This window comes from Lucilia cuprina, chromosome 3, assembly GCF_022045245.1.
Source record: "Lucilia cuprina isolate Lc7/37 chromosome 3, ASM2204524v1, whole genome shotgun sequence".
Taxonomy (NCBI): Eukaryota; Metazoa; Arthropoda; class Insecta; order Diptera; family Calliphoridae; genus Lucilia; species Lucilia cuprina.
This window is the reverse complement of record NC_060951.1, coordinates 63,229,391-63,373,569: the sequence shown is the minus strand read 5'-3', so window position 1 is coordinate 63,373,569 and position 144,179 is coordinate 63,229,391. Positions and strand designations below refer to the sequence as shown.

Sequence of the window (144,179 nt, the reverse complement as noted above, 5' to 3'; positions counted from 1 at the left end):
AATAGAATACTTGCAAGTACAAATGTTTTGATATCCAAACTTCACAGTATTGAAGACAGAGATGGCCAATAGTATTCAATGCTTCTAAAGGACTTGTTTTTAGTAAATCTGTTATACCAATGCATGCTGATTTCTGAACCTTTTATTCTTGGTCTACAAAATATAGTCCATATATAAGATTAGAAGGTATTATTAAAAGGTTAATAATTAATAATAATTATTATTTTATAACAAAAATATCCAGTAACAAATGGAAATGCAACTGATGTAGCAGACTAGATGCATAATCAACTCATTAGAGTCCATAAGTCCAATTGATTTACTTGAACACCTGACATGCTGGCACTTTTACAATCACAGGGTGAGCATATAAGACGATTCACCACCGCCGCTTTGCGCCTCTTACAAATATGGATCTGCCGGTCCATATACAAGCACTTAGCTCAAGTAATCGAGCTTCCAAATCTCAGACCATTGCTGGCCCGTTGCTTAGCTTCCGAGATGCAAAAACATCACTTACGTTTGCAACCACTTGGTCATCAGTGTTGTGTTGGCAACAAACACGAATCCATCAAATAAGCCAAAGCCTTGTTCTTACTCAGTGGTAAATGAACATATTAAATCCTAAAGGAAAATTCAATTGTATCACATGTATAAGATACCTTAAATTCTTCACCATTCAAACCAGAAGACTTCTCATTCATCCCAAGTACTCACTGAGAAAAATATCCGCCACACTCACTCTAGGTAAAGTCCGCGCTCACCTACATTCATACCGTATCATATACATGTGAGCTAGCGGTTCCCGTGGTACCAAATCATATACATCTCTGGTTTGATCAAGGAAAGGCGACCATATTTTCCCCGAAGTGCAATTACACCAAAATTGAAAGATCATTAACGTTACATGCGCCCGGAGGATCATTAGAGTCATTTGGTATTGTCTCTCTCAATTTGACAAGAAACGACTTAAAAACAATGAGCGTAAGTTTTGAGGGTGTTCCCCCTTCCACTTGTTTGGACTTAATGCTGTTACCAAGATTTGCAGTAATTATTCTTGAGTATAGAGAGTATGTATTAACATTTAGTACTCCTGATAAAAAATATTCGATATTCAGGTTTTAAAAATTGATTGAATAGCAGAAATAGTTGCGTTGACCTTTTTATGCAATCTTCCAAAAGAAATTCGCCTAATCTGGTAACACTACTCACTAAATCACTTGTTGAAACGAGTTGTTGTTTTTGTTATTGCTGCTGTTCACTAGTATTTATAATAATCGTATGTGTTATTTTTTATTATTGTCTTCACTCGCTCTTCTTGCGTTTATTTTTTTCTTCTTGTATTTTTTATTATTATTTATATTTTTCGCCAATTTTTATGTTTTTTTCATATTAGACAAGTATTTTTTAAATATCTATCTTTTGTGTTTTTTTTACTGTTTTTCTTATTTTTTATGTTCATTCTTCTTCATGTTTAGAGTTTAAACTTTAAAGGTGTGTTTGTGTGTGTTTATATGTAATTTTTTTTAATGTTTAAATGAGAATGAGATGATTACGATGATAATAATAATAATGATGATGATGGCATGTGCTCTAATGTTGGCTTTAAAGAACTAGAAACAAAATTATCGAACAAGTGGTGCAAAGAGGGTGAGTTTTTTTTTAAATGTTTTATTAGATCAGATGGGCCAAAGAGTGAACACTTGAGGGAAATAATGAAGTTTAACAATTTTATTTTTTATGTTTTCGTACTTTTATTGAACAAAAAGCATGTGTTTAATAAATAAACAATGAAATACAAAAACAATAAAATGGCTACAAGTCCGCAGCCGCATCCGATTAAATTTACATTTTCTCTTGGAACTAGAAAATGAATCCGCATCCACAGGCTTGTATTTCTACCCCCAACCATTATATTTTTTGGGGGAAAACTACGGGGATGGTATTTTGGGATTTCCATCCTCAGATTGTTAATATAAGTCAAAATGTTTCTGGCAACACTGATTACAGTAGCTGTTCTACTCTCTATAATTCTTAAGACCAACATAGGCTAGACAATCACCTTTAACAGTTCTTACAACCTCATGATAAAAAATTTATAACAATTATAAAAGTGTTACACCCGGCGAATTCAAGTTTGCTTTAAAATCGAGTAAAGACACCAACCCACTTAAAATCAATTGTTATACAGTTACTAAAAACCAACTAATTTGTTATTTGACACCTAGGTGGCGCCTTTTCTTATTTATATTAGGGGATTCATGATCAGTGTTGCCAGAAAATTTTTGACTTATGTCCTTAATTTTAAGCTGGAAGTCCCCCAAAACCCTAATTATTATATTGAAATTCCTATAGTGTAAAATTAAACTAATAAAAAGAGTCTTTAATAAGTGTACCAATGGTGTGGGACTGAATTTTTCGAAATCAGATTCGAATTTTCTTTGTTATACAAAATTTTCCTTCTAGAGAAAATTTTCGATGAAATTTCTTCACAATTTTCGAAGAAATTTTCGTTTTTTTTTTCTTTACAAATTTTCGTAAAATTTTACTTTTTATAGAAAACTTTCAATGAAATTTACTTTTTATAAAATAAAACCTTCGATCATCTTTTTTACTGTCGAAGAAAACAAGGTGTGTCAAAAATATCAGACAATATATAATAAACAAGATAAAAGCGTAAAAACAACAAATCATTCTGGTCATCAGAAACACAATATACACCAAGGAATAACATACAGGTGAATTCCCACAACATATGAGCAGCAATTTTTTTTCCTACCAAAGTACTGGTAAGGTCAACTTTAAGTTGTGTTAAAGAAATAGCTTAGTTTAAAAACCCAAAATAAGTTTACAAAATAAAAAAATATTGAGAGATGAAAATGATAATTATGATTCCCAAGCGTCAACAACGTTCTAAGGCTGGGTTGCAGAAGTCAAGTGGGTGGTTACCACCAAGCACACCCACATACAAGAAATTTACACAAATCTGTGTAAACTTTTTTTTAAGATTTTTTTGTTTCCTTTTGTTTTTTTTTTTTGGTTTTAAAGGTAAACTCCTTTTCTACAATGTTGGAGGAATAAAAAAATTGCAAGCAAGAAAGCAAAAGTTTTTTTTTGAAAAAATATATTGTGTGAGATGAAACAAATGTTTCACACAGTGTGTTTTGAGCACTATGGGATGAGAGCGGGTAATTTCTTCTTATAATATAATTGTCCAATTTATAGATTTTTTGATATTTTTTTTTTTAATTTTAATAAAATTGCTCATTTAATATACACAAAAGTTCATTTAATATATATTTTTGATACATTTCTAGTTCAGTTTTAGTTCAGTTCTAGTTTAGTTCAAGTTCAGTTCTAGTTCAGTTCTACTTTAGTTCTAGTTCAGTTCTGGTTCAGTTCTAGTTCAGTTCTAGTTCAGTTCTAGTTTAGTTCAAGTTCAGTTCTAGTTCAGTTCTACTTTAGTTCTAGTTCAGTTCTGGTTCAGTTCTAGTTCAGTTCTAGTTCAGTTCTAGTTCAGTTCTGGTTCAGTTCTAGTTCAGTTCTAGTTCAGTTCTAGTTCAGTTCTAGTTCAGTTCTAGTTCAGTTCTAGTTCAGTTCTAGTTCAGTTCTAGTTCAGTTCTAGTTCAGTTCTAGTTCAGTTCTAGTTCAGTTCTGTATTTAAGTTCAGTGTTATTTTTTCGAAAATTTCGTTTAAAACATCAAATTTCTTTTATTACAATGAATTTGCAGAAACAAAATAAACCATAATATAAAATTACAAATTAAAAAAAAAATCCCAAAAATAAAGAAATTATCTAGAGTATTGTTTTCATTTGTTATTATTTTATTCAACTGCAAAATTTATACGCATGATTTTTGGATTCCCGCCATTCTTTTTATTTTTTGTATAACTCGTGTTCAAATACTTTGTAATCATACCAGCGAATACAAATAATATTATGACAGACGATTTTTCAATTTTTTTTGTACGCATACAGATCATATTATTCTTATAGCTATTTTACCTTTAGCAACATTTTACTTGTTCTTAGACAATTTTCATATGAAATTGGTAGAGGAAGATGAAGTTTGTTCAAAAATATATTAAGAAAAAAAAAATATTTGTTTGAAAAATAAGTTTCAAATGATAAAGTAACAAAAAAGAAAAGAAAACTTAAATAACGCCGGAAGTCTTTTAATAATACAACATATGACTTATTAAAAAAATGCTAAAAGAAGAGAAAAAACACTAACTCGAGTACAATTCAAATATAAAACACAGCAGGGAATACCAACAAACTAAATCAAACAGGCAAAGCGGCGAAATAAACCGAAAAAATCGACCAACAAACAGCCAACCAAAGAACTATCGATGAACACAATTCCAGCAACAAAAACCACTAAAAACAATCGTACAAAAAGTACCATTCAAGAACAACAATAAATAGCAAAAAAGACAAAGTTTTTATTTTATTCTCTTTTAACGTCGTTTATTTATATTGGCTTTTTGTCCCATGTCTGTCCGAATTTATATTTATCTGTTTGTCTGTCCCAAAGTTTACGTTGCGTTTTACCTGTGTGTTTGCTGTTGTATGAATGAATAAAATGTTGTGTTTGTTGTTTTTCTTTTTTTTGCTGTTTTGTTGTATGAGCGCCAAACGAACTTTTGACAGGTTGGCGAATAAATCTTGAAATGTTTTAATTTGTTCAGGAATCGATTTGCAACAGTCTTGTAGAAAGAAGTTCATAATGTTGTTGGATTCCCATTCTCATTTCGTAGCTGTGTAGAATTGTTGTACTGTGAGTTGTAAGAAATAGAAGTTTGGTCCAGGGTTGAAATATGTATAACCAAGTCAAGTTTGTATTTTTACTTATTTTTTTCTTGTTCAGTTTTTTTTAGCTTATAATATAAAACTTTTTTGGTTATAATGTTAAGGGTTTCTGTGAATGGATGAGTATGAGAGATTAAATATAACTTTCCTACCAAAAACTGAAAATTTTGGAATTGTGTGACTATATACTGGCAATACACTATACTACAGACTGCATATTATTCTCTAGCTTAGACTCTGGACTATAGACTATAGTATATATTAGACTGTAGGCTTGACTACAGACTAGAATTAGTTTTCAGAATAGCTTATAGACTATACTATGGGCTAGCTTGAAGGCTTGACTATAGACTAGACTATAGACCAGCCTACAGACTAGACCATAGACTAGGCTATAGACCAGAGTTAAGACTAGAGTTAAGACTAGACTATAGACTAGACTATAGACTAGACTATAGACTAGACTATAGACTAGACTATAGACTAGACTATAGACTAGACTATAGACTAGACTATTGACTAGACTATAGACTAGACTATAGACTAGACTATAGACTAGACTATAGACTAGACTATAGACTAGACTATAGACTAGACTATAGACTAGACTATAGACTAGACTATAGACTAGACTATAGACTAGACTATAGACTAGACTATAGACTAGACTTTCTACTCTCTCAAGAAAATCCTTTTATTTCATAATTAAATCAGAACCCCTATTTCAAACTGCTAAACGGGAAATGTACACACAACTCACATAAATATTCTAACTCGATTTTATTTTCATTTTTTTATATTTTGCATCAAGAACGTCTCTTGGCCAGTTAAAAAATATGATGATGATGCTTATGTGAAAAAAACTTCATGCTCCATACTCTCCTTAACAGTTTTGCATACAATTTTTAAATTTTTTTTCTGATATATTTTAGCAAAAGGTAAATACTTGTTTATACATTTAACATTTCTGCATGTGTTGTTGTTAGTTGATGATTCGCATTATCTTTTACTGTTTAAGATTGAATATGTTGTACGTTTGTCTACAAAAATTGTATTTGTAGTTATTTTTTTTTTTATAACATATTGCTCTTTTTTATATTTATTTTTATTTCTGTTGCATTTATTCGACATTTTGTAAATGTTCACATACATAATACATACGTAATTTGAAAATGGCAATATTTAGATTAAAAAGTTTCAAAACGAAATTAGGTAAACCGGAAATTATACATAAAGTTAGACAGACAAGTTAAGTCAAGGAAGGATGGTCACAGGACGGAGATACATATTCAAAATAATTTGAATTTATTTTCATATTATACATTATACACGTGCTTTCTTATTCTTAAATGGCTTTTTTAGATTTGTTAAAAAAAAACGTTTAACATAAGACTTGATGATCTTTAACGTTTGATGTATTAGGCCACAAATTGTTTTATGCAAATTTAGTTTTAAGATTAATAGCGAAGACAGAAGACTCATGTTAAATAATATTAATTAAAAAAATTAAGTAAAAATTAAAAGTACGACGTATATAAATTTTATCGCTCATGTAACAGATTTATAAGTGTCTCAATAAAATCATTAACACTAATAACACAAAAACCTCCCACAAATACTGATCTAATTAAATAATGAATAGATTTTCAACACCTACTAAGCAAGCTCCTTAGAAAATCACACAAACCACAAAACTACCTGAGACACACTTCAGGATTTCCTGACCACGCGCTTAAAACAAACGCAGGAAAGGCCCTAAAATGGATTTTTAAAAATATCAAACCTTTTTTTTTAAATTCAAAATAAATCTTAGGATTGTGGCCTTAATCTCTTAATACCCCTTAAATTCCATTAAGAATTCATATATTTCTACAGCAGAAAAGATCTTAAGAGAAGTGACAAATAAACCTCTTTTTTATGACTGTGGCTTAAAGTAAGAAGAGCAAGCACAAGTATGATATCTAAGAAATGTATGCAGTTTTCAGCTGTTTGGTTTTTTTCATGTTGCACAAACAAACAACAGAAAAAAAGGATTTAATAGAGCATTTAACTGTAACACCGCAACGGGACTGTTAAAGTAGTAGAAGAAGGAGAGGAGGTGTGTCCGGTGATTTATACAGCGTAACCGCACATGCGGTTTTTATTGTTTCCCACCAGCTCATGTTTGACTGACATCGGCTTATTTCCACTATCGGACTGAGTGAGCGATTGTAAGTGAAATGTGTTTTATTTTGCAGGTAGTTGCAGTTGTTGAAATAGTTATTTTTGTTTTCATTGAATTGTTGTGCCTTTAATGTATGTAATTGAAAGTAAAAACAGATACAGATTTCTAAGACGACTGATTAATTTGTGATCTAAGTAAAATTTGAGTAAATTCATTCTTTATATAAACGCATTAAATTAAGAATATAATGATATCGATAATTAAGTAGTATATTCACTAGTCTATTGCCTGAGCTATGGACTAGTCTTTTTTTAGACAATGCACTAGTCTTTGGACTGGTCTATTGACTAGTGAATGATTTAGCCTATTTACAAGTTTATGGACTAATATATGAATTAGTCTATTAACTAGTCTATTAAATATTCTTTAGATTAGTCTACTGACCATTCTATGGACTAGTCTATGGGAGAGTCTATTGACAGGTTTGTGAACTATTTCATAGTCAATGGACTAGTCTACTGACTAGTTTATGTAATAATATATTAATTAGTCTACTTACTTGTCTATAGACCAGTTTATGGGCTAGATTTTAGACTCGTTTGTGGACTAGTCTTTACACTATTGACTAGTTTATGGACTATTCTATTAATTAATCTATTAACTAATCTACTACTATTACTCCATGGGTTAGATTATAGACTGTTTTGTAAATTAGTCTATCAGCTAGTATATAGACTTGTTTGTAGAATATTCTGTTAACTATTTTATGGACAAGCATATGGACTGGTCTATTGACTAGTCTATGGACTGGCCTAATATAGGGATTAGTCTATTTACTAGTCCATGTCTTAGTATTTTAAATATTCTTTGGATTAGTCTATTGGAGAGTCTACAGACTGGTTTCTGAACTAGTCTATGGACCAGTTTATTTGCTAGATTTAAGACTATTTTGTGGGCTAGTCTTTAGACTGGTTTGTGGAGTAGTCTATTGACCATTTTATGAACAAGTCCATGGACTGGCCTATTGACTGGTTCATGAACTAATCTATTTATTGGTCTATTAAGTAGTCTTAGGATTAGTTTACTAATTAATCTATGGGCTAGTCTATAGACTGGAAGTATTCTATGGCTTATTGTATGGACTAGTTAATGGATTGATATATGGACAACCTAATAAACTAGTCTACAGACTACTCTTTTGAGTTGTCAATGAGTTATTATATTAACTAGTCTATGAATTAGTCTATTGACTATTCTATCTATTAATTTATTGATTAGTCCATGGGCTAGTATATTAACGAGTTTATGGACTGGTCTATAGACTACTATATATACTAGTCTATTAACTAATCTATGAACTTGTCTATTAACTGATCTATATTCTATTTATATTATTTACTAGTTCATGAACTAATCAATAGTTTAGTCTGTTAACTAGTCTATGAACTAACTCTAATTGCTAAAATTTCCGTTTCTAAGGTAAAACTACCTTGTTTTTTACTTTTTCAAAAGTTTTCATTATGAAAAAGGATTCTTACTTGTAATGCTAAAAAGCTTTTAGACATTACTTATGAAAGCTTTTGCTCATTACTCTATAAAACTTTTGTCCTTTATATGTTTACTTAAACCTGGTTAACACTAGGAAACTTTTGATTTTTGTGTGTGAGAGAAAGAGAAACAAATATCGACCATCTCTTTTTCTCACACAGAAAATCAAAAGTTTCTCAACAAAAGTTTCCCAGTGTGAACCAGGTCTTAATGAAAAAAAAAACATTTCAGTTTTCTTCTAGAAAAGATTTTTTCCCACGAAATATTTTATGCTTCTAATACAACAAATATTTCTTTATGTGTAATTATCTATATTTCTTTTAAGAAAATCTGTTTTAATTTTTTTTCTTTTTTGTATATAAAATAAAAAAAATTTCTTAAAAATTTAAATATTCTTAATGCTCTTACAAAAAATATGGTTTGAATGCAACATTCAACGATTTCGTTTTTTTTTTAATTTTAGTTAAGCTGTGGTTTATTTAAGTAAATGAAAAGCTGTTTTTTTTCCTTAAATCTTAAACGCTGTAATAACTTACTTGGGTGTGGTGGGTGACAAACTGACTGACGTTTTGTATTTAATAATGCAAATATTAAAAGTTTTTATTTAAGAAAAAAATATGTTTTCTCAAAAAAGTCCATAAATCATTGAGAACTAAATACATATTTCTATTGGATTTTTTGCCAGCGTTTAGTTAAAATTGAAAATATTTTTGTTTTAATGAAAATGTGCTTTTTAAAACACAATTTAAATGAGGTGGTTTTTCTGTTGCTATAAATGTCATTTTTAAATTATGGCAGCAATGTTTTAAGCGCCTTAAGTTCAGAGTAATTTAAATGAAATAATTTTTATATTTTGAGTTTTGTGATTTTCCAGTTTATGATTATTTTTAGATAAACAATTGTTATTTGAAAGTCTTTAAAGAAACACTTGCTATAAATTTAGAATTTTGTTGCCTATAAAGTTTGGAAATTTTATTCAAACATTTATTAAAAATAGATTTAAAAATATGAAAGTTTTAAACATTTTAACTTATAGTTTGTGTAAATCAGAAAAAATGAATTTGTTCATGTAGATTTGTTCTTTGCCAAACTCAAAAAAGCTGTAGAAATTTTAAATAAAAGCTTTTTTTGTTTCAAAATTAAAACTTAAAAAGAAAACAAGAGCTTTTTGAAATTTTTAGTAACAGATTTATAAAAGTTTTGAAAAGAATTTTTTCGTCATGAAGAAAAAATCCTTTTCTCATAAAAAGGTTTAAAAAAATACTTTTTTACACTAATAATTTAAAAATAAAGCTTTTTTAAAAGCAATAGAAGTTTTTTTTTCACAGCAAATAGTTTGTCACTATAAAAACTTTTTTTAGAGATTTTAAAAAGTTTTCTTTCACTATAAAATCTTTAAGAACAGTTTTTTTCGCAATGAAAGCTTAAAAATGGTGTTACATTAATTGTTTTTAAGTTCTTGCAATAACAAATTTACAATAAAAGCTTTTTATTATGATATCTTTAAAAAACCCTTGACACAATAACAGTTAAATTTTTTTATATTAAATTATTTATTTTAAAATTTTCACATTAAACGCTTAACGAAGTTTTAGAAATATAAGCTTAAAAATATGTTTTAAACAACTTATTTAAATACAAAGCTTCTGAAAAAGCTATTTAACAGTTAAAGTTTTTTAAAGTAAAACTTTTATTACAATAAAAGCGTTTTTGAAGCTTAAATAAAGTTATCTTTAAAAAGCGTTTGCCACAATAAAAGCTTAAAAATAGTTTTGTATTAATTTCTTTAAGTTCGCGTTTATTGCACACTTAAAGCATTCTTTTAAAAAAGCTTTTAACACAATAAAAGCTTAACAATCTCTTTACATTAATTGCTTTTAAAAAGTGTACATTGAAAGCTTAATAAAGCTTTTTTGTAAAGTTTTCTTTCATTATGCAAGTTTTAAAAGCTTCTAACATAATTAAAGCTTAAATATGTTTATGCTACTAATAATTTGTAAAAGTTGCAGAATAAAAGCTTTAAAAAGATTTTACAATAGAAATATGCCAAAAAAAGGTTTATGCAATGAAAAAAGACTTCAAAAAGTTTTTGCATTAAAATTTTTAAAACGCCTCACTTGCATTTTTACATAAATTTTATAAGAAAATTAAATTTTTATTAAAAAATCGATCTTTTACGACCGATTCAAAGAGTATTCTTTACATTGAACTTTTAAAAAATGTGTCTGTAATAAATTTTTAAATTCTTTGGCTCTTTAACACATTGGCACAAGGTTTGCTCTTGCAACATGTTGTTAGAAAAAAATGGTTGAATGCGCTTATCTTTAAACAATTTGACAAACAAGTATCTGATGGATAAGCCCGCCTTTAAAGATTCATATTACAAAAACACACCTACTGAAATACTATGGGTTCTTTTTTTTATTAATTTTTCAATAATTATTTTATTTTTTTTCATTCGATGTATTCGTGTCATTGTGTTAACATTTTTACAAGTAATTTTTTTTATTTATACAAATTTATTTTTGTTTATATTTATTTTGTGATCTTTTTTTAAACGAAAGAATTTAAATTAAAGTGTCAATTTTTTACCGGAATTAGTTGTCATTTAACACAAAAAAAAAAGAAGATTTAAATTTAAAAGTAAAAATCGAAAAAATTCTTCATGACATTGACAGCCGAAAATTCGGTTGCAATTTTGATGGATGTCATTTCAAATTGTGTTCATTTCATTTCTAATTATTATAGATTTAATTAGTTTTTTTCTCCAATAGTGTTTTAAATTGACACAAACATACATACATGCATTGGAATGTACTGCATATGTACATGTGTATATAAATATATTTCGAAATATTTTGTTAATTTATAAATATATTTAAAAAAAAAATTTTGTTTTAGAAATAAAAGGTGTGGGAGCAAAATTTTAAAAATTCTTAAAATCAAAACATAGAAAAATATTAAAATATTTACGTCATTTTGAAAATAGCTAGTTACATAACATCACACTATGTTAATTTATAGAAACAACAAGAAATTGTTTTTAAAAATATTATAAAACAATTACTTGTTGAGAAATAAAACAAAAACGGAATTTCCGCATTTTCAATAAAAATAACCAATTTAAATCCCAGTATTTATTTATACATTTTATTGGCGGCGACCTGTTGTTGTTGTTGTTGTTGAATATTACAACTATTAATGTTTTTGTTATACTTAGTATTGTTGCTTCTGCTGCTGTATATCCTGTCGATTTTTAGTTGACGGCTTGTTGGCAACATTTTGTAGTCAATTATTTTCTATTTTAATTTAAATATTTTACAAATATATATATTTTTTTATTAAATTGACGTCTGCGGTGAAAATTATTTTAATTTTCAATAAAAATGCAAATATTTCATATTCACTTTTTGTTGTTTGTTATTTTTTTATTGTATTATTTATCTCTGTTGTTGTTATTATTGTTATATAAATAGGACATTTCTATATGGTGTCATGTGTGTAAGAGGTGAAGGTAGAAATAGATAGAGTGAGATAGATTGTAAAATGTGGGTGCGAATTTTAGTGCTAGTGTGTAAATGACTTCAATTTTGCGTAAGTTAACCCTGCAGTTTAAAAGTGTTTGATTTAAACTAGTTATTGAATACCACAGTATTTTAGTTACAGACTACAATGAGGTATTTACATACATATAAACATATATCAAAATATTAAATACAATGTACATGTATATGTATGTAACTTTCAGCTATATGTATGTGCATAGTTAAACCTTTTTCAAATGCATTGTTTTGAAGGATACATCAACCTCTAGCAAAACTGCTGGCTATTTTTGAAGCATTTGTGTGTGTTATTAACGTAACAAACACATCCGATGTCAATGTCAGTTTGACAGGTACGGTTAAAAGCAAACTGGCACTCCAATTTTTTTCTATGTTCATTTTTTTTCCAATGCCACCAAGTGGTTGTTATCTTTTTAGCATGAAGTATTTAAGCTAAAGCTGTTGAATAACCGAGTACAACAATTCCTAATAATCTAAAAATTTATGTTATAAAAAAGATCCCAGCATCCAAATGTAACCGTAAATCTCCGTAAAAGGAAGGTTACTGGATATATACTGAAGTATAAACTAAAGCCTTTTATAACTAAAGTCTAGTTTGTAGTCTTGTCTATGTCTAGTCTATAGTCTAGTCTATAGTCTAGTCTATAGTCTAGTCTATAGTCTAGTCTATAGTCTAGTCTATAGTCTAGTCTATAGTCTAGTCTATAGTCTAGTCTATAGTCTAGTCTATAGTCTAGTCTATAGTCTAGTCTATAGTCTAGTCTATAGTCTAGTCAATAGTTTAGTCTATAATCTAGTCAATAGTCTAGTCTATAATCTAGTCTATAGTCTAGTCAATAGTTTAGTCTATGACCTAGTCAATAGTCTAGTCTATAATCTAGTCTATAGTCTAGTTTAAAGTCTAGTCTATAGGCTAGTCTATAGTCTAGTCTATTGGCTAGTCTATAGTCTAATCTATAGTCTAGTCTATAGTCTAATCCATAGTCTAGTCTATAGTATAGTCAATAGTCTAGTCTATAGTCTAGTCTATAGCCTAGTATATAGTCTAGTCTATAGTCCAGTCTATAGTCTAGTCTATAGTCTAGTCTATAGTCCAGTCTATAGTCTAGTATTTAGTCTATTCTATAGTCTATAGTCTAAACTTTAATCTAGTCAATAGTTTTGTATATGATCTAATTAAAGCTACACTCTAGGCTAAAGTCTTAATTGTAGTAATTCTGAATTATAGTGTGTATTAAAATTATGTCTATATAATTTTTAGAATATAATTTTTAGTCAAAAAAAATATAACTATTAAATTGTGCATCAAACAATCAAACTGCAACTACTACCTAACGAATTCAGTTGACAAAATCAAATTCTATTTATTTTAGAATTTTATTTCGTATTTAACATAAAAACAAATTTTATAGTAACCTACAACAGCAAATACTTTAATGGCCAGAAGTGAGTTTAAAACGCTAAAATAAAATTTAATGAGAACATTTTTTAAAAGCTACAAATAAAAGTGAGTTGATAGGTAGATTATTTGAACCCAGCAAAACTAGAAATACAAAACTATGAATCCATGTATTTTCTAAGGACTTAGCTGTTTAATGCTACTTATTAAACGCAGATAAGACGTGCAGGATTTTATTAAAATGCTAAATTTGCTGGGTTTTATGCGACCCACTACTAACAACTATAACCAAGAGAGTTTCACGATTTTTTCCTCCTGTATTTGTTTCGGGTTAATGTTGCAACAATGACACGAAACTTACAAAAACACACACCACATGGCAAGTGAGTCTGTCTATCACAAAATACAAAAGCTCGGTAACGGTGGATGCGATGACTAAAAATAAAATATAACAACTATAACAAATGATGATGAGGACGTTAAAATAAAAGGGTTTCAAAAACAAAATTTGTAAATAATTTTTTCAATAAAAAGAGTCTATAGTATAGACTACAGTCTAGTCTATAGTATACTCTACAGCCTAGTCTAAAGTCTTGCCTATAATCTAGTCTATAGTCCAGTCTAATTTATAGTCTAGTTTATAGTCAAGTATATAGTATAGTATGTAGTCTACTCTATAGTATTGTCCATTGTTTATTCTATAGTCTAGTCAATAAACTAGTCTAAAGTGTAGTCAATAATATCAAGTTTATAGTCTAGTCTATAGTCAAATTTATAGTCTAGTCAATATTCAAGTCCATAGTCTAGTCCATAGTTAAATCCATAGTTTACTCTATAGTATATTCTAAAGTCTAGTCTATAGTCTAGTCCTTAATCTTTTTTACTGTTTAGTCTATAGTCCTATTCTATAGTCTAGTCTGTAGTCTAGTCTTTTTTCAAGTCTTTTGTCTAGTCTAAAGTCCAGTCTGTAGTCTACTCTATAGTCGAGTCTACAGTCTAGTCTGTAGTATAGTTTATAGTCTAGTCTATAGTCAAGTTTATAGTTTAGTCTTTAGTCTAGTCCATAGTCTAGTCTATAGTCTAGTCTATAGTGTTGTCCATTGTTTGTTCTATTGTCTAGTCCATAAACTGGTCTAAAGTCTAGTCAATAGTATAGTCTCTAGCATAGTCCTTTTTATAAAATAACTGAGTCTACATTCTATTGTCTAGTTTATAGTCTATAGTCTAGTCCAATATATAGCCTAGTGTATTGTGAACCCCATACTCTAGTCTATAGTCTAGTCTACAGTCTAGTCTATAGTCTAGTCTATAGTCTAGTCTATAGTCTAGTCTATAGTCTAGTCTATAGTCTAGTCTATAGTTTAGTCTATAGTTTAGTCTATAGTCTAGTCTATAGTCTAGTCTATAGTCTAGTCTATAGTTTAGTCTATAGTCTAGTCTATAGTCTAGACTATAGTCTAGACTATAGTCTAGTCTATAGTCTAGTCTATAGTCTAGTCTATAGTCTAGTCTATAGTCTAGTCTATAGTCTAGTCTATAGTCTAGTCTATAGTCTAGTCTATAGTCTAGTCTATAGTCTAGTCTATAGTCTAGTCTATAGTCTAGTCCGTAGTTGAGTCTATAGCCTAGTCTTTTATATAATATAGTACAGTCTACAGTCTATTTTATTGTCTACTCCATCAAGCCGGATCCGCGGCTAATATAGTCTATAATTGTATGGTCTTTTCTTGTTTATAATCTGGTCCGTTGTGTAGTCTTGTATATAGTTCTAGTCAATAGTTGAGAATTATCCAAAGTTTCCCCTTTTTTGAAACGCTATCTCTAGTTAGAATTAAGTACATAACTATGTTTGAATATTTATAAAAGTATCTGACTATTTGTTGGCTGAATATTTGTTTGTTTGCATATAAAATAGCGAAAATACAACTTTTAATGGTCGTTTGGTTTTTGTTGTTTCTGTGTGAGATCATTGCCGATGACGATGATAATGGTGATGGCGTTGATGATGATGATGCTGCATTCTGGAAATTATTGTGTAAATATTTGAATTTTTATTGCAAAAACAACAGCAACAACAATAATGACAAACAATCCAATATTTGCCAACAACGAATTCGATATATTTTTTCTTGTTTTTGGATAATATTGTTGCTGTTGTTGTTCTTGGTTGTTGTTGTTTATTATTATAAATATTTGTGCGTGTTTGTCTGTGTGTAGGTAGAGTTAATGTCAAAATATTTAAAAATGAATGTAAACATATTTTATAATTAATATTTTTCGATACATGTAATAAACATTTATTTTATTAATTAATTCGTTTATTTATTTTATCAGGTCCGTGTGTTTGTGTGTGTTTTTCGACTTTTTTATTAACTGTTTATAAAATTATTAATAAATTTATTAAATTTTTAGTTAAATAATCGAAAATTACAAAAATATATATAATTATATCTAAAATATATTTAAAATTGCCTTAATATTTTATTCTTAATGTTTTTGTTTAATTATTGTGAAATTAAACAGAATCTTAACGTGTTTTAACAAACAATTATTTTAATTTTAAAATAATTGTGATAAAGAAGATCGTTTAATAAACATTTGCAATTATTATCTTAAATTGGAAAATCTGCAAATAATACATCGTAACATCATAAAATGATTTTTATCAACTAACTACTGGATGACACACTGAAGCAATGCAACACGATTATCAGCAAACTTTTATAATAGAAAATGCTAAATGCAGTTTATCTTAAGAAAAATATCTACAAATGTCTAAAAAGATAATAAATCATCGACATTAAATCGAACAATGCACGGACATAAATACTTCAACAGCTTTTTGTTTTTAAGGTTCTGACTTTTTCTTACATTTATTCCTTTTTTTGGGATCTTTATGTTTTAGTTTCTCAACTAAAAAGTGAGGATGTAAATAATGTGTAAGGATGGATGGATGAATGGTTGCATGACTAAGTAAACGATGATTGCTGCCGACCAACCAACAATACTAGCAGTCATTCATACATACATACGGTCAGTCAGTCATACCTTCAACCAACCAAAAATCTTTAAATGATGGACAATATGAACAGAAGGTAGAACAAAGAAAAACGTTAAAGATGAATGATGATGAATTCTACACTCTACAACAACAACAACAAAAAATAAAGTACCAAATGTGTTGCATACGCAATTTGTGTACAGGAGTTTGTAGTAAACAACACGTACAAACTGAACGTTTGTCCGTCTGTCTGTCTTTCTAGTCCGTTTAGAACCAGTAAAAAGGAAAAATGAATCTGGATTTTTAAAGCATGAGATTGCATCTAACCAAAAACATGAAACCGAACAGCAGCAACAATATCAGCCACATTATTTGGGGAGGTAGAAAAAATAATAAAAATCATTGCAACCACTACTGGATGAAATCAACTTGATGATGTTTCTTAAAGATTGCTTTCTTACAACTTGCTGTTGCCGTTTTATATCGTCTTCTTTTTTACAATTAGAAAAAAGTAGGCTGGCAGGAAGTTTGAGCAAAAAATTAAAACAAAAATCGAAAAAAAGAATGAATTGGCACAACAAAAAATGTAAAACGTTTATTTTTTATTTTAAGAATAATTTATCACAATGAAAGTGTATCCTTAACTATAGCTAGTATTTAAACAGTAGGAGCAGTGTTTTATTGGTTTGTTTTCTTTTTGTGCTTCCTTTTTGAAAAAGCTTTTTTTTAAACTTTTTTAGGTGTACTTTTAATATTAATACGTTTGAAGTTTAATGCTGTTTAATCTTATTTTTGCCTTTGATTTAAAAAAAGCTTAATATTTTTCAATAAAATATTAAAAAAAATCTTTCAATAAAAATAGTTAAAAAAGCTTTCAAATAACGAAAAAATAAAAAATTAATTTTTAATAAAAAATGGATTCTTTAACGCACAATTTTTAGTTAAAAATTAAAAAGTTTTTTTAAATTAAAAAAATAAAACTTGAATTGAAAAAAAATAGTAATAAAAAATATAAAACAATTAATAGTTATTTAAAGCTTTTTAATAAAAATAAAAAAACAAATTCCATTAAAAAATTAAAAAAAATGTTTTTAAAAAAGCTTTTTCAATAATATATTGCTTATTTCAAAAAGTTAAGTGTTTAAACAATTTTAAAAGCGTTTTATTTTATAAAAATTTAAGAAAAAAATTATGAAATAAATATAAATCTTCTTAACAAAAAGTAAAAAAGCTTTTTCTATAAAAAAAGGTTTTCCAACAATAATAATTTGAAAAAGTCTTTTTCAATAAAAACACTTTTTTAATAAGAGTAAAATAAGTGTTTTTTAATTTATAAAAAAGCTTTTTCAATAATAATTTGAAAAAGTTTTATCGATAAAAACAAATTCTTTAAATAAAAGTTAAAAAGTTAAAAGTGAAAAACATTTGGTTTTTTAGAAAATTTTTAGTTTAAAAACATTTTCTAAAAAAAAGCTTTTTAATTATTATATTAACTATTAAGCTTTTTTAATGAAAATTTTAAAGAAAACAATTTCCATAAAAAAATTTAAAAAAATCAAAGAAGCTTTTTTCAATAATATGTTACTAAAGCTTTTTCAAAAAATATTTAAAAAAAAAGCTTTTACTAATGACAAAATTTAATGATTTTTGCTTATTTCAAAAAGTTAAATGTTTAAACAATTTAAAATTTATTTTATAAACATTTTAACGAATGTTGATGAAATAAAAATAAATCTTCTTTATAAAAAGTAAAAAAGCTCTTTTGCTTTTTGCCCAATATGTCAACTTCTACTTAAACAATGTTTGTATGTGTATATCCACGCATTAGTTAAATTATAGTAATTAAAGCCTTCTTCCTGTAATTAAGTAGTTACAAAATTTAACTACAAATCACTACTAAAGTTACAGTTAAGCATCACAACTCCCACACAAAGTAAAACAATAACTATTAACTCATATTCTACCTCCTTGTACATACATATGTATAAACACATATGAATGTATGTAGGTAAGTACCTTTTATTTTATCTTATAATGTTAAAAATTAACAAATTACACCAATAACTTAAGATTACCACTAATCAGATGACAAATCTAATTGTAGAAAAAAAAAACAAAAATACCAAGTGTAATGATCAATTTCAACATTTTAAATAAACGAAAGAACTAAAAATGGAAAAAATAACAGAAAGTTAAGCTTATCATCCCTAGAGACCAGATGGAATTGGTTTCATAAACAACAACAACAATAATAGCAATACATAGATATACATACGTACTAGAAGCAGCCAAAAAAAGATAAAGATACATACAAAAATATTGTAAACCTCACACGTTGCATCATGATCCATAAACGAATATTACCTTGCATAATCCAGAAACAAAAACTACAAGAAGAAAAGTGTACATTTTACAAAATGTTTTTGACACACCTTTCAAAGAAGTGAACAAAAAAACAAAAACGGAATCAGAAAAAATTGTAACAAGACAAAAGACACATTTTCAACCAACGTTTATTTCCCAATTCACTATCAAAACATTAGAATAAATACTCATCCGTTGTACGTGAATGTAATACACCATTTGTAAATGTTTATTAGAAAATTTTAGTTTTCATAATTTTATGTTTCAAATTCTCCAACAACATTTTTAACTTTATTTTTTAATGTTCTTTTGAATTCTGAAATTTTTCAAAATTTATTTGTAAACTTTTAAATTGCTATGGAAATGGTGTGATTATATGGTGCTCTGCTCTTTGTTACATGTATTCGGTTATTTTTTTATATATTATACTCTGCTGACTCTGAAGCCAATTCGTAACGTGAAAATATATTGAGATGTATGTCGTGGGAGTCGTTCCTTATAAATTGACATTGTTGTCAGTCAGTTGATACAAACGGATGGCAGACGAAGAATACTCCTTATGCATACTCATCAGCGCTCGGTTGGTTTTAAAATGTAATAACTTAATATTTAATTTTTTTATTAAGAAAAACATAAATTAAAAATATGTCCACACCTAAATCTGTTTAAAGTTTTAATCGGTTTTGATAATATATTCCAGTGTATAGATTATATGTTATGGTTCAGACTATAGACTAATATGGTCTAAGATATAGACTATACAATAGTCTAGGGTCTAGACTATACTATTGTCCAGAATATAGACAATTCAATAGTCCAGATTATAGACTATACTAAAGTTCGGACTATAAAATGTGCTATATTGACTATGCTATAGTCCTGACTAATGAATTTACTTCAGCCCAGACTTTTGACAATACTATATTCCCGGCTTTTGCATATACTATAGTCCAGATTATAGACTATATTTTTGTCCACACTATAAATATTACAGAATATAGCCTATACAATAGTCTAGACTATAGATTATACTGTTGTTCAGAATTTAGACTATAATACAGTCCAGACATTAGACTATATTATAGCGCAGACTACTGGATCTATTATAGTCCAAAATTTGGACTATACTTCACTCCAAACAATCGATTATACAATAGTCCAGACCTATGGATTATAGTCCAGACTATATACAATACTATTCTGACAATACTATAGTGCAGATTATACTATCTGCACTATACTACACTTACTGACTATACTACACCCCTTAGACTATACTATAGTCCCGATAAGAGACTACGCTATAGTACCGATTATACTATATACTAATCCAGATATTGAACTTGTATAGTCCATATTATGGACTATAATATATACTATAATATAGACAATACAATAGTCTACAGACTAAACGAAAGTACACTCAATAATCCAGTCTATAGACTAGACTATAACCTCAATTATAGACCCGACTTCAGTTCAGATTACTGACTAAAACATATTGTAGACTTTAAATTAAACTAGATCTATAGACTACACTGGAGTCCAAACTAGACTATAGTCTAGGTAATATTTCAAACTAATGACTTGATTACAGTCCAAAGTTTATATAAACTAGACTGTAATCTAGACCACAGTATATAGTCTAGTCTGTATGGGTTTTGAAGTATTTCTACCAAAAATCATTTAATCTCGTAGAAAAATAGTTTTTTTTTTTGCAATAAACATTATCTTGAATAAAAAGTTTTTGATTTTGAGATGTGACATTGTTTGTTAGAGAAACGTTAATATATGTACGTACATATGTATGTGTGTTTGAATTTAACATAGTTGTAAACAAGTGTAATATTGTAGATGTATATTTCGGTTTTTATGTATGGAAATATTGTCGTAACCTCAATAACAATAACAATTGTGTGAAAATTACCCAAATAACAAATTAAGATGTTTTCAAGGAAGTGCTCGTAGTATAGTCAATACCAGCTAGTTCTGAGATAATTGTTGGAAAGATTGATTTCATTTTTAAAATATCAAAAAGATAATGATTTTCATTAAAATTTAGAATAGTTCCACAGCTAAAAATAATCTTTCTACAAAAGGTTTTAAATTATACAAGTTTAGCTTTAAAAGAAACTAAAAAGTTAAGCCACATTAACGCCTTGGTAAATTGGGTTAAAGAGATGGAATCTACTTGACTACAATACAAACATGTTCAACATATACAATCTTCTTTTATAGTAAATATACAACCATATAAGGATCTTCCCATACATACAAGGCAATATACAATTGTATATTGGTACACAGAAAGAATATCCTCCATACTAAATAAACTTTAGTTCAAAAGAAACAGTTTTATTACTTAATGTTCTGAAATCAAGTACGAATTGTACTCAAATTTAACAATTTCGTAACAATTAAAAACTAAAACAATCATATCCTTTATCTCAAGTGTGCATTGAAGCTTAGATCAAACCCGAAATTCGCCCATTGGGTACACTGTAAGATCAAGTTGACCCAAAAACAGTAACAGAACCGTACCTCTAAAACCGCTTCGGATTTAATTGAGTGAGGACTACTTAATTTTTGGTTTAAGTGTAGTAAATATGTATGTTTGTGTGTGTAAATTGTGTTTGTATGTAAGTAAAAGAAAAAAGTACGTATCGTCGCGTAAATCAGTAAATGCTTTTCATATGGTGTTTGTGGTTTATGTTCTGTTTTATATTTTTTCTCCACCATTTTATATATTTTTTCCATTTTTTCCTTTTTAGTTAGTGCCACACTCTTGGGTCCAGCAACAGTGAAAGAGGGACGTCGACGTTTCAAGAATATCAAATACAATTCAAGTAAGATTTTGGTGTTCAGCATGTACAACGAGGACTCATTCATGCCAGTATGTGTACGTGTGTATTTATTTCCATATACATATTTATATGTATATGTGTGTTTGTGTTTGTAAGCTATCATTGATTGCATCATGTTTATGAAATGGTTGAATCTTCTTGTTGTACGTGCCATGCCACTTCGTGCCACTTGATACCAGCAGCAAACATAACAGTCGAACAAACATTAGCAACCAAATAGAAACACATACTCACACACAACAATAACCACAAAATAATACTACTTCAACTGACACTAACAACCAAACAAACGACTGACACAACGAACGACAGACCATGCAACCCTACAAATCTTCTAAAGACTTAACAGGGAACGAGCGAAAGGTGGAAGCATTCTAGAAGGTTGTGTGTAGGTGGACACAATTGACACATTGTATGTTTGGGGTCTGGTTGCAGCATAGTTGCTGTTCTCAGTGTGTAGTGGCATGTGGAAATGTAGGAGTGTAATAATGTAGAAACTATTGTTTTTTCACCTGATGGTTTCAAACACAGATTATTGCACGTAGATAGTCATAGTCAAAACGAGATACGCTTGTCTTATTGGATGTTTACGTTTCGTTTTATTTTCCAAACCTTTTACTTCTATTTTTGTTTTTGTTTAGATGTGCCATCAGTTTAAAATGATTTTTTTTTCTCTTGCAGCACAACGAGGAATATCACTTTTGCTGATGACTCTTAAATATAAAGAAAGAATGAAAAAAAATAATCGTAAAATGAAATGGAAAAAACATTTTCCACAATCTTTATTATTTATATAAGAACATTTCTTATTTTCACAAATCTTTTCGAAAATAAAATAAATATTATGAAAGATTTTTCTTTTTTCAAAAAAGCTTTTTCTTAAGTACTTATTTTTTTTTAAACATTTTTTCTATAATTTAACTAAAACCTATATTTTTTTAAATAAATGAATACAAATGTTTTTAATAAAAGAAATTTAACAGACGCTAATGTCAAACGAATGGCCTTGTAAGGTCAGTTTGTATTTGTCAGGGCGGTGGTGCTGTTCATTATTTAAATATAATGAATGGGGGAGTTGTTGTGTGCATAAACTTATGGAAAGTGATTTGTGGTTTTGTTAGTGTTTAAATATATCATTAGAAGCAGATCCAAATTAAAAAAGTTTTGATAAGTTATATATAAGTAAATACATCAATGATTTTATGACTTAAAAATTTTACTGCAACTTTTTACAAGGACATGTCTTTAAAGAAAAAGAGAGAGGTAATCTGAAAAGCAATCCTGAGGAAAACGTGAAATCTTGTTATTCTGTTATAGAACCTATTCTGGATCATTCGTATATTTGCCAGTCTGAATTTGTTTTTGTTTAGTATAGAAGATGGACCGTATCGATCGACCCGGAATGCTTCACGTTAGCGTTAGCCTTGATAACTGAAGCCGATCCATGTTCAGCCGATTCTTATTTAAATTCTGGCCTGTGTATTATCGTTGTGGAATGTTCGACAATTTTTAAATACTTAAAAGCCTTCCTTGACAACAGATTCAACAACACAGCTGATATGGCTTTTGTAGTTTCGGCAAAAGCACCTGAATACGTTTTTTTAAGATCTCCATCAATTATCTAAAACATCGTATCTGAAACGCAATTGAATAGGATACATCAGTCACCATTTAAAACCCATTCTTTAGCACCACAGTCAAGCCTTTCAGGTATTCTGTTATCTCTGCAACTGCACCGAAACTTTTCTGAAATACAATTTTCAACTTTTTGCAATTCTAAAGCGTTAGCGTTTAACCACTGCACCACCTCTAGGGTAACCAATAACCTACATAGATCAAAGCTCCAGAGAGGGTAGATTGTCTGGCCAGACCGCAAGTTTCTGCCGGCTGACTAGAAATTTTAGTACCACAACAAAATAAGATCGACAACATTGGCACACCCGAAGTACAGCTAAAACTGTTCTGAACTTGTTTTTTAAGTTGCGATACAATATATAAGCAATCACAAATTGTGATATAAAGTGAGGATTTTGATCTTGAAAACCCCGTACATGATTCTAAATCTGAAGTGAATTTCAGAGAAATTTACATAGATATTATAGAAGAATATCATATTTATGGAGTATTAAACTTCCATTTAGAAGTCATTTACGATCGCGAATGGCCAATAATGTCAACTTTTATTTTGCTTTTGAATGACACCGACTATAAAACTAGTTTTGAACCCGTGGTTTAAAATTAATGTGATCTAGTTCTTTTCGGATTTATCAAGAATTGTGATAGATATATATATATAGCTCTAGAGATATTTTTATACCCTACACCACTTTAGTGGGTTAGGTATATTGGGTTTGTGCTGATGCTTGTAACACACAATAATATTTGTCTTATACCCATCTTAAAATATACCAATCGGCATAGAATTATTTTCTAAGCCGATTAGTAGTTTGACCTTGTAATCAAACTACAGGTCGCAATTTTGAAAATAATTCTATGAAATTTGGTACATGATCTTCTATTGTCCCAAAGCATACTGAAAATGGTTAATATCGGTCCATTATTTCACCTAGCCCCCTTACAACTGAACCCGCCGAATAGGGCTTGTAAAACTTCAATCAAAATACAGGTCGCAATATGGCATATGATCTTCTATGGTACTGGATACGAAGCGTATTGTAAAAGTAATAAATTAATTCATAATTAAATGTTTACAATTCTATTCAGCAATAAATGGCTTAAGTATATCTGAGGCAAGGTACAATTGAAAACTAAATAAAATTTTATTTTTGTAACAAGTGAGTGTTATATGGTCGGCCTTGCCCGACTATAATTTCTTTCTTGTTTCATTTATACTTGAAGTCACTATGTTTCTATGTCAACTATGTTTCTGATCGATCTCCTTCTACCGATTTCGGTTCTTGTATTGAATAATAGTAAAACGCAGAAAACGCTGTGAACTTTATCATCTTTCAGAATTATTACGAATAAAGAGGGAGAGAGATAAAGAGAACTCATAAAATTTTTATTTAAACATGTTGGTGCCGGTCTACATTTGGAAACTTTGATTTTGCGTGAGTGAGAAAGAAATATCTTTCTCGGAAATATCTCCCTCGCCGTACTCAGTTTTTCGTGCTCGGAAATTTGCTTTGTTTTATTATTCTTCTCATTCGTACAACAACAAATCAATGCAATTAAGACCTGGTTCACACTGGGAAACTTATGTTAACAAACTTTTGATTTTGTGTGTGAGAGAAAGGGTTGGTTGATATTTCTTTCTCTTTCTCAGTGTGAATTAACACTAAATTTGTGAATCAAAAGTTTCCTTGTGTAGACATTAAGAAAACTTCAAACAAAAATTAAGAAAAAGTTTCTCCCCAAACAAATCCTCGTGTGGACCAGGTCTTGTCGTCAAAGAAATCTGTCGTAGGTTTTCATTCTTTCTTTTTTGCTTAGGAAAGTTGTCACACATAAAAAAGGAAGACATTTAGTATTTCCACTTTTATGGAGCGAAGACATATGGAAACCCTATATTTATATTACGGATCGATCTTGAAAATACATTTCTGATCGAGTTAAAGCCGATGTTGTGAACCTTTATGTTGTTACATTAAATTACAGAATATTTACTAACGAAAAAAATTAATTTAGTTTATGGAATAAACTTTCAGATGACTTATAACATTTTATAAATAAAGCAGTATTGGTGCTAATATAACATCTCAAAAAGGACCAAAAAAATTTCTTTAAAACGATCATTATATATTGACACAACTACTCTAATATCTCTTGTTGTTAAAGAAATTTTCCAAAAACTTTTAATGAATTCATGTTAAATGACTTCATGATAAACGTATCATCAGTGAATTTAAGATTTTTTTGTGTTTAGCTTGAAAAAATAAATTTGTACTTGCAAATAAGTAGTATTTGTATTTCGTTTCTTTTTTTTTGCTCCTCTTAAAAAACTCAATAATTTGAAATATGAATTTCATGCTTTTCTTCTTAGTTATTTCCAATTCAAATTGTATTTTTTGTTTTCAGCAGCAACATCAAAGGACTTCCAGCTCATCTATTTGTAAGTTATTTTTTTTTAATTTTTTTAACTCAAATACCTTTTTATATGTTCTTGTTAATATTTTTCTACATATTTCTTTATTTTATTTTTTTTTTCTTAACTTATTTTTTAAGCTAAATTCGAATAATATTCTTTCGTACTTTATAAAAAAATAGAACTGAAAAAATACCGGAAAATACAGAAAATTGTAAAAAAAAACTTTTTTTGTCGTCCTTTCTTTTTGTTTTTATTGTAAATTTCAAGTAAATTCTTAGTAAAAATATAACAAACGGAAGTTCTTCAGTTGTGTTTTCTTTCCTCTTATTGGAGTGTGTGAGTGATGATAATGTGTGTGTTTTCCTCTTGTGTTTAAAAAAATGTTCGTTTATTATTTTTTTTTTGTGTTTCTTCCTTCTTTTACTTCTTATCCAGTGCTTAAATAAACTTCCTCACACACATACATACGTACTTATTCATTCACATTTCTACACCTTTAAAGTACACTGAACCAAAAATTTATTAAAGCAACAATTTTTTTTCGCTTATATTAAGTAGTATTTTTGTTGTAGTTGTTATTAGTTGTAGAGTAAGAACAACTATTAATAGAAGTAGTAGTTGTTGGAAAAAAAAAACATTTCGTTGTTGAAAGAATATCATAGAGATTATAATAAAAAAAACCGTTATACTTTTATACACACACATACAAACACATACCACGTACAAACAAACTGTCATATATTTATATTTGTCGAGCTTTTCGTAAGAGTTGCCAGAAGGATATGGAGTAAAAAAATTCATTTATCAAAAGAAATTTATGAATATTTCCTTTAAAGTGTGAAATTATTTATTAAAAATTTCCCTTAGAAGGAAATTTATTAATAATATTTTTAATGTTACTTTAAATTTATTTAATGTTACTTTAAAATAAGAAATTTGTTTAAAATTTCCTAAAAAAAGATTAATAAAAACAATTTTCTTTAAAAAAAATATTCATTAAAATTAAAAAAAAATCCTTAAAAATTTAAGTTTTCTGGAAATTCCTTTCAAAAAAGGAAAAGGGAAATTTACTTTAAAAATAATCAAAAAAATTTCCCGTAAAAATTATTAATTTATCGTTTTAAGAGGAATTTATAGAAAAATTTCTATAAAAAGGAAAATTTATTGAATATTGAATTTAAAAGGGAAATTTTTTGAAAATTTCCTATAAAAAGGAAAAATTTTGAAATATTTCCTTTAATAGGGAAATTTATTGAAAATTTCTTTTAAAATGGAAATATATTAAAAAAGACAAATTTACTGCAAAAAATTACTAAAAATTTCCTTTATAAAGGAATTTTATTAAAAATATTCCTTTATTAAGGAAATTTATTTAAAAATTTCTTTTAAAATGGAAATTGATTGAATCATTTATTTAAAATTTTAGAAATCTTCAAAAATATATTTATTTTTAAATTTTCTATAAAAGAAAAATATGTTTTAAAAATAACACTTAAAAGGTAAATTTATTGAAATGAAAAAAATTAAAGGTAAGTTATTGAAAGTTTCCACTAAAAAGCTAATTTACTTAAAATTTTCTTTAAAAATGCAAATAATTTTCTTAAAAAGGGAATATTAATCAAAATGTCTGTAACAAATAGAATTTAATAAAAAATTATATTTTAAATAAAAATTATTGAAAATTTCCATCTAAAAGGATACTACTGTTAATCCCATTTAGGAATAGTGTTCAATTATTTCAATCTGGTAATTACTCTTGTTTAAGTACATACATATGTACATACATACATACGTACATATGTATGTATGTATGTATGTATGTATGTATGTATGTATGTATGTACATAAGTAAATAATAGTCTGTATGGGTATAGTATGTCAACGAGAGCAAATAAAGCTCAAACACACAAACCTGTAACAAAAAATGTACCAGCAATAAGAACAATAACAACAACAACGAAAATATTGAACAAAAAAGTTGAAAAAAACACTTCACAGCTTAACACCCTGATGTGCAATATTTTCTATGTCAAAAATGTACAGGGAATGAGAATCATTGTAAGAAAAAATTCAAAAACAAAACACACAAACCAAAAATAACACAGACAAGAGACAAATACTAACGAAACTGACAAAACTGAAGGAGACCGACCAACAAGTCCACAAGAAACATACACACACCCACTCTAATGCCAAAAAAAAAAAACACAAGAAAAAAATTGACACCGACGTTAGAACAGCTGGCGAAAAGAAGAATTGAAGCAACACACGGTCATACACAGGAAACACTAGAGAATCCAACAAGAAAACACGACTAGAGCAACCATTTTTTTATGTAGAAAAAGGCAATGTTTAATGTTTTTTTTTCAAACTTTTTTCTTAACAAAAAGCATACACCCAGCTAGTTACCAACAGCCCCCTATAAGGACTTCATGGGCCCAAGGAATAATGTACATATAGAAAAAAAATAAACTTCAAGTCATTCATTTCTATGGAAGAGCAATTGATATGAAAGTTTATTTTTTTGTTGTCTTCTTAGTAAAAAAAATAAAACACTCATATTTACAAAAATCCTACATACACACATACTTACACTCAAACAAACAAGTGTAAAAAGTATTTTCTTTTTTGTTTTTATTGTCCATATTTAAGGCTTGATCTTTGGCTTATTACCGTGTCATGTAGAGCACGAACTATGGAAACTGCCAAAAACACCCACCCACTCACCTCACCATTGTATTACTGTGTGTTATTATTGTTGTTGCAAGAAAAATAAAACACAACCTGAATCATATATTTTTTCTTCAATTCTTTGTTTTTGTTATAAAAAGACTTCGCGTAAAATGCCGAAGGGGCGGATTTTTTTTTCCTTCGTTACAAGTAGGTGTGCGTGTTGTATGTTTCGTATGACTTTGCTGGTTTTGAGAAAGAGACAAGAAGAGCAAAAGAAGATGTTTACAAAATAGGAGATGCCCTCAATATGAAATTCTACATTCAGAGAAATTGTAGTCAAAAAGAAGGGAATTTTCTAATAGGAAATTGGGAGTTGTTTAAATGAAAAAATATTGAAAATTTTCCTAATTAAGGAAAATCATTAAAAATTTTCCTTTAGAAAAGTAAATTAATTGATAAATTCCATTAAAAAAAGAAAATTATTTAAAATTTTCAACAAAAAAGAAATTTTTTCCTATAAAATTTTTTCTAAAAGGAAAATTTATTGAAAATTTACTAGCAAAAGAAAATTGAAAATATTTTTCTAGAAAAAGAACCTTAATTAAAAATATCTTTAAAAAGGGAAATTTATGATAAATTTTGTTTAAGAAAACAATTTATTTAAAAATCATTAAAAAGTAAATTAGTAGAAAAATTTCCTTTTAAAAGAATATTATTAAAAATTATCTTTGAAAAGTAAATTTATTGAAATTTTGACTTAAAAGGAAACTTACAAAAATGTTGTTATAAAAATAAAATTTCTTAAATATTAAATTTATTTAAAATATCCTTTGAAAGTGAAATTTATTAAAAATTTCATTTTAAAAGGAAATTTATTGAAAATTTACTTTTAAAGAGAACTTTACAGAAAATTTACTTTAAAAAGTAGAATTATTAAACATGGAACTTATTCGAAATTTCCTTTGAAAGGGAAATTTATTGAAAATATCTTTTAGAAATGAAAATTATTTGAAATTTTCTTTAAAAAGGAAATTTATTGAAAACTTGCCTTAAAAGGTAAATTTACTAAAATATATAAATGTTAAAATAAAATGTATTGAAAATCTTCTTTATAAAAAGAATTTTATTCGAAATTTTCTTAAAAACAAACTTTTCTTTGAAATTTCCTTAAAAAGAAAATTTATTAAATAATTTCTTTAAAAGGGAAATTTATGAGAAACCTCTTTTATAGAGGAACCTTATTCGTATTTTGTTTTAAAAAGAAATTTATTTGAAATTTCCTTAAAAATAAAATTTGCTAAAAATTCAATTTAAAAGGGAAATTTATTGAAAATTTCTGTAATATTAGAATTAATAAGAAAATTTTTTACTTATTTCGAAATTTTATCTAAAAGGGAAATTTACAAAAAAATCCTTGAAAAGAGACATTTATTGAAATTTTAATTTATAAAGAAACTTATTTAAACTTATGATTTATTGAAAATTTTCTTTAAAATGGAAATTTATTTAAAATTTCCTTTATAATGTGAATTTAGTGACATTTTCCTTTTAAAAGGAAGCTTCTTCTTTCAAAGGGAAATAGGTATGTTGATAATTTCCTTTAAAGAAATATGTAAAAATCCTAAAAAAGGGAAATTTGTAAAAAATTGTTATATAGCCCTAATTATATTGTCTTTAAAAGAATCGTTAAAAATTTCCTTAAAAACGAAATTTTTTAAAAATTATCTTTAGAAATGATAGCTATTTGTAGAATATTTTCTTTAAAAAGGAAATTTATTGAAAAATTCCTATAAGAAAAATAATTACTATTTTTCTTAAATTTTTTTATAAAATTAAAAAAAAAATAACAATTGTTTAACCAAAGATTTTTTAAATGCAGGGAACTACAATTTATATGTCCCTTTTCAATGTCCTTCTTCTCTTGTAAAAAAAAAACGATTTAATATTCCCTAAAATGGGCTATCCTATTTTCTGTGATGGCTGGCAATATAGTGACTGTGACTATAAACAGCCGTAACAAAAAAAGAAACTAACAATACAAAATGTGAAAATACACAACAACAAAAAGAAGAAAAAACCAAACAAGAACCCATCAACACTTAAAGTTAAAGCCAAAGCAAAACTTCATGTTTTGCACTTGAACCAACACAAATGACAGACAACAGAAAGTATTTGACATTTTACCTTGGAATACAAACATACACACAAATCTACACTCAGTTAAACAGCAGCAACAGCAACACCAACTACAACAAAAACAAAGAGAAAAGCAAAACCATATAGCAAACAAATAAACAAACAACAATAAACTCGATTCATGATAAAAATACAACAAGAATTGTATATACAGGGCTCTATACTCTATTCTGTATGTTAACTTATCTGTTGGTTTCTAGGTTTAAATTTTGCATAAAACACACTTACAAACACTAATATTAACTCCATACTTTAGCCAAACGACAGCAACGACGAGCAAAATGTCACTTTTTGAAATGCCATTGGTTCCTAGCAGAGAAAAAAATATATAACAAAACATACACACTCTTGCATACATACATCCAACCATATGTATATAACAACAAAAACAGAAAAGAAAAAATGAAACACACTGAGAGAAAAAAAAACAAACAACACAGTTGTTTACAAACCCTCCAACCAACTTTTAAACACTAACAACAACTAAACACAACAAGATATACTTTTTAAATTTTTGTGTGGTAAAAGAGAGGAGAGAGAATTTAATAAATAGAGCAAACTTGTGAAGGAAAAAAATAACACACAGCAAAGAGCAATGTGCATTAAAAGCAACGTGTAAAAAGTTCTATGCAAAAACAATTTGAAAAAAAAAACTTAAAAATACAAAAACAACTACAACAAAAACTTTTAACACAGTTGCTTAGCAACGCCCTCTAACCACAAAAATGATGTCTCCGTCTTAAGCAGATGTAGCAACAAAACGGAACATATGAGACAAGTCAGCCTTTTGAATTGAAAATGTCATCAACAGACTCCATTGCTAGAGAAAAATCAAAAACAACAATTCCCTTTGGAGAGAGAAAGAAATGTTTTAGTTTTTATTAAAACATATATTTGTCTCTGTTTTTAAAGCAAAAACTTAAAGAACATTTTTATTTTAATTGAAGAGTTTTGGGAGAGTTGAGAGAGTTTGAAAATTAAGGGGAAATATTTGTTGTCTCTGTTGCTGACATTATGTTTAAGTAGAAAATAGAAAGAGATAAATAGTTTTTGCTTTAACAATGAGAGGCTGTAACTTTAGTTGTTGTTGTTTTTTTGGTTATTTGTATGATAAACCGGTTCTGTTTATACCTGCTGCTGCTAGTATGTTGTTGTTATTGTTGTTTGCGAGTGTGTGTGTTGTTTTTTTTTTAAATATTGTATCTGTGAGATTTAGTTTTTAGTAAGTTGTTGCTTGAGGCATCCATCCCATTAACCGTACACATACAATAACGTCGCGTATTTTAGTTTTCGTTTGACATTCGCTGCGAGGGTACGGTTTATACGTAGCGGATAAATACTCAGCTAAAGAATTACAGTTTTAGAAAACGTATTTTCTGTAGAAATACAAAAATTACTAAATGAAACGTAAATGTATGAAAGAAAAAATACACGTTATATTTTAATAAAATTTAAAGCAAGAATCTAAAACGTGAAAATTTGTCAATGACTAAAAGCTCTTGTTAGTAACACCTATTTGTGGATTAATTTAACGGTTAAACAAAAAAAGAGCAAAAAGTCATTTTTAATTTAAAAAAAAAGATTAAAAAAATAAAGAAAATATAAAACCTAGAAAAAGAGTGAAAAGTGTTAAACTGCCTAATGGTTTTAACTTAAATTGGAGCATACTTTCAACACGCCGCCGTAGCTGTATTAAAGTGCAAAATCTGGTGATTTAAAATACGCTGCTTAAAATTAAGTAATTAAGCCTTAACTTAACCGACAGCATAGGTCATTTTCTCAACAACCACTTGTATTATAAAACTCTTTTTTAAAACTCCCTCTAAATAACACCAAACAAACGCCAACAACATCATTATTATTAAAACTTAATATCAGCATTAGCAGCAAAACCTTAAAAAAAACTCATCATTATCATCATACTCTAAAATAATTTCAATTACTCTCAAATATTAAATACGCATACCCACAAAACACAACCTATTTGCCTGGCAGCCTGTCTAACACCCTACCAAACCCACATTCTTACCGACTTTACCCCCTCATAACAGGAATTTATAGAAAAAAATCCTTTAACTACAAACATTAAATAAAATTGTAGATTTTTTTGCGCGCGCTAATTAACGTCAACAAAAATATAAAAACAACAACAACAAAAAGTTTAAAAACAACCTACTCGTGTTTAAAATAAACGCCGCCGTCTAACTTGTTCCTTTTACTTCATAAAAAATAAGAAAAAAAAGTGTAATAAAAATATCTAACAAAAAAAACCTGTTGGCAATTTAAAAGAAAATTCAAATTCACAATAAAAAAATATTTAAAACCAAAGTTTGTGCAAAATATTCTAAATAAAATAATTAAAACCAAAATTTTTTGTTAATTAAAAAATTTAAAAAATTTGTTTTTAAACAAAATATTATTCAAAAAAAATTTGCCCTAAAAACCCCTCCAAAAAAGTGCAAAAAAAAATACAAAAATAAATTCTCTTATAAACCTGCTATAATTTGTTTAACAAAATTCTTACCGAAGTAACTAAAGCGCCCCTTAGGGCTGTCGCGTTGGCGTCATTTTTGGGCGACGGTTTCGCCGCCCTCGGCTCAAGAGCACCGCCGGTTAAGGATCTAATGGCGTTTGGTTCGGTTTTACACAACAATCAACACAATATAGGTGAGTGTGTGTTTATTATTTACATACATATATAGGTATTTGTTTAATTGTATATATGTGTGTCGGTGTGTGCAGTTAAAACAAGAAACCAACAAACTGTCAAAACTTTTTTGTTGCCTTTTTCCGCAAGAAAAAAAAAACTTTTTAATTACGAGAAAAAAACGGCAAAACTTTTTGAACTTGATTTTGGCTTAAACTGTTATGAAACCATAGATTCTGGGGTCAATATTTGTTTTATTGCTCAACAGATTTATAAGAACAAGTTTGTAATTGTTTAAATTTTGTTTAAACAAAAATTGCCGAATTTTGTATAATTTTTAAACTTTTCGTATAAAAAAGAAATTCAAATCTTTTAAAACGTTTTTTTAATAAAATACAAAATATACAAATTTTTGCATAAGATTTCAAACATTTTTTCTGAAACTTAAATTTTTGAAAAAAAAATTGCATTTGAATGTTCAAGAATTTGCGACACTAGACCGACGCAAATCTTGTTTGCGGATTAAATACAATAATGTTATAGGTATATGTTCGAAATTATGAACTTCAGAACTTGTTTTTTGGATGCTTCAGTTTAAATTTGTCAATCTCAGAATTCATTAAAACATTAGATCTAGTTTATATTTTAAGCGATTTTGGTTCTAAATTGTTCAGATTTGGAGTAATTTTAAAGAAATCTATTATGATTTTAATTTTAAGCAAATTTTCTTAACTGGTTCATAAAGTTTATAGTATACGAATGTATTACTACTTACAAAACCAGTACCAAGGTTGCTAGTCAAGTATCCAAAAAAGAAAATTTTTCGTTTTCCGTCGGATAAGTTTCTAGCGAAAGTTGTTTTCTGGATGTATATTTTAGTTTCCAAATTAAAAAAAAAAAACAACACAAAATCTTCAAGCTTAAAAATTGGGCTAATTCAACAGCATGTGTCTATAAATCCATTGGACAAAGAGAAATACGGTTGGCTAAGCGGTTGAATATGTGGTGAGAATCCTAGGGACTTCAACCACATGCTAAACATTCATTGGGGACGGCACGATCTATGCGTAATTGGCATTAAACCTGTTGCTCCATTCCGATAGTAGTGAGGTCACAACTATACACTCGCGGGGTCTTTGACCACATGCTGGACATTCATTAGAGACTGTACGATTGTGACTATTTGGTATTAAGCATGTTGCTCCATTCTAATATTAGATGTGCCAGAACTACTCCTGTTTACAGCGGCATGTTGTCATCTGTGTCTACTATTAGTGGTGGGCGACCACCAAGTACGACATTTAAGTGGTATCCTTCGACGGCGGAATTGATGACGTCCACATGCGAGGATTGATCTTTTGGGTCATGCACTTAACTGTGTATGTTCTACTGGTACGTTGTTTACAAGAGTTGAGTGAATGTTCGTTGAATGAGGATATCGGTGATTTGGAGGGTCTTGATGTAACAAAGTCTGATGTAGATTTTGGCATTAGTATTGTTTAGTCGGTAGTGAGGTAGTATTGCATTGCAAAGAAGATCTTCAATAGAAGGCGAAATAGGGAATAGTTAGGCAACGTGAGTTCGTGTGGGAAGAATGGACGTTGACGGACGAAGTGTATGTATGTTGTTGTGTAAATGTGTTGTATGGGATTACCAGTCGTTACCGGGTCATCGAAGGTCCTTCCTAACATGCATCGTTGTGTGAATGTGTTGTATAGGATTACCAGTCGTTGCCGGGTCATCGAAGGTCCTTCATGGCATGCTTCGTTGTAATATCTAACTGTGTGATATTGTTGGGATGACATCGGAGAAGAATCCATTTAGTCAACATTGTATTCCTTGATTAGGAGAACTTAGTTTCGAGGTGATTTGTAAGCAGCTCGTTACAGTTAGCTCATTTTTGAGGAAAATAAACAAAGTATAAAACTGGCAAATTTTATAACTGAATTATAAAAGACATTTTTAAATGATTTACTTATAATAACATAAGTAAGTAACTGATTATGTGAAAATTGTAAAAGTAATGTATACGGTAAATAGTTATCATTAAAAAGTAAGCCATTGAAACTTATGTTCTATTATCGCATAGCTTTTACAACTGAGTTTTTCTTAACTTTTTTAAATATTTCAAGTTATAATCCTGTAATTGAACTAATGTGTGATAATATCGTCAAAAGGACCCTTATCTTTTAGATGGCTTTAAAAGAAAAGTATTGAATAGAAATGCAAGAATAAAAAGTATAAAATGTGAAGTGCTTGCTTTTGATCCTTAAGGATATTTTTAAAAACATACAGTTTGATTGTAATATTCCTTCGGAAAGTACTTTTTATGATTTCCATTTCATTCCATTTTAAATATTTTACGTTTTTTGTAAAACCCCGAAAGTTTTAGCAGCCAAATAGTTTATCATATTTAAGAAATTTAAAGCCAAAATTTAAATCCACAGGCTAATAATTTAAATCTTATAAATCTCTAGCAAATAAATTACAATTCAAGCGGTTTCACAAATATACAAAAACATTACTTTAAACTCATATGAAAACAGCAAATTGAACAAAACCTCTCTAACACAGATTTATATCAGAACAATGATCAGTTTTCTATTGCTGTTTCTAGTTTTACATAAAATGTATAGAAATCATCAACATCATCTAACAGCCACAAAAGATGAATAAACTAGACAAGAAGGCAGGCAGGCAGCAAGGCTCACAGTTAGATAGACAAGCCAGTGAATGTACATAAATGCTGCTAGTAGCAGCAGTAAACAGCAGGCCTCTTTAACTTTAACTTACAGCAGCAGTAGTGTAGTAAATAAAATACTTTTCTTTGAAAGAAAATCCTATTTATTTATGTTTTTTTTTTGCCAACAACTAACAAAAGAAATAAAATTTCTTTACAAAAACTAAACAAAAGTGTAAAAGAAAACAACAAAAAGCTTAGCTTAAGGCTGCCTTCAGAGTTACATGTTTAAGACTTAAAATACACGCGCGGACATTTATTAATAAATCCTTGGATTTTTTAACCAAGAGGGAAAAGAAAAAAAATAAATGGCTGTTAACACATTTTAAGCCATATATTAGTTTAAACTGTTTTTTACAGAAAGAGTTTAAATCGATCATGTGTTTAGGATTTTAAAAACCCTTTTTTTTTGTAAAGTTTTTATGACTTTTCAGTAACACACTTTATTGGCTAAAATAAAAAAAATTGGCTGTAAAATTTATGTTATTTTTATGTAAAGCTCCTTTTTATAGTTTTATTTCTACTCTTTTTTTTTTTTTGTTTTGCTAAAATTTTACTACTTTCAACATTACAACGCCTTCTGTTTGTCTTGTTAAAGTCATAAATATAGTTGATGGTGGGGAAATATTTAAATATTAAAGACCAAACATTAAGCCATTCATTTATCCTTTTTTGCAGAATAATAAAATAAAAATTATAGATTTTTTTCGGTTTAACAAAAAATGAACATCCTTAAAGATCAATAAAATTTTGTTGTAAAGAATTTCTTAGTTTAAAAAAAATTAACGTATAGGGTCTTATTCATAAACTTTTTTAAATCAAATTTTCATCCTAAATCTATAGTCCCCTTAACCATTTAAAAAATGTTTCTCAATAAGGGGCGGTTAAGGTATAAAAAGAGTTATAAACAAGAAATATTTCCCTCAAATGAACTAAAGAAACACGCGGGCAAAAACATGTTTGTGGTAACAATGTTCTAATAGCAACATGTTATGATTAATATTATGATTGTTGTCTAAACATATTATGGTTCTTGTAAGAATTCTTTTATATCATATTATGACTATGAACACGGTTGAAATATTTTATCATAATATTGTTATACGTGATTATATTATGATCCAATGCAATTATACAAAACACGCACACAGAAACGAAAAAAATAATGTATATGGAAAGTTTGTGTCAAAAGTTTTTTCGTTGTTTAAATGGTTGTAAATAACATAATATGTTTTCATTGTAATCATTATTTAGTTCTTGTAAAAATAATTATGTTTCAGTGAATCATATTTTTAATTTATAATTGCCATAAACATGAACATTTTTACAGTAACTGAAATGTTGTTGAAATCTAATTAAAAAACCAATTATATATTTTTAAAATACATAATTGTTATATTGTTACAGTAAACCTATTATAGTTGTAGTAACCATATCGAAGCAGGTTTTTTTCTCTGTGTAAAAGTATCAAAATTTATTAAGGATATTTTATATGTCTGTAGAAGTAGGTAAAATTTAAAACTAGTTCAAAAATACTTTTGTACTAAAAAAGTACTAAATACTAATAACAATTAATTTGAAAAGAGTAAAATTTTCTATAAAAATTATTAAAATTTTAAATTGATTTTTTTTTTAAATCAAATAATCATCACTTTTTTTCTATTCTATTCCACCATAACAGCAGGTTATTTCTTTTTTTAACTTGAAACATGTGATTTTCAAAAAAATTCCTAATAAAATCTTCTACTTGATGAACTGTTTACACATGTCAAGAAAATTATAAACGTATCTAGAAAAGAAAAGAATACATTCTTAACAACACTCTTCAACTCTAGTATAGAATACTTCAACAAGAATAATAAACATACTTAGAAGATTCATGGACAGACAGTTCGTCTGTCGTTTATATTCTGCTCACATTTTCACTATATATATAAAAAAAAACCGAAAGAAATAAAGAAGAAGGAAAAAACACACACACACACCAAACACAACCCAGATGACCGCAACTAAATGCAATTCGTTACGTATCGCTCGACAATGAACAAATGAAATATTCATCATCAATAAGAAATTTCATACATACAAGTTCTCTGGAGGATGAGTGAAGGTGATGTTGAGGTTGAGACTGAAATGCTGTTTCAACGTTAACAAAAAAAAAAACATTCACAATTATAAATCGCGTCAAGACACAGCAGTAGTTCTCGCGTTAAATTCCTAAAATATAAAAAACTTAAACTGAGGAAAAAAATCAGCTTGAAAAAGAAGAAATTATAGAGGTTGTTTAAAAACAATTCACACTAAGTCTGTCTGTCTATCTTTTTTTTTTTGTTTAAAAGAGAGAATGAGTTTTTACAAATATATATAAATTTTAAAAAGATTTTGTTTGTAAACTCAGCACAGAATTAGATATTTAAGGATTAATGCTAAAATTATGTAATTGATTCTTTATGTAAAAAGTAACAGGTCTTTTCTCTATTGATGGTTGGAGATTTTAATTAGAACCATAAGCCAATTAAAACCTGATTTTTATTTTTAGTTGCAGTAAAATATTTTAAAAACACATTTTTGCAGCAAAAAAGTACTACTTTTTCTAATCTTCACAATTAAAAAGAAGGTACACAAAGGGAAATAGAAATATACACGACTGGTAACAAATTGTCACCAAAGTGTGTATAATTTTTCAATAACATCCATTGTCAAAGTATATTCATACATACGACAATACTATGAAAACGTAACGTTGTCAATATAGCAACAATTCGTTGATGCATTTTAAATTTTATTCACATCCGGGCGTGTGTATTCTATAATAAATTTTCCGACCCTGTCCTTTCAAATGGCGGAGTCGATTAACTTATGTCCGTCTATCTATTTGTCACTGCCTATGTTGAAATCAGTTTTCAGAAGACCTCAGATATCTTCGAGATATGCAATTAAAATGTTTGTTATATTGACGAAAAAGTTTGTTAAAACAATTAACTGTATGAATTTTAATGTTAAACCATTAGCATTGTACTTTAGTTACGATTTGAAAACTGTATTTTTTAACTTTAATGTACAATTTAAATTATACATTTGAAAATAATTATGCAAAAAAAGTTCTAAACAAACTACTTATTGCTACCGACTTTATTGTAAACTTAAACAAACAGCCGCTTAAAATGTTATGTAAAAAAAACTATTTTTTTCACAAGTGGCACGCAATTAATGGCAAATCATAAAATGACTTAATTGATATTTTTACAACTTGTTGAATACCGCTCAAATAAACAAAAAAACAACTCACAAACTCAGCATGGACATCGGAAAATAAACGACCAACAACTTTTCAAATATTTTACACAAACACACACACACACACATTAACTAACAACAAAAAAGCACCTACATTTAAATGTTTTTGTCAACGTTTAAATAAAATTTAAAACAAGCCGCCAGATTTTATTATTTAAAGCAAAAATTATTAATAACAAATTTTGTTTTCTTACAACTAAACAAAAAAAAAAGATCAAACAGAAAAATTCTATTAAAAATGTGAGACGCCACAGCAACAGAACTCCACCAAAAGCACAGATGTTAATGACACACGATGACAATTTACTAAAACAAACCTTCACATACACACACACGCAAGCACGCAACACTCAGACTCAATGAAAAAAATGAAAGGATTAAAAACTTTTAAACTTTAAAAGAAAGGAAATACCTTTTAAAAAGTGACAATTCTACAAGATACTCACTCCTAAACACCAGCAACACAGAATTAATAAAATATTAAAAATGGGTTTTCAATAAAAACCCATAATAAATGACCATGTTAAGCACTTGAAAAAAAATCTTATAGTTTTGATAGTTAGAGCGCCGCCGCAAACGGGTTGTTAACTAAAGGGAGAGACAAAAAAGTGTGGAAATAAAGCGCCTCACAGATTTAAAGAAAAAAAAACATGATGTTTAACAAAAGCGACACACACACCGGCGGTTCTTTTTACAAAACAAAAAAATATGTATATATATTCACCTTTTCTTGACTTCATACAACCAACACATTACACGCATCATTATTATTTGACAATCAGTAAGAGGAAAAAAAACTGAGGGACCCAACAGAAAATATAAAAAAAATTAACAACGCCATAGTGTTCCTCTTTAACAAGAAAAAAAAAGCGCATCGTATTGCTTTTCCATATATAAGCGTGTATTATTGATGATTATGATGATGAGCAGCGTTTTGCTTAACAATAATTAATGATCATTATTATGTAAGTTAGCCGATCATCGACAACAACATCAGCCACATTTATTATTATTGATCATTTTCCGATAATGATGTTCCATAACATTTTTAACGACAAATTATATGAGTAGTTTTTGTTGTTGTTATTATTAATTTTTCTTTGTTACGTTTGGTCCATCTAAAGAAGCTTGTTGGGAGGGTTTTTAATAGAAGTTTTTTGGGAAAAACAAGTACTACACATGAATTAGGTTTTGTATTAGGAGTGGAAAATTCATGATTTAGTCAATAGTTTATAAGCTAGTCAATAGTTTAGTTCAGAGACTAGTCCATTGAATACTATATTGACTAGTATATGTACAGAGGAAACAAGAATTATATACATCTGGTATCAAATTGACACCAAAGTGTTATAATTTTTCAACTACATTCGTTGTCTAAGAATGTACATACGTATGAAAACAGTCTAACGCGACGTTGTCAACACTGCAACAATTCGTTGTCGAAATCTAAATTTTATTCACATCCATTGTCTAAATATAAGTATTGATAACGGATTGTTGTCAATAGTGAGGTTATTGCTGCGTTTTTTAACAACATAGTTATGTCGTACGTATGTATATACTTTGACAACGGATGTTATTGAAAAATGATGAACACTTTGGTGTTAATTTGGTACCAGGTGTGTATATTTCTTTTTTCATTTGAGTAGACTAGTTAAAAGACATATCAATAGAATAGTTAATAGGATAGTCCAAAGACAAGTCAATAGAATAGTCCGTAGACTCATCCATAGACTAGTCCAAAGAATAGTCAATACATTATTTCATAATCTAGTCAATGAACTAGTTAATAGAATACTTTGTAGATCAATGGACTAATCCATAGACTCGTCTATATACTAGTCCGTAAATCATTCAATAGACTAGTCTATGTACTAGTCTGGTCGTCTGGGACTATCTGGTCCCATTTCTGAACCACTGGATTCGGAATCTTGCATACGTTCAATAGCGGCCGATGTGAAAGGCAACTGTTTGCGTCTGCGCAATCTTTTGATTTCCTCGCGTATGTTTCGTGACATCTTGTCCGGCGACATTTTCGTTAGAATATTGGCCTCAGCAAACGGACTGGGTTGAGGTTCGCGAGCGAAACGTGTTGAGGGTGATTGAGGATTCGATAAACCAGGTAAAACGCCATCATGACCAGCTGAACTTGACTAGTCTATGCTTATTAAAAAGTCCATACTCTGGTCAATATTCTAGTCCGTAGATAATTCAATAGATTAGTATGTGTGCTAGTAAATAGGATGACAGGAGACTAGTCAATAGACTAAACAATAAACAAAAGTATATATTAGTCGAAAGACAAGTTCACTAGATCAGCCAATATACTAGTCTTTGTACATTCCATAGACTCCATAGTGTAGTCAATGAACTAGTCGACTAGAAAATAGACAAGTTCACAGACTAATTAAAAGTCTATCGACGTTTCTAACAAGAGTCCAATCTATGAACTAGTATGTACAATGTCCTAGAACCTGCAAATGAGCTAGTGCATAATATAGTCCAGTATATAAATAAAAGGACTCCATTGGTGTGTCATCATGTATGTTTCTTTACGTCGACGTTGTAGAAATTTATGCAACAAAAAGTAACAAAATATGAAAAAAGTCTTGTAATACTTAAAAAAAATGTTGTAATTTGAATCAAAAACTAAATGACGAAATGAACTGATTTTTTTACAGTTTTATCAAAAAGATACAAGAGAGTCATAAAAATCTTTACTTTTTTATAAGCAATTCTGTGGTTACAAAGAATTGTAAATAACACCCAAAAACCATTTCATTTCCTTAGTTTTTTTTAGAAATTCCCCAATAAAAAACCAAAAAATATTTCAAACAAAAAAATCAAGCAAACATTTATAAAAAAGTATTTGATTTCATATTTTTTGGGTAAAAATTTATCGCAACATAAAACCGGAAGGTTAGAGAATTCCTAAGTCCACCTTACATTTATCTTCAACAATGAATTTAATGTCAACATTGTTTTGCCAGCCAAACGCCAGCGAAAAAAACCAACACACAGACGCACACAAAAACGTTTGAACCCAAAAGATAAAAATACAAACGCGTAACACCAGCAGCCACAAAATTAAAGCCGATTCTGACTAAAAAACAGCACCGAGAGGAGTGTGTGAATGACTGTTTAAATGGTATTACAATTTTTGAGATTTTTTCATGAGAGTGAGGTTTTTTTGTTGTTGTATAGCCGCTTTGAACTGGTGTTGGATTACAACAGCAAAAAAAAAAAAAAAAAGAAAATAAAGAAACGACATTGTCAGTGTGGCAGCATCAGGCGGCGGCAACAGCAACATTAGCAGCACTAGTTAAAACCGATTTAATGTCACAGATAAGAAAGTTGACTTTTGCACACAACTGCAACATTTTCAAATTCTGGTCGCTATTTTTCCCACTTTTTTTTGTTTGTTTGTTATAGGGAGGGGGTTTTTTGTATTCACAAAAAGATCCCATTAGTTTTGCTTAAATCCACCAAAAGTAACCGCTTCATTCTATATATGAGTTTGTGTTTTTAAAAGGGTGTTTTTTCCTTCTTTTAGTTCTATAGCTGGTGTATATTTCACTTTGAATGGATATTCAAACGATTTTACGATTTTAGTTTATTTTGTGTACAAAAATGTGTGTGTGTGTGTATGTGTGCCTACGAATGTGTTTGCAATGTCTGAGATAATATTTTTTCACTGACACTAACATTACAAAGGACAAACTAAGTAGCAAGGAATACAAGTGAACAAAAACACACACAAACAAGAGCTACAAAAACGAGGCCATTAGAACAGAGATTTACGCGCTTTATGCAACATCTGATAATGCGGCTTAAAAAAATAAAAACTTAAGCAAAAAAAAAAAAAAAACCTACACAATTTTTTTATGTACAGAATTCAATGGGAAATTCTTAAAATCTTGTAGTAATACCATTTTTATGAGCCTCTAAGGTATGGGAAAATATTCTCCTTTTTTTTTTTTGGTCGATCTTCTTCCGTTTATACATTTATTTGATTTCCCATTAGATAAACTTTAACATTATGATGGACACAAAATGTTTGTCTTTAAAAGAAAAACATTTTATTTAATATTTTGTAGTTTTTATATTTGATTTTTTTCTTAAATAATAAAAAAAAGCTTAAAAGGGCAGCCATTTTGTCTATAATCAAGTTAGACAAAAAAAATATCAGTTTTTTTGATGAAATGACTTAAGTTGAGATAAGTATACAAAACATTTTTATAGAAGTATTTATATTTAAAAAGTTCTTTGTGTTTTCGAACATTTTCTTAAAACACTAGTCACTTGACTACTCATAAGGGGACAAGTGAGTAAGCAATTGTTTTAATAGTTGGCTATGCAATAAGTAAACAGTAAAATTTTGATAAACATTTATTAAAGGTTTATAGAACACATTTTGTATGAAAATTTCATTACAGACCGGAAATGTGGAAACCTTTCTAAACTCATATTAGCTCCATCTCATCTGAAATTTAGATATCCTGTAATTTAAGAAAACGCTGGTCCTTTTGACAACTTTATTTGTAAAATGTTGTCTGCCATCTATAAATCCATTTATTAACTTTAAAATTAAAATAATATCTGAAATAACTTCCTCCTTTCTTCTGAGATATTTTTAACTAAATCTTGAAAACTCTTGGTTTATGATATATTCATAACCTATATTACTCTAGCGCGGAGGATATAATGCTGTGTAAATATTGTTTATAATAAACAAAAATATAGCATCCACACCTATCTGACGATGTTCAAATCTACTTAAAATCACTTAGTCTTAGCGATGTCTGTCCATCCGTCAATTTCAACGCATGATAACTCAGCAACTACAAAAGATTTTAAAACAATTCAAAAGGAATTTTCATTGTCGGTGTGGTAGCAACATCGGCAGCACTATTTAAATCCGATTTAATATCACATTTAAGAAAGTTGTAAGTCTTTGTAAATTAAAAGAGAAATGTATAAAAAAAATCAGTTTTTGTTATATCAAGCGTTAGGTAGGAAGATATCGCGAAAAGAAAGATACACAGAGGGAAAAGACCTGTAGAAAGTTACCATAATTGTGAGCTTACCACGTTCGTTATCATTTAGACAACGGATTTTTATAAATTTTAGATTTCGACAACAAGTTCTTGCAATTTTAACAACGTTACGTTGTCTAACAACATAGAGCTGTCGTACGTAGGTATAAACTTTTTGGGTGTCGATTTGGTAGCAGGCGTGAACAATTGAAAAACGACTTTTTTCCCTCTGAGTAGGTATTTTTTTCTAATAAAACATTTGTTACGGTGTTTTAACTATTTGCTAGAAATTTCTTAGTAATCCATTCAAAAATATTTCAAATTTTGAGAGAAAATTTAAAAAATTTCCATTAACGATCTTATGTATTACCATTTACCAACAAAATCCCTAATTCTCAAACTTATAAAAGTAAAAAAGTGGACTGTGTCTGTGTCAATCAACAAATCAGCTGTCAACTGTTCATCTGTCAAATTGTTAGGCATTCAACAAAGTGTAAAACTTTAAAATTTTGCTTATCGAAATTGCAAATTTATTTAAATTTATATACATAGATATATTTTTTAAATATTTTCCAACATATTCATTGCTTTTGTGCTCTCAAGACCAACATTGAGTGCCAGTCTTTACAAAAAAAAAACTACTACTACGAATATATATTTACAATCTTTAAAACTGTTGAAATATTTAAAAAAATTTTACACGCTGTAACGAGTATTAAAAGCAGCATTATAATACGATTATAACATTAAAGCACACATGCATATGATTTAACAGTGAAAGGAAAACGAAATAAGAACATTACAAACGAAACTAATGCAAGAGAATTTAAATATAAATAAATTGAAAGAACTAGTAGGACAAAACTTTCTTTTTATACAAAAAAGTTTTTAAACAAAAAAAAAATTGAAATTTAGTTCTTAGTTTAAATGTTAAACTTCTCTATACCCATACAGGATCATAAGTTATCTGAGAATTAATTACACCATTTAGGAGATTTTCTTAATCTATACACATGTCTGCTAATCTATACTATGTCTGCTATTAACTGATGTCAAAGTGTTATAATTTCAGTAACATATGTTGTCAAATTACATTCATACGTACAACAATTAATGTAATGTTAAGAATGCAACGTTGTTAACATTGCAACAATTCGTTGTCGAAATCTTAATTTTATACACATCCGTTGTCTAAATGTTAACTAAAGTGTAAAGATGTTATTAAAAAATTAAAAACACTTTGGTGTCAATTTAGTACCAGGCGTGTATATTTATTTTTTCCTTCTGTGTACTTATTTATTGAATACTAACTGTCAATGTCTGGTGATTTTAATAATTTCAACTATTTTTTGAAAATGTATAAACAAAATATGCCAACAAATAATGTATAAAAAAAGTATATAAATGTGTGTGTGTATATTTAAAATCAGACAAAAAACATGTTTGCATATATATACATATAAAATGCATATATATATTGCATATAGATAGATACAATAAAGGCATATTTAAAATATGCACAAACAATAACAATAATAATAACAACAAAACCGAACGACCGACCAACCAAATAACAACAAACAAACAAATAATAATAACAACAACATCACTACATATATATAACCAAAATAATTTTTGCACACAAATAAAATTTTATATGAAATTTAAACAAAAATTATTAAGAAAATTTACATAAATTTTATTAGAGACTTATTTCTCTCTCTCTCTTTCTCTCTCGTAAATGTATTAAAATCATAAAAACATATTTATTGTTAAAAACGTCGTCAAAATATATAAATATTATTATTAGTATTTGTTATTGTGAAAATAATTTGCTTTTAATAATAATGATTATTAAGAAATTTATATGTTTTAAAATTTTTTTATTTTATTTAAAGTTTTTTTTGTTCAAAAAGTCTTAACTGTTGACTGTGTTGATAATTATGATGATATTGATGATTATTTATGCAAGCAAATGTGTCAAAATATTATTTAAATTCTTATTTATTAGAGTTTTTTTTGTAAGTGTAAGAATTATATTAAAAATATGTTTTTGTAAATATTTTAAATATTTTATTTGTAAATATTTTGTTAACATTGTGGTTTATTATATGAAAAAGTATCACTTTGATTTTTAAGTGCTTTTTTTATAGCTGTTTTGTAAGAAATTTTGTTGTTCACCTTCGTGAGTCATTTGTGATTTTATTTGTAATATTATGTTCATATACCTAGATATAACCGAGAGGTTTAAGCAGTGTTCGTCCGTCTGTGTTTCTGCTGAAATCAGACTGATATCTAAATATTCTCAGAATCAAAATATTCTTATTTAAAATCTACAAAATCCGCCTATAAATAACCGAGATATAAGCAATATTCCTAGACAATCTTTAAAAATTAAAATTTCGTAAGCAACATACAATTTAAAGCCGTGATACATGGTTGTCAGATCTTTCAGCGTTGTCAGTGAAATGTTCAGAAAATGTCTAATAATCGTCTGAACTTGTAATTTTTCTTTTGCAACGTTATCAGAAAAAGCATTACCGAAAACATTGCAAGACAAAATTTGTAAGTTGACAGTGTTATTAAACATTTTCTGCATATTTTACTGCCAATGCTGTAAGATCTAACAGCCGTGTATACATAGCATTACTTATACTTATTTAAAAGCCGTACGTGTGGATGTATGTGTGTGTTATTGCTTTGCGTATACCAGTCAATGCATCCGAAAAATCCACAAACTTCTAACCACCTTGTTTGCTCTAATTTATATTTCGTCGCCGATGAACTCTTTTTAACGTGGATGAAGATGAATCGTCACTTTATTGTCACCTTTGTAAGCGAGAGAGTTGACACTTGTAAAATATTAAGATTTTTGTTGTCTCTTCGTAATCTATGAGGTGACGATTGACTTGCTCTTAGGACAAGCTCATGTAGAAATAGCTAGTTATCTTGGTAGCCGGTGTAAGTTGTTGTTGTTTTTATTTCGTTATTGCTAAAGTAAGTTTTTGCTGGGTACAAACTAAAACCACTTTATTTTAAAACTCACGGTGATGACATTGGAAAAATTTACTTCCTCCTTCGCTTACAAATAGTTAATTAAAGAAGAACTTCCAATTTCACTTACAAAGAAGTTTTTAAGTAATTTATTTTCATTTTAATAATAAAAATATCTATACAAAGCAGGGACTTCAATTTGTTAGTCAAATGTTCTAGTCACTGCATTATAGTTTATTGCGCGTCAAATAATGGTTTTCGCAAAGAATCTAATTTTGTTTTCTTTTTTGTAAAACAAAATTCTTAACTCGCAGTTCTTTTTCTATTAGACTAAAAGATAGCAATTACTAGAGTACATCAAAGTAATGCAGACGGTAAGCCGGTAGTCATTAAGAAGTAATGGTTATATAAGTGAAACCTATTGCAACATTATCAGATTGAAAGATAGCAATTACTTAAGTACTTTAAAGTAATGCAGACGGTAAGCCGGTAGTTATTAAAAAGTAATGGTTATGTAAGTGTAACCCACTACCTTCTCAACTTTTTTTAGATAATTCAAAATAATTTTAATATTTTTTTCTTTCTTTCACCTTAAATTTAACAACATTGTTGTAAAACTGTTCTTGCGTTTTTCTAGCTTTAACTATAGTTAGTTAAGGTTGCGATGACACATTTTAACAGGGTTTATAAATCATTTTTAGATAAAAATCTAAAAAAGGCGTAATTAACCTTTGCAAGAAATATTTAAGTGTATTTATTCTCTGTTAAATACAAACAAATATAAAGGGTTAGTTAAACACAAGTTTAAGCTAATAATAAGGTAATGCAAAGCTTACAGAAAAATGTATTTATTAAGTAAAGTCTTTTACTAAAAGCTTTATCCCTATGTACCAAAATAATATTATGTTTTATAAAAGGTTTTTTTTACCAAAATTTGCTTTATAAAACTTTTATAAAATATATATATTTTTTCTTTTTTTTTTGAAAATCATGAATACCCTTAATATTCTTTAACTTTTTAAGTTGCTTTCAAAGGAATATAACATCAAAAGGACCCATGTTTATTTGTAATTAAGCCATTAATATGCGAACAAGCTTTTTTTCAAACAATTTATGGAATTTTACATTTATGTTTGTCTTAAATACTTGCCCATTTGATGTCATAAAAATTCAGCTGGTTAAATGTAATCGATTTATAATAATGGTGACATAATGAAGGCAAAAAAAACCGAAAAAGCTTTAACGAACGGCCGCCATTGATGAAGGTAATTAGGATCTAAGTAGAGTATAAATATCTAGAAACAATTTAACAAAATTTTTTAAAAATATTTAAATAAAAACAGCAATTTTTATTTAGCAAAGCCACTGGTGGGAATCGAACTCAGGGAATAGAACCTTAGCTTTTTAGGAAGTGACTGCCATTTTGGTTTTTCTAAATTTTTAGAAAATTTAGAAAAATTTTTTAACATTGATCCTTTAACAAAATTACTAGAGTGGAGAAGGAACTAAGTAAATTGTTGTTAACTTTATGCTGACTATGATTTTGTTGTTGTTATTGTTGCAGTTGTTGTTATTGTTGTTATTCTTGTGGCACATGATAATAATGGCAGCCAAACAATGGCTTGAAAAAACAGAAAACATTATAAATAATAAAAAGAACTGAACGAAAAAAAACTATTAACGTTGCAGCCCCAGAGTAACCAACAAAGAACTATAAAACACGGCTGAAACAGCAGCCACAGCATCAGCAACACAAGCAATATCAGCATCAGCCACTACTGTGATGGCTTCTTGTGCATAAGCGATGATACGAGTAGTAGTACAAATGAACGTAAGCTATAAGGAAAGAAAAAAGAAAAATGTTTTTCTTACAAAAAAAATCAACAGCAGCAGCAACAACAGAAATGCAAGCAACATGCTCAATAACAAAAAATATTGGGTGGTACGTGTTCAATGTTGCTTGTCCATGGTTGCAGCTTGTTGTGTTTGTTGTTGCATTCAATTTATATGGTTGATTCTCAAGCAAAGCCAACAACTACTTTAAAAATTGTTACTCTACTGCAATATTTAGTCTGTAAGAGTCGGCATTGGTTTTTTTTTCAAACATCAGCAACAAATGGATTGTATTTTTGGAGCCCTCTTTTTCTCCAGAATGTTTTTTTTTTAATTTTGTAAAAAACGGAATAACAAAACTATGTTAAGTTGTTGTACACATATAATTGTAGAAAAGGAAAAACACATACATACATGTACATGTAAAATTTTACAATGAAATTCATTCAGTTTTTAAAGTTTTATCTTACCTTAATTTGCTTGAAAAGAAAAAATAAGTATTTTTGTTGTTGTTTTGTTGTTGAAAAGAACTTGGAATTGAATGTTTTTCGAAACAGAATAAATTGAAAGAAATTTCAAACAGTAGCGCAATTGTAAAAAAATTTAATATTTTCTTATTGGAAAATTAGAGTTTAAAGTAAAACTTTGAATTAAAATAATAACTACCCAACAAAAACATTGAAAAATAAGCAAAAAATTTACCTACACAATAACATTTTGATTACGGAGATGACATTAGAGTCAAGTACTAAACACGAATTAGGTAAGTACTTACTACATAAAGTAAAGAATATTATTTTGTCTTTGAGAAGAAAAAACTTTTCTTCGAGAATACATCTTTCTGCGTCTTTTATTAGTTTTCCCAAAAAAAAAAATAACTTTTTATAGTTTGTGTTAAAAACAAAATTCAAAAACAAGTTAAGGTAAAAAGTATGTATTTACATAATATATTATTTGTAAGTAATTACTAAACACATTCTTAGTAATGCAAACGCTATGTGGTAGTACTTGAGAAGGATGTTGAGTAAGTATAAGTCACTAATCTATTTTTACTGGGTAAGTTTAAACTGCAGTTATAAAGTTAAACCAACCTGCAAAAACTCGGTAATGGCCTGTACTTACATTACCACTTACTTTTCAAAGACTACTACTTACCGTCTGCATTACTTTAAAGAGCTTTTAAATTGAGTTATATGTAAACAGATAAGTAATTACTTTTGCCTTTCTATTTACACATTTTATTGAATAGCAGACAGCTATCAACTGTTTTCAGACACACACAGAAAGAAAATAGCTTTACCATTTTTGGACGCAGTGATGTTTCAAGCGAACTAACTAACAAAAAGCCAAGGTTCATATTATGTTTGAAATTTTTAAAAAATTTCCTTAAATTAAAATTCAATCCAATTTCAAGAAAAAACTAAAACGTTTATTAAAGAAAACAAATATCTTTGTCACCCTTTTTATAGACTTCAAATAGATCAATGGACCTTTGAAGTCAGACCTAAATATTTGTAAAAAAAATCTTGTATTTAGAAAACAAAATTATTTGTTGTCACTGTAACATAAATATATGTATGTTTCCCTTATTTCTCTCAGTGTTTAAACATGTTTCCCATTATTATTATTTTTCTATTAAAGAAAAAAAATGCATGTTCTCCATAAGATAAGAAGTGAAAAAAATAAAATAAAGTAAAGCAAAATAAACAAACACACATTTTAAAGATACGAATACGAATTCTCGAGATATTGAGAAGCGTGTTTTGCTTGCAAAATACAACCAGATTTTTTTTCATCTTATTCCTGTACAACATACTACAAGTACTTGAATAGAATAAAATAATAAATAAAAAAAAAATAAAAGAAAATCTGTAAACATGTTAGGAAAAATAACAAAAGGGGGAATGGGAAGTAGGAGAGAAGAAGGGGAAGACGAATTGGCAAAATGTTTAAAATATAAACAGGCATTTTAAAGTATAATTTAAAAAAAAAATATAGAATTTTTACTAAAACTAAAGTTTAAAGACGAGTTTATGTAGCAAAGTTTTCACAAATATCTTATACTTTACCATGTGTAAACCATGTAAATAATGTAAAATTTTATTATATTTTAACTTTAAATGGAGTTATAAAGAAAATATTTTAATAATTTTTTAATTTTAACCATTTTTGACATTATGTAAATAATGTAAAGAATTGAAAATGTCAAGTAAAAAATGTAAATTTTTAATAAAAAATTAGGTTATTTAAAAATTCATAATTTTTGTGATAATTTTAAATGTTTACCTAAAGTAAATAATGTAAAATTAATCGAAAAATCTATTAACGAACTTAGTAAATGTAAAATAATAGTACAGCAGTTAAACATTTAAGAGATTCTTGTAAATAGTGAATTTTTTATTGAAAATGTTTTGTTGTTAGAATAGTAAACAACAAAACAACAAAACATAACTACATAATTTTCATTTTAAGTTGAAGTAATGTTAAACTTTTAAGGCTGTAGACAGTTTTACAAACATTTTACATCATGTAAAAATGTAAACAATTAAGCAATTTACGTTAAATAAGTTACATATGTAAATTTAACAAAATATGTAAACAATTAAATAAATCATGTAAAATAGATAATTTTAATAAAAATTTCTTTTTTTTTACTTAACGTAAACTATGTAAATAAAGGTCAAGTATGTAACTTTTAATAGGTAAACCTTAAATTGGAAACATTTTCTTTTCTTTACATTATGTAAACAATGTAAATAATTAACAAACAATCACATTCAAGATCTAAGTTATGTATCTAAAGTTGAAATATTAAACATAATGTACTTTACTTTAACCTCAAGTAAAATATGTAAATATGTAAGATTTCATTCTATATAAGAACTGTTTCTTATAAAAATACAATGCTATGATAAGCATTATTGCAAATATTGTACTTGTATGTGTATAAAAACCAATTCATATATGAAAGATATGTATGTATGTTTAGCAAGCACATATGCTTAAGTTTATATACTTTACATTATATGTACATATGTAGAAAAAAAAAGAAAATAATACAAAACCTAAGGAAGGCGTTTTATATGAAAAAAAGTTTTTTTTTTATATTTATACTGCGTTGAACAAACAAATGGCAGTTGAAAACGAAGACAGCAGCAGTTAGGCACGCAATATTGCAATGGCTGGCACTTTGTAGTTTTTTTCTGAATATTTTTCTTCTTGTTTTTATCTTGCCACGGCGATATACAGCAATTTTTACGTTTGTTTTGAGAGTGTGTGTGTTTATATATAGAATATTTGCTTTATGTATGTAAAAAAAAACTGAATAAATTTTGCATTTCTGTTTAAGAAATATTGTGGCAGCTTTTAAGAAAACAAAAGACACAAGTACAAAAAAAGGAAACATTTAGTTAAGAAGAAAAAAAAAACTTTTCTTATACGCGATAAGCTGTTTGTTAAATATATTCCTTTTCATTTGTTTTTTTTTTTCTTTTCGATTCTTTTGTTTTCTTTACTGCATTGCGAGTTTTGCCGCATGCCTCAAACTTTTATGCTGTTGGTGTGGCTGTCTTAACTTTTCTGTTGTAAAAGAAATATTTTTTTCGCAAAAATTTAACTGTGTGCTATTCATTCATTTGCTCTTCTATTCTATATAACGACAGACAGACAGACAAAAAGTCTAAATGTCTTCCAATAAAATTAAAAAAAAAAACACAAAAGCTAAAATGTCGTCAATTGTTGTTGTAGTTGCAGCAAGTTTAAAAATATACATATATTGTTTGCTTTAATTTGCAACATTTGTGTATCGTTGTGTAGATCTTTTGGATTTAAATTCATGGTTAAAGAAAAACATTTTGATGGCGTTTGTTTTGTATGAAAAAAATGGTTGAAAAAGAAAACAGCCGCCATGTTTTCTTAAGAGAACATGTTTTCTTAAGGATAAAAACAAATTTTATGTTTTAAAAAGTGACAACACTATGTTGTCAAACAGAACTTTGTGTTGCCAAATTGGCAATGGTTTGTCACAACGATACATTGACAAAATGGTTTCTCATGCACATGGGTTGCAACAACATCTAGGGACTTAACCGGTTGTTCGAAGTACGAATCCATCACACTGTGGTACACGTAGAGTTTTCTCTAAACATACCTGGACAAGGAAGAACAATTCAATGGTATCACTTGTATGTAGAAGATCATCATGCTTTCACCTAGCAAACTTATCATTTATATCCGACACACTCAAGGTAGAACCACATGCGATAGACTTGCGAATGAGGTTCTGTATCATTTACATTAAACACCAACCCATTTTCTACTCTTAGTCCCACAGTCACTCTTCTGTGGAGTATATGTTATAGATTTCACCAAACATCAGTCTTTTAACTGTCAGTTACTGTCAGTTTAAACCCACGTATTTGGGTTTAAACTACAGCCATTACATGGATTCCAAAGACGTGACATGACATTACCAGTCTATAGTCCCGGCAGACTAGATGTACTCTTTAACCCAGAATTTCAATACACCAAGATGAGGGTATTTCATTAAGGCCTCGGGGGAGGACATACATATATCTTTGCAATATATACAACTAACTTACAGAAATCACATTAAATTAAATTGCCTACTATTCTCTTTAAAAGTATAATTCTTTTGTTTTTCTTAAATATATTTTAAACAGTCATTCATTTGCTGAACAAATATCAATCATTCAATTTTTCAGCAGCAAATAAACATGAATATGTCTTAAATCAAAATCTGGACCAAAGAAAAAAATAATGTGAAAAAAAACTCTAAATTTCAACCAGAATGTTAAACAGTTTTATTTCCATTATTTGATGTGTACTTATCTTGGCTAAAAGATAATGAGAAATGTACTTGTGTTTTTTCATACTATTGCTACAACTAGTATAACATCACATCTCTGAAGAGGCAGAGTTAACATTGAGAAAAACAAAAAATTCCTTTACACAGCTAAAGGAGTTTACTAGAAATAGTGTAAGGAAGATTTGATCAACATTTAAAGGAGTCCTGTGTTTAAATACGGCTGCTTGAATTCTTTAACTTTTTCCACTATATACATAAGTATGTATTTGTTTAACTGTCATTGTTGCCAACACAATTCCTTTTTATGTATTTTTCCAATACCTCCTTAGTTGGCTGTTCAGTTGAGTTTGTCGTTTAGTTGTGTTTTTTTCGCTTTTATTTGTTGTCTACTGCAAATTCTGGCATTTACATTTTAGTCACGTTTCACTGAAGTCCAATATCAGAAATGTTTTATTTTTTTGCTTTTATTTCTTACGTGAAGTATCAAGGAAAATGTGCTGCATAGAAAATATCATCCATTCATGTGTTGGCTTTGGAAAAAAAACTCGGAAAATATAAGCAAAAAAAGTTTTTATAAAGAGCGAAAAAATAACAATGGTCGCTTTGGTAGAGGACAGAGTTTTAAAAGAATCAAAATATTTAGAAATATTCAGGTTGGCTTTTCTAGTTTAAAGTAATACTAAAAAATCGTATCAGTGATCTTCACAAGTATCACAACGCTAACAAATCCTACTCCCAATATCATAATAAACTTTAAGAAAAACTTAAGAAAAATGTATCAAAAATGTAGAAATGTTAGACTTTTTTACCCAAAATTATTTTCTTTTTATAAATAAGATCCTTAGTAAAATAGTACCAAATTCAGTGTTTATTTCCCATTTAAGTCAAAAATTAAGAAAAGTTCCAGAACCCGGCAAAAAAGTACCAAAAATTTTCTCTTTTATAAGAGGAAAAGTAAAAAATTAAGAAATTACTTTTAAATAATTTTTTTTTTTAAATAATACAAAAACCGATTTAAAAATAAAATAATACAAATATGAACTTTTTGGAAATTGGTAGTAAAAATACTACTTTTTGGTAAAAAGGTAGAAAAAATACTACACTTTTAAAAAGTGCTAAAAATGTGAAAAGCAATAGAAAACAATGTAAAGAAACACTTTTTATAAAAAAATTTTAAATTTTCACTTTATTAAAAAAGTAGTAGAAATACTACTTTTTTTTAAAAAGTGACAAAAATGTGAAAAGCAATAGAAAACAATGTAAAGAAACACTTTTTATATAAAAATTTTAAATTTTCACTTTATTAAAAAAGTAGTAGAAATACTACTTTTTTAAAAAGTGCTAAAAATGTGAAAAACAATTGAAAACAATATAAAGAAACACTTTTAATATAAAATTTTTAAATTTTTACTTTATTAAAAAAGTAGTAGAATAACTACTTTTTCAAAATGTTAAAAATTTTGGTAAAAACAAACATTTTGAATTATTTTAACATAAAAATCAATTTAAAGTAAACATTTAACATTTTTAGTTTTTTTTTTTAAAGTACTTAAAATTAAACTTTTTAAATTTTTCATTCTTTTTGCATTTAACACTTTGTTTACTTTTCTTTAAAAAGTACTTAAAATACTACTTTTTTTAAAAATGTTAGCTATGTTTTGCATTTTATAATTTTAAGACATTTTAACATAAAAAATTTAATATAAAGGGAAATTCTGATTATGTTTACTTCTTAAAAAAGTAGTAGAAAAAAGTATGTTCAATAAACAAAATTTTAAAAAAGTAGTAAAACTACTACTTTGAACTAAAAAATGTAAAAGTAATAGAAAACAATAAGAAGAAACACTTTTAATATAAAAATTTTAAAATTTTCACTTTATTAAAAAAGTAGTAGAAATACTACTTTTTCAAAATATTAAGAATTTTGGTAAAAATGAATATTTTAAATTATTTTAACATAAAAAATCAATTTAAAGAAAACATTGAACAGTTTGTTTACTTTTAAAAAAAGTACTTAAAATACTACTTTTTTAAAATTTTCGATCTTTTCTATTTAATAATTTTAAGACATTTTAACACAAAAAAATTAACTTAAAGAGGAAAATGTCATTATGTTTATCTTTAGAAAAGGTAGTAGAAATAGTACTTTTTACAAATTATGAGAAATAAGGAACAAAAGTACTGTTTTTGATAAAAAAGACTAAAAATTGTAATGAAACAGCCATTTATTGAATAACGAATTCAAAATAACTTAAAAGCCCAAATCCTTTTATTATGTTCTACACACCTTTACAACTCTGTCCACAACAGGAGCCACAAAAGGACCAATGGAAAAAGGGGAGACATTATACTTTTTTTTTCTTCTTGTAAAACCATAAAAAAACAACTCCATAAAAACAAGATGGCAAAGAAGACAAGAAGTTTGAGTTTGAAGTTGGTAGTAAACAAAAATTTATATATAAAAATGGGTGGATTACATTACAATTTCAATGTTTGTTGCTGTTGCAAAGATAGGGATATGAAAACGTAAAGAAGCTGCTTCTGAAGCGAGCTGCTGTAGAAACAATTTCTGAATAAATGAATAAGAAGACAGAAAAAAAATTAAAAGCAAAAATGAAATGAAAAAAAAAGAAAACAAAATCAAGTGGTAACAACCGACAAGAGTACGGACGGATGGACGGACGCAGGGACAGACAGACAGATAGTTAAATATTCAGACAGTGAAATACATAAAGCAAAAACAACTGCAGCCACCACAAACAACAATGAACATGATTTTCATTCACATCATTGTCGGTCGGTTGGTTGGTTGGATGGTTGGTCGACATGAGCAGCCTCACATGAACATGACCAGAAAAATCTGAAAACCAAAAATCCATGTAATGGAAATAAAGACGGGGTTCAAGGCATGACAAAAATAGTATTACGGCCGCATTCAGCAAACACAGCTCAATAGCAATAATATAAAATTATATACTTGGTACGTGTTGTGGTCAAGGGGCGAAGACTTAAGCTTCATCATCATCCTCATCATCTTCTACTTGGTCTTCTTCTTTGTCGTCTTTTTACAATACAAAGAGAATTATTATTGTAAAGCTTTTGTTTTTGCCACAATATCCAAGTGGAAACAGAAGCATAGCCGCCTGCCTGCCTGCTGCAATATGAATAGATAGATGGATGGATGGATAGTTGGTTGTTGGTATGGTTGTAAAAGGAGGTGTGTTGTTTTGCTCTTCAACTTCTTATTTTTTGTGGGCATGGATCGTAACAAAATACAAAAAAAAAACATAAGAAATATTGAAGTCTACACGAACAAGATCATGAACTTGAGATTTTGTTTTCTTTCTTTATAACACATAAACAAAACTTAAGAAAGAAATAAATAAAAAAATAAAACATTTAAAGACTCAACCACAAATCTTATAAAAAAACACTGACTTTGTTGTAAATTTATGACCGACAAGAGAACCCCACTCCCCGTTAGAAACCCCCCTTCTAGCCAACAAAATAACAATGAGATGAGATTTCACACGAACAACTTTTAAAACACTCAAGTGCCATCATCCATAATGCTGTTGCCATTTATGAATATGATGATCAGTTTGAGGTATGATGATGAAGCATGCAACCTTAACACTTACACCAAAAAGAACTTGAAAGAAATATACGAAACATGTTTAAAATGTAACTAATGTCGTTTTACCGCAACACTACAAACTGGTAGCTTCTAAACATTAATTACATAATTTTCTTTTTTTCCTCGGCTTTTTGCAACACTTTTTTTCCTCTACTTTTCATTCCTTCCCTCTTGCCTCTTACCGAGACAACTTAGGAAATCTTAAATGTTGATGGTTTGTAACAGAAAACATATACTGCCAGCTGGGAAGATGAAAGTCGAGGAGAAAAAAAAAACATAAAAAGTTACAAGGAATTAAGCCACTAAGACATGTGTTGACAGTTTAAAGTACCAGAAAAAAAGTACACAGAGAGAAACAAATCTGTGCGTATTATGTTGAAGAGATAGACGAATTTTTTTTGGTATGTTAAAAGTTTTTACTCGGAAATCAGCTCCTCTAAAACCTTAAGTACTTTTTTACTACCAAAAGCTTTTTGTTAGAGAAACATATATTTGTTCAATTCACAATCGATGTCGTATCGTTGTAAGTCATACACAAATCAATAATAAACAAATTACGAATTACGACCGATTGTTAATTGGACAATTGCTTTAACAGAAAGTACTATTATATTTCCCGGGGACATGTTATCTTGATGAAAGGCACCATCTTGGTGTTATTGCAAAACTCAGGGAAAAGAGGTGCTACCAGTACCTTTAGTCTGGCGGGATTATAAATTGGTGATGTCATCTAACTCCTAGGGTAGTCCTTGGAATATGTTGACATGTATCCTAACCAGAGAACCACAAAATCTGTAACTACGGGTGACCACTTGCCCGCAGGACTATGTCCTTGCTGGTCAGTTGGTTAAGGTTTCTTCGTGATCCACGTAGTGGCTGTGGTTTAAACTAAAAATAGAGGGAAGTGTGAGTTGCAGTTAAAAGACTATTGCACGGTAACGTCTATATTTCGAGATAAGTTCGGTGACAACAGTTACCACACAGAGTAGTGACTGTGAGACTAAGTTGAGGATAAATGAAGAGGTATACGGCAGCCTTTATACCTAGAATGAGTGTGTCGGATAAATGAGAAGTGTGCTGTGTTGGAAGACGATTGATAAAAGGTATCCTATACAAGTGATATCATTGAATTTTACTTCCTTGTCCAGTTATGTTCAGAGAAATCTCTGTTCATACCAGATTTGCCACAGTGTGTTCTCTGTGAGTAAGAATAAAGTCATAGCCATATTTGATGGATTCATTTTTCGGTCTACCGGTTACGTCTCTTGTTGCTTTGACCATTCCACCTGCGGGTGGTTGTAAATGAAAGCGATTGTTTTTTGAATCTTCAAAGTTAAGCAATGGGGCAAAAATGTTGGGAAATAAGATAGGTCAAGTACTTGAGCAAAGTGCACACATATTTGACATCGGAGTGAAAGAAGCACAGTGGGGCGGTGGTGAGTCGTCACAAAAGCTCTCTCAGTGGTTGAAAATGATCACTGTGAAATAAGACGAACACGGCAGGTGATCGCACGTAAGGTGATCGACATTCCTTCATACAGCCAGACTAACATAGCTAAATTGACTCCGCTACTAAAAGGACTGTAATTTATCCTTTTTACGAAGGTGATGTATTTAAAAAGTACCAAAAAAGTACTTTGTAATCAAATATAAAGGAATATAATAAAATAAATACATCTGTTATCACATACCATTTAAAAATTTCTAAACATTTAAGCACAATCTTAAAAAAAACAACTTATTTAAAACATTTTCACTTTTTTACTCTAACAAAAATCAACAAAAAAACAACCTTAAAAAAGGACGTGTGCATGTGTGTTTGTTTCTAAATAAATGACTCCTTAATTAGGAACCCTGTAATCATTATCGGAAGAGTAAACAGAAGCTGTTAAATGTTACGCAAATTTAAACTTTGTGCCATTTTTAACAACATCTTTTTTCACTCTTGCTCTCTGTGTCTAGCTTACCAAAGGAATGCATGAATAAATGTGTGACTAGAGGAGACTAAAAGTAACCAAGCAAAAGCTGCAATTATAAAACTTAAAAACGTTTAATTTATGCCATTTTATAGCTGCAAGCGTTGAATTCCCTTAAAAAAAAGATGAAAAAAACGAGAGGAAGTGAAACCAAAAACTAAAACTTAAACATAAGAGCAATAGAATGAATGCCAAATGTCGGTGTGTAAAATACTCCCAGGTATTTTAGGTTGATGCTTACCTATACACATACGCACATATGTACATGTAGTAGAGATGTTGAGTTGTTTTAAGTTGTCTGCTTATAAAAATCATTTTAAATGCCAACACCTTGCCAGGAGTTAAAGCAAAAAATATACATATATTTGCTTACATATATATTTTTTTTGAAAAACAACAAACTACTTAAACTCATATGGGAAATTTTGGTATAAAAAGAGTTGCTTTTTTTCTTAACTGATGTTACTGGTCCAAAAAGAGGTTGCATTTAAAATAGTCAAACAATGAGCAGCAGCTACATTCTCATCAACATCATCATCATTATTATTATCAGCAACCAGTGAAATAAAACCCCAAGCTATTTATGAGGGTGTTATGTGTTGTTAACCACTGTTGTTGAGTTGTTGCTCCTTTAAGTTTATTTAAAGGGGTTGTTGGTAGGTGGATCCATACATTTATTCGTAGTTTTCGCCCCAAAAGTGCAACCGTATAATGATACAGTGTCAAATTTACTTTTAATGTTTAATAATAATAATGAAAAAAAAAACTAAATTTCAAGTTTTATTTTAGAAAACTTTTAAATTGTATATGAAACCTGTAGCTTATTAAAAAGAAGAAGAAGAAGAAGGGAACAAAAGGAAGTCTTAAGAAGATGCAAAATTTTGCCTGAGGCTTGTTTATAATGTAAAAAAGTAAAGTAATTTTAAAACATTATCAAGTCAATTTCTAGACACAAGAGTTTTATTTTATATTTTTCTACATTTATTATTATCTTTTTCACAGAAAGTCTTTTAAAATAAGTATAATTTTACGCAAAACTTTTGCTATAGTTTTTTATAAATAAAAAAGTAGAGAAAAAGTAAATATTTTTTGTGAAAAACTTTTTTAAATAAAAATCAAATTGAAAAGGATGAAAGGACAACAGCTATGTAAGCTAAAGGCTTTGTTCACTCCTGTTATTAATCTAAGACTATGTCTGTTTTCCTAATCACAACACTAGCTTTTATACACAAATTTGTGTAATAACGGATTCAGTTGGAGATCAGTTGGAGAGGATACTTCTTTAAGGCTCATTTCCGCATATAAGGTAATCGTTGCCAAATTCGAAATTTCATATATTTGTATAGAAGAAAATATTCCGAATATAACATCTATCTCTCACAAACACGGATTGGAAAATTCTTCAGAATTGCATCCTGTAAACTTAACTTTGAAGGATCAAACATTATATAATGATCATTGATCACTAAGTAAGGTAAAGGACCCAATAAAGATTTGGATTTCATATAGTATACATTCTTTCAAACTAACTCAGGTCCCATATTTCTATTTAAGATCAATTAGCTCTTGCATGAAGTCAATTGGATGTTGCACATATCTTAGGTAATCTAGAGAAGAGTCAATTGTCTCTGAAGTGTGTCTGCTCTGAATCTAATTAAAGACACAAGTCATTCAAATCTTACATAAAAACAATTGTATACTGCACATATCTTAAGTAATCTAGAAAAGAGACAAATAACTCTAAACTGTTACTAAGTAATCAGGAAAGTGATAAGCTGTAACTGTTGTCACATGGATTGTCAGCACTACAACTACAAAAAATATATCTTATTACCATTAAAATGATCTTTACTTTAAACACAAACATTTAGCTATAGCTCTTTTAATAATATTCTATTTTCTTTTTAAAAACTTTGTTTTTTTATTTTCCTCTAACCAACAACATCTTTCAAATTATGTTGTGATAAAAATTCAAATAAATTTGTTTTTTCTTAAAATAAGTAAATATGCAGAAATTAAAGGCGGTGACCTAATAAAACAAAGTTTTTTAGCTGTTATATTCATCGACACATAAAACCAGCTACGGCAACCTTAAAATCACAATGACCGTAAAGTGATGATGCGAGACTAAAAAGGCAAAGTAATTAGAGACACATACATACGTACTTATAAGAAAAAAACCAAAACTAAACATAAAATTGTATAATGACCAACAGCAGCAGCATCCAGCTACTTTTTAACACAGAAAATCAGTAGAAAATAAAATATATATATATATATATATATATATATATATATATATAATATATATATATATATATATATATATATATATTATATATATATATATATATATATATATATATATATATTATATATAATATATTTGAAAATTGTGTTGAAGTTTGAGATGAAAAGCACCATGAGAAATTCATTTGACCTGGACAAATTTACCAAACACACACATTTACACTAACTGACTGACTGACAAGATACAAATCGATACATGGCTTATAAAAAAAAAAGTAAAATACAGTGACTAAGAAAAGTTATGAAAAAGAAAACTTAAAAATTTCTTTATTAATTTACAATAATTGCAGGCAGTCATGTGGCTGAAGTTGTTGATAGAATTAAACCATTTTTACGCAGGATATATTTCATTATCTTATGAAGTTTATTATAGAAAATGAAAGTTAACAGTTTATTGGTTTTAGAGTTATAGACTAAAATGTAAGCTTAACTTAAAATTTAAAGATAACAAAATATTTACACTTTTTTTATGTTGCAAATAGCTTTACATCTTAAATATGTTTCTGAATTAACAGATTTTTCTTTTATAATATATATTAAGTATATGGGAATCTTGATATGGAAAATCAACTAAATCGGCTTAGTAGAAACAAAGTTATTAAGAAAATTATATCATAACCTCAAAAATGTAAAATTTTTGGAAAATAAACTATATTTTACAAACACTTTTCCATAAAAAGTGCTGCATAGATTTGAACCATTTTCTGCCAAAATATTTATTGTCTCAAGCTATAGTATATGGAAAATCATCAAAATTGGTTCATTAAAAATGAAGTTATTAAGCAAAATGTTATATAAACCAAATAACATTTTAATAACGTTCTTCAAAAAGTAAAAAAAAAATAAATTTATATTTTTTGGAAAATATCGAATTCTGTTCAAACTTTTAGACTTGTTTGATCTTGAAAATCTTCAAAATTGGTCACTTTTATCCATCACTGTTTTATTTGCTATCTTTCAAACATTTGTTGAAATTTTTCCTTATGTTCGTTAAAAAAAGAAACCCATCAATGTTGTTAATGATTATAATCAAAGCATTTACGTTAGTGAGTGATTAAACACTCACTGAACAAAGTTTTTTTTAATATTTTTGGAACAATAACCTGGTGTTTTTTGGTTTGGTCTCTGGTTACCAAGAACATCAGGAACAAAGAAAGAGAATAAACAAAGCATAAACTTTTTTCACTAAAAATGTCAAAATTGACGGATGTCATCAATCAAAATGAGGTTTTTTATTTTGCCCGAAAAAAAAACAAAACTCTTTCGAGACTGTTAATCGTCAGACTTTGACGATATTGAATGAATATTTATGTTTTTTATTTTCGTCAAAAAAATCAAGGTTAAATTTAATGTTTTAACATTTTGCAAAATTATAAAAGTCATAAGGAAAAACGCCAGCCAGACTGCTGCAACATGTTGCTGTTTATAGAAAATTTTGACAGTTTGTAAAAAAAAAAAAATAAAAATAAACCACCATGTCTGGTTGTGATCAAACATGACAAACGTTGCATGGCTGTTGACTGCAGTTAGCTTTAAAGCGTGCAATGTTTTGGAAGCTGTAAGTGCAGCCATAAAACTTGTTGTTTTACACTTTTGTGCAGCTTTATGTTTCCTTAATTATTTATTGTATTGTATAAATTAAATTTGCATATTTGTGTTGCTACTGTTTTCGGTTGTTAATGTTGCTGCTGCTGCTGCTTCGGCAAGTCCTCCATTAAATCATTAAATCGACCCAAAGTTTGATAATTTGCATTTGATGTGTATGTTGTGTTATGTACGTTGATGATTTTCTTCCAGCTTCTACTTGTCGTCTGATTTTTTTCGGTAGCTGTATAAATTTAACAAATATTCTTTTACGTGGTCTAATTGATAATTAATTAAAATGACAGATGTTTTTGTAAAATTAATTATTTAAAATTTTACATTTACAATATTTTCAGTTAAGTAGAAAACAAGCTTTAAAGAAAATTGTAAAATTGTGAAGGAAGAATGTCCAATATATATGATTCTAAGTTATGAAGTAAAATCCCCCTGAACGGTGCTTTGTAGTTAGTTATTGTGTTTTTAAATATTTTCTTCTTTATTTAACAAATGTTAATTTGATCTCTTCTCTTTTCTAGGACGTAGTGAACCGCCGGTCGGTGTTGGCGATCCATGTGCTGGCTGTAATAAACCAATTTTAGATAAATTTTTATTAAATGTTTTAGAACGCGGTTGGCATGCGTCCTGTGTGCGCTGCTGTGAATGCCTTCAACCTTTAACGGATAAATGCTTTAGTCGAGAATCAAAATTATACTGCAGAAATGATTTTTTCCGGTGAGTACAAATATTTGAAAATATATATATATATATATATATATATATATATATTATATTATATATATATATATATTTATATATATATATATATATATATTATATATATATATATATATATATATATATATATACACAGTATTTCAAACATTTTGTTAAAAAAAAATTAAAGTTTTTGATTGAGAAAATGTCAACTTGAATCAACACTCTCTGCGCAGCATGTTAAATTAAAATTTAGAAATAGTACTTGCTTTTTCCAAATATAGTACTTTTTTAAGATTAAAGGTCCTTAATTACTTTTTTGAGCTTTTTTATATCTTTGATTGTATAGTGTGTTGATTAGTCTACTGATTAGACTAGACCATTGTCTAGTCTATCGACTAGACTACTGGATAGTTTATTGACTAGTATTTTGATTAGCCTACTGACTAGAGTATTGACTGCACTTTTAAATAGCCAATCTCTAGTTTACTGATTGCAATATTTGACCCAACTATTGATTAGACTATTTACTAGACTGCCGACTGGTCTATTGACGAGACAATTGAATAGTCTGCTGACCAGTCTATTGACTAGTCTAGTCCATAGACTTCTTTATCGACTAGACTACTAAAGGGAGCATTGACTTGTCAGTTGATTAGCCTACTGACTAGTTGATTGACTAGTAAGTTGGTAGTCTACTTATCGGTCTATTGTCTAGCCCACTAACCATTCCAATGACTTGACTATTTACAAGACTGTTGACCATTATAATGACTAGTCTAATGGCTTGTTTACTGACTAGTCTACTGATCGGTCTATTGACTAGTGAGCTGACCAGTCCATTGTATAGGTCATTGATTACTCTTTTGATCGGTCTATTGAATAGTCTATCGATCAGTCCATTGACTATATCACTGACTTGTCTATTTAATACACTACTGATCAGTCTATTGAACTGTTTATTGATTAGTATATTGATTAGCCTACTGACTATTAACAAGTCTATTGCTAGTCTATTTACTATTATACTGATCAATCTATTGATTAGGCTACTGACCAGTCCATAGTCAAAAGACCAGTCTGCCTTATTCATAGCAATTTATCAAAGATTTATTACACAAAAATTTTCTTACAAATTCCTTTTATAAGAATTTAATAAACTGTTATGAATAAGGTATGTACATCTATAGTTTTATAAGGATCTTTTTTTATTAAAATTGTTTATTTGTTAACCTTATTTTTTTATAATGATTCTGTACCGTTTCTTTTTCTTCAAAAACGTGTATAATTTTTGTTTAATAAACAGTTATTTTTTAATATCTATTAAAAAAACCACAATCATAATAATAACTTTTCTCTAAAACCTCCCTAGGAGGTAAACCATACAATTTTTTTTAATTTTTATAGTTTTTTTTTTTTTTTGTTCTTAAATTTTTATCACGATACTAAAACTGATGAAGTGACAAGTGTATTGTGACAGCCTGATGTGATTTATTTTCCTATTTAATTGTAGAAAAAATAATAATAAAACTCAAAAACAAAACTATAAAAAAAGAAAGATTTCCAACAAAAAAACAACCAACCAAACACACTAGAAAATCAATTAACTTTCTAACAATAAAATAGAAAAAAAAGTACGACGACCATTTACATTAAACAGAGAACACACGTCAGTGTTTAAAATGTTAGAAAAAAATTAGAATGGAAATAGTTAAAAAGCCAAATACAAACTAACTAAACTACTGGCGAGAGATGATGCCTTTAAAGTAAAAGTCATTATATGCAAAAAATAAAAATAAAAAATCCAACACCTGCTAGTAATTTCAAATGATTGAAAGCAATAACAATTCAAAGTGATTTAAATGTAGAAAAAAAAAAATGATTTGATAAAGTGATTGACTAAAGTGCTGCAAAAGTAATTACTTAGACTAGGTTTTTTTTCCCTCAAACAACCTTTAACTTGATTTTTTTTTCAATTTTCTTTTTAATTTCTTTTTCTATATATTTATTATAGACGCTATGGTACCAAGTGTAGTGGCTGTGGCCAAGGTATTGCTCCCTCCGATCTCGTTCGTAAACCTCGTGATAAGGTGTTTCACCTCAATTGTTTTACATGTTGTATCTGCCATAAACAGCTCAGTACGGGTGAACAACTCTATGTGCTGGACGACAATAAATATATCTGCAAAGATGATTATTTACTTGGCAAAGCACCATCGATATGTGGCCATAATTCCTTAAGTGGTAAGTATTACTACTATTAATTTCCTTAAGAAAATTTAACAACATTTTACTTTCATTATTATTGTGTTGTTGTTATTTATGTATATGTTTGTAAATTTTGGCTAATTAGTGTAAAAATGAATTGTTAGTAAAATTGTTTACAAATTTTACAAACATTAAATGCTTTAGCATTTAACGAAGAAAAAAAAATGAGGAAATAATGTAAATGTAGGAGTTTAAACATTAGTTAGTAAGAGGAAATGTTAAAGAATGAATTCTTAGGAAAAATTATTTAACATCAATCGGTTTTATTTTAATTTTACTTAAATTTAAATGATGTAAACAATTGAAAATTTACAGAAAATTTTAATTTCTTTTATAAAAATTGCTTAATAAGCTTAATAAGCAAGTAATATTTTAATTTTACTTCAAATAATGTTTGGTTTAAGGCAATTTTGCTTATTATTTACATTGTTTACATTATGTAAAGTATGTAATTTTTTTCAAAATTAACGTTTTTCTATTTTAAATTTCATATTTAACATAAGTTGTGCATTTTGCTCACTTATTTGAATTATTTACATTTTTTACATTATGTAAAGAATTGCTGTAAACGATTTTTAGTCATAATATTTGAATTTTACACTTAAAAGAATTAAAATTTATAAATTTTTTGTTATTTTTTTAAATTTTTTACATAATGTAAACTATGTAAAATTTTTTTCAAATTCAAGTTTTTCTATTAAAAGTTTCATGTTTACAATAAAATTTGCATTTTACACGAATGTTCGATTTATTTGTATTTTTTACATTATGTAAATAATTGTTTTAAACCAGCTTTAGTTATAATCTGATTTTTACATTTAGAAATACAATAGAAATTTATGTATTTTTGACCGTTTTTACGGTCTATATACATTACGGTTTATGTAATGTATGGAAAAAGTTTTCAAATTATATTCTTTTTTAATAAATATTACATAATTTATGTGTTTATATACATACTACACGTTAGCTTGTCAAGATTACATTTTTTACATAATGTAAACATTTGTTTTAAGTATTTTGTGTCTTTATTTACAAACCATTTTATTCATTTTAATTTTATGAATTTTTAACATTGTTTACGTTGTGTAAGGTAATTGTAAGAATCTTTACATAATTACATAAACAAATTACATAGTTTAAGTTGTCTACATTATGTAAAACAAATTAATTATAGATATTTTTCTATATCTTAACCATTTATTAACCGATTAACCTGATTCTTAATAGAAAGCTATAATAACGAACAACTTATATTTTATTATAAATTTTGAGTTTTGTTTTATATATTTTTTTGCTTTATTTACATTGTTTACATGATGTAAAATTTGTGTTTTACAAGTGAGCTAGTCTTAGTTTTTTGTTCTTATCTCAGACATTTATTAACCGATTTTTCTTAGCAAGACTCTTATCAGATCTATTCTAATCTAAGTTATCGACTCAGCCCCGCTAACTCCACCCCCGGTTATCGTTTAACCGAAAGTTATTCTGCCAAATAAAATATTTTTTGTATGAAAACTATCAATTTAACCATAAGATAAAAAATACCCAGAAATTGTGATAATGGGGGTCAGTCAGATATCAAACGTCTTCAGATAAAATAACAAATTTGAATTTGAATTTTTGGTTTAAAAAAAATTAAAACTATTTTTTTAAACGTATTGCAACATTCACTTCACTGCCTAAGATTCATAACTTCTTAATATTTTCTATATATTATACTTAATATATTTCCAGCAGGTAAACACAACAAATCACCAACACATACATACGAACACAAAACAAGTTAAAATGTTTTAAAATGGTATCAAATGTTTTAGTTTAACAAATATAGATTTTAGGTTTTAAGACAAATTGAAACAAAAGAATGTTGTTGTTGTTGTTGTGTTGTTCTACTTACTAATATTGCTGCAACGCCAACAATTGTTGTTAACATAACAAAATGTTGAACCAACCATGTTTCAGTTGCCAAATATAATTGAAAGAAGCAACAAGGATATTTTTGCAATGACTGAATGCATTTTAGAGAGTTTTATGAGATTTATGCTCGTAAATTATAGTTTTTGTGTTGTTGCTGTTGTTACTGTTGTTGTTGTTGTTGCTGCTGTTGTTGTTGTTGTTGCAGTAGTAGTACTTTGTTTTGTTGTAGATTAAACACAAATACATTACATATAGACAAAATTTAAATCTATATACAACAGCTTTTTAAGCAGCTATTGTTTTAATGTTGTATAACTAATAACAACAAACAGCTCTTGTTGAGGTTTATAGTTGTTCGTTCGTTCGTTACCCTGTGTATTTCAAAAACTAAAATACACAAAATATATGTATGTATATGTTTCAATTGGGTATGATGTTGCAAATACAAGTGTTAGTATACTGTATACTACATATGTATATAATAACTATAAAATGTGTATATGTTTTTGTCACGATAAATATTAAACAATAACACAACCTTAAATAGCAAAGTGTACAAATACATCTATTGTTATTTTGCAACATAGAAATACATACATAATTACACATAACTACCCGGTAGTTAGAAAAGAAGTCTATCCTTTTTATTGTATTGGATTTATATATTTAACTTTTTGTAATGCTAAAAAATAATCAATCTATTGTCACTTTTGTGTCCCCTGGTAAGGCAGAGAAGAGACACTTTAAACTTTTTGTATCCATAAAGTATTAACGAACACGTCACTAGGTCAGACAAATCTAAAATCAAAAAGCTAATTCTTTGTCAAAATCGTAATGTACCACGATCTACAGGTACCTTGATAACAAATGGCTTTTTGTATGAATCTACATATGTATGTTTGTGTGTGTGTTTTGAAATGAATCTATGTCTATGTTTGTATTTTTGAGTTTATTTGTTTAGCTTTAGTTTATGATAAAATGCATTTAGTTGAGGCTAAATCGCATTTAAGCAATTTTACTAAATAACACTTGGGGAATATTTATCAACAACAATAACATGAACAAATTACACTTTTCTAATTATACAAATATATACATATACACATATACAAACACACACTTACAGATCTACCAACTATAACTATATGCACTTAGATAAGTAGTTAATTATGATGATTTTTGATGAATGATTTTAAATAGCAAAAACAACAAAAAATTTACCATACACTTGGAGAAAATTAATGAAAATACAATAACATACATATTACCATTGTAGTAATAACAGCTGAAAACAGTGATAGGCTTAAAGAGTAAAAAACGTTTTTCATTTAAACAATGGTAATCTGTTGGATTTGTAGACCAACTTTTACACGATGTCAACAAATCTCTCGTTTAGTTTTTTTGTAATGCACACCAATACTTTTGTGTTCTTCTGAACTTTCGAAATTTACGCAACATCAGTGTTGTATTTATCAATATTTAAAAACTCTCGGATCTCTAACTCTGAGTCCTTACTAATCGGATCTAAACTCCAGTTAAGTCTACAAAAGATTTCCAAGCTTTTGTTAAAAAGTTCTTAAACAAAATAACAAAACTAAAGTTATTCCCTTATGTTTTTTCTCAAATTACTAATAATTTCTCTCAGTGTCAAATTACCATTTTACATTTTCAATTTGAAAAAAAGAAACACAAAATCCAAATAGTATAGTAGAATGTGGCTCTCTGTCATGCTTTGGGTATAATTATGCATATTTTATCATTTAGCCATCAAAACGCGATAATCATCACGACTAAAACTACAATATAAATAATAATAATAGCAACAACTACAATAACTATAATAATACCAATAATAACTCTAGCTAAAATCTTCATGATTAATTATTAATTATGAGCAAATGCAAATTTTTTTTTATTTATAAATAGATAGCTAAATGGAGAAAAAATACACAAATTATTGTTAAAAATATTTATACAAGATTAAATCAATTGCAAAGAAGATTTAAAATGATTTAAAATAAAAATTGTTTATAATTTTTATGGAATTTTTGTTAAAATTCCACAAGCAAAATAATGAATATACAAATGGATGTTGTTCTATAGTCTTAATATTTTAAATTTACATTAGTTAAAAGTTTGTTTGAAAGAGTTATCTCTATAATTTACATTGTTTACACTATGTAAAGTTTTAAAATACATAAGTAAAATCAATGTTTCTCTCAGTTTAAATGACTTAAACTTATTTTAACATTTCATTAACTAGGAACTCAAATTTTAAATGAATTATACATTTTACACGCTTGCTTTAATTATATACAATTTTTACATCATGTAAAAATGTCTTAAATATCTTTAGCCTCAATTTTTTTTTACTTTACATCTACCAAAATTTGTATTTAAACATTTAACACTATTATTTACATTGTTTACACTATGTAAAGTTTTGATAATTTGCAAATTTAAAGTTTTTCTTTTAAATAAGACTTAATATTTCTTAATTACATTCCTTAGCTGTTTGATTTAATTGTTTACATTTTTTACATAATGTAAAAAAATATTTTAAATAACTTAAGCCTTAACATTTTAATATTACATTCACTAAAGTTTAAATTTGAGAAATTTGGAATGTTTTTTACTTTCTTTACATTATGTAAAGTTTTGAAATATTTTCTTAATAAACTTTACCTTTAAAAAAACAAACATAATTTAAGTGAATTGTACATTTTAAACATTTTATGTAATTATTTACATATTTTACATAATGTAAAAAATGTCTTAAATATTTTTTACATTTATTTACTTTACATCAACTTAAGTTTAAATTTAAAGATTTATATCTATAATTTACATTGTTTACATTATGTAAAGTTTTGAAAATTTGTAAAATTAAAATTGTTCGACTTAATATTTCTTAATAACACTCTTTACATGCTTGATATAATTGTTTACATTTTTGACATAATGTAGAGAATTGTCTTACATGAGTTTAACATTCAAATTTTTACTTTACATTAATTGAAATTTGTTTTTAAATATGTATTGCTATAATATACATTGTTTACATTATATAATTTTTTGAAAATTTTGCAAAATTGTTTTTTTTGTTAATTACTTTTTTGAAGTAATTATCAACATATCATTGAATTTATGAAATTAACAATGTCATATACATTGTTTACCTGATGTAAAAAATTATCTTAAATAATTTCAGTTTTAATATTTTTACTTTACATCATTATAAGTTTAAATTTATGGAGTTTAGGTAATTATTTACATTCTTTACATTATGTAAAGTTTTAAAATATTTCTCAATTTTGTTTCTTATTCCGAACTTATTGTGCAGCCTCTCATAAGTTAGTGGTTTGTATTCTATTCTAGTAAATCGTTGTGAGTGGGTTCATTACCCACCTGAGGCATGGTTTTGTTACACATGTCTATGTACATCCCCCTTTCAAACAAACTAACTATTTCAAATGTAAAAAAACTTGTCATACATTTTCAAAATGCAATTTCCTTTAATAAATATTTTTGTAATATTTTAACCAACTTCATTGTTGTTATCTTTTCTTTTATTATTTATTGAGTTCTTTGCATATTTTCCCTTTAATGTGTTAGCTATTTTTATGGAAATCAAAACATAAAAATAAAATTCTTAAAAATTTTTGTAATTATTAGCCTAAAGTATAAACATTTATATCCTTAAGGCTATAAGATAATTTAGTAAAATTTTAGTAATTTTCTAATAATTTAAAAATAAATTTGCTGCAGAAAAAAACACGAAGGAAAGAGAAACATATTTGCATATCATTTCCGCTTTTGCGGATGCATTCAAAATTGTTTGTTGTATGAAAGAGTTTAACTATAGAGTATATATGTATATTAGTGAGTTTGTGTATGTGTGTGTTTAAAGTGCGTGTTTATATTTGTGTATTTCCGTTTCTTTAGTTGGCTTTAGCCAAAATATTGTATAGACAAACATGTGTATGTGTATGTAAAAGACATTTACCTTAAATATAAACTAAACTAGCAAATATTTAGTTTCTTGGTCCTTTACTTATACACATACACACACACTGTAGATGTGTAAGTATGTATGTTGTAGGTATTTACCATGTTTTGTTTAGAGTCCATCTTGGCTTTAATATTGGCATTTAGAAAGTTTTAGTTTGTCTTTATAGTTTAGAGAAATTTTTTGAGAGTGTGTTTGTGTGTGTGTGATGGTCTTTCGGTAGATTTTCTTTCTTCTATAGTTAAGTTTGTTTTCCATAAAATGTCGGCTCTTAAGATTTCCTTTCTCTAAAGAACCAACAAAAACAAACATATTAACAAAAGCTAAAGAAAACATTACCCTAACACATGTATGTATACATACTACATTCTAATGTATGTATCTATGTATGTATGCATAAATATTTATTTATATTTAAAAGTTTAATATGAGTATATATGTAATATTGCACAATTGTATAAGTAAAACTTGCACATCCTTTTGAATTTTTAGCAAAAATAAAATAAGTTTTTAGTTTATTACCTTAATAGCCCGAATACACTATTAAAATGGTACACTTGTGTTTGTATATGTTTGGATTATACAAATATATATTTTTTTACGTTTAAAATAAATATAGAAAATTGTTTGTTTTAAAATATTTAAAGAAAGTAAAATTTTTAAACAAAATTTATTTAATAAACATTAAAAGGAAATTAAAAAATGTTAAAAGGATACTATTGTGTACACCTTTACATATGAAATGTTGCTGGACATTGGACGATGTTTAGAAATTTTGTTTCCTGAACAGAATCTAATTTTGATGAGAGTAAGGACACTGTCTTGTAATAAATTAAAAATTTTATTATGATTGAGTCATTAAAGCCAGCTTTAATAGTTCATTATTTTAATTGATCTTTGCTCGGCGTTTCTGCTTAACTGTAAAACCTTTTAAGTATTAATATTATTTTGTTTTAAACACATTTTTCTTTGAAACTAATAAATCCACTTACTTAAACAATAGAAGTTATATTCTCACACTAGACCACTAAAACAGCAACCTCTTACCCTCCTCTACTAAAACAAAATTAACATAATTTTTAACCCCAAATATACATCCATCCATCCATCCATACATATATAAATAATTAACACGTGCTACATTTAAGCTAAACTTAAAATATTAATAAAAATATTATAAAAAAACACAACAACCTTTTTTTGTTATAAAGCAAACATTTCAATAAAATTTCCCAAAAAAATTCTACAATATATTTTAAAGCCTATTTATAGGCAAATCTTTAAAAGCTTTAATTTTATGCTAAATGAGAAAAAAAAACTTTTCAGCTTTAATTTTCTTTTAAAGTTAAAATTACTAAAATAGCAAAAAAGAAAAATTCATGGATGCTGTTTCTCTTTTAAAATTTCATTAAATTTTATCACAACTCCAAAACGCATGCTCCATTTTTCTTATAAGAGTTTGCGCCTTTTGCCCTCGCTATAGGAGACACCATTTTTTCGTGCTCTTAAAAGTATGCTTTGGTATTTTTTTGCTTTCGTTTTAACGTGTATTGTATAGACAAAATGGCTGTCTTTTTTAAATACATTTTATATAGAATTTTTTGTTCGTTTAAGCTCCCCAAAGCTGATTTTAAGGTGGTGGGGGGGCTTGAAAGGGCGTAGTGTGTTAGTTTTAGTGCTTACTTTTTTATTAGGTTTTTTCTTGTTTAGTGTACAATTTTTTCGTGCTCTCTTGACTATTTCTTGGATTGTGATTTTTTTCTTCTTCTATAAAGCTAAAAGTGGAAGAGGAAGCGAGTGTTAGTAACGTTGGTGTTTTCAAATATTTAACAAGTTTACTGGGCCAGGTTTAATATGAAAGGTACCTTTTGTTCGTTAATTAGATTTTGAGAAAATGTACTTTTCTGAAAGATTAAGTACAGAACAAATTTAAAGTCTTGTCCATACTATAGAGTGGTCTATAGCCCAGGCTACAGACTATAGGTTTAAAGTACAGACTATAGACTAGTATATAGTGCAGAGTTTAGATCTACAGTACAGATTATGGACTAGTATATAGTACAGGGTTTAGGTCTATAGTGTGTACTGGTCTATAGTCCAAAGTGTGGACTATAGACTGGTCTATAGTCCAGACTATAGACAGGTCTATAGGACACAGTGTATAGTACAGTCTTTAGACTGGTCTATAGCATGGACTATGTCATAATATATACTAAAGAATGGTCTATAGTCCACACTAAAGACTGTTCTATAGTCCACACTAAAGACTGTTCTATAGTTCGCACTAAAGACTGGTCTGTAGTCCATTAAATAATAATAAAAAATATTATTATTTTTATCAACCAAAAAGTATGCAGTATTTTCATTAGATATAATAAAAATGTTGTACCTTTAAAATATAATAATTACCCTTTTAAATACCATTTCATTATCGAACAGTAAAATTACAACTTAATCCTTAAAATATGCAATACAATTTAACATTTGATTGCCCCTAAAAGTATGTAAATTACTAAAACCTTATAAAATGTATTTCAAAAACCAGAATTAAGTGTTTGAAGATACTTAACTTTAGTAATTTAAGAAGAAGGTACCTTTTCTTAATATCTACATTTTAGTACCGGTACTAAATTGCAAACAAAATGAAAATAAAACAAATTAACAAACTTTACGAGCATATCCTGTAAATGGCTATAAATGGGAGAGTGTATACGATAAGTGAGTGTAACAAAAAACACCTATACACATGCAATAATAATTACACACATATATAAACCAACAAACACATACATACATGCATATGTATGTATATATATCTAATAAGTCTGTTGGTATGTCATCCTTCTTTATAGACATAAATATTTGTATATGTGTATAACAATTACAAATATATTTTTTTTAAAGTATAATATTAAGTAAACAATTTTAAGTACAAAAATGTTTTTTTTTTTTGTAACAATTATATCAGTGTATGAGTAGAATGTCTATATGTATAAGTAAGTGTATTTACAATTAACATAATTAGTCGAGAAGGTGTTCAGTTTATATGTATATAATTTTTTTGCTATTGCTTTTATAGTTGTTGTAGCTGTTGTTGTTTAATACTGTATGTCTGTCTATGTGTGTGTTGGTACTATTATGTACTCCATAAGGTCATTAATGTTTTGATTTTAATTGCGTTAATTACATTGTACGGACTATTTATAAAAATTTTTGCTAAACGAAAAAAAATATTCAACAGCAACTCTTTAAAATTTCCTAAAAATAAATTTATAAATTGTTAATGATTTCTAGAATACATACACAACGAACTAACTATACATTTGTTTGTCAAAGTGTTTGTGTTTGACTTCAATTCAATCAAAAAATCAGTTGTATTGGAAAAAATATATCTATATCTCACATATATAAATAAAAAGAGAAAAAGTGTGAAAAACCAACAACAACAACATCAACACAACTACAACAATAATAACAAACAAATAAGTGAAAAATAAAGTACTAAAAAGTGAAAAATCAATAATGTTTAAAAAATTCTATAAAATTTACGGCTACGAGTTTCATTTGTCGATTTATTGTTTAAAGTTAAAATTTGTAAAGCCGTCGGAAAATGTTAGACCAATAACTCTCATTTATTTGTGCTTAAATAGAAAGAGTATTTTTTTTTTTGGATTCCCATATTTAAAGTCAAGTGTAAAGTATTTAAAATGAGTGAAAAAGTAAGTGTCAATGTGTAGGAGACGAGAGTGTTTTTTGATTTATTTTTTTATTTTAAATTTAAATGTGTAGAAATACAAAAATAAAAAATTTAACGGAAATTTGCTATAATTCAACAAGATATTTTTATGACAAATGTTCCGAGAGGAAATGTAATGAATAACAAAATTTTTAATAAAATTAATTTAAAAATTTACAAAAATTAAAAAAGCTATAGAATTTTGTTATAAAACTGTAAAAAAATTAAATTTAAAAAAATTAAAATTCATGGAAATATAAAAGACCTCCGTCGGGTGAATGAAAATTTTCTTAATTTTTGAAGTTGAAAAATAACAAAATTTCAACTTCGAGAAATCTTTTTGTTTTTATAATTTTTATACCCATTGTGCTTAGTTACAAATTGTAAATATTTATTCGTTTTATTGAAATATGTTGTGATGTTAATTAAGATCGAAATTTTTACGAAATCCTTAAAAAAAATTCCAAATAAAATTTTATTTTTTTAAAAATAAAAGAATTTGTAACGTAATTTTTTTGTTTCTAAATGAAATTTTTAAAACCTTTTTTTAATTTATTAACTTGTTAAGGTCTTTAGTATGTTGTGGTAAAACATTAAACAAATCGAAGTAATATTACTAAAGTTATGAAGTAAAAAGTGTGACAACCCCACAAAAAAATTTAAAAAAAAATCTTGAAAATTTGTATAAACTTGAAACTAAATTTTTTACTATAGTTAAGAGATTTTTTAAATTAAGTTAATTTATAAAAATATTAAAACTCTTGGCTATATTGTTGTAAAAAATCATACAATTTAAAGTAATATTACTAAAGTTATAAAGTAAAATGTAAAACAACTTTAAAAAAAGGAAATTTTTTGAAATTTCCTAAAAATCTTAGATTTTTTTATTAAGGCAAATAGGAAGTACTTTAGCTAAATAGATCAAATCTCTCTAACATATTTAAATACCATGTAAAATCCCCAAAAGATTAGTAATAAAATCGGAAAACATTAAACTAAAAATCAAACAATTTTATTATTTACAAGTAATTGTGTTAATTTTAATTGTTTAAAGAAATTTTATGAGTTTTTAGATTTCAATTTAATACTCACTTAACAAATGATTTCAAAAAAAACACCACCACACAAATTCAAATTCACAAATGAATGAAAACAAACATGTTTACCTGCAAAAGAAAACAGAGAAAAAAAAAGAAATTAAAAAAACTTAAACCATTAAATAAAGTAAAATTGTAAAACAAACTAACAAGTGATCTAGAAAAAAATTATATAAAAAATTAAAAAATAGTAAATTAAACTTGAAAGTACCTTTTCACAGTCTCATTTGTTAAATTTTATCATTTTAAAGGCATCTTTTTTATAAAGTCGAACAAACACTTTGATTTTTTTTTTAAATTTTAAAAGCAAAATTTGCTTTTAGCCCACCGCCTTGGTGCTTTCCAAAACGACCGACGGACCACACATACAAATAATCAGTTAAAATAAACCTTGTTTAAGTACTTAAACTCGTGGAGAGAGAATAGAGAAGAAGATGAAAACCTAAAGCTGGAACCTTTAAAGTTTATTTTTACGTTCATATAAAAATAAATAATTCTTTTTTTTTCTTCTTCTAAATGGCTTGTGTTTGGAAAAAGTTCGTTTGTGTTTAAAAAGTATCAGATTTATTACAAACTAAAGTTTTTTTTCTATTTTTCTCTTGTTGTTTTTTGTTAATAAAAATAAGCTTAAAATTTATGACCTCTAGCATGAAAAATTTTGTGTAGAAAAAAGTTGGCTAATAAAAAAAACCCTAATAAAAAACCGAGCAAAAATATAAAATGACAAGAAAGAAAGTTAAGTAAATGTGAACAGGGAATTTTAGTTTTTATTTAAATATGAAAAATAATAATGAAAAAAAACTCTTAAAACAAACCCTACATAAACAAATGTCAAATCAAGTTTATTATGTGGCAGAACTTAGCACAAAAAAAATAAATTCATAATAATAAAAAGGACCAACCATACGACAGCCATATAAAATCTACACACATTGACATTATGATAAGTATAAAAAAAGTTTTGACCCCAAAACCAAAAAAGCCACATTAGTGCGTTTGTGTAAGTGTAGTCATCCTTGTAGGACACAATAAAAACAACTACATTCATTCATACATACATACATACTAGATACATATACATACATATGTGTTTAAATGAATGATAGTGACGATGATGATGATGAGAATGTTACCTACAACCTAGTCCAAAACCTCAACAACAGCAAAAACAACAACAACATTTATCTAGGCGTAGAAACTTTTAAAAGAGAAGGTTTCCCTAACAGCAGTTTTAGTTAATTAATATATCGCATGCTATACTTTTTTGAAAACATTTTGATGAAATTTTAAAAGCAATAGAATTTTTTTAATTTGCAAACAATTTCTATAAAGAACAGCCAGTTATCATTTTGACAACCATAGTTGTAATTTTGACAACGCATCTTGGTTATTATAACAACGCATTGTTTTCATTTCTATTATGCTTCATGTCATTTCAGTAATGCATCGTTGTGATTTCGACTAAGAATCGATGTCATTTCGATGTCAACGCAACGTTCTGTCTGACTACAAAGCTTTGTCACTTTAGTAATAATACATGATTATTATTTTTTGTTCATTTCTTTGTAATTATTGATTTGTCAACTATACGTACGTACTTTGACAACTGATGTTTTTCAAAAATTATAAACACTTTGGCGTAAATCTAATAACAGGCGTGTATAAATTGAAAACGTCTTTTTTCCTCTGTGTAGAATTTTAGTAACACATTTCAATTTCTATAAAATTTACTGCATAGCACAACAAAAGGTCGTACCTAGACTTAACCCTTGAGCAAAGGTATATACACTCTCCCCTGGTGACCCTATAAAAATTGATAGATGATTGGGCTTTCAGTGAGATGGCACTCAGGTGGTCAAATATCACTATTTCTAGAATATCGGGACTGGTCTCTTGCTTTGGAGGGTCAAAGTTTAGTACATTTTAAAATTATGTAAAATTCAAAACAAAATGTCTCACAATATTTAAAAAAAATCAAATTCTAAATACCTTTCAGTCTTCAGTTTATTTTCGTGAAAAATTTCAAAAATTGTAACAATATTACTGAAGTTATAGATTAAATTGTGTTATAAATTGTTTGAAACTGCCTACATTGTAAGATCTGACAAACGCGTTTTTAAATTAACCTTTTTTGTTAAAAAAAATCATAAAGTTGAAAATTTTTGGCAAATCTTTTCAAAAACTTTAAACATTTTGAACGCGTTATCAAATTAATTTTTTTGTTAAAAAAATCATAAAACTTAAAAATTTTCACAAATCTTTTCAAAAATTTTGAAAATAAAATGAAATTTTTTTGATTGTTAAAACAGTTTTTTTTACAAAATTTTTCGCTTTAAACATTTTCAAAGTGTTAACTTTATTGTGACAAAATAACAAATAAATCGCAACAATATTACTCAAGATATGATGAAAAAAGTGTCACAATACTATATATCAAGTTTCAAAATCTTGCCAAAATTGTAAGGGCAACCTTCCTCACAAACAAAAACCATTTAGTAGGAAACAATAGCAACAACAACAAAAACCTATTGATATTAGTTACAAGTATAATGACGATGATGATGATGGTGCATGTGAAAATATTATGTTGTAGGTAAAATGTTGCATTTACTGTATAACGAACTATAGACTAAATGGATGAATTGTGTATGTCAGAGGTATTTTCTACATACGATGTGGTTATTTCACATGTATAATATAATGTCAGAACAGGCCAGAAATTTACACACTTTGCCTTTTAAACAAAATGAAAAAAAGTTTTGTTTAACTCCCGGACAAAATCATTGAGAAATACGGAAGAAAGAGAGAATCACAGAATATGACCTCAGCTGTGTTTTCCATGTAGTTGCTGCTGTCGATGGTTATGTTGTTGCTGTTGTTGTTGGGCAATGTTTCTAGTTGATGGTTAAATGTTTTTGCTGTTTGGCAATATAATGATGGGTATTGTGGTCAAATTTTAGTGAGGGTGTAGAAATATGTACATTTACACATTACACAACAGAGGCGTAGAAAGTTTTAAAATGAAGGAAATTTAAATATTTTAAACATTTATTTTTGTTTTATTCATTTAACTTGTCCCTTACTTATGGCTAAGCCTCTGGTTTTTTTTACTGTTTAAGGCTTTTTTGTTACAACTTTTTTGTTGCCACATGATGTTTACAGCAGCCGCATCATCAACAACAATAAATGTCCAAAAAAAGCAACATTTTGTTATTTTTGTTGCTGTTGCTTGGTAGTAAATTGTTAACATTTTCATTATTAAACTCCAAAAAAAAAGGGACCGACAACTCTTTAATGCCTACAACTTTTTTGCTGTTAATTTTTATGAGCAAAAACTTTTATAAAATTTAAACAAAAAAGTTATTTCTACAAAAATAAATTCCTTTAAAAAAATCCATAATTTTTATTATTTTGGTTTTGTAAAACATTTTTTATAAATATATTTTTTTGTTTAATAAATGTTACGTTTGTATTGCAACTGTGCAACATTTTTTGACAGTACGAGTTGAAATGAAAAATGGCGCATATGTCAAATTGATACAATGGCCGTAAATATGTCTAACTGACACAACAACAGTTAAAACTTGGAGAGAAGAAAAAAAAACAAACCTTTTGCACACACATATTGTCATAAATTTTGTGTGTTAAAACAGTGGAGTTTTTCATGGATGTGGGTAATTGTGATGGTGGTGGAGTGTGTTGGAATTTGTTTGGAGTATTGAGAGTAAAGATTTTATGTTTTTTTTTGGTTTTGACAGTACGTGTTGTGTCATAAAATATGAGCATAAAATAGTAGCTGAAGGTTTTTTTCTTCTTTTAAATGCACATATTTCTCATTGATTTTGGTTGGAGTTTAGGTTGTTGTAAGATGGCAGGATATTTGTTTGGAGCACACATCAGTTTGACAAAGAGTCAGTAGATCCGAAAAAGATAGTGATTTCTATTTACGTCTAATCGCCTTTTAGGCTCTATTTCGCACTTTGTTACGAATGTCCTTTTTGTAAGCGATGGTGAATACAATTTTCACTTGAGTGCTCCCTTTGTAATCGAGAGGGTGGACACTATGGGGTGACGATTGCCTTACTCGTAGGAAAAGCACAAGACAATTATCATTTAAGTGTATCCTTTGTAAGCGAAACAAATTTAAGCTTTTTGACAGTCTCTTTGTAATCTATAGAGTGACGACAAGCACATGTTAAAAAAGCTAATTACCAGGACACTCGGTAGCTAGAGGAAACCTCAACTGGTAGTTTGAAAATATAGTTTTGGACTATCCAATGGACTGAACAACAAATCAAGCACCGCAGATTTGTTGTTCAGTTTTGGAAATGTACTTAGCAGGTTTATCAACGGAAATCTAACAAAATCAGGGATATTTTAAAGAAACCTTAGCTTCAACTATGTCATTGCATTTTCGAAGCAAAAAACTCTCCATGTATAACCTAAAACTACAGACAATCTACTTTATATAAGAAAAAGATTGACAATTTTAAAGTTAAACCTTTTTTGAAGTTTTTGTTATATTTTACTTCATAACTTAAGTAAAGTTATTGTAATTTCTTCGAATTTTTACCACAACACACTAAACACTTTAAGTTTTATATAAATTACAAAAAATGTTAAAAATTTCTTTTATAAATTGAGAAAATTTTCAAAAAAATATCCTAATTTTTTTATCCTAACAATAATGTTATGGCGCATTTTACTCCATAACTTAAAAAATATTGTTATAATTTGCTTGATTTTCAACATCAATATCCTTAAAACTTTAAAGTTTATGTTGATATAAAAAAATTTTTAAAAAATCTTTAAATAAAATTCTGAAAATTTATTTCAAATGTTGAAAATGTTTGTTTAAAATATGGTTTTAGGGTTAAGATGCATTTTGGTTTATAACTTTTGGAATATTATTTCAAATTGTTTAATTTTTTACAACAACAAACTAAACACATTCTTAATTTTATAAATTAAGCACAACGTTAAAATAAACTTGTGTAAGATGAGAAATTTTAACTGAAATTTTCTGATTTTTCTTTTAAACTAACATGAAATTATTGAACATTTTTTTCTTTATAACTTTTATAATGTTGTTGTAATTTTTTACAACAACAAACTTAACACTTTCAAATTTATATAGATTAAATAAATTTTAAAAAAGTGTTAATTAGAAAGAAGACAAATGGTTGCAAATATTTTTTAAATTACTAACGCTGCATATTGGTTCTTATTTAAAAATGAAAGTGATTTAATTTACTTTAATATATGTATTAAATATCTTTTAAAATGAGTCCTTCAATTAAAATTTCCTTTAAAACTTTTTGCTTTAAAAGTTGCTGCATTTAAATTCTAAAACCAAAAAATTTGTTTGTCATTTTTCTTTACGTTTCTTTTTTTTTTTTGTTTCAAAAGTTTGAATTTATTATTTGTTTGCAAAACTAAGCTAAAAAGAAGCCATAAGAACTGGAAATAAAAAAGTATGAAAAAAAACTTCAACAAAATCTGCAATCGTGTCATATTTCAAAAACAGTAGAAAAGTTAAAATCCCCTCAACAAAGCAACCATTTTGAAATGAACACAGACATTCATATAAACAAAAAAAATTATTCTTTATATACTTATATACAAAAGTATCTATAACTAAGAGTATCTGTGTATGTATATAACAAGTATTTGCTTCTTTTTTTTTTTCTTTATATATCTACCACGTTTTTATTCGAAGAAAAAAAAGAAAAAAATTTTTCACATTGACTGGGTTTGGTTATAAAAAAGGACATGAACATATTAAAAAAAATGTATTTTTTTGTAGAAAAAAAACTTAGGGGGAGTTAAGCTTTAAGTTAAGAGGTCCGGGGATGGGGGTTAACAAGTACAAATCCTTATATGAACGTGAAAATGGATGCTGTTGCTATTTCTACTTTCGAAATAATACAAAACAAGAACAAAACAAATGAAAAACTTTAACAAAAATCCAACTGTCGATGTTAAAGGTATAAAAAATACACACACACATACATACACCGTTACTTATATGTTGATAGAAAAATCCTCTGTCTCTATGATACCTTGGGGGCTTTTGTGAAGAGAAAAGAAAAAAATATATATCAGGCAAAAAAAAATTGAAGAAAAAAATATGGAAAAACTTTTACCCCCCAAAAAATTGTGGTTTATGCAAAGGAGAAAAAAATATAAGAAACAAATACAGTGGGGCAAATAAAAATCTTAATTTTTACAAAACAAACAAAAGACTTTCAGTTTTATAAGAATTCAAACATTTGTTGAAAATATTCTGTTAAAAACGAGATAAGTTTTAAGATTGTTGCAACAATTAGGTTAAAACACTTTTTACTTCATACATTTTGTACTTTTTATTGTAATTTCCTAAATTCTTTACAATAACAAGCTAAAAACTTTAAAATTTATATAAATCTAAAAAGTTTTTTTTTTTTTTAATTTAAAAAAAAATTGTTAAAAAATTTGTATAATTAAAAAAAAAATACCAAAAATAGTCTATTTTATATTTTACCTCATAACTTTTGTAATGTTGTTGTAATTTACTTGATTTTTTTACAATAACAAGCTAAAGACTTTATATTTTATATAAATTAAAAAAAGTTTATTAAAAGTTTCTTTTAAAAAAAGAAAAATTTCTATTTTAATTTTAATATTAAAAAAAATATTTTTTTGGTCGAAAAGATGAGATAATGACACTATTTATTTTATAACTTCTATAATAGTGTTGGAATTTATTTGATTTTCGACAAGAACTAGCTACTACTATTAATTTAATATAAATTTTTAAAATTTAAAAAAAAAGTTTGTCAAATAGGAGAAAAGGTTGTGAATATTTTAATATTTTTGAAAAAATTAAAATGTTTTTAAAAGGCAGTTTATGACATATTTTGTTTCATAACTTTTGTAATTTTATTGTAATTTGATTGATTTTTTACAACAACAAGCTAAATACTTTAAGCTCAATATAAGTTGAAAAAGTTTTTCAAAATAATTTTTTTTTAAGATAAAGTAGAGTGTTGAAAACTTGCCTTTTTAAAAAGAAATTTTAAGCGAAATATAACAATTTTTACTTCATAACTTTGGCAATGTTGTTGTAAGTGGCATGATTTTTTTACAACAACATGTTTAACACTTTAAATATTAAATAACCTTTTTAAATTTTAAAAATGTTTCTATTTAAATTGATAAACATTTATGAATGAGATCCTAACCCTTGTATTCATAAAGATAAAAATCGCTTATTTTAGGTTTATTACGCACTAAGACTTATTGTGCTTCCTTCTTAACTGCTGTGATATTGTTTTAATTTTTATTACAACAACAATCTTAAGACTTTCAATTTTATATAAATTTTAAAAGTTTTTAAAAATATTTAGTTTAAAAGAAAAAAAAAATGATAAATAAGTTCTACTTATTTATTTTCTTTTATTGGCGTTAATTGCTTGATTTCGAAGACTTTAAGTTTTATTTAAAATTTAAAAGATTTAAAAAAGTTTGTCAAATTTCTTTTTAATAAAAAGAAATGAGTTGCTAAAGTTTTCATATTTAAGAAAAAGAAAAAAACTTTTAATCAAAATTTTTTTCAAAATAACAATTTAAATTAATTTATATATCAGATATATAAAGTCTAAAGAAAATTTTAATTTTTTCTTAAAAAATTCGAAAATGTGTCCTTCTTTAATCCTACTGTTTGATGAAAGTTTTCTTTTAGTAATAAGAAAGAGTAAGAATGTTTTACAATGATTTTCTGCTGTTGTGCCAGCCAGCGTTAAGCCAACAAATACTAAGAAATAAGGTTAAATATACACAAGACAAGTAAAATATTTCAGTGTTTTTTTTTTTTTTTTTGAAACCAAAGAGAACACGAAAAAATAATATAAATATTTTCCATTTTCATAATTTTTTTTTGAGCTTGAAATATAAGTAAAAAGGTTTTTTTTATTCAAACAAAAACCATCATAAGATCCCTAAAGACATTGAGAATATACATATTTTTATTTATTCTTTTAATAAAGATAAACAAATCCAGCTTTATGAAAATAAGCCATTTTGGCAAGATTAGCTCAAATTTCTAAATTTCAATTTTATGATTAATATGTATTTTAAAAATTATTAAAACAAATAATTCATTGCTTAAAAAAACCATATATATCTTTAAAGTCTTTTTAACCTTAACATTTAACACCTCCATTTTGTTTTACATTTTTTTCTCATTTTCCCCCCATCTTCCACGGCGCCCCTTACTAAAACTCTTGTTTGAATTTTTAGTAACAAATTTCTGAATTATTTATTTATCAGTCACACTGACAATATGTAGACGACAGGCAGTGTTTGAATAACAAATATTTACTACAACACATACATACAAATAAACAAATAAACAGCCTGCAAACTACTCCTAAATGTATGCTTTGGAATACAATTTTAGTATAGTGGGTGTATGTATGTGTGTACGAGAGTAAAGAGATTATGTCAATGTATTGATGACAAGTCAATGGGAGGAAAAAAAAATATTATAGGAATATGCGTAGAAAGAAAATATAGTGAAACAAATATGGCGCTTAAAATAAGAGTGACAAAAGCTAAACGGTAGTAAGTAACAAACAGGAGCAGAGGAAAAAAATGTCAGGATTTATGATAAAAAAATAAACAAAATTGGAATAGAGTTTTGTTGAACGAACAAATTCTAAATTATATAAAGGACTAGAAAAAATTTCAGCTCTTGTATTTTGATTTAAAAGAAAACGAAGCAAACTTCGAGTTTTTTTTTAAAGTTTGGTTTCTTTAATTTGTTCTAAACAAAGAGACGGCCAACTTATTTAAATTGTATATCATTGGAAAGGTAGCTTTCACTGCACTAAAGTGTTATACAAAATCTTTTATTAGTATTTTAGTTTAACTAAAAGTAAGAGCAATTTTGTTTGAATTTCAAAGTTTGAACTTTTAAATTTGTTCTAAACGAGAAGACGCACAATTTATTTAAATTGTATATCATTGGAAAGGTAACTTTCATTACATAATAGAGTATTACACAAAATCTTTTACTAGTAATTTAGTTTTAGCAGAAGTGGGTGCAAATTATTTTCCTATTTTTAAGTTTGGAATGTTCAATTTGTTCTTAACAAGGGGACGCACAATTTATTTAAATAGTATATCACTGGAGAGGAAACTTTCTTTACAAAATAAAGTTTTACACAACATCTTTAACAAGAAGGAGCAAATTATTTTGAAACACTAAAATTTAGTCTATTGAATTTGTTCTAACCGAGAATACTTATTTAAATTGTATATCATTGGAAAGGAAACTTTCTGCACAAAATAAACTATTGTACAACATCGTTTTCTAGTATTTTAGTTTTACTAAAAGTGGAAGCAAATTACTTAAAAATTTTTAAGTTTAAGATGTTCAATTTGTTCTAAACGCGTTGACGGACAACTTATTAGAAAATTCGATTTTTCACCTATATTGCAGTCTTAATGGACTGACAGGCCTCTTCAATATAAACATATAGAATTATTGTCTGGCAATTAAATCTATTAAGATAATAGAGATATTGCTGTATGTCTTAATCACATCGTAGTTCTTTATAGATCGACTATAGACCGATATTGCTAGCAAATATTATTGAAACAATGACCGTTACGTAGGTGATTTATGTCGTATTTACTCTCTAAACTACTGCTAGGGGCTAGTTGCCTCCGGAAGGTTAGTAGTTACCGGTCTGAAAGACCGAAGGTTTAATTCTAAGCCCCATAGAGGCCATAATGTGAAACCTTTGGGCATCGTAACATTACGTTTGATTCATCCCACAGCGCCAGGTCTGCTTACCAAAAGTATTAAAGGTAAATTATTAAAAATCAATATCTTAGTTATTTATGGACTGAAAGGATCAAAACTTCCGGAACATTTTCTTAAATAATTTATAACATTAGCTAAATGACCTTTTCCCATCTGTCCTGCCATATACAGTTAATTTTTTAGGGCCAATAACGAATCAAACCACTGAACTGAAGTCAGTGTATATTCCAAAGAAAGTGGGTTCTACAACGTTCAAAACAAGATCCGAATAGAAAGGTGTTTGGTGGCAAAATTTTCCAACAACTTCTTTCTAAATAGTATTAACCACCATTGTAACATTTTCGCACATATTCCCTGAAATAATCTGGCCAGATTTTTAGCTAAACATAACAAAGTCCTTTACCTTAAATGAGGACATAAAAAAGGATTTAATCGCAATATTTTTGTTTCGTTTTTAAATTGTTAAGATTTCTTGCAAATTGTAATAACTTTTGCCAAATACAATATTATTTTTTTCTCAACACAAATGACATTTAAGTTGGTCTCCCGTGGTATCAAACCCGTAGTTTTCATTTAATGTTTTGTTTTTTCTTTAACTACTTTTATAATGTTTTTTTCTACATCAAAGGGCAAAAGCAACAATCGTCTAAGTTTTTGTTGTTATTGCAAGGTTTTTGGCACAGAGTAATAAAAAAAATTATGTACGAGAGTAAAGAAATCCAAATGTTTTGTTTTAAGAGCAAATCGAAAAAAAAATACAATGAGGGGATAATACAACAAATACAAGACATTAAATATGAAGAGGATTTGTGTTGTTGTTATTATTATAGCTTTTTTTCTTAAAGTTCTTATTGTTAATGGTTGTTGCTTTTCTTGTGATTATGGTTATGACGATGATAATGATGATTATACATTTTGCTGTTGTGTTGTTGATAGCATAATAGTATGAGTGTGTGCTTCAGTGTATAATGGTGGCGGTTTGAGTTTATGCGATTTCTTTTATCTCAGCTTGAGATCTTTGCCATTGGTTGTTTGTTTGTTGTTGGGGTTTTTTTTTATTATTGTATGTAAAAGATATACAGGGAATTTATGTAAGTTAAAGTGTGTGTTTTTGTAGCTTTTTTTGTTGTTGTTGGTTTCTTGAATGAATCTACGAAATGTAAGTAAAATGAAAGAAGAATTTTCTTGTATAAAGAAAAATACATAAGATATGTATTGTAAAGGAGTTTTCAGTTTTTATATGAATATAGAGGAGAGCTTTAAGCTTAGAGGTAAGAGTAATAAAATATGAGTGTTTAACAGGAAAAATTACACTCGAAATAAAATGTTGGTAAAATTTTTAGGAATTTTGATAATTTTGTTAAGTTCCAAAGAAAAACTAAAATAAATTTTATTACATAATTTTGTTAATAAAAATTTATAGATTTTTTAAAAGTTTTATTTGTTAATTTTGAAAAATTTTTTTGTGAGTGTTTTTTTTTTTGGGGTTTATATACCCAAAACATATTTATGTATTATTTGTATGATATATCCTTTAACTGTTATATCTTTGTGTTTATATCTTTGGCATGTTGTAAATTTATGTGTATTTTTGTGGTTGGTTTTTACTACTTACAACATACCACAAGAAAATGCTGAATGTTTGAAAACTGTAGCAGGTCTGCGTGGGTTTGTTTGAAAATATATAAAAAGTACATGACTTAAACAGCAAACAAATAAAAAAAACCTAAAGGATATATTTTATTGCTGGGGAAAAATATGTATGTATGTTCATCATATATCCTACGAAATTGTTGGTAAGAATATATTTCTTGTATACATCTTGGTAAAATATGAAAAAACACACAAATAATTTTATGTTTAATAAAAATCTTACAAAATCAGAATTTTAAGGAATTATATTTTAAAACATTTTTAATTTTTAATAATTTTTAAATTTACCATTTTTTTTAAATTTTAATAATTTAAAAGGTACAAGCTCATTTAATATATTTTTGAGCTTAAAAGCTTTGTTCGAGGTGTACGGTTGTACGGGGGATATACAAAATAATGGACCAATTTTAACCATTTTTAATACGCTTCGTCCTTGTAAGATATTTCATCAAATTACATATCTTGAGAACTTGCGACATGCAGCGTGCGCTTAAGGTTTACATGGACGTAGCCAAATCGACTCAGAAAGTGATTCTGAGGCGGTTGTAGGACCCAGGGGGTGGAATGGGTGTAACCAGGGGAGATTTAAGAGAAGTTAATTTTGAATGTAAGGAAAAAGGAGAAAAAATATCCCTCCAAACGCTTCAGCTGGATCATTGCCCGATGTAGGACCATTTTTTGTTGGTCCTACGCTCTCCTTGGTTTAATAAGTTGCTTATGTAGACACTTAGTAAGTTAGCAAGATAGTTAGTTAGTAAGTTAGTAAGTTAGTAAGTTAGTAAGTTAGTTAGTTAGTAAGTTAGTAAGTTAGTTAGTTAGTTAGTTAGTAATTTAGTTAGTAAGTTAGTTAGTTAGTAAGTTAGTTAGTTAGTAATTTAGTTAGTTAGTTAGTTAACATGCCAATGTGTCCCTATCGGATCTATTGTGCGATCCTTTATCAGTGCCTCATATGAGAATAGAACCCACGATCACTCGTCTACCTCAATTCATAAAGTATTCCTATACTCTTTCGAATAAAACCCATTGATTGCTTGAGTTAGAGTGTTTTTTTTGTTCTGAACATTTCAAATTTATTGTTTTTACAATTTATTTTTTTTATGCTAAATATTACTACTCATGCCTGCTGATTTGTTATTTTCAGCGACTCCTGTTTCCCCTGGATTATTTATATTTGTTTATCTTATTTATTTATGCATAAATATTTTTCCATATCATATTATTTATGCAGATTTTTGTATGCGGTGACTCTTTTACTTTAATAAAATTTGCATTTATTTGTAGCTAAATAGAAAAAAATATGTATATATGTATATGATGTTGGTGATGATAACACCTACACATATATTAACTCGTATGCAAACAAATATACAGACACACATAGAGAAAGGTTTTGACAATAACAACAAAAAAAACAAAAATATGGAAATTAAAATAATAACCCAGCAAAATATATAACAAAAATATAGAAAATAACACAAGTTGTTTAGTTGCTTAAAAATTTAACTCAGAAATTTAATCCAAACAAACATAAAACTTATTTTTATAAAATTTAAAAAATTTTATTAAAAATTTAAAAATTTCCTTTAAAAATACACATTTAATATTAATAAATTTTTGCCAAAGAATTTTAGTTTAAAATTTTTATTATTCTATTTGCCATTTACTAGGACATGTTTGCTAAAACGAATGAAAGAAAAAAAACAACATTGAAAATCTACAACCTGATCATGATTTTTGTTGGAATTTCCATATATATGAAAAGTATTTTCAAAAATATTTCATTCTCTACATAGATTTGTTATTAATGATAACAGAAAAAAACACATACACATCCACGTACATCCACATGGACATAAATGTTTAATATGAATGCACTGGAAGCTTTGCATTTATTTCTATTGCATATATTTAGGGGGCAAAACAAAATACACAAATTTTTAAAACATACAAAGCATGATTTTGAAACAGATTTGAGACTTTATCTCTTTAAATACAAAATGAAAATAAAAACCTTGTCATATATAGACAAAAACAACAATAAAAATGAAAATAATATTATTTCATAGAAAATAAACACAATCACAGAACAGAGAGAAAAATCTAGTTATTTTTTTTTTTTATATTTTAAAGATAATTTTTAAATTATTTGCTAAAAGAAGTAAATCCTTTTGAAGAGAAAAGAAAAATCAGACACAAGAATAGTTATTTGAATTAATGTTTATTTGTTGTTGTGGAAAAAATTTTAAAAAATTTATGTATTTTTTTTTATTGAAAAGTTTGAAATTTAGTAAAAATATTAAAATTGAGAAAAACTACCTACAGACTAGTCCAGTAAGGAAGTCAATAGTCACCCTATAGATTAGACAGACACAATTAAGTTAGATTTTAAAGTGTTCACTATCTTGTTTAAAAGGGGGACACTAAAGTGATGAATATCTTCACCCTCGTTTACAAGGAGTACAACTGTGATGTAAGACGAAGTGGCTCTACCAAATGGTTAAATGTTTGTGGAAATCATCGTCTTCTTCAAATTCATTGAGTCTTTGTCAAACTGCTGGGAAGCTTATCCCCTTACCAAGCCTTTAAGCCTTAATTTTAACAACATTTTCTTAAATTTTTTCAAAAATTTAAAGATTCAACATCTACATGACAACAAAGTAACCTAAAGTGTTATGATTTATGCACAAACACAGACAAAAAATTTAAACATTCCAACTTGCTTGTGGATATCCTGTTTTATATACAGAAAAAAATTGTATAAATTCATATGAAATATAAATGATATAAAGTTTTATCTCTTTCTCTCACTCTCTTTTTCCCTTCGTTTTCGCTAAAGCTACTTTGGCATGCTGCCATTTCCTTCGAGAGCTTTAAATCAAATATTTTACTTTTCCGTTATAATAAAAAGGCAAAAAGTAAGTAAAGGGAAGGGGGCTGAAAGTGGTTGGGTAAAAGGAAAATTTTGTTAAAAAGTTTATTAGCTTAGTAAAAAATTTCATTTTATTTTTATATATTTTATGTACCCAGCAAAAACTTGTTAATCACATGTACTTACATAACCATTTACTTTTCAATAACTACTACTTATCATGTGCATTACATTTAAGTTATCTTTTAATGACTTACATATGTATAATCATATAAGTAGGTATGTACTTTATTTGGAGTTTTCCTTTTTTTGTGTGAAAGGGATTAATGGAAGCATGATAAATCAGACAACGGAATAACGAACAAAAAGCTCAAGTTCGTTTTACTCCTTATTTGTAAGTACTTATTTAATTAGTGATTTGTCAACGAGAGTGCAAAGTATTTGCCTTTAATAGCATCACCGTTAAAAAGCTTATAAAGAAGTAGTGATGCTTTTTAACTCATTACTTTTCAATGTAAGTTTTTGCTGGTTTTGTTGCAAGCTGTAAAATTCACCAACTTAACACTTAAATTAGTCGTTGGAGAGTTATATTTTTTACAGTTTTATATTTCGCAAAAATTTTATTTGTTGACTTGATTGATGTTACGACAGTAATTTGAAATGTTTTTACTGTTTGTCATAAACTGACTGAAAAAAAACACAAACTCATAAACTGAATGGAATGTTTTTTTTTTATTATTTATTTTGTCATAAAAGGTGTTAAAAACATTTAGAATATTTAAAGCGGTTTTTTTCTAAAACAAAAAAAAAAATTAAATAATAAAAGTTAATTTGAAAGTAGCTTTTTAAATAATTTACTTGAAACATTATAGACAACATTCAATTGGCAAATAAAACTTTAAAAAACACTTAAAGTGTGTATATTAAAATTTATTGATATTTAAGTAATTTTTAAACAAAATCATTTAAACTTTTTTAAAAAAATAAGGAAAAGGTTATAGGATTTTTTGAACTTGCTTCAGAACTTCCCAGCAAAAACTTTCTTTTCCAGATTTGGGTTTAAAATGCTAAAATTTACTTATACAATAGCATTTTAAGTTCTTATTTAAACATGTCTTTACCATAAAACTGACTAATGAATAAGAAAGTATTTATATAACACATTATTAATAAGACATTATTAAATTACTTCTTTGTAATCAGCACGATATTCAGTAGTAATTGAAAAGTATATTTATATATAAGTGTTTCAAGTCTTTACCAAGTTTTCGCTTAAACAAATTGATTAAAATTTTATACAAATATATATTCTTTAAAATATTTCGCCTTAAAATTTTCAAACAAATTTCAAAAACTTGTCGAATTATTTCAAATCAAACAAGACAAAACTATTGACGTTATTTTCTTTATAACTTAAGTAATTTTAAAAATATTTTCATAAAATTTAAAGCAAAACAGAGAACATCATTTAAGCAATATTTACAACAAAAAATGGATAAAAAAAAATTTACAACTTATTAAGTTATGACTCTTTCAAAAACAATAAAAATAACTTAATTTTTCCCCTAATATTTTCTTAAGTACAATTACTTAACAAATTAAAACAAAATTTGTTTATTTAAACATTTAACACCTTCAGCTTTTATTTTATAAAAATAAAAACATATAAATTCAAAAAATATTTAACATTTAACAACCAAAAATACATTAAAAATCAACACAAATTCAAAAAAAAAACACACGACATTTTAACACAACAGAAAATAAATTATTTTAAACAGCAGAAAAAAGGTTTTAGATAAAAAAATAGTATTTGTATCTGGTGCATATAAAAAAAAACTACAACAATACTTTCAGTCAATTCAGCCAGTCAGTCAGTCAGTCAAGTGTATGCACGAGTTTAAGAACATAAAACTCAAGTGAATGAGTAACTAAAGTACATACGATTTGTATGAATGATGTTTTAGTTCTTTTTTTTCGATTTTTTTATGGCAAAGTTTATGACTTGTATTCATGTTAGTTTGGTGTTTTTATATTTATTAAAAAAAATAAAAAAAGGTTTATTTAGTTGTTTTCCGTTTGGTTTGGTTCGTTTCGATTTCAAATATAGAAAAACACAAATTTAAACTATAAACCTTAGGAGAAGTAGTAACAGAAAAACAATAAAGTTTAGAAATATATAAAGGAAAATAGTAAAAAACAACTATAGTCATAAAATAATGGGTTTTAAAGTAAACAAATACACTGTTCGAAAAAAGTTTAAATTTTTAAACAGTTTTAGAAAAACAAGTTTTGTAAAAAAACTTTATTTTAGGAAAAAAATCATAAAAAGCTTTTGATATATCTTTAAAAATCCATTATTTGGCTTAATTTTATTAACATTTTTTTGCAAAAGCTTTTTTATTACAAAAGCTTTTTTTCCAAAAATTTCTTTTAACTTTTTTTAACAAAAATTTCTCAAAAAAATAAAAAAGTATAATTTTAGCTTCAAAAGCTTATTTCATTAGAAAAGTTTTCATTTAATATCAATCATTTCACACTTAAGTTTCACCAGAAAAAGTTTTAGGAAAAAAGCTTTTCTTGGAGAAGTTTAATACAAAGATTTCTTTTAATTAAAAAAATCACAAAAAAGCTTTTTGGAATATTTTTTTAATTTAAAAATTTCTTTAAAAAACTAAAAATAAAATACTAATTTCTATATTTAAATTTCAACAAAAAAAGCTTTTTACAAAAAAAGCGAAAAAATATTTTTTTTAATAAAAAGAGTTTTTTCTTTTATAATTGCAAATTCGGTAAACTGTCCAATGGTGAGATATTTCTAAATTCAAAAACAAAATTAAATTCACTTTTTAAAAAAGCTTTTATAAAAAAGCTTTTTAGAAATTTATTTAAATTCAAATGCTGAGATTTTTTTTAAATTCACAAATTTTAGAAATTTTTAAAAATTCGGTAATTTAAAAAAATAACAATTATTTAATTTAAAAGCCATATTTGTGTATTTCTAGTAAAAAAAGCTTTTTCACAAAAAAAAAACTTTTTTTCAAAAATCTTAAAATTTTTGCAAAAATTCCTTAATTTTATAAAAATTAAGATTTCTTTAAATTTTATAAAAATCTGCAGTTGGTATTAAATAAAAAGCTTTTTTTCAAACCCCTTTAATATTCACCGGAGAAATTAATTTAAAAAAAAACTTTTTGTAATTTAAAAAATTGTGCAAAACGCATTTTATTCTAAAGTTACTTTTTTTTATAAAAATATTGAACATAAATTGATTTTAAAGTTTTAAAATATGTAAATTTCTTTCAGTGTACTTTAAAATATTGCATGGTTATCAGCTTAGACGTATGGTTTTTATAGGTATAGGGTTATTTTTCCATTTAACTATTACTTAACATCGCATTTAAAAACCGATTTAAAAAAGTTTAAGGTGTGAAATTGGAGCACTTTGAACTAAAACACATTTAAAAGAAACAAAGCTACAATGAGGAGGAACAATATACAGAAAAAACTAAAATAAATATAAAAAAATTTTAAATATAAAAATATTGCCTTAATTTACAAAAAAAAAAAAAATAAAATTTAGTAAAAAGATTTTTCCAGGGGTTGTTTACTAATCCTGTAAAGTAAAATAAAACTGATAAAATCATTTAGGGTTTTAGTTTAGGAGAGGGTTTTAAAAATAAAATCTTGTAAAAAAGAAGAAACTATCAATGACATTTTTCTATTTCAAACAAATTATACTAAAACATTTAAAGCAATTTGTTAATCCTAAATAAATCCCTACGAAACAAAGAAGAAAAGACCTCACATGTGGTAATGGTAAAATCTCTACTATATACATACATATCTCTACTAAAGGGAGTATAGAAAGTGTATTAAAATTTAAAGGCCTGACAATGACAAGCAGTCATGTAGACCGTTTATTTTTGTGACAAAAGCCAGAAAAATTACATGGTTTGTTGACTTTATTATTTGTTTAAAACTCAAACAAAGAGAGTATTAAAAAAGATCAATCAATAGATCGTCAACGTGAAAACCAGAGTGACAGTCATATACACACACATATACACAATAAATAAAATATCTTTTAAAGCTGATTTTTGATCTTATTTTTTGTAAATTTTTACAATAAAGGCATAAGTAACAAAAACAAAAAAAAAAAGAACTTAAACAACCCACACTTTTTATGGAAATGGGAAAAAATTCCAAACGGGTGTAGCTTGCTGTGCAAAAGTCATAAAAAAACAAATTGCAAACTGAAAATATTACGAAAAGTCAATCAGACAAGGAAAATATTAATATTTTTTTTCTGCATGCATGCAGTTGTTGTTAATATTTAACCTTATCAACGACATAATATTTATGAAAAGTGTAAATGAAATGACAGACTTTAAGAAAAAAGACACGTTAGTTAAGCCACAGATGCACACTCATGAGCAAAAAATCAAATTGACTGACTCACTGACTGGCTGTCTGTCGGATTGTTTTGCTGGCCTGATAATAAAATGTTGATGCGTAAAGATGTAGACTGAAAAAATCCATTTCTTTTTAATAAATTCATATAAAAGTAGTCTTTGTTGTTGTTTCTTTTGGTTTTGTGTTTATATCTCACACATGTTATCGTTCTCATATGCACATTTTACACATTTCGCCGCTCATGACAGTCATGTGTCAGTGTAACAGAGTCATTGCAATTGCAACCATCTAAAAGTGTACAGACAGACAGGCAGTGAGACAGACAGACTTTACGAGATTTTCTATATAAACCATGTCTTAATATTTGCGAACAAGTATTAGACACTGAGATAGACAATCAAACAGACAGGCTTTTGATTATTTGCCATAGATTGTTAAGCATTAGGTGTGGGCTAAGAGTGGAAGTTAGTCTAAGTATTAATATTACTATTAGACTATTGTCTAGATGAAATACTATAATTAAGAATAGTCCAAACTTTATTTCTAATTCAGAAGACTACAGACTATAGAATATACTGCTAGACTAGTCTATAGTCCAGGATATGGACTAGACTATAGACTAGACTATAGACTAGACTATAGACTAGACTATAGACTAGACTATAGACTAGACTATAGACTAGACTATAGACTAGACTATAGACTAGACTATAGACTAGACTATAGACTAGACTATAGACTAGACTATAGACTAGACTATAGACTAGACTATAGACTAGACTATAGACTAGACTATAGACTATCGACTAGAGTATAGACTAGACTATAGACTAGACTATAGACTAGACTATAGACTAGACTATAGACTAGACTATAGACTAGAATAGACTAGATTATAGACTAGAATAAACTATAGACTAGGCTATAGACTAGACTATAGATTAGAATATAGACTAGACTATAGAATATACTATGGAGTAGAATATAGACTAGATAATGGATTAGACTATAAACTAGACTATAGACTAGATTATGAACTAGACTATATACTAGACTAGAGTATAGACTAGACAATAGAGTTTAGAATAAACTATAGACTAGGCTATAGACTAGACTATAGACTTGACTATAGACTAGACTATATACTAGACTATAGACTAGACAATAGACTAGACTATTGACTAGACTATGGACTAGACAATAGACTAGACTAGACAATAGACTAGACAATAGAATAGACCATAGGCTAGACTATAGACTATGGAGTAGACTATAGACTAGACTATAGAGTACACTATAGAGTAGACTATAGACTAGAGTAAAGTCTAGACTATAGACTAGACTATGGACTGGACTATAGACTAGACTATAGACTAGACTATAGAGTACACTATAGAGTAGACTATAGACTAGAGTATAGACTAGACTATAGACTAGAGTATAGACTAGACTATAGACTAGAGTATAGACTAGAGTATAGACTAGACTATAGACTAGAGTATAGACTAGACTAGACTATAGACTAGACTATAGACTAGACTAGACTAGACTATAGACTAGACTATAGACACGACTATAGACACGACTATAGACTAGGCTATAGACACGACTATAGACACGACTATAGACTAGGCTATAGACACGACTATAGACTAGGCTATAGACACGACTATAGACTAGGCTATAGACAAACTACATATATATAAACCGGTAATAATTCTCTTTTAAACCCCTTAAGTATTTTTTAGCAGGTACTATTTCGTTATGCCTGTCAAAATTTTCCCCACTTAAGTGAGTTAATAAAAATCTTAATGTTAATTTATGTTGTATGCTAAACTCTTTAAAGAAAAAATTATATAGAAACTTTATTATGCGAATAATTTTACAAGTCAATTTATAAAACATTTTCTGGCAGTTTATTGTCTCTTTTTTTTCTTTGTAACGAAACAAAGTACAAAATATTGAAATGTATACAAAATGAATGGGGAAAAGTGAAAGAAAAAAAACACAAACCTTATTTTATTGTTTAATCAAGTGTGAACTAAAACATGCATTTAACTTGTAACTGTAACATGACTAGTTGGAAATGATGAAATGAAAAAATCCCCCTTTTATGTTTTGCAAGTCATATACAGAAATTTACAGAAGGTTTAGAGGAATATAAAGTACTCGAAAACATGTATATGTTATAGGAAGTATTCCTGTTTAATGTTTAAAGGATATATGAACATATAAATGTGCAAGTGTGCCGTCAGGGCCCTTTATTTGGTAAATTATTCTCCACTATTTATTTGATGCGTTACGAATTATATCAAAACGTTACTTAACGCATTCCACACACTTACACTAAGAACGAGTGCAGGACAAATGAACATTTTTCATATATTTAGACATTATGTTGTAGTTTTTCTCTGTGTTCTGTCTTTGTTTCTTGAGCGATTTATTTCAGAACATTCATTATTTTTGTTTCAGTTCTTGTTTTTTTGAGTGCGTATTCCTTTTGGATTCCCAATATGAGAGGATGTTTAACTGGTTTTAGCTTATTTTGTATTTTTTTTGCATGGGCGTTTAAATTTGTTTATTTATTATTATTTTTAAAGACTGGTTGGTACTTTATTTGTTTGAAGATGATGGTTGTGTTTATTAGTTGCGTGTGGCACTTGGGTAATTTTTATTTTGCTGTTTCCTCTTCACTTGTCCATTTTATTACTATTGTCCAAAACATCATATAAAGAAACTAAAAAAACATGTTACAACTTTATTACCTTTAAAGCGTGTTAAATTGTCTGTACATGAAATAAATTTTCAACAATGTGGTGGATTTTCGATCAAGGGGAAGTACACAGAAGTAGAGAAGTAATAAACCCAGTGTTATCAGTTGAAGGTTTTATTAAAGTTCTTTAAGTTCTTCTAAAGTAAATTTTCTAAATTCTTAAATATAAAATTTTAAACATTTTTATTAAGTATAATTGTAACAACATTAAATATTTGAAAATATTAAGTTTTCTTTTTATAAAAGCATTAAATGTCATTTGAAAACAAAAACATTGTATTAAAATTTTTAACAAAAAAAGAAAGAGGTGTCACTGCCTCAACATAAAAACTGTTCTATATAAGACAAAAAAAAATAAATAAAATAAAGAAAAACGTCTGACTTTGACACAAACGAAATGTTTATAGATTTTTCAAAAATACTCATATGTATTCAAACATATACACATGATATAAAGCTTTATGTAGCATGTTTATATATGTACATCTAAAAGTTTATCTATATTTGTACATGTGTATTCAAATGACAGCCCCCTTTTTTTTCGTAATAAATATTTATTTTGATGTACATATATAGACCTATATACATACATATGTACATGAAAATACACACATAAACGTTTCTTTTATATGCACGAATAGACAGATAAAATAAAAATTTTTATTTTCGTACAAAAACAAAAATGGCAACAAATATACTCTAGATTTTTGTTATACCCTACACCATTTTTGTGGGTAATGTTTGTAACATCCAAACATAATGGTTTGATCGACAAAAAATGATTCCGATCGACCCACAATCACTTTCAGAGTCAATTAAGGCATGCCCATCCATCTGTACTTCTGTCCGGCAATTTATAAGATATTTTGATGAAATTTGGATCAAAAGTTGAAAATACTTGAAATCGGTCCCCTTTCATTCACCTTGTCCCATTGCAAACAGACCTTCCGATTTGGGGTTTTATATCAAATATACTATTCTACTCTCTTTAAAAATTGGCTACTGATCGGCCCTTATTTGATCCTAGTCCTTATACCTAGCGCGGACCCAGCTCAAGCGTTTTTGGGTGGTTTTTGTTCTTTTCATTTTTCCCTTAATTTCTATTTTGTATCCAAAGTTTTCCGGGCTAAGGAGGGTGTGGTTAACTTTCCTTTCCCCCCTCTGGATCCGCGCCTACTTTAAACGTGCAAAAGTAACTTATAGCCATTACTACTTACCGCAATAAAACTTTTATATAAAAATATATCCAGTCCCCAAAATCGCATATAAACACTCTTTTAATTTTTTTCAATAAATTACCTAAATACTTCGGAAATAAGTAAATTAGTGCAACCTAAAAGTTTATTTACTCATGATGTAGGGTATCAAATGGTAGACCATGCCCGATACTTTTCTACTTGTTTTTCAACTGATTTTGAATGATTCCTTTGGCTTGATGTGTTGTAGTACACTCGACAATGTTACAAGACAAACATGCGATGGATGGATTTTGATTGGCATTTAGTAAGAAATGTTGTTGTTGTTGTTTTTAGATTCCTTTGACGGCAAAGTTTTTGTTTTTTGGTGTCTGTTGTTGTTGCTGTGTTATGATAACGTAAGGCTTAGACAACAACGATAATAATAATACTAGTAATACACTACAACAAGCAACACAGTAAAAGCAGCTAGAATAACAACAACTTTTCAAAAAAAGGAAGAAATCCTGTTAGCAGCTGTTTAAATGTGTAAAATGTTTAAGATTTTTCATTTTATATAAAATTTATTAAAAATTAAAAATGTACCAAAAATGAAACTGATTTCTATTTATATTTGAAAAAAAAACTAAAGAAAATTATTAATGAAATAATTTTTAAAAAGTACTAAAAAAAGTAGTAGAAAATGTAACCAATTGTAAAAAATTGTAGGCAAAAAAATGCCTTATGATAAATAATCATAATTGTACAAAAAGGTACTAAAGAAGGTATAAAAAAGTACCAAAAGTGTAGCAAATTTTCTAAAAAGAATTGTTTCAAAAATAACCTTAAAATATAGTATAAAAAAGTAGTAAAAAAGGTAGCAAAACATGACCAAAGTTAAAAAAACGTATCCTAAGATAACTTAAAAATGAAAACGTATGGTTTGTTTTAAAAAAGTAGTACAAAAATGTACCAAACGTAGCAAAAATGCTTAGGAGTTAAGAGATTTATTCTGTTTAAAAAAGGTAAAAAAAACTGAAAAAAGGAGGCAGATATTCAGGCATATCTGAACCGATATATTCTGGACATGAACTCTAAATTCATTATCAAATAATTTTATATTTTTAATTTTATAATTTTTATTAAATATTCCTTTAACTCCCTGGCAAAATTATCTATGAATAACCTTATTTCATAAAAACAAACGTATAACGATGTAGTTGTTGAAATTATTGTTTTTAGTTTAAATCCCTGCCTTTATAATTTTTTTTGTAATAAAAAGTGTTTAAATACGAATTGCAAAATGTTTAAAAAATATTTAAAAAACACACACACACATCGGCACACTTTTATAAAAATGTGAACACAATCTTAAAATATTAAAAAAAATTTAAAACGAGCGATAAAAAAAAAAAACAAAAATATAAAAATGAAAATGTATTTTAATGCCTTAAGGTTGTATAAACAATCCAACAAAAAATACCCGAGCAGGGTTTTAAAGAGTGCTAAAATATAGGAAAGGGAGCATAACAACATACAAACAATCAAAATGAATGAATTGGGATTCGCCGTAGTTAATACCTCTATTTGAACGCGTTCGTCAGGAAACTAAAAGGATTTTGTAGAGGATTACCTGAAATTGATATTCAAGTTGGTTGATTTTGGCATTTTTTTTTTTTTGGGCTGTATATATGTAAATGGTTGGTTGTTTGGTTCGGTTTGGTTGGTTGGTTAACGCAACTATATTGTCAGGAAATAAAATATACTATAATAACATTTGTTGTATTTCAGTTGTTTATAAGAGCTCTGTATCTGCTTCTGTTGTTGTTAAAATGAAAAAGGTCTTGTTTTGTTATGTGAAATATATCTCGCCTTTACTCCTTTTTATTCCCGTTTGTTTGTGTTTTTCTTTCATTTCAACGCGTTTGTATAAAAATATTATTTTTAACATTTAATATTTTGTTTTCTTACTGCTGTTTTCTTATCTGAATTATTATTTTAAAGATGTAAAAGTAACAAAATGTTTTATGTAAACCCAAAAGTATTACAAAACATATTTTGTTACAGACCAAATTTATAAAAGAAAAAACATTTGTTAATATTTTACAATCCCACCTTTAGGTTATTTAATTTTTTCTTTGTTTATCCAATTGTAATTTATTCTTACTTTTAGGTAGAAAACATCATTTTATCATGTTGCATGTTGTCTAGTCAATATCATTTACTTTTTGCCAATCATTTTTTAACAATCTTTAAACATTTGTTTTAATTTTTTTGTTTAGGAAAATAAAAAGTGTTTTTTCTTGGAATTTTGTTTTTGAGCTAATATGAGTCTAAGGACCTCCAACTAAATAAACTGACAGTTAAAGACAAATGTCAATCAATAATACAAACGAACTTTTTACTCCTGCGTTATTTTGCCTTTAAAAAAACACAGGTTCGTTTTAAACTTTATTTTAAAAGGGAACATTTTAAAAGTTATCCAAAAAAAAGGTGTTCCTGAAACCCCCGGATCAACGGTAATTTTAAGGACTTTATTGTGTCTTAAAATTATTAGTCTATAGTCTAGTCTATAGTCTACACTATAGTCTAGTCTATAATCTACACTATAGTCTAGTCTATAGTCTACACTATAGTCTAGTCTATAATCTACACTACAGTCTAGTCTATAGTCTACCCTATAGTCTAGTCTATAGTCAAGTCTATAGTCTACACTATAGTCTCTAGTCTAGTCTATAGTCCAGTCTATAGTCTACACTATAGTCTATTGTATAGTCTAGTCTATAGTCTAGACTATAGTCTAGTCTATAGTCTAGTCTATAGTCTAGTCTATAGTCAAGTCTAGTCTATAGTCTAGTCTATAGTCTAGTCTATAGTCTAGTCTAGTCTATAGTGTAGTCTATAGTGTAGTCTATAGTGTAGTCTATAGTCTAGTCTATAGTCTAGTCTATAGTCTAGTTTATAGTCCAGTCTATAGTCTAGTCTATAGTCTAGTCTATAGTCTAGTCTATAGTCTAGTCTATAATCTAGTCTATAATCTAGTCTATAGTCTAGTCTCTAGTCTAGTCTATAGTCTAGTCTATAGTCTAGTCTATAGTCTAGTCTATAGTCTAGTCTATAGTCTAGTCTATAGTCTAGTCTATAGTCTAGTCTATAGTCTAGTCTATAGTCTAGTCTATAGTCTAGTCTATAGTCTAGTCTATAGTATAGTCTATTGTCTAGTCTATAGTCTAGTCTATAGTCTAGTCTATAGTCTAGTCTATAGTCTAGTCTATAGTCTAGTCTATAGTCTAGTCTATAGTCTTGTCTATAGTCTAGTCTATAGTCTAGTCTATAGTCTTGTCTATAGTCTTGTCTATAGTCTTGTCTAGAGTCTAGTCTGGTTGTATGGTCTATAGCCTTGTTTTTGTGTCTAGAGTCTAGTCTGGTTTATTGTATGGTCTATAGCCTAGTTTTTGCGCCTTCTTTGGCTACTTTTTTTGAGTACCATTTTTACGAATGTACTATTTTTTACATTTTTAATATTTCAATACTATTGATTATTTACGATTAAAATTGCTAACCCCCTAGAATTCCCCCATGTTTTCAGTTTTCGAAGTAAATTACTTAAAGTATTTTACTTAAGCCCCAACCGTCCTTGACCAAGCTTTTTTTTCAAAAAAGAGTAGAAAATTACTGCAAAACTTTTTTTATAAAGTTACAAAGTTTTAAGTTTTACTAGTTTTCTTAGTATTTTTTTCTTAACTACTGCCGTCTTTGGTCGATTATTATGGCATGAATAGTTTTCTGCATTCAACTTCCTAGAAATCAGCCAAGTGCAACCAAATTGTAGTAGTTTTGTTTCTTTTTTACTCTTTAGAGTTGTGTTAGGTTTTTGCTCTCAAGTACACTTTTATGTTGGTGAAACTTTTTTGCAGTTATTGTTTTTTTTAGAATTTCCTCTAACTTTGGTTTTTGTGTGTTTGACAGTTAAACCATTGATTTTTCGTGGTAAAACGAGGTATAATAAAAAAGGGGAGTAGTATTACGAAAAAGAAAGCAAATAATAAAAATAGTAAAAAGAGGAAATTCTAGCGAGAAAGGCATTAGGCTGGCATTTTTATGTGAAAAATTTAGTAAATATTTTTATTTTTATTAAAAAATTTAAATTTTCAATAAAATTGTTTTACAAAAATAAAGTAATTAAATCTACAAAAATATTTTACCACAAAGAACTAAAAATCGCGATTTATATTAAAAATATTTGCTATGCAACAGTCTGATTGTTTGACTCAAAGCCTTTAATTTTAAGGCTAGGAGCAGAGGCAGAGAGGAGCATTAGTGCTCTCAAACAGTTTCATGCTTGTTAGAGTGGCAAAATATATGGAAATGCTCTTGTTGTTGTTGCGTATTTTTCTGTGTTTTCTACATGTTCAATGAATAAATGACATTTTCCCCACCCCCGCTAAACTTCTTTCAGTTCTTTTGTGAAAAAATATGTCAAAAACAGTTTTTATGCATGTTCTTGTAGGTTTTCACTATTTAGAGAGTGAAATAAAGTTTATTTTTTGTTCAAAAATTTTTTTCCTTTCAAGAAAACGAATATTTTTGTGTGGCTTTAAAACTCCTTTGTTGTTGCTTTGACAATTGTATGGCTGTCGGTATTTCTTTTTATAAAATTTTTATTAGAAGTTTTTTTTTCGAACTTTGATTTGTAGAGGAGTGTATGAAGGCTGGCTGAGGAGGACGAGAATTGTTAAAAAAATATTATTAAGACTTTGTAGTCATGTCAGAACAAAAACATATTTGTTGTAAAATTTACTTTGATTTTGATGAATAAAGTTTTTTGTAATACTTAAATAAGTGTAATTTTACAAGATTTTTTCCTTTATTTTTATATGTCTACGATATTTTAGAAAAAGTACTATAGTCTAGTCTATATTTTAGTTAATAGTCTAGTTTATAGTCTAGTCTATAGTCTAGTCTATAGTCTAGTCTATAGTCTAGTCTATAGTCTAGTCTATAGTCTAGTCTATAGTCTATTCTATAGTCTAGTCTATAGTCTAGTCTATAGTCTAGTCTATAGTCTAGTCTATAGTCTAGTCTATAGTCTAGTCTACAGTCTAGTCTATAGTCTAGTCTATAGTCTAGTCTATAGTCTAGTCTATAGTCTAGTCTATAGTCTAGTCTAGTCTATAGTCTAGTCTATGGTCTAGTCTATAGTCTAGTCTATAGTCTAGTCTATAGTCTAGTCTATGGTCTAGTCTATAGTCTAGTCTATAGTCTTGTCTATACTCTAGTCTATAGTCTAGTCTATAGTCTAGGCTATAGTCTATAGTCTAATCTATGGTCTAGCCTATAGTCTTGTCTATAGTCTAGTCTATGGTCTAGTCTATAGTCTAGTCTAGAGTCTAGTCTAGAGTCTAGTCTATAGTCTAGTCTATAGTCTAGTCTATAGTCTAGTCTATAGTCTAGTCTATAGTCTAGTCTATAGTCTAGTCTATAGTCTAGTCTATAGTCTAGTCTATAGTCTAGTCTATAGTCTAGTCTATAGTCTAGTCTATAGTCTAGTCTATAGTCTAGTCTATAGTCTAGTATAGTCTAGTCTATAGTCTAGTCTATAGTCTAGTCTATAGTCTAGTCTATAGTCTAGTCTATAGTCTAGTCTATAGTCTAGTCTATAGTCTAGTCTATAGTCTAGTCTATAGTCTAGTCTATAGTCTAGTCTATAGTCTAGTCTATAGTCTAGTCTATAGTCTAGTCTATAGTCTAGTCTATAGTCTAGTCTATAGTCTAGTCTATAGTCTAGTCTATAATCTAGTCTATAGTCTAGTCTATAATCTAGTCTATAGTCTAGTCTATAGTTTAGTCTATAGTCTAGTCTATAGTCTAGTCTATAGTCTTGTCTATAGTCTAGTCTATAGTCTAGTCTATAGTCTAGTCTATAGTCTTGTCTATAGTCTAGTCTATAGTCTACTCTATAGTCTAGTCTATAGTCTAGAATATAGTCTAGTCTATAGTCAAGTCTATAGTCTAATCTACAGTTTAACCTGTAGTGTAGTCTACAGTTTAGCCTATAGTCTACTCTATAGGCTAGTATATTGTCTAGTCTATAATCTAGTCTATAGTCTAGTTAGTTAGTTAGTTAGTTAGTTAGTTAGTTTTAAAGAATGATTATTTTACATTGTTGACATCGATTGGGCTCTGCCTTATCAGTCCTTCGGAAATAATTCGGTCCTACTACCTTTAGTCTGCATATAGCCTCCTTATTTATAAACTTCCTATTTGCGATAAAGTTTAAAATATAAAAGTTTTCATCCAAAATTTCATGTTTACACCATTTATAAAATAATTGTATTTCTATAAAATAAAAACCCTTAGAATAATTCCCACCATGATAACTGTTTTTATCTCAAACGTATTTGCTCTTCTTTGTTTAAAAATGCTTGAAATTCGGCCAAAATTATTTCCTAAATAGATTTGCAATTGTCGTTCTCTACTTTAAAGTTGTTAAGTTTAACCATTTAAATAACAGCCCTTTAACTGTAAACAACATAAGTAAAAATCTCTCCCCCTAATTGTGCTGACAAATAACCCAGCACGATTTTTAAACATTTAAAAAATTTTTGTAACACATGTTTCCAGCAACCAAGTATCTTTTTTTTTTCTTTTTTGTTGAATATTTGAGCACTTGTTTAAGCATCACTCTTAAATTAACTTCAATAACCATTCAGCAACACTTTATTTTATTTACAACAACAAAAACATACATATGTACATGTGTATGTATATGTAGTTCACCAAGAAAAACAACAAAGAATACAGGATAACTTAGTAGGGTTGGGAGTTAAAGGACCTTTTTCCATGCTCAAAGTATAATTACACATGTTTTAATGTTTGGGTGTATAAGTGTATGTGTATAAAATAGCAATTATACAATAACAATAGAAAAAAACAAACAACAATAACATGTATTCCTTACAACAACCAGTAGCAGGAGGGTGTTTGTAAAACAACAACAATAAAGTTGAGAATATGAATGAAAAAAAACAAGAGCCACAGAATTCTAAATTTTTTTCTTACTTATTTACATAAATATTTGTTATTGTTGTTGTATACTTAAGAAAACAACAACAGTAACAAAAACACTTGTAGCTGAAGTAGAGTAGAATGAAAGCATACATGAATGTTTGTTTGTAGGTATGAATGAATATTTTACTTACACGCGAAGATGTTTAATGATAATTTGATGTGGATGTTGATGATGATGAAAAGGACATTTATAAGGAACTCTGACAAGTGCCAAACCTTCAAATGGAGAGAAAATAAGCAGCCAAACAAATAAAAAACAAACACACTTTTGAAAATACACAGATACTGGCTTCATTCATTCATTCAGCTTTTTACAACCATTGAATTCGAGTTTATTTGTAATTGTTATAAAAGTTATTATTGCTAGCTGTTGATGTGATGTCGTTGCTATTTATTATCCTTTATATGTTTGCCTTCTTTACAAGTGAGAGTTGTAAGTAAATAAAGTGTGTACGTTCCACACTACACTTGTAGATATTTTACACTCGCCGCTATGTATTGAAGAAGAAGCCAACAATGTTTTCTGTAGTATTTTCAAGTACCTTGTTCATCACTGCAGTATAATTTTTTTCCATTGTTGTTTTCGGTAGTACACTTGAAAAATTATTTACTAGATTTCGAGTGTTATTGTTGTTATTGCAACAATGCTTTCTGTTTAAACAAGTGTGTTTTTATTTTGTCACGGTTTCTGGTTGTCCTGTGATCGCACTTGTTTGTCCAGCACTTGTACAAGTTTTTTTTTTGTATTTTATTTTCAAAGTTTAGAGCAAAGTTAAACAGTTTCCCAGGCGTAAATAAAATAAAGTTCTGAGAAACTGTGTATATATTATACGCATGATAAATATTCTTAATTCCAATTGCGATTAATTTTAGCATTTATGTGTAATTTATTGAATAAAAAAAATTTTGTGTAAAAAGAATTTCACACGAGAGGTGTAATCTCGCATAAAAACAAATTATAAATTTTTGTTGAAAATTAATTTTTTTTCTGCAAATTTACACATTTTGTTTAAATTTTGTGTAAAATTAAACATTTTGTGTAAAATTACATATTTTGTGCAATATTACACATTTTATGTAAAATAACACATTTTATGTAAAATAACACATTTTATGTAAAATTACACATTTTATGTAAAATAACACATTTTGTGTAAAATTACAATGATTATGTAAAGATTTAAAATTTGTGTAGTATTACACATGCTATGTAAAAATAAATACAAATGTATTTTTATACATTTATGTAAACTGTTAAATAAAAGTGTATTTTTAAACTTTAAATAATGAAAATTTCTAAAAACAATTAAAAGTCGTATTATCAATGATTATCCCTAACATGAACACATGTGTATAAGAAAACCAAATTTGCCAAAAAACATTTTAGGCAAAATAAAACATTTTATGTAAAATTACACATTTTATGTAAAATCACCCTTTTTGTGTAAAATTACAAGGATAATGTAAAGTTTCAAAAGTTTGTTTAATATTACACATGTTGTGTAAAAATACATACATATTTTTATACATTTCTGTAAACTTACAACTTTTCTGTAAAATTACACATTTGGTGTTAACTTAAAGTGTATTTTAAAAGTTTATATAAGGAAAATTTCTAAAAACAATTAAAAGTCCTATTATCAATGATTACCCCTAATATGAACACATGTGTGTAAGAAAACTAAATCACCTTGCAACAACGAACGACGGATGGTTACAAAATTTTGCATACGTCAGTCAAATGACAAGCGAATCAACATTTTTGTTATTTAGTAATGTTTTAGTAATATTTTTCATAACTAAAACTTGTCATTGTTGTTGTTGTTGTTGATGTTGCTTTTGTTTTTACTTTTCTGTTGGAGTAAAAATATTATTCAGAAATCTTTAGACAGGCTTCATTTACATATAAGAAGATGAATGTTGAAAGGAATTCATAATGTATTCATACATTTGCCTGCATACAAGCAGGAATTAACCTAATTTTTTACAACACCTCAAAACCAGTATCAGACTTGCTAACACTCCACTGAAAAAGGAAGGGGAAAGAGGGTTGTAAAAATCATTTTTTTTAAGTTTTGATAAAAGTCACAAAATTATTCACGTGGAAAATCCGTTGATCTGTGGCATCATCAAGAAAAATCAACAAATATCATAAACACACACACACACTATTAGTTTTAGCAGTAGATGAAAGAAACGTTTACGTTGCCATAGTCTTTTAGTTTTTATTGAATAACAACACTACGTTGACGTAGTTTAGTATAGAATGACATTTGTTTTGCTGCATTATTTCTTCGTTTTCTGGGTTTATTAGTTTACTTATGGTTGAAAATTTCTCTTGACTCTGCAAGTGTATATGTGTTTGTGTGTTCTTTTAATGGTTTCCCATAAAATTTAGACTGACGTAACGTATGATACGCATTCACCTTTAGATTTTATTGCTTCACATGCGAAACGAGCGAACGAATGAGTTTCTCATCTTAAATGGCTCACAGTTCAAATAACCATATCCACACTTATTCATTTCATCCATTCAAACATCATCCACCTTGTGTGTGCTTGGTCTTTCAAAAAGCTCCCCAATGCCAAATATTTCTACCAAAAAATACCAAGAAATAATGTTGCAAAGAAAGAACCTGAACCTGTCAAATATTCAAGCAATATGTTGTGCTCTATACATGTTTAATAGTACTCTTTCTCTTATTTTAGATAAAATTTGCTATGCTATGTGTTTGTTGTTGCTGTAGTTGTTGGTTTGGCTAGAATAGAATGTCTGTTAGTTTCGACATGATTTTTCTGCATCATGGACCACATGATGCAAAACTAATTCGAAATTAATGTGAGTGTCGTGAGTACTCAAATAGAAATAAAGATAAAAACAACAACAACAACAACAAGAATAATAACATCGACATCAATAGCAAGCAAACAAACACTTAGGGTGAGTTCTCTAGCTGTTATTGTTTTTGTTGTTTTTTTATACTTCAAAGTTTTATAAGGGGTGAATTGACTGAAAACATTTACCACAAAACGGCACAACACTAACAACAACAAAAACACCAGCATTTCTGTCGAGAAACGTTTAAACAAATAAGCTTAAACTTAAGTATCCAGGCGATTAAACAGTTTCAATTTTATAACAACTGAACCAAAAAAATCTTTTGCGATAAAGGTTATTTTTTAGCAATAACCCGCTGAATGAGGAAAAAATAATTTTAAATACATGTTGTGTAAAATTACACATTTTGTGTTAAATTATACATTTTGTGTAAAATTATATATATTGTATAAAATTACACATTTTGACCCATCGACCCATATTTTGTTTAAAATTACACATTTTATGTAAAATAAAATACTCTATGTAAAATTACACTATATTTTACATTTTGTAAAATTATATATTTCTATAAATTTAAGATTTTTGTAAAATTATTTACTGTAAAATTTGTAAAATATAAAAATTTACACAATTTTTGTGAAATTGCTTATTTTGTATAAAAGTGCATATTTTGCTTAAAGTTATACGTTTTGTTTAAATATACATTATGTGTATTTTGTGTAAAATTACAACATTATTATATTTGGCATAAAATAACACAATATTATATATTTGGTGTAATGTAAAATATGTTTAAATGAATTATGAAATTACATATTTTATTCAAATCAACACATTATATATTTTATGTAAAATTACACATTTTGTCTGAAATTACACAATATTTTACTCTTTTTATGATTATATTATATCCCTTAAAATTAATTATTAATTTTGTGTAAAATTGTAAAAAAAACATAACTCATTAAAAATTTACTTACAAATTTACACTAAAACTATGCTTGTAAATTTTAAATAAAATTACAACATATTTTACATTTGGCATAATTAAACACAATATTTGTTAATTTGTGAAAAATAACATATTTTGTGTAAAATTACATATTACACATTTTGTGTGATATTACACAATATTTTACATTTTGTATAAAATTATATATTCCTTTGTAAAATTATTACATAATTGATTGTAAAATTTTGAAAATTACACAATATTTTAAATTTTGTGTAAAATTAAATTTCTGTAAAATTAATTAATTTGTGTAAATACTAAAATTTAGTTAAAATATAAACAAATTTATACAAAATTGGAATATGTGTAAAATAACACATTTTGAGTAAAATTACATATATCTTAAATTTCATATTTTGTGTAATATTCAAAATTTATAAGAAATTTTACATTTTGTGTAAACTTATACATTTTTTGTTAAACTAAATATTTTGTTTCATTTGTATCATGAGTAAAATTACACACTTTGTGTAAAATAACAAATTTTGTGTGAAATAACACATATATTGTGTAAAATAACATACATTTTGCTTAAAACTAAACATTTTGTGTAAAATTACATATTTTTATGTGAAATTACTACTTATTTTAAAGTTTATATGTATAAAATACTGCAACAGTTTACATTTTAAATGTATGACAATATTAACAAAATCTTAAATGGGGGTCTTGAGCATTGTCGCCAAATCAAATTCTTTAAAAAATATTAAATCTCAACCTAAACATCTGCTTTAATTATTGCACAACAATAATAATAATTCATTTAAACATAATTTCCAAGTAGGTACATATCAATGCCACGTCTCTAGACAATTCAATATGATAATAACAAAAATCTGGAATATTTTTCAAAAAACCAAAAAAAAATCCCCTGAGTCTAGAAGAGATCCCGATGCTATATAACCACATTTAACCTTCTTCTTACACTTGTAAAGGGGACGAAAAATTTGTTATGACTCTTGTTAAAGTTGTTAAACTAAATAATTTCTAGGAATCATTTTTGTTGCTTTTGCGTTCCTGTTGTGGATGTGAACAGTTGTTAAATTTAACAACCCAAGAGGCAGGAAGAATCGTTTTGAACAGAGAAACACTTGTTTGGCAACTTCCTAAAAACCAATAAATTACAAGTTTATGATACATAATCTAATCCACAACAGATGAGACTTTTGGTAGAAAAGAAAAATACAACTAAGTTGAAGGGGAATGTCAGGGAAACACCCTTATTTCTTTTTGCTAATATTTTTTGCGAAAACATACGTTGAAATATTTAGCTATTATTTATGTTGGTATTTTGGAAAAGGGAAGCTTAACTTTCCTGAGTTGGAGTAAAAAAATGATGAATGATTGTTGGAGTTCCCTGCTTTTGCCGCAATGACAATGTCCAATTCTTTTTTTTGGCGAAAACAAATCATCATTTTTTATAAATTTGACATGACATACATAACTCCATATGTTTAAGGAATTTTCCAAAAGGTGATATCACTACTTTTCTACATCCTCGAGTGTTTGTATTTTCATAAATTTGTTGTAAATACCACAAATTTTCCATGACTTGGTCAATAAATTTGGAAATGACTAAAATTTTAGCAGCAAAGAAATAAGGGGTCCCTGTGCCATTTCCTTATTCGTTAATATCTCTAGAAGTTATCGATTGTTTTACCTAATTTTTAACATCTGACATTTAAAGGTCAAGAGTAGATTGACCTAAAGTCTTTAGAAGTTATGATTCAGATTCTTGAGTGGTTTATGAACACCAGGGGGTTTGGAAAGCTAAATATCATTTTCATAAGAAGATTTCCTCAACAACTAATGAATCAACTTTGAAATTTCTTTAAAAGTTATGGCTCAGATTCTTGAGTGGTTTATGAACCCCAAGGGGTACATATTATTTGTATGAAAAGATTTTGTCAACTACTAATGAATTAACTAAGAAAATTAAATAAATTTACAAAAAAATTAGTGTAGAAACATATTTCGAATAATACATTTTAAGCCACTTCTTGATTCCTTAATATCTTAAAAAATTAGGTTTATCACTTTCATCGCATTTTCTAAAGGGTCAAATGTATCCTTAGGGATTTAAAAAGTTTTATTTGATGTGAATGTTTGGATTTTATAAGTTTAAGTTAATAAACATAAAAACGTTATTGAATTTATAAAAATTTAGATGTTAGCGTTAAAAGGGGACTCGACGCCATCTAATTCACCTATTTCAAATGTAATTATAAAGAAATTCGGCTGAGTTTCACTATCGGTCATTTAAATGATATATTTAGAGCTATCAGCTATCGTAAGAACTTATATATCCTGACAAAAAGTGGTCCCCGACCCCCAGGGGCACGAACAAATTTAAAAACATTGAATCAAAAAGCTGTAACAAATTAAAATTTCCCCATCAAAATCTGATAAATTAAAAATCAAAAGTTTCACAATTCATCAGGGAATTGCAAGAGTTCAGAAATATAGAATTACAATTAAGATTAATTGAATTAATTTTTTTAAACGCATATAAAATGTTATTTAAAACTCTTTATAAAACTTTCCCCTTTAAATGTTTAGCATTTCCGTTTTCTTTAATTGACACAAAAGGGAGGAAAATTGGACATTAAATATTGGGAAAACTAGCTAAACGTGTGTCAATTTTGCATACACTTTACCATACACACATACACACAGTCAAACATCAGACAGTTAGTCTAACTGTAGAAGAGAATGAGACAAACAGATTTTAAAGCAAATAATAAACACAAAATTGAAAACGTGTGTCAATTTACGAAATGGTAAGAATGCAAACAGCAGACATACAAATCAAATTATTTAACGATTACAAACACTATAGAAGGAGAGAAGGATGGTTGTCAGAAAATAAATACAACTAAAGGAACGCGTGTCATGGTAAATGAAAAGACGACCGTCGAAAGTCTGTCTCACCGCCTAGACAATATGTATCTGTATTTGAAGTTTACTTAACGGCAGACACATGTCGGCTAAAACCAGGCAAATCCTTTTAAAGTGCAGTTGCTGTTGACTGAACGATAAAGAGAACGCTTTAAGTCTTGAATTGCCAGGACACGTGCACTAGCACATAACCGAAAACTTATTTAGCCACTAACTCACTTATTCACTTACTTAGAGCCAATATTTGGCAAAAAGATTTGTTAGTCGAAACACAATTTATGTTTTATTATTTTTAAATTAAAGAGAAAACATAGACTGTGGCACACTGCAAAAATTTATGAAAAGAAAGCATATTTGACAGGCGTTCCAGATTAGCTTAACATAATATTTCTTTGTATATTTGTTCTGTTGTTGTTATTATTGTTTAGCTATGAAACATTATGAGCTTGTTAAACAATTAGTAGGAAGAAATAATTTTTCAAATATTTTTCTCATACAACATAATTTTTTTAACATTTGTTTTCTTTTTCGTTTCGTTTCATTTAAGGTTCTTTAATGGGTTCAGCGAGCGAAGATGAAGACGATGATGATGATCCACCACATTTAAGGGGACCCCCTCTGGGTCTGGGTATGTTAGGACCAAATGGTCCAGACTCAGCAGGTGGACCATTGGGAGCATCAGATATTTCAGTACAAAGCATGAGCACCGACAGCAAAAACACGCATGACGATTCAGATCAGGTAAAATAAAAAAAAATCACACTCAATAAGAAAAACACAAAAGATCATCATGATCATCATACTAATATTGCTGTTGATCGTTACTCTTTTTTTAATATGATTAATGATTATGGCTTAACAATTACCTTAACAAATTTGAGGGTTTTTTTATTTCAACAACATATTTTTATGGTTTTTGTTTACGGTATTCTCTCTCTCTCTGTGTGTTGTAGGGTTCCTTAGATGGTGATCCTGATGCGAGAGGTGATTCTCAAGCGGAAAATAAAAGTCCTGACGATGCCAACGGTTCAAAAAGAAGAGGGCCTCGCACAACGATTAAGGCGAAACAATTGGAAGTTTTAAAAACAGCATTTAACCAAACACCGAAACCCACACGTCATATTCGTGAACAGTTGGCCAAAGAAACGGGATTACCCATGAGAGTAATACAGGTAAGTTTAGTTTTACAATGTAAGCTTTGAAATGCAAAAAGCTTTTAGGTTGTGATTTAGAAAAATGAGTAAAGAAAAATTTAGTTTTTAAAGCTTTAAGAGAAAATAGGAGAAACTTTGATCTTGTTGAATCTTAAAAAAGCTTTTTAATCTCAAGAATTTTTTATAGACAATTTATTTTAAACTTTTTATAAGTTTTTTATTAAGAACTTTAAAGCTTTATTTAACAAAAAAGAAGTTTATTGATTTTTCTTTAATTCTTATAGCTTTTACCATTAGCTTAGGTCATTGGAAAGCTTTTAAAGTTAAAAAATGTTTTAAGCTATTAGTGAAAACAATTGAAAAGCATTTATCAACTTCTTTTAATGGCACTTTTAGCTTTTAAATCAAAAAAGTTTTGCAAACTGCTCAGTTTTACAATCTTTACTTAAATAAGCTTTACGCAGTGATCTCCTCTTTAAACAAAATCGTTTATATTAGTTTGTTATAAGGGAAAGCTTTAAAGCTTTTCATCAGTTTGTAGTGATGTCCTATCAGACATTTAGCTTTAATACCAAATATTTCGTTAAAAAGCACTAGACTTAAAAGCTTTTATTTAACAAAGCCATTTAAGTATTAAAGCTTTTAGAAAAAGCTTAATAAATTTAGCTATTTTATGATCACAACTGTATTTTAAACATCATCAAAAGAAAACTTTGCAAAAAAAAGTAAACTAATTGCTAAACATATTCAGCTTTACTCAATCATAAACCTTTTCCGGTACAGATAATGTTTAAAGCTTTAGATTAAATTACGCCCAATCACCTGTCTTTAGATCAACACACTTTAGATAAACACGGGAACGTTTCAATTTCTTTTTTTTTTACTCAAATTATATTTAAAATAATTTGATAAAAACAAAATAATTTCATATATAGAAAAAAAAGAAACGAAATCGTTTAAAAAGAAAACTAAATTTAATGTTTAAAAACATGAATGAAGAGGACAGAGTATAAGAGCAAATATAAGGAAAGGCCGCAGCACGTTAAACATGCCACAAACTCCAGAGTCCATCTAATATAGGGGACAAAAACAAAAAAAAAGAAAACATAAAATGAAAATAAGTGGAAAAATATAATTGGATCATAAGCTGGAAAAAACATTCATGTTTCATGGTGTTTCAGAATATTGAGGTAAACAAGCATCACACGGATGATGACTAGCAATGATGTTGACTACTTGCAACAAGGTATTATACTACATACTGCTGTTTGTTTGGATATTTTAGTAATTTTCATTATTACTTTGTTTAAAAATGTTTCCACACAAAACAACCAGTGAACGCTGAAACGTGACAATTGACCATAAAATCGAAATATTTTTCTATATTTGTTTGCACCAACGATAGCAGCATAATTTTCCAAAATCATTATTAAAGTGTTTTTATATAAAAAAACAAAGTTTATAAATTATTAAATGTTGCTTTAAAAATTTTAAGTTTTCCTTTAAAATCTTAAAATGTTATTGATTTGTTGTTTTCAAAATTTAAAGACATGATGCATGCATTCATGCATTCATTCATTCAATCATTAATTTTAACTTTTACTTGTTATAAACTAAAATATGTATATGTGTGTGTGTTGTGTTTTAAAACGCGTTATTTCTTGGTGTCAAATTTAGCCGTCGGCTTTTATTTACTCTTTCAACAGTTTAATAATATTGCCACCGATTGTTGCACATTCAATCTTATACACTGCATCATATACAAGGATGCAGGCTATATGTGCGTGTGCATTTAAGTTTAAATGCCTATTATTATTGTTGTTATTGTTGTTGCGTTTTGGAAGGTGTCAATTTTCGGTTAAAGTGTGAACGTCAATAAATTTCTTGTCTTCTCATTCACTCTCTTGGTGTATGTCTGTCTGTCTGTCTGCTATCACATTTTAAGTTTATTGCAAGTTATTTTATTGATTTGAATAAATTGCTATAAGCTTGGAAAGCTCTTTATTAAGTAGCTAATCATTAAGAGCTTCTTATTCTGAACCTAAAGTTATTATATTCGACTTTTTTGTAGTGCATAGTCCAGTCTTTAGATTGTTCTGTAGTCTAGTCTTAAGACTTGTCTAGCCCAGACAATAGACTTGTCTGTAGTTTAGATTTTTACCTTGTCTATATATTACGGACTATATAATTGTCCATAGTTCAGACTCTAGACTTCTCAAGTCAATACTTAAGATAAATATCTATAGTCCAGACCAGTTTGAACTTGTTTATAGTGCAGACTATAGACTTATCTAGTTCAGACATTAGACCGTTCTATAGTCTACAGTTTAAACTGTTCTATAGTCCAGACTCTAAACTGTTCTATAGTCCATACTACAGATTTTTTTATAGTCCAGCTTCTACAGTCCGGACTATAGACTTATTTGTAGTTTGGAATTGTTTAAAGGGCAGTCAATATACTTTTCTAGGGTCTAAACTACGAACTTGTCTCAAGTCCAGACTATAGACTTCAATAGTGTCCAGACTATAAACTCTTCTTAGTACAAACAATGCTGTTCAATAGTCCACTATAAAGACCAGCCTCTACAGTCTAGATTATGGACTTGTCTTTAGTCTTTATAGTCAAGACTTTAGACCGTTCTATAGTCCACACTATAGACTGTTCTATAGTCCACACTATAGACTGTTCTATAATCCAGACTATATACTGTTTTATAGTCCAGACTATATACTGTTTTATAGTCTAGTTTATAAAGTGTTCTAAAGTCCTGCCTATAGCTCAGACTATTGACTCAGTACTGATCTATAGACCAGATTATATATAATCTTGTCTGAATTTTCTGTAGTATATATGCAGTTATTTTCTATCAGTTCTTGTCACCTATGTCACCAAATTAATTTTAAATATAACCATATAATCAGTGATTATTTTAATATTAATTAGTTTCAAATTTAATGGTCGATTTTTTATAGATTTTTCGTTACAGATACATAATAATTTACATAAAACCCAAAACAAAAGCCCGAATTTATTAACGGCAAAAATAAACTTTTTTTTTCAAATTTCAAAAACAAAATAAACCCAATATTTTATGTATTTCTAACGTCTAGAGTGGGCGTTACTGCAATTAAATTATCTGCCGTTTTTTTTTTTTTTTTAAGAGAATTTATTTTTCTTCTTCATCAATTATGCAAAAATAAAAACCAAAAATTTCAGTTGAATTTAGGAGTTGTAGACATTTAGAGTCGTTAAGACAACTTCCGTTTTAGAGCATTTCAATAATAAACAAAAAAGTTGGTTTCTTACGAAAATCATTCAAGCCTAACAAAACAGTCTGCGACTGTCTATAAAGAGTCGAAAAAGAAGCTTGCTTTTTATACTTATGAATATTTATTTATTATTGATGAAAGCTTAAGATGCAACAACAGCAAAAAGCCAACATTAACTGCGGCTTAAAATGTTAAAACATTTTATTTTGATTTTTTGTTTATGAAGTTTAGATTTATGTGTTTTTTATGCAGATAAAAAATTATTTCAAAAAATTTAAAATAAAAAGCAAGTTGTACAAACATTTTGTATAGAAATTTTCTTGAAAAAAATTGCTAAAGATTTCTGTTTACGTTTTAGAAAATCTAGGCCTTTTTAGTTTTTACCTTTTTATTTTAGTGTAGAAATTTATTTGCGTGAGTTTTTTTTTAATGTATATTTTTTCGTTTTTAGTAGTAGAACATTATTCTCTTTGACTGTAACTGACAACTTCAGCCACATTTGTCAGTTACGGTTGACCACAACCACTGACTTGTGTGCATTAAATATTTTCTGGTTGTTTTTGTTGTTTTTTTTTTATTCGTTGTTGTTAATGGTTTGCCATTTAAACGGGCTTTTTGTTGAGGGGGGATTCAATATTTGTTTTAATCAAAATGTTTTTACATTTTTTATATTTTTATTAAAAAGAAAGGACTTCCCTGGAAGTAGTTAAGTAATGAAATTGAGAATTATGAATTTTATTTCATAATTCTCAATTATGAAGCTTTTCTTTAAAAGATTCTAAAACACAAAAATTTAAAAAAATTTGTCCCACCGCGCATTTTTTGTATTTTTTCTTGAAGGCTTAACTCCTGCTCAATCTATTAAAAAGATCTTAGTTGCCTATTATATTAAATAATTATTTGATTTGTTATTTAATTTATTCATCAAAAATAATTATTTCATTTAAAGTTAAATTTACAAATTTTCTAAACTATGACCCACTGTGCAGCTTACTGTTGCAGAATTTTGCTTTAAAACTAAATTGTTAACTAATTTTTATTAAAGAAATACAAAATTATGAAAGTTAACACAAAAAAATTTTTAATGAAGCTAAACGGAAGTTAGTTGATTTGGTTTTTAAGGCCTTTTTATTGAAATATTTAAATGTATAGAACTTTAAAACTATTTAAGCAATTTGTTTGATATTTTGTATATTTATAAAAGATAAGTTATGCTTTTAAAATTTGAAAAAAAAAATTTGAAATTTAAACACATAAAGCGGTACAGAGGGTCAAAGTTGAATATGACTTCTTAGATAAGTAATAAAAATTGTTGCAAAAATCCTATTTAAAATACTTTTTAGACCTCTATTTTAAACTAATATGACAAAAAGCACATAACCAACAAACAGCCAGCAATATAGAGAAGAGTCAACAACAGTAATGTTGTATATAAAAAAAACTGCCAACAAAATAGTTATACGGTTGACCACAAAATACAAAACCAACATGAATGTTCATTCAGTCAAATACACACAGAAAATAAAACTAAAACAAAAATTAAGCAGTTTCTACCTTTTGAAATAAACACAAATAAAAAAAAATAACCCAAATCTTTTTTAAAAAATAAAAGATTTTGTGACAAGTGGCCAGTCACATTTGGAAAAACAACTTAATCCATAATACAGAAACAGATAGACAGACAGACAGACAGACAGACAGACAGAAAGACAAAACCTCACCCACATCATTATCCGCATCCTCAGCTTCATTTACAAACATTAACACAATTCACTACAAAATAATAAAACTACAACAACAACAACAACAAAATTATAACAAAAATTCCATGAATCATTTGAAGTACATTAAGTAACAAAAAAAAAGAACACAAAAATTGGTCATACTTGAAATTCATCTTATACACAGGAGCGGCAAAACTTTATCACTCAAAGAATTTTGAACTGGAAAAAAAATGAATTGATATTTTTATTATTGCCATTCGATACACTTGTAGCAGCAGCAAACAGCTCTATGAAATTGTGAGTGAAACAAATTCTTTTTGACAGCAGCGACAACAACAACACTTTCAATACAATTCATTATAACACATATTTACGTATTATCGAGGGAACTTTTTTTTTAGAACATCTGTAGTTTGTGACATATACTCAACACCTTTTTTTGTTTCTTTTTTTGAACTAAACCGAAAAGTAGAAGCAATGCAACAAACACAACAACATCAACTACTAACTAAAATAAAGACATCATCATTGTCATCTTTAACGGGGGGATAATGACAGATTGTTGACACTTTTTGAGTATTTTAGTTTAGAGCATTCTTAGCAATGTCATTTAATTTCAAGAATTTTATGTTTTATTTATAACTAAACTCTTTTTTTTTAGTTTTCTTTGCAAACTCCAAAATACCGCCGCTTGACTGACTAAAATGTTTATTTTAATATTTTTAAATCACCTCTTTTAAGGGCTAAATGTCAGCTTTACATATATGCTGCAAAAAAAGATGTTGCAATGTTGAGTTTATTGAGCTGTGCAAAATTTTGTTTGTTGTTCATTTTTTTTTGAATCAAAAAAAAGTCGTACAATGTTGAAGGATTAAATCCGCCAAGATAAGTTTTAAAATTCTTTGTGTTTAAAAATCCGTTAACTGTGTTGTGAAGGGGAAATAATGGGGACTTAAATAATACCGGTTTAATGTATACTATGGATTTTATAAATTGTGCTTTTGACCAACTTTGACCCACTGTGCTGTAAGATATGTTCAAATATTTTAATTTTGGATATAAAATATTAAAAGCTTGACTCCTTGCCTACTGGAACCCCAACTTGGATCTGTTCCAATGATAAAAGTTTTAGAGTTTTATAAGTTAAAAAAAAAAAAACACAAAATTGTGAAATAATATAAAGATTTTTTTAAAGCTCAGAGTCGTATTTGATTTCCAACAAAAAGATCATTGATAATGTTAGAGAATGAATTAATTCCATAATGAGCTTGATTTAAGCTCGATTCGTGCTAGATTTCAAAAGTCAATACTGCGAGATCTTCGTGTATCAAAATGCTTTGCAACGTCTTTGTGCAAAGGTTCTTACTGCTCACCCGGGTCAAGGATAATGCTAATTCTTCAATTACTACTCTTTTAATGGAGGGTAAAACATTTACCAACACGATTTATAAAGCTATAACCTTTTATTCACACTATTCTCACACAAACTCAAGAAAGCAATCGACGACTGCTGGATTTGGAAAGATTATCAGTAACTATGCCTAAAATATTCTTTTGAACTCGTTCAATTTAAAGGGTTTTAATGAATCTCAAAGTCAATAAGTATCTTGGGCCAGATGGCATTTTAGCACAGGTCTTGAAGCTTCCAGAATTTGTTTTACGGGAACAACTAGTAGGCTTCTTAAGCACTTCCATTCACTATTTCGGCGAAAGCACGATTGTAGTTCGATATATCTCCAAGGCGTTTGATGTCGTGCCAATTTGAACGCAGAAAAGCTTTTTAAAAGCAGCGTCTTTATGCAAAGGTTCTAACTGCTCCCCCGGAACAATAGAATAAAGGATAATGTTAGTTCTTCTATTGCGACACTTTAAATGGATGGACAAACATTCACTTTTGATGTCGATAACAACTTGTATAGTGCGGTCTGTTGAATTGATAGGATCTAACCGAACAAGTTTATGATTATCACAGGGGAACTGCAAGGATCTATACATTATCCTACTTCTTTTTTTGTTATATTTCTCAACGACTTACTATGTCAAACTTCCAACCCTTTCTTACTCTTAAAGATGTCATTTAATTATGGTGATTTATGGAGCTTTTGGAGATTGGGGCAAATAAGGCAAAGCATGAAAGAATCGCTTAGCCAATCGCAAACAACAATCTGTGAATGCGAGAAGAGTTAACTTCAAACCCGCAAGTCTCAATGTTCTGTTTTACGCACTTCAGATCAGGTTGCTTCATTTATAGTTATTGATAGTGTAAATATTAAGGAATCGGAAACTATCGATGTTTTTGGCAAAAGAATACAGTTGTCCAATTCACAATCAGAATTGTACGGTTGTATCGTAGTATATAATAATTTGTTTTTGTTTCCAAAATTTTTTTTATGGTATACAACGATACGACATCGATTGTGAAAGGACAAGTATGTTGGGAGTTTTTAAGAAAAAGGGTGCTCGAAAGAATCATTTAAGTCTCTCGGTTTTTCTTAAACAGTATAAGAGATCTGATCTCCATACTATTTACACCACTTTTATTCGACCAAAATTAGAATACAACTCTTAGGTATGGACCGATCCCTCTTTAATAGATTCCAAACTGTATAGCTGTTTTTTGTTCCAAAGCTGGACAAATTAAATGCTCAATAGTTTTCTCTTCTTGTATCCTTTTCTATTGTTCTTAGATTATTGATTTTTGAACAGTTTAAAGTTTTCACACTGTCTACAGATCAGATATAGGTCTAAAACGGAGTAAGTTTCTTGACACATTCATATGTACTTCATCTATGTACGGAGACTCTTCTAAGCTTTTGAGTTCAAGAGGGTTTTTCTAGAAGTCAAATTTCTTCTGTATAGAAATTTGAACTATTACTTAAACAACTGTGACTGAAAATTTGACATAATATACATATTTAATAGACTTAAAAGTCTTATTTTGATATTCTCTACTAACAATCATCAATCATGTCGTAACTTCTGTGCGTTAATTTAAAATTGTAACAAACCCTAAAAAGAAAAAAATAGCGGATGCTCAGCTCAAAATGTCTGGCGACATTTAAGCTTTTAAATTGATAACAAATAAATAATATTTGTTTTTTTTATTGAAAAAAAAAAAAATACTTTTATCTTGAAATAAAAATCTTGTACAGGGTTTTAATGTTTATAAACAAACAACAGTAATAAAACACAACAAAAAATTAATAAAATAAACAACATTTTAAAAAACGCCTGCTTAAAAATTTTATGCTTTAACTGAGTTTTTTTTGTCAAGTTTGGTTGTTGTTGCTGTTGTTGGTGTTTTAAGCCATACTTTACATAGGTTTATGTTACTATCTTGACTTGGCTGAAAGATAAGCTGGCTTAAAAAGAATATTTGTAATAACAACACAACCAAACCAAATGACTGGTGACAACAACAACAACAGCAACAACTACAATGAAAAGTTGGCGACATCTTAATGACAACAGCAATAACAACAACAGCAACAAGAGCAATAACTACTTGAACGACTAATATTAAAATTTATATCTTTTTAATTTTTATTTTGTAGATGTAGAGTTTAATGTTAACGTATCTTTTAATATTTAATACCAAAGACGATGTCTTTATTTTTGTCGTTTTTTTTTTTTGGGATTTCTGTTGTTTATTAAATGAATTTGATTTTATTAATTTTATTTCATTTTTTTTTGTAATTTTTCTGTTGTTGTTTTCTGCTGCTGTTGCTGCTTTAATGGCAAAAGGAAAGGGAAACCGCGGGCTGTTGGTTATTTACGAGTGCAGCATGATGGCGCCAAGCTGAGCAATATTTCAACGTACCATTTAAGCTTTGAATAATAAGTGCCATAAATGGAGCAACAGCAATGAAATCTCTTAAATATGTGTATTTATTATTGTTTTTTTGTTTTCTGTTTTTGAATTATGTTAATTCTTTATATAGTTTTTTTTTGTTTGATTTTTTGTTTCATTAGAAAAACTAAAAGGAAATTAGTCATGGACATAAACGAAAATTAACCAAATTTTTATTTATATTAATATAAAATATCAAGTCTTGTTTTTATGATTAATATCTTTAAGATACAAATGATTTGTTATTAATTCAAGCATACAATTAATCATTTCATATTTATGCAGAATATAAATATATGAAACATAAAAAACACATGTTCGCTTAAGTGTTGAAAAGAAGCTGGGAAACTTTATTTTTGAAGATGCTGAAAGTTTTTTTTTTATAAAATCACCTGTTTTGCTGGGAAAATAATTGAAAAATTACTTTAAAATAGGGAAATACAGTTTCCTGGACGTTACTCCTAAGATTGTTCCAATCTGTGTTAGTGAGAAATGTTATTTCCGTTATAATATCATTTCTAAGAAACTTGGATCTAATTTTGACAAATGCCTATCAGTGACAAAGAAAGTGTTCTAGAGTTTTACGGTCCTCTCCACATGCTCTACATTCGTATCAATCCGCACGCCTAATTATGTATAGATGTGCTCATACTACTGTGTGTCCACTAAGAATATGCTCAGAGAAGATTTGCTATGTTGAGAAGATTTCTCGTCTTGCTCTCATGAGCGTTACACAATAGTATCTTTGTGGTTTTTTATGGGATTTTCTCATCCATGGTTTTAATTCAGCTTAAGTTGCGTCGAATGGTCTTGCATTCATTAGGTTAACTACCTCAAGATCCCTTCCCTTTAAAGCAGTTACATTCTCCCTTTTGTTGTCGGCTACTATCGAGTGGCCTGGTATCCAGATGATATACCTCTGAAAGAATACTCAGTTAAAACTCTCTTACAACCTCATACGATCTTAGATTTAATTCGGCCCTAATTGCTTTCTGGTTCCTGTGGATTATTCTAATCCAATTAACACATTCCGTTCTTGCTCTGACTTTCGCCTGGAAGCTTGTGTTTTGTTAAAGTAAACGGTGGTGGTTTTCGGGGTTTTCATATAGAAACCCAGATCCACTTTGACCGCCAATTAAGAGTCAACGTGTTTAATGTTCCGCTTGACCAAGATATTCTCTCCGGGATTAGCATTTTAAAGTTTACGACATATTCTGTGTCTGTTATGCGATCAGGCACGTCCAATAATTGTGTATATCCTTCCAAGGTATTCAGTATATATTGATGACGAGTCTAATAACCAATTTGGGCCAGGGTGCCTAAAGTAAAGAGCCGTTCGACTGTAAGCACCACCTCATAAATATGTTTCAATGTATGGAATATCTAAAGACGTTTTCAGAGCCTTAGTTGAAGTAGTATACATGCTACACACTCATATCAAAAAAAAAAAGACAGACTTGCGTCTTCGCTCGATTAATATTGTATAAAATTTATTTGATTTTTCTTATTAAAATGTTTGACGGAATTTTCTGTAATCTGTAATTTAGCACACATCGAACTCAAATCAAGTTTATTATGGGATTAATTCAATCTTTTAGATTCCTAAATCAAGCTTGTTAGAATCACTATCACCCAAAGATAGTTGATAATTAGGTGTTTTTCGTACTGAACGGATTGGTACTTACATCAAGCAGTTTATTCTTGTTTTAGTTCAAAACTTTTTTTCGGCGTTTTTAGAAATGTTATAGAAAAATGACGATCATGTCGTGTCATGTCTTTCATTAATTGTTAAGGCATCTTTCTTAAAAAAAATTTTTGTTTTTTTTTGTTTGCCTCTTTTCCCCGCAAACAAAATTTAAAGTTAAAAGTCTTTGAAAAACAACTCACTAAAGTGCCATTATCTTGTTGCAAATTTTGAACGTTTATTGAAAATTATAGCTTTCAATACCGCCTTAAAGGAAGGACTTGTTAAAACGTTTTTTTTGTTGCAAATAATTGAGGCGTTCTAATGTTTGTCCCAACAGCTACAACCGCCAAAAAAGACCTTAAGAAAAAAACCCACAAAACATTTGCCTATAATTAGGGTGTTTATGTTAGTTTTCTGTTTTTTTTTTCATAAACCGCTTTTAGGCATCATCATTTGAATCGGTTCAATTTGGTGGCTTCAAATTATGGCAAATTATTTTAAATGACGACACTCACATTTATGATCATCATATTCAACATTCAATGGGGCGTTTTATACAGGGAGTTTTCAACAAAGGGGCATGTGTTGATTAGGCAGCCTTAAGCTATATAGCAGAAGTAGTAAAAACTACTCTTCAAATGAAATTATAACCTATAATTTAGCATTTAAGTGGGTATATTTTCTGGATAAATGTTTTGTCAGAAATGTGTTTTAGAAAAAGAAAAAAAAAGAGAAAGAAATCTGTCACGTTTCAGGTGTTATAAAAGAACCAGCAAAATATTATTACGAAAAGGATTTCTTCTCCTTAATTTTTATAATTTTTGTAAATTTTGTAGTTTGATAATAATAAATCTTAAAGTTTTAGCTTAAAAACAACTTACCAAGAAGTAATTATAACATAGCTCTGTAATATACATAGCTATTTTGATTACTTCTAATCTAAAAGGAAGTTGTCATAGTAAAGAATGATTTATAGATCACTAATATTCTTCTTCATTTTCAATATAAACTATCTCAATTTCTTGAAATGATCTTTAATAAAACTTATATAAACTACTCTACTAAAAAATTTATTTTATAATAAATTTTCTAAACAATGTTTTATATGAATGTTATTTTCCAAAACGATCATCATCTTTATGCTCATCAACAGCAGCAGCAGCAACATAAATACAACCGTTTAAACTACAACTTTGTTGTTTGTAGCCAACTTGTTGTTGAAGTTCATGTGTGTTGTGTTGTTGTTGAATAAGATCATGTTGATCAATTCGGTATGTTTTTTAGTTCTTAACTTTATGCTAGTAGTTCCGCCTATTACATGTACAGATCAACTGAATTATGTTTTTTTTCTGTTCATTGATCAATGTTTTTACTTGAATTGGCCATTATATTGATGATACTTAATGTTTAAATTGTAGTAAATTTTTTTTTAATTTTATAACATTTTATACTGTTTTTTTTTTTGCAGAAACAAAATAGTAGTTAATAATGATTATTATTATTATTCATGTACGATTATGGTAGCAATTTTAAAGTAAAATTATTTAACATTTTTAAAGTTTGAATGAAAAGTTATAGAAAATTATTCTGAAGAAAATTAGAGATAATTGATGTAGTATTTTGCTTAAAGTTTTTCAAACTGTTATAACAATCAAGTTTAATATCAAAATTTTAATCAGAAAAGAGAAATATAAATCCTTAGTTTCTTTACTTAAATTCCATTAATATTTTTATTTCTTTGTAAGTATTTTAATGCCTATTTTTTTAGTTTTTAAATAAATTTTCAAGTGAAATTTTCCTTTAATTCCTGGAAAAAGAAACTAATTGTTGCTTAATTTTGTGAAATTATTGCTACCAATTATTAATGTAAATTTGTTAAAGATTCATCATCGAAATTTTGTTGTTGCTGCACAAAAGGTTTGTTTTCTTTTTATAAAAATTAAAAAGTTTATTTTGCATTCAGATTTTCTACAGCCTTTCTCTTTTAGTTAAAAAATTTTATGCATTTAAATTAAATAAATCCAATAGATGGAAATTTAGAGGAAGAAAAAAATCAAATTTGCTAATACACTGAGTAACAAAAGTAAATAGGTCATTTGGAAAACACAGGTGAAAGTTAATCAATATAGACTTAGGCTAGACTATAGACAGGATTAGAAAGATAGACTAGACTCTAGGGAAGACTATAGACTAGGCTACTGACTAGACTATAGACTAGACTATAGACTAGACTATAGACTAGACTATAGACTAGACTATTGACTAGACTATAGACTAGACTATAGACTAGACTATAGACTAGACTATAGACTAGATTTTAGACTAGACTATTGACTAGACTATAGACTAGACTATAGACTAGACTATAGACTAGACTATAGACTAGACTATAGACTAGATTATTTACTAGACTATAGAATAGACTATAAACTAGAATATAGACTAGACTATAAACTGGACTATAGACTAGACTATAGACTAGACTACAGACTACACTCTAGAATAGACTATAGACTAGACTATAGACTAGACTATAGAATATACTATAGACTAGACTATAGACTAAACTAGAGTATAGAGTAGACTATAAAGTAGACTATGGACTAGACTATAGACTAGACTATAGACTAGACTGTAGACTAGACTATAGACTAGACTATGGACTAGACTATAGACTAGACTATAGACTAGACTATAGACTAGACTATAGACTAGACTATAGACTAGACTATAGACTAGACTATAGACTAGACTGTAGACTAGACTATAGACTAGAGTATAGAATATACTATAGGCTAGACTAAAAACTAAAATATAGACTAGAGTATAGAATATACTATAGACTAGACTATAGACTAGAGTATAGACTAGACTATAGACTAGACTATAGACTAGACTATAGACTAGACTATAAACTAGACTATAGAATAGATTATAGACTAGACTATAGACTACACTATAGAATAGACTATAGACTAGACTATAGAATAGACTATAGAATAGACTATAGACTAGACTATAGAATATACTATAGACTAGACTATAGACTAGAGTATAGAGTATATAGTATATACTAGACTAAGGACTAGACTATAAACTAGACTATAGACTATACTATATACTATACAAGAGGCTATAGTCTGTGCTATATACCGGACTTTAGATTATACTATAGTCTTGACTATAAACTACACTATAGCTTCGACAAGTAACTAGACTATATTATTGACTAAGACTAGACTACAGTCTGGATTAAAGTACAAACTGGAGTATCTCCCTATGATCAGCTTGCCAATTATATAAATTCCAATCAATCATGACTTGTATTAAACTTGCATAGATATTATAATTCTAACGAAGTTTTTTATTATTAAAAACAAAAATAAGTAATTTTTATAGTAGTTATTGGTGTTATTATCTTTTTAAGAAACTTGTAAAAAAAAGTAGTAAATTTTGTTGCTGTTTTTTTCCAAAACTAATTAACTTTAATCGAAATTTGTTGAGCTATGTTTTTTCCAATTTTTATAGTCGGTAGAAAATATTTACGTTGAAAATTAGAAATGATTTTGCGGTTTAAGTTAAAAACTTAAAAAAAAAAAACAGCAGCAGCACCAACAGCAATAACAACAAATTATTTGTTTACGGCCAACAACAGCACAGCAAAAACATCAGTCATCAGTTGAAATACTCTCGACAGTGAAGAAAAGATAAAGTAACAATGGAAAAAAATTCAGAATGACTTGTAATTTGTATGTTTTTTTTTTTTGGTTTGTGGTATATCATCGTATACATTTCATGACTATTTCCAAAGTCACGCCTTTTGCGGGCGGTTGGTCGTTTAAATTTAACTTTGTTACATTTGCCGAATTGGCTTCTGATAAAACAAAAAACATGTTGTTTCCCCCCCAAAAAAAAAAAAAAATACCACAAACAGTAAGTAGAAAAATCACTAACAACAGGCGCCTTTAACACAATTGTTTAAAGCAGTCAACTGTCCGTCCTTCTGTACATCTTTCTAATTTATTTTCTTTGAAATTTTCTAATTTTTTTGTTAATAATGTTTTCAAAATAAAGTGAAGTAGTTAAAATAGTTTGTTTCTAATACTCCGCTATCACTACTTAATAGTTCATTGATGAGTTGTTGAAATATTTTGGCTGAAGCTTCAAAAGATACAAGCCGCCCATGAAATTATTATCATGATCATGGCGCTTAGATGGTTGGTTTTTTTTTGAGGTTTTCTTCAAAATAAATGTGTTAAATTAACCTTTTTTTATTTTTATAAAATTTTTATTGTAAGATCATCATTTATGATCATGTGCATGATACTGAGTGTTTATTTTTTTTTATGGTGAATAAGCCAAATGATTTGTTTTTATTATAAAATAACAAGTATTTGTTTTTTTTCCAATTATTTGTGGTTAAAATAATTAGATTATTTCTAGGTTTATCAACTTTATAACTACTTTTTAAAAAAGAGATTCCCTGTGAAAGCAAGAAAGCTTTCTGCAGTTATTAGCTGTTGCCGAATCTAGAAAACATCGTAAAAGAATTTCTGTTAATATATTTTTAAGACAAAATTTTAGCAAAAAACTTGACTGCAAAATTGTTCGAAAAAAAACTTCTAAATTTTATTACCACAAAATTGCTTTAATTCCGTTTGTTATTTAGCGCCAAATAAGAGAAAAATACTTTTTTTCTTATTAATCCCAACAATCTTAGGGCCATATAACCTGCTGCTAAAGCTTTTGAGCTTAAAGCCGTCTCAATCACAAAAACTTACTTACATTTATACATATGATCAAATCAAGGGATTTCTGCTGGTTTGGGTTTTTGGTGACTGTGACGATTAGTTTTTCGGTTTATTAATAAAATTGCCAGCAATGATTTTATTTTTATAAAGTTCCCAAGAATATAAATAATATTTTTATGTCTGGCAGTTAACAGAATCCTACTGTGTGAAGTGGGTTAATAATAACAAATTTTATGGATTTTCAAATGAAGTTGACTTTTAAGGGGGAAAAAAGAGTAACAAAAAAAAAAAAAGAAGTGAACTTAAAAACTATAAAAAGGAGAGGAAAACGCAAAGCGTTTAATTCTTAAAAAGTATTTAAGTAGAAAAAAGAACTTCCAGGGAAGTAGAAAAAGGTTTACTCCACGAAGTTAAGTTTCGGCAACAAAATCTCTTATAATCTTGACTATACACCCAACTATAATCTTCATTAATGTCTTACTATAATTTGAACTCGACTATAGACTTAAGTATAGTTTGTACTATAGGCTTGACCATAGGTTGGACTTTAGAATCGACTATAGTCTGTACTATATAAACAACAATAGTGTGTACTATAGACTGGACGATAGTCTGAAGTAGAGACTGGACTATATAGTCGACTAAAGTCTGGACTAGTTTGTTTGGACTTTAGAATCGACTATATTCTGGACTATATAAACAACTATAGTGTGGTCTGTAGACTTTACTATTGTCTTGACTGTAGACTCGAATGTAGTTTGAACTGTAGACTAGTTTAGGGTGTAGAGTTGACTATAGTTTAGACTTTAGACTAGCCTGGACTATATATTTAAATATAAAGTTGACTTATGTCTGGACTAAAGATTCGACTATACTCTGGACTTTAGATTAGTTTGTAGTGCAGACTTGACTAAAGTCTGAACTTTAGACTCGACTATTGTCGTTTAGTTAAGATTCGGCAACAGAATCTTTTATAGTCTTGCATATAGACTAAAATATAATCTTAATTAAAGCCCTACTATAGTTTGGACTTGGCTATAGCCTATGGACTTAACTATCATGTGGACTTTAGACTCGACTATATTCTGAACTTTAGAATCGACTATAGTCTGGATTATGGACTCGATTATAGTCTGATTTAGATAATGGACTATACATTCGACTGTACTGTAGACTTTAGTATTGTCTTGACTATAGACTTGAATGTAGTCTGCACTATGGACCAGTTTAGAGTGTAGATTTGACTATAGTTTGGACTTTAGACTCGACTATAGTCTGGACTATATACTCAACTATAATCAAGACTGTACCCTGGACTATAGACTTGAATATAAACTTAACTAATATCGGACTAAAAACTCGACTATATTCTGGACTGTAGATTAGTTTAGAGTGGAGACTTGACTAGAGTGTGAACTCTATACTCGACTATAGTCTGGACTAGAAACTCAACTATAGTCTGGCCTTTAGACTCGACTATATTCTGAGCTATAAACTCAACTTGGTAAATAAAAATAATTGTGTATTTAGCTGGTTAAAGTTTAAATTTGTAGTTGAAAAAAAACTGAGATTTTTTCCAGTATTTTTTTTTTTCCTTCAATATTTATTGTCCAGTGAGTGGTCTTTCGAGTAGTTGTATGTTTTAGCCATGATAAATGTATTTAGGTATTGTAATTTACAAGTAATAAAGAAAATATGAGTTTTTTTTGTTTGTTTGCTGTTGCTGCTGTTTCTAGTATATAATGTTGTCCCCCCAGTAGTCAGGCTCTTTAGAGAGTCATAAATATTGCACTTGTATATTTATGATTTTACAACTGAAAAAAATAAAAGTTTTTTAAAAAAATTATTATGCTACTAACAACAGCAAAAAAATAAAAAATAAAAAAAAAACTTTTTTAAATTCACATTTGTTTTGCAACAACTATTTGCTATAAGCCGCTGGTGTCCGATAAATACAAACCAGTCAGCAGCAGCAGCAGCAGCAGCAACAACAACAATTCATTCAAAAAACTTTTTTTCTTCTTTGTGGTTGTTATATGTATTTTTTTATTTTATAAATTTCTGTGTTAAATGTCGAGTTTTGGTTCACTGATGACTGACTTTGTTGGATAGATGGACAGATGGATGGTTGGCAGGCCAAAACACAGCTATCCAGGCGGTTGCTTTGGTTAGGATGCTTTAAATCTGTGGGTTGTTTAACACCACCAAAACCAGCAAGTAGTACATAAATGGTAGTTGTATTATTGTTGTGGCTGCTAGCCGCCACTGTTACAATTGTAGTGGCCTTCTGAAACATTGTTAACATGATAAACAAAAAAAAAGAAGAACAACAACAAACAAAAAGTGTTAAACAACAATGACGAGAGATGATGAATTGTTTGTCCATAAAAAACTATGATTTTAATTTCATATTTTTTTGTGCTACTATTTTGTAATCCCGCCCTTTGCCCCAATAAAAATTCTTTTGTTCTCAAAAAAACCTTCCCCCCTCTTTCTTCTTTAACATTTGTCACAATGTTAAGCATCCAATCAACAATAAACAACAACTAGAGAAGCAAACTTATATTCTCAATAGCAGGGGATGGTGAGCTTTAAAAATATTATTTTTTCTATTCTTTAGATCTTCCACTATATGGGGTTTTATATTTGTTTATTTTAAAGAATCGCAAATATTTTTATATTACATTCCAATGTTACAAATCGAAATATTGCACCCACAACAATTTTAATTCTGTTTTCAACCCTAGGAACTAGTAGGCTAAAGTTTTCCACAAATATGTTCTGTAACTCGTTTCTTTCAAAATATATATTTGATTTTGAAGAAAAATTTTGAATTTCTAAATTTCAATAAAAGCTTGAATAAAATTAAAAAAAAAAAACTTTTTCAATGTAACTTTTCTCTCAGTGTTTTCATATTTGTATTCAGATGCAAAATAATATTTTTCTATATGTAGATATGCATGTATGAATAAGTATTTTTTGTTGTAAATATTGCCTTTAGCTACTATATTATAGAGTTTTGTTTCTCTTTGTTTATCTTCCTCTCTAGTCCCTCTTCTATCACTACATATTTCTGTTGCAACACGAGCTTTTATAGAAAATAACAACAACTTTTAAGAAGAAAAAACAATATAAAAAATAATAGCAATTTTTATTTAAATCTATATTGTAGTTTTGTTTTCCATTTATATGGAAAAAAAGAAAAGTATTTTCCTTTTTATTATTATTTTTTGCAATTTTTTTATTATTATTCTATCCAATGTTCGAATGGAAAACAAATATTAAAGTGAATGTGTGTGTGTGTGAGGTTATAATAAACACACTGATACATACATAAATTTTAAATTTTAAACAAATGTAAATGCATGATTTAAAAAAGTGCAAAATTTTTCATAAATTAAAGAAATATTTTTTTGTTGTTGCATAGTGAACTAACTAACTAACGAACTAACTAAATAACTAGATAACTAACTAACTAATTAACTAACTAACTAACGAACTAACTAAATAACTAGATAACTAACTAACTAACTAATTAACTAACTAACTAATTAGCTAACTAACTAAACAACTAACTATCCAATTAACTAACTAACTAAATAACTTACTAACTACTTAGCTAACAAACTAATTAACCAACTAACTTACTACCTAACTAAATAATGTATCTATCTATCTATCTGTCTATCTATCTATCTATCTATCTATCTATCTATCTATCTATCTATCTATCTATCTATCTATCTATCTATCTATCTATCTATCTATCTATCTATCCATCTACCTATCTATCTACCTATCTATCTATCTATCTATCTATCTATCTATCTATCTATCTATCTATCTATCTATCTATAACACTAAATCCCTAAATCACCGGAAATGTTTCAAAGTAGATGTGCAACCAAAAATTACGCATAAATCAAATAATCATTGAGTCCAAATGTCAAAATTTTGTTATATGTTTGAAAGCATAAAATTTCTCCAAAACAAAAAAGAAAAAATTTTGTTGCATATTCATAAAATCGCCATACATACATACTAATTTAGCATAATTCTAGACATTTAGTGTTGCGCAAATCAAAACCTTTTCCTTACTAAAACATTTGTTCACTGTCATTACCTGGTTCTTAAAATAATAAACACACTGCGTTCACATTTATGCATAAACAACAAAACAATAAAAACATATATCGGTTTAAGAGTGTGAGCTTATTTAAAGCGGCATTTAGATCAGGATCATAAAAAAATATGAAGTTTTTTTTTATAATCTTACGAGCGTTGATGATGTGGATCATCATAAAAATTGTATTATGGCCATTTATGATTTCTGTTCGTTTTAATGTTTATTTCTTAAACGCTGTAGAGGCTGTAAACGCAAAATAAAGTTCATAAAGGTTTTTTGTTTTTTTTTATTTGGTTTGAGTTGAAGTAGTAAAAACAAATGAATTGTATCATAAAAATGGAGTGAAATATCCCATGACGTTATTTTTTCTGCTTTTTAAGAAAAAAAAAACAACTTTTTAATATTCAAATAAAACAATACTAAAGACGAGTCTAGTCAAATATCATATTTTCTCTTAAGAATAAAGAGAAGTTTAAGAAAAATTTCTCTAAAACTTCTTTGCAATTTTTAAACAAAATCTAGTTAGTTTTAATGAATTGGTTTTAAATTTAAGAAAAATATTTTTTGTTATCAGTTTAACACATTTGTCTTTCTCTGCTTTCTGTCTTCCAGGTGTGGTTTCAAAATAAACGCTCAAAAGAAAGACGCATGAAACAAATCACCAGCATGGGTCGGCCACCGTTCTTTGGAGGTGCACGTAAAATGCGAGGATTTCCTATGAATCTATCGCCGGGTGGTTTAGATGATGGTCCAGGATTTCCCTATTTTGCGGCGGAGGGTAAATTTGAATTTGGCTATGGACCACATTTCCATCCACACGATGGACCCTTCTTTCCAGGACATCCTGGAGGACCAATGCCTTTTAATGCGCCTGGTAAGTTATAAAACTTTTCCTTTACGACCTTAAACCATTACTTACCTATAACTTCTTTTTTTTCTTTCTAGGCGGACCAATGGATCATACGGGTCCAATTCCTATGGTTAATGAATTTGGCCTAACACCCGAATCACAATTTCTTAGTCAGACTGCAGGACCTCCCATGAATATACAATCAGCGGGAGGTCCGCAACCACCTCCGGACCATCTGCTGGCCGCCCAGCAGCAACAACAACAACAAGCCCAACAACAGCAGCAGCAACAACAACAACAGTCACAACAATCTCAACAAAATGGCCCGCGTTCCGCATCACCTGAATTCATGTCAGCCGCCAATTTCAGTGAACCTCAAAATATGCAAAACGAAACGCTAGTTTGGTAATATTCAAAAGAGTTGGCAACACGTTTGCTACTTTTAAAAACTCTAGCCGAATATCAGCAACAGGAGGATGTGGTTTGAAATGAATTCAAAATTAAACAATTCAACGTTTAGAGGGCTGGTCCTTATACAGAAACAAACAAAGTAAAGTCGTCATTCAAAGATCATGGAAACACAACACTCAAATATTTGCTAAACAAAAAACTACTTTAAATTTTACTATTTACTACTACAACAAAAACAAAAAACAAAAGAAAATTTTACAAAATATTTAAAGAAAAAATATGGCTGCTTAATTTGATATTAATTGCTGAAGCAAATAAAAAAAACACACACACACAACAAACAAAACAAAAAATTAACATATAATTAAAACAATTGTAAATTGAATTTATCTATTTATTTATGTATGAATGTATTATATTTATATAAAAATATATTGAATTAAATTATATAATAATATAAATAAAAACAAAAATTTGGAGATTTTTTTTTGGAAATCTCTTCTTAGAAACTCCAAATATAACTCCTATAAACTGACTTCAAATTCAAAATTGTATTGCAATAGAAAGAAAATGGCATCAGTAGCTAAGGAGGTCTTCAGCTTCCATTTGTTTTTAAGAAAATTTTTGGAAAATTTGTAATAAACTTAAAAAAATAATTGCAATTGTTGTAACTAAGTTTTTAAACTTTTTTGGAATACATTTTTTCTTTTGTACTGGTGAGTCTGACGTCGTCATGATCTTTGACAAAAAACAATAGTGGAAAATGTCCAATCTAATTGCAGCCTACACCGTTACGTAATCGGGGATGAACGCAAGGAATTTGCATGAGGACATCATAATGGCCAAAGTGTTTTATGCATCTAAATGTTCGGTTATTATGGGAGCTTTTGTTAATTGTATTCTAAACTCATTAGAAATGTTTAAATGGGTAACCCTTGTTGCTTATTAATTTCTAAATTTGATCTAGAAAGTGATCAATTGAACTACTAAATAGTGCCTTATATAAAATGTACTCTAAAGCATTGAACGGCACAGAGAGCAAATGTATAAAAAGCAAAATAAAAACTGTTCCAACATGTTGTAAAACTCTAAAGCAGAAATAGGCAAAAAGCTTTCTATCTTTTACACGTACTTTAGCGCACACAGATGAAGGCTCTACACTAGTTATAGAGATGCATTATTTTACACACAAAATAACTCTTCCAATCTAGATAGCGGTAAAGAGTTCTCTTGGAAATTCTTCTCTTTCTCACTCTCTCTCTCTCTCTATAAAGCAAAAGGTAATTTGTAGCTTTATGCATAGAAATACTAATAAACTTAAGCAAGTGATTTTTCAAGAACTTGTCGCCTTTTCAAGGAACTGTACTTTGAAATAATCTTTTTAACATTCAACCTTGAGACAAAAAGCTGTAACATCGGTAAATCGTTAAATGAAATCTAGTTACTAACTGACTGTAACCTTTAACCTTATTTATACCTAAAGTAAAAAGAGAATTATATGAGTTTTATTAAGATCGGAGTATTAGACATTCGATCCATTAAAAAATTTCTTTATTTTTTAACTCTCTAAGCAGTTTCCGATAGCTTTTGATTTCTCTCTTCGTAAAGCTTTGTATTGTGTATGTATCAATTGACGATTAAGCTTGCTCTCTGCTGGCTATCGCTGCTCTAGTGTTGCTTCCCTGATTTATTGCTTAAACGTTTAAGCTTCATATATGTGTTAGTTTGTCACATCTGAAGAACATTGATTGGCTTTTTAAGCAATTGAGTTTAGCGTTCTTAATCTATTATTGATTTCAAATAATTTATCTAGTTTGTGAGTAAACGAAGGTTTTCCCTTGATGAGTATGTTATTTTTTTTTTCTTTCAAATCTGTTATATTATTGTTATTTATATGTTGTCAAACAACATCCTTTTTGTTTTCTGTTATATTTTGAAAATATTCCCTACTTGCTGTTATATGAAAAAAACCCATATTTTTTTCTGAACATTACAAATATTTCTTTACTTATAAGCAAAATCTCATTAAACATCAATCATTGCAATGATTATGATCCAAAATAGCAGTCAATCACTTTAGGAAAACAAAACATTCGTGCATGCTGAATACACATTTTCATTAGAATCTATAAATATAAAAAGAAATTTTAGATTTTTGTTAGATTTTAAACGAAAAAACTTCTAAACTTATTTAAAGTGACAAAAGTAACATATTTCTCTCATATTTTTCATCAAAAGTCTTTAAACTAATTCGCCTAATTAAGCAGACTGGACGAAAAACTAACTTCTACTTATGCATGTAGTATTATTAACCAAATGAGAATTACTATAAAGATTGATGTCAAAGCTAAAACCAAGAAATAAGCCCCTTATCTCAAATTTGAAAAAATATCCTAAAATTTTAAAAAGCTACTGATGCCTTTTTTGAAAATAACAAAAAATATTCTCTCTAACACAAAATTTCAACTTTAAAAAACATGGATTTTGTCTGTATATTTAAAAATTTATATATTATAAATAAATAAAAATAATAATAAAACGGTAAAACAACCCACAAGTATAGAAAATTAAATAAATTAAAAAAAAAGAACAAACAAAAAATAATAAAAAACTAAATTTAAATAAAACTGATATAAACAAAATTTAAAAGCTCTATGTATCTATTAAAATAATACATATAAAACAAAAATTTAAATATATTTATAAAAAAAATCAAAAATAAAAAAAGAAATAAACCGAAATAAATCAATTAAAAATAAATTAAAATATAAAACAAATCAAATGTATATAAAGTTAAACAAAAATATATAAAAAACTAAATAATAATAAAAAACTAAAATATAAACAAAAAACAAAATTAGTGATAGCTTAGTTTGTAAGTCATTATTAGTTATTATGATTATTACGATAATTATAATAAACATTTATCATTATATATAATTATATATATAAAAAAAAAACAAATCAAAGAAAAAATAAATAAAGAAATTGTTATCTAAAATCATAAATAACAGTTTTTATAACAAAAAATCTATACACAAAAATAAATGTTTTACTTGGAACAGGGTTGTAATTGAATGACTAATGGAATTTACTGTTTAGAGCAGAGATAAGCAAAGAGTTCTACTGCCTATAAACTTTAATAGATTTCACTTTCATAGATTCCATATAGATCTAATGAGAACCTAAATCGCTTTTAATTTGGTTAAAAATTAAATAAATATTAGTTTGTGATCATTAATATTTTTCTCGGTCTTTTACACTAGAAATCTCAAGATCACTTCTATTTTCCATTAAAATCGACTTTCTGATGGAAATCCTAGATAATTGCTTGAAACTTCTTTAGTTTATTAGTTAAGTATTTGGATAGATAGATAGATAGATAGATAGATAGATAGATAGATAGATAGATAGATAGATAGATAGATAGATAGATAGATAGATAGATAGATAGATAGATAGATAGATAGATAGATAGATAGAAAGATAGAAAGATAGATAGATAGATAGATAGATAGATAGATAGATAGATAGATAGATAGATAGATAGATAGATAGATAGATAGATAGATAGATAGAGATAGATAGATAGGTAAATAGATAGATAGATAGATAGATAGATAGATAGATAGATAGATAGATAGATAGATAGATAGATAGATAGATAGATAGATAGATAGATAGATAGATAGATAGATAGATAGATAGATAGATAGATAGATAGATAGTTAGTTAGTTAGTTAGTTAGTTAGTTAGTTAGTTAGTTAGTTAGTTAGTTAGTTAGTTAGTTAGTTAGTTTGTTAGCTGGTTAGCTTGTTAGTTAATTAGTTAGTTAGTTAGTTAGTTAATTAGTTAATTAGTTAGTTAGTTAATTTAATTATATAGTTGTAACATCAAAAGTCACTTCGTTGGCAATAAACTCTTTTCCCTTAAGAGGGTCTTTAGATGATATATATGCCGGTCCAACAGCCAATGACAGATATACATTGTCAATTTCTAAAGGGGTTTTGACAAATCTAATTGTTAAACTTTCATTTCTAATATGATATTAGGGTTTCTATAGCTCTTACTGATCGGTTTCACTAGTCGTTCGAGCTAGATCGTCCTAGAATTTAATAGGGACTCAGGATATATTTATACAATTTTTGTAGGTCTATGACTGATAAATGAGACATAATCATACTTTTTGATGAGTCTTCTTGGGATCACTGAAATTCCTATTCTGTTTTTGCAGCAAAAATCTTAATAACTAAACTTACTTCTCTTTAATTCTTTTTTCACTTACCTGCAATGAAAAAAGTGAAAAAAATAAATATTAAAATCTAGATAAAATACAATTACAATAAAACTTAATCAATCTAAGTCAATTCGTTCATCAAGAATATGATAAACGAAATAAAACATGATAAATGAATCAAATATAAGCGGTATTACAAAAACAACAAAATACAAAAGGATCAATAATATAATATCTTCAAAAACAACAACGATTTTATGTTGAAATTATAAATTTTACAACATCTGGTTAATGGTTAGTAAGATACTATCGCTGCATAGTAACTGACAAACATTTAACTCCAATTTATATATGATCTATTAAATGTTTACAACAGCAGTAGAGCAGCATCATCATCATCATCTTTCAGGCAGAAGGAAAAAGTGCGTGCTATAAAATTACTTCCAACGAAAAATTCAACACACATGTGAATTTCTCACCTTAATTCTCAAAAACTACCGCAAACAACAATAAATACAAGCTGTAGAAAAGAAACCCACAATTGACCATCTCATGGATGGATTTTTATTGTCTAAAAATGACATAAACACCAATCGGTCATCAGGCATGTTCTCAAGCTGTCTGTTTCTTCACTCATAGTTTTGCTGCCAGTTTACAGGTTTCAACACAACAACAACAAGAAAAAAAACTATCCATAAAATTCTGCCCAAATACTCGTAAATCACCTTCAACACATCGTATTCTTGTTGTACTTGTTGTATTGTTTGTTAAACGAGCATTGAGTGAGTGAATGTTGTAGCGTGTAGTGTGATGTTGTTTTCGTATTGTGAGGCCATCAACTGAACGTTGCACCTCAACCACTCACTGTTGTTAGTTAGTCAGTATGGCAGTAAATGGTTTGAATGTTTGTCTGTCGATATCAACGTCTTACAGTGGAAAGCGTTATATAGTAAGACAGAATTCTGATCTTAAGTATTTAGAGAAAAATAGTTCTTTTACTGAAACCTCGGATTTTTGGAAAAAAATCGGTTTTCTAGAAAAAGTCTGGTTTCTAGTGAAAACTCGAGCTTCTAGTAAAAACTAAGTTTTGTAGTAATAACTGAGTTTTGTAGTAAAAGCTGAGTTTTCTTGTAAAAACTGAAAATTTCTAGTGAATACTCGGAATTCTGGTGAAAACTCGAAATTCTAGTGAAACTTTAAAATTCTAGTGAAACGTTAGAATTCTAGTGAAACTTTGGAATTCTAGTGAAAACTTTCTTTTCTGGCTAAAACTCGAAAATTAGTTGTATTGTGAAAATTCGGATTTCTAATGAAAAACTTGGTCTTCTACTGAAAGAATGTTTTTCTAGTGAAATCTGGGTTTTAAGAGAAATCCTGGTTTTCTAGATAAAGTCGATACTTCAGTTAGAACTCAATTTTCTAGTAAAAATTTCAGCTTTGGGTGAACAAAACAAAAACATTGAACTATTTTTCTATAACAATAACCCACTGTATCCTGGGATGACCATTTGCAACAAAACAACACTTCAACAACATGTTAACATGGACATAAACGTACAACAACAAACATTTGACGATTATGATAAGATGACTGACTGACTATGGAAAGAGATCAGAGTACGAACAGCATGAAGTGTGTAAAACTGTAAAAATTGTTGTTATATCAAAGTAGATTTTCAACAATAAACGCATTCAATAGATTTCAAAGACACACACACACACGTAAGAGCAACTATAGATTTCAGTACAGATTTATGATAAAATCACTCAAACACAGCCACATGCAGAAGAGACTCCCATATGTACATTTAATGCCAAAACTTTAAAAAATAATTTACAAACTACCATTCTAACACTGATGCAGCACACAATAGATGAGATCGTTAATGTTACTTTATCGTTTCGAATGAGGGCTGAAACTTAGTGCGGATTTCTATCAATCATAATCGACCATTTGTTTGTGCTGTTGTAGAGTTAATATTGCTGATGTGCGATGCTGCTCCCTTTGGTCGTTTAATTGCAATTACAAATACTCATACTATCACGCACTTTTGGTAAATGAGAAAATGAGGTATAACGTTGAAATTTTATTTTGAAATACTTATTCCATTGTTATGTGAAAAATCATTCAGATTTAAATCGTTTCTTTATCACTTTTATATTCTGTGTTTTTGGGGTAATAATTGGAAAACGATTAGGATTATTGAAAGTTGTAGAGTTGCTACTTCTATAAAGAAAAAAGTTATAAAAAAATATGAATTAAATTAGTTTTTGCGTAAATACTACAGCCTCGTTCATTTCTAGTTCAGTTCTAGTTCAGTTCTAGTTCAGTTCTAGTTCAGTTCTAGTTCAGCTCTAGTTCAGTTCTAGTTCAGTTCTAGTTCAGTTCTAGTTCAATTCTAGTTCAGTTCTAGTTCAGTTCTAGTTCTAGTTCAGTTCTAGTTCAGTTCTAGTTCAGTTCTAGTTCAGTTCTAGTTCAGTTCTAGTTCAGTTCTAGTTCAGTTCTAGTTCAGTTCAAGTTCAGTTCTAGTTCAGTTCTAGTTCAGTTCTAGTTCAGTTCTAGTTCAGTTCTAGTTCAGTTCTAGTTCAGTTCTAGTTCAGTTCTAGTTCAGTTCTAGTTCAGTTCTAGTTCAGTTCTAGTTCAGTTCTAGTTCAGTTCTAGTTCAGTTCTAGTTCAGTTCTAGTTCAGTTCTAGTTCAGTTCTAGTTCAGTTCTAGTTCAGTTCTAGTTTAGTTCTAGTTCAGTTCTAGTTCAGTTCTAGTTCAGTTCTAGTTCAGTTCTAGTTCAGTTCTAGTTCAGTTCTAGTTCAGTTCTAGTTCAGTTCTAGTTCAGTTCTAGTTCAGTTCTAGTTCAGTTCTAGTTCAGTTCTAGTTCAGTTCTAGTTCAGTTCTAGTTCAGTTCTAGTTCAGTTCTAGTTCAGTTCTAGTTCAGTTCTAGTTCAGTTCTAGTTCAGTTCTAGTTCAGTTCTAGTTCAGTTCTAGTTCAGTTCTAGTTCAGTTCTAGTTCAGTTCTAGTTCAGTTCTAGTTCAGTTCTAGTTCAGTTCTAGTTCAGTTCTAGTTCAGTTCTAGTTCAGTTCTAGTTCAGTTCTAGTTCAGTTCTAGTTCAGTTCTAGTTCAGTTCTAGTTCAGTTCTAGTTCAGTTCTAGTTCAGTTCTAGTTCAGTTCTAGTTCAGTTCTAGTTCAGTTCTAGTTCAGTTCTAGTTCAGTTCTAGTTCAGTTCTAGTTCAGTTCTAGTTCAGTTCTAGTTCAGTTCTAGTTCAGTTCTAGTTCAGTTCTAGTTCAGTTCTAGTTCAGTTCTAGTTCAGTTCTAGTTCAGTTCTAGTTCAGTTCTAGTTCAGTTCTAGTTCAGTTCTAGTTCAGTTCTAGTTCAGTTCTAGTTCAGTTCTAGTTCAGTTTCTAGTTCAGTTCTAGTTCAGTTCTAGTTCAGTTCTAGTTCAGTTCTAGTTCAGTTCTAGTTCAGTTCTAGTTCAGTTCTAGTTCAGTTCTAGTTCAGTTCTAGTTCAGTTCTAGTTCAGTTCTAGTTCAGTTCTAGTTCAGTAGTTCTAGTCATGTTCTAGTTCAGTTCTAGTTCAGTTCTAGTTCAGTTCTAGTTCAGTTCTAGTTCAGTTTCTAGTTCAGTTCTAGTTCAGTTCTAGTTCAGTTCTAGTTCAGTTCTAGTTCAGTTCTAGTTCAGTTCTAGTTCAGTTCTGTTAGTTTCAGTTCTAGTTCAGTTCTAGTTCAGTTCTAGTTCAGTTCTAGTTCAGTTCTAGTTCAGTTCTAGTTCAGTTCTAGTTCAGTTCTAGTTCAGTTCTAGTTCAGTTCTAGTTCAGTTCTAGTTCAGTTCTAGTTCAGTTCTAGTTCAGTTCTAGTTCAGTTCTAGTTCAGTTCTAGTTCAGTTCTAGTTCAGTTCTAGTTCAGTTCTAGTTCAGTTCTAGTTCAGTTCTAGTTCAGTTCTAGTTCAGTTCTAGTTCAGTTCTAGTTCAGTTCTAGTTCAGTTCTAGTTCAGTTCTAGTTCAGTTCTAGTTCAGTTCTAGTTCAGTTCTAGTTCAGTTCTAGTTCAGTTCTAGTTCAGTTTTAGTTCAGTCAGTTCTAGTTCAGTTCTAGTTCAGTTCTAGTTCAGTTCTAGTTCAGTTCTAGTTCAGTTCTAGTTCAGTTCTAGTTCAGTTCTAGTTCAGTTCTAGTTCAGTTCTAGTTCAGTTCTAGTTCTAGTTCAGTTCTAGTTCAGTTCTAGTTCAGTTCTAGTTCAGTTCTAGTTCAGTTCTAGTTCAGTTCTAGTTCAGTTCTAGTTCAGTTCTAGTTCAGTTCTAGTTCAGTTCTAGTTCAGTTCTAGTTCAGTTCTAGTTCAGTTCTAGTTCAGTTC

The 144,179-nt window shown here is 28.0% G+C and overlaps 1 protein-coding gene across 2 annotated transcripts; it reads left to right on the top strand.

Moving 5' to 3' along the window:
* Positions 1-33,028: 33,028 nt before the first annotated feature.
* LOC111691138 (LIM/homeobox protein Lhx1) lies at positions 33,029-135,909 on the top strand. 2 transcript variants are annotated; one of them, XM_023453783.2, is made up of 7 exons: positions 33,029-33,301; positions 64,053-64,248; positions 66,245-66,474; positions 114,328-114,521; positions 114,734-114,952; positions 134,955-135,216; positions 135,288-135,909. In XM_023453783.2, the coding sequence occupies exons 1-7, from the start codon at positions 33,259-33,261 to the stop codon at positions 135,599-135,601; spliced, it is 1,458 nt and encodes a 485-aa protein (XP_023309551.2). In that variant the 5' UTR covers positions 33,029-33,258; the 3' UTR covers positions 135,602-135,909. The 2 variants fall into 2 exon arrangements, with proteins under 2 accessions (XP_023309551.2, XP_046802120.1); XM_046946164.1 differs by lacking the exons at positions 33,029-33,301; positions 64,053-64,248; positions 66,245-66,474 and adding an exon at positions 75,629-76,146.
* Positions 135,910-144,179: the final 8,270 nt, after the last annotated feature.

What these genes read in the sequence shown, in the direction of transcription:
- LOC111691138 (XM_023453783.2), top strand. Translation starts at nt 33,259, where the DNA reads ATGGCGTTTGGTTCGGTTTTACACAACAATCAACACAATATAG. An exon ending in TGGCCATAATTCCTTAAGTG is followed by an intron (nt 66,475 to 114,327) that starts GTAAGTATTACT and finishes GTTTCATTTAAG; the next exon opens with GTTCTTTAATGGGTTCAGCG. An exon ending in CGCATGACGATTCAGATCAG is followed by an intron (nt 114,522 to 114,733) that starts GTAAAATAAAAA and finishes TGTGTGTTGTAG; the next exon opens with GGTTCCTTAGATGGTGATCC.